The following is a 144179-nucleotide window of genomic DNA, read 5'->3' as shown; positions in this document are numbered from 1 at the left end:
GCTAAGCCATTGACCGATTTGACTAAGAAGGGTGCTGATGTTGCTGATTGGTCCCCTGACGCTGTGGAGGCCTTTCGGGAGCTTAAGCGCCGTTTTTCCTCTGCCCCTGTGTTGCGTCAGCCTGATGTTGCTCTACCTTTTCAGGTTGAGGTCGACGCTTCTGAGATCGGAGCTGGGGCAGTGTTGTCGCAGAAAAGTTCTGACTGCTCCGTGATGAGGCCTTGTGCCTTCTTTTCCCGTAAATTTTCGCCCGCTGAGCGGAATTATGATGTTGGGAATCGGGAGCTTTTGGCCATGAAGTGGGCTTTTGAGGAGTGGCGCCATTGGCTTGAGGGGGCCAGACATCAGGTGGTGGTATTGACTGACCACAAAAACTTGATTTATCTTGAGACCGCCAGGCGCCTGAATCCTAGACAGGCGCGCTGGTCATTATTTTTCTCTCGGTTTAATTTTGTGGTGTCATGCCTACCGGGTTCTAAGAATGTTAAGGCGGATGCCCTTTCTAGGAGTTTTGAGCCTGACTCGCCTGGTAACTCTGAGCCCACAGGTATCCTTAAGGATGGAGTGGTATTGTCAGCCGTTTCTCCAGACCTGCGGCGGGCCTTGCAGGAGTTTCAGGCGGATAGACCGGATCGTTGCCCACCTGATAAACTGTTTGTTCCTGATGATTGGACCAGTAGAGTCATCTCTGAGGTTCATTCTTCTGCGTTGGCAGGTCATCCTGGCATTTTTGGTACCAGGGATTTGGTGGCAAGGTCCTTCTGGTGGCCTTCCCTGTCACGAGATGTGCGAGGCTTTGTGCAGTCTTGTGACGTTTGTGCTCGGGCCAAGCCTTGTTGCTCTCGGGCTAGTGGATTATTGTTGCCCTTGCCCATTCCTAAGAGGCCTTGGACGCACATCTCGATGGATTTTATTTCAGATCTGCCTGTTTCTCAGAAGATGTCTGTCATCTGGGTGGTGTGTGACCGTTTCTCTAAGATGGTCCATTTGGTTCCTCTGCCCAAGTTGCCTTCTTCTTCCGAGTTGGTTCCTCTGTTTTTTCAAAATGTTGTTCGTTTGCATGGTATTCCTGAGAATATCATTTCTGACAGAGGGACCCAATTCGTGTCTAGATTTTGGCGGGCATTCTGTGCTAGGATGGGCATAGATTTATCTTTTTCGTCCGCTTTCCATCCTCAGACGAATGGCCAGACCGAGCGGACTAATCAGACCCTGGAGACATATCTGAGGTGTTTTGTGTCTGCTGACCAGGATGATTGGGTTGCTTTTTTGCCATTGGCAGAGTTCGCTCTCAATAATCGGGCCAGCTCTGCCACTTTGGTGTCCCCGTTTTTCTGTAATTCGGGGTTTCATCCTCGATTTTCCTCTGGTCAGGTGGAATCTTCGGATTGTCCTGGAGTGGATGCTGTGGTGGAGAGATTGCATCAGATCTGGGGGCAGGTGGTGGACAATTTGAGGTTGTCCCAGGAGAAGACTCAGCTTTTTGCCAACCGCCACCGTCGTGTTGGTCCTCGGCTTTGTGTTGGGGATTTGGTGTGGTTGTCTTCTCGTTTTGTCCCTATGAGGGTCTCTTCTCCTAAGTTTAAGCCTCGGTTCATCGGCCCGTATAAGATATTGGAGATTCTTAACCCTGTTTCCTTCCGTTTGGACCTCCCTGCATCCTTCTCTATTCATAACGTTTTTCATCGGTCATTATTGCGCAGGTATGAGGTACCGGTTGTGCCTTCCGTTGAGCCTCCTGCTCCGGTGTTGGTTGAGGGTGAGTTGGAGTATGTTGTGGAGAAAATCTTAGACTCTCGTGTTTCCAGACGGAGACTCCAGTATCTGGTCAAGTGGAAGGGATACGGCCAGGAGGATAATTCTTGGGTGAATGCATCTGATGTTCATGCCTCTGATCTGGTTCGTGCCTTTCATAGGGCCCATCCTGATCGCCCTGGTGGTTCTGGTGAGGGTTCGGTGCCCCCTCCTTGAGGGGGGGGGTACTGTTGTGAATTTGGATTCTGGGCTCCCCCGGTGGCTACTGGTGGAATTGAACTGGTGTTTTCATCTTCTCTGTTCACCTGTTCCCATCAAGATGTGGGAGTCGCTATATAACCTTGCTGCTCTGTTAGTTGCTTGCCGGTCAACAATGTTATCAGAAGCCTCTCTGTGCTTGTTCCTGCTCCTAGACAACTACTAGATAAGTTGGACTCTTGTCCATGTTTGTTTTTGCATTTTTGTTCCAGTTCACAGCTGTAGTTTCGTTACTGTGTCTGGAAAGCTCTTGTGAACAGGAATTGCCACTCTGGTGTTATGAGTTAATGCCAGAGTTTTAAAGTAATTCCTGGATGGTGTTTTGATAGGGTTTTCAGCTGACCATGAAAGTGTCCTTTCTGTCTTCTGCTATGTAGTAAGTGGACCTCAAATTTGCTAAACCTATTTTCATACTACGTTTGTTATTTCATCTTAATTCACCGCCAATACATGTGGGGGGCCTCTGTCTCCTTTCGGGGTATTTCTCTAGAGGTGAGCTAGGACTAATATTTTCCTCTGCTAGCATTATTTAGTCCTCCGGCTGGTGCTGGGCATCTAGAATCAACGTAGGCATGCTACCCGGCCACTGCTAGTTGTGCGTTAGGTTTAGTTCATGGTCAGCTCAGTTCCCATCTTCCAAGAGCTAGTTCCTATATATGCTGATGCTATGTTCTCTTGCCATTGAGAACATGACAGTAGTCCGTCCAGTAAGAGATGTTGTCAGTGGTCTTTGGATAGGACGAGACGGCGTTTGTTCAGTTGAGCTTTCATTAACATTGACACCTAACCCACGTACACGTCGAACACCAAGTCTATTCCCCCTTCCACCATGACCTCGCTTTTTCCCACTCATGTCGTATGTACTCTTACCCTCTTTTACCCTGCTGCTTCACAACCTTAGGCCCACAGCTGTCAGTCACCTGTCACTAGATAGTGTGCTTGATCAACACTCTTAGGCCATGTGCACACGTTGCGGATTCTGCTGCGGATTTTTCCGCAGCGGATTTGGAAAATCCGCAGTGCAAAACCACTGCGGTTTTCACTGCGGATTTTATCGCGGTTTCTTCTGCGGATTCCTCTGCGGGTTTTCAACTGCACTTTCCTATTGCTGCAGGTTGAAAACCGCTGTGCGGATTTTTCCGCAGCACGTGCACAGCGGGTTTTTTTTCCCATAGGTTTACATGGTACTGTAAACTTTGGGAAAACTGCTGCGGATCCGCAGCGTCAAATCCGCTGCGGATCTGCAGCAAAATCCTCAGCGTGTGCACATACCCTTATACCTAACGATTTTGATGAGCAAATGGTGCCTCCTGATTTCTCATAGCAACACAGTTTTATCCCAACTGACTGAGCTCCAGTATTAGGACTAATGATTTTTAAGAGGAAATAGGGCCTCCAGTCCTGATTCTTCACTGCAACACAGTTTTATCCCAAACGATTTCTATAAGCAAATAGGGCCTCCTGGCTAAATCCCAATATTAGGCCTAACAATTTTTAAGAGCAAATGGGGCCTCCTGATTCCTCACTGCAACACCGTTTTATCTCAAAAGATTTCGATTAGGAAATTAAATCTAACTGCAACACAATTTTAGCACAATCTAGTTAGAAGCTGGAAGATTGATTTCACACAGGACAGGATCCTATCTAGCTAACTGACAAGTTCACTTTCAGCATCAGCAGCAGGAGCGGCCTTTCTGTGCTGTTACACTAAGAAAAGGTCGCCACTCGCCAGCAACACAAGATGTCCACTTTTTATATGGCCAGGGACATGTGATTTCGGCAGCCAATCACAGAAGACCTTGTGGATGGTTTCTTCACCCTGATTAGCTGCCGGAATGTACAGTGCAAAAAAAAAGAAAGCAAAAAAAAATACTCGGCAGCTCTTCTGACCTAGACACACTCACTCCCTTCATAAAACATGTCCCCCCCAGCTCATCATACAGCACCACTATCCTAGACAAAGTCAAAACAAAAGCATTAGTGCAGAGGCGTAGCTAGGGTTTCAACTTATGGGGGCGAAACATCTGAGTGGGCCCCTAACCAGCTAACCCTGATTACAGCTACGGTTGCGCACCCTAATAGTGAATATAGGGGAACCTCAGAATATGACCCTACTGTTATTGAAAATAAATCTACAGTTAGGTCCATATATATTTGGACAGAGACGACATTTTTCTAATTTTGGTTATAGACATTACCACAATGAATTTTAAGCAAAACAATTCAGATGCAGATGAAGTTCAGACTTTCAGCTTTCATTTGAGGGTATCCACATTAAAATTGGATGAAGGGTTTAGGAGTTTCAGCTCCTTAACAAGTGCCACCCTGTTTTTAAAGGGACCAAAAGTAATTGGACAATTGACTCCAAGGCTATTTCATGGACAGGTGTGGGCAGTCCCTTCGTTATGTCATTCTAAATTAAGCAGATAAAAGGCCTGGAGATGATTTGAGGTGTGGTGCTTGCATTTGGAAGATTTTGCTGTGAAGTAAACATGCGGTCAAAGGAGCTCTCCATGCAGGTGAAACAAGCCATCCTTAAGCTGCGAAAACAGAAGAAAAAAAACATCCGAGAAATTGCTACAATATTAGGAGTGGCAAAATCAACAGTTTGGTGCATCCTGAGAAAGAAAGAAAGCACTGGTGAACTCATCAATGCAAAAAGACCTGGGCGCCCACGGAAGACAACAGTGGTGGATGATCGCAGAATAATCTCCATGGTGAAGATAAACCCCTTCACAACAGCCAACCAAGTGAACAACACTCTCCAGGAGGTAGGCGTATCAATATCCAAATCTACCATAAAGAGAAGACTGCATGAAAGTAAATACAGAGGGTTCACTGCACGGTGCAAGCCACTCATAAGCATCAAGAATGAAAAGGCTAGACTGGACTTTGCTAAAAAACATCTAAAAAAGCCAGCACAGTTCTGGAAGAACATTCTTTGGACAGATGAAACCAAGATCATCCTCTACCAGAATGATGGAAAGAGAAAAGTATGGCAAAGGCGTGGTACAGCTCATGATCCAAAGCATACCACATCATCTGTAAAACACGGCGGAGGCAGTGTGATGGCTTGGGCATGCATGGCTGCCAGTGGCACTGGGTCACTAGTGTTTATTGATGATGTCACACAGGACTGAAGCAGCCAAATTAATTCTGAGGTATTCAGAGACATACTGTGTGCTCAGATCCAGCCAAATGCAGCCAAACTGATTGGTCGTCATTTCATACTACAGATGGACAACGACTCAAAACATAAAGCCAAAGCAACCCAGGAGTTTATTAAAGCAAAGAAGTGGAATATTCTTGAATGGCCAAGTCAATCACCTGATCTCAACCCAATTGAGCATGCATTTCACTTGTTAAAGACTAAACTTCAGACAGAAAGGCCCACAAACAAACAGCAACTGAAAACCACCGCAGTGAAGGCCTGGCAGAGCATCAAAAAGGAGGAAACACAGCGTCTGGTGATGTCCATGAGTTCAAGACTTCAGGCAGTCATTGCCAACAAAGGGTTTTCAACCAAGTACTAGAAATGAACATTTTATTTAAAATTATTTAATCTGTCCAATTACTTTTGGTCCCTTTAAAAACAGGGAGGCACATGTTAAGGAGCTGAAACTCCTAAACCCTTCATCCAATTTTAATGTGGATACCCCCAAATGAAAGCTGAAAGTCTGAACTTCAACTGCATCGGAATTGTTTTGTTTAAAATTCATTGTGGTAATGTCTATAACCAAAATTAGAAAAATGTTGTCTGTGTCCAAATATATATGGACCTAACTGTATATACAAAAACGAACATTGACTTTACCGCCATATTGTGACCATATGCAACTTTGATGGTCACAATACTCTGAGTGTCCCTATAACAATAATGCTTAAGTGCCCACTTAACATTTAATAATGTCCCCTAAGTTCCCCCATGTACGTCTCCATTATACACAGTATGGTGAGCTTAAAGCTTCCCTATACACAGTCTAAGGCCCCCACAGCTCCCCTATACGCAGTATGATGATTCTATAACTCCCCTATACACCGTATGATGTTCCCACTGCTCCCCTCTACACAGTATGATCCCACTGCTCCCCTATAGATAGTATGAGCCCAATGCTCCCCTATACACAGTGTAATGCTGACAGAACTCCACTATAGAAAGTATAATGCCCCCCAGAGCTCCCCTATATACAGTGTAATGGGCCAACAGCTCCCATATGCACAATATGCCTTCACAGTTCCCTATACACAGTATGATGGGCCTGCAGCTCCCGTCAAACAGTATGATGTCCCCCACAGTTCCCCTGTACACAGTATGTTGGGCCCACAGCTTCCTTATACACAGTATGATGGGCCCACAGCTCCTTTATACACAGTATGAAGGGCCCACAGCTGCTTTATACACAGTATGATGGGCCCGCAGCTTCCCTTATACACAGTATGATGGGCCCGCAGCTCCCTTATACACAGTATGATGTGTGCACAGCTTCCTTATACACAGTATGAACTCACAGCTCCCTTATACACAGTATGATGGGCCCGCAGCTCCCTTTTACACAGTGTGATGGGCCCGCAGCTCCCTTATACACTGTATGATGGGCCCGCAGATCCCTTATACACTGTCTGATGGGCCTGCAGCTCCAGCACAAACAGTATGATGGACTCACAGGTTCCTTATACATAGTATGATTGGCCCGCAGCTCCCTTGTATACAGTATGATGGGCCCACAGCTCCCTTATACACAGTATGATGGACCCGCAGCTCCCGTATACACAGTATGATGGACCCGCAGCTCCCTTATACATAGTATGATTGGCCCACTGCTCCCCTCTACACAGTATGATCCCACTGCTCCCCTATAGATAGTATGAGCCCAATGCTCCCCTATACACAGTGTAATGCTGACAGAACTCCACTATAGAAAGTATAATGCCCCCCAGAGCTCCCCTATATACAGTGTAATGGGCCAACAGCTCCCATATGCACAATATGCCTTCACAGTTCCCTATACACAGTATGATGGGCCTGCAGCTCCCGTCAAACAGTATGATGTCCCCCACAGTTCCCCTGTACACAGTATGTTGGGCCCACAGCTTCCTTATACACAGTATGATGGGCCCACAGCTCCTTTATACACAGTATGAAGGGCCCACAGCTGCTTTATACACAGTATGATGGGCCCGCAGCTTCCCTTATACACAGTATGATGGGCTCGCAGCTCCCTTATACACAGTATGATGTGTGCACAGCTTCCTTATACACAGTATGAACTCACAGCTCCCTTATACACAGTATGATGGGCCCGCAGCTCCCTTTTACACAGTGTGATGGGCCCGCAGCTCCCTTATACACTGTATGATGGGCCCGCAGATCCCTTATACACTGTCTGATGGGCCTGCAGCTCCAGCACAAACAGTATGATGGACTCACAGGTTCCTTATACATAGTATGATTGGCCCGCAGCTCCCTTGTATACAGTATGATGGGCCCACAGCTCCCTTATACACAGTATGATGGACCCGCAGCTCCCGTATACACAGTATGATGGACCCGCAGCTCCCTTATACATAGTATGATTGGCCCACAGCTCCCGTATACACAGTATGATTGGCCCGCAGCTCCCTTATACACAGTGTTATTGGCCCACAGCTCCTGTATACACAGTATGATGTGCCCGAAGCTCCCTTATACACAGTATGATGGAAACACAGCTCCCTGTCATGATTTGGATACCCTGGTCATTTACTCATCCTCCGGCGTATTCACTATTTTGTGGCACTGCTGCAGTGCCGCTGCTCAAACTTGTGAGCGCAGCTTCTGACAGGCCAGAAGTTAGAAGTTATGTCACAAGCGCTCAATGTACCGTTATAATAGATAAATGTGGATAAAATCTGCGCTGCTGCAACAAATGATGGATCCAGATATAGTTATAAGATGTTCGGGTGGTTTATTCAACGCGTTTCGAAGCTCATGGCTTCTTCTTCAGGAAGTTTCCACAGAAAGATCTTCTTTCTGTGGAAACTTCCTGAAGAAGCCATAAGCTTCGAAACGCGTTGAATAAACCACCTGAACATCTTATAACTATATCTGGATCCATCATTTGTTGCAGCAGCATGGATTTTATCCACATTCATCTATTATAACGGTTCTGAGAGGTCGCAACGCCGACCTGTGGATCTGCAGCAGCTGACAACTACACGCTTTTACTTTGTACCACCAGGTGAGCAGTTCTCTTAATTGATTGGAAACAATCCTGGGGATAAGACCCTATTTGCGCTTTTTTGTCTCCTACCTTTCGATACAAGTGCTCAATGTAAGACTATGAGGCTAGGTGCACTTGTTGCGGATTCGTGTGCGGATTTACCGCGGATTTCCTGTGTTTTTTGTGCCGATTTCACCTGCGTTTTACCACCTGCGGAATCCTATACAGGAGCAGGTGTAAAACGCTGCGGAATCCGCAAAAAGAATTGACATGCTGCGGAAAATACAACGCAGCGTTACCGCGCTGTATTTTCCGCACTATGGGCACTGCGGATTTGGTTTTCCATAGGTTTACATGGCACTGTAAACCAGATGGAAAACTGCTGCGAATCCGCAGCGGCCAATCTGCAACGTGTGCACATAGCCGGAGAGTGAGAAAGAGGCCAGAACGAGGCTCCCACAGACTCACATTGATTAGTGACCTCTGCGCTGCTCCATGAAAAACTGGAGCCTCGGACAGGCCACAAACCGCAGGAGACAGAGCTGAGTGGAGACTAAAACAGATGAAAACACCAGAAGGTATCAGACAGGGGGCAGGGGATGTGGATTTTCAGCACCGCCCCAGCAATGAAATAAAAAATAATGCTGGAGTGGTGCTGTAAATGTGATGCAGCTCTTGGTTACTGTATGTGGGCTCCTTATACTAATACTCATAAAAGACCCAGGTGGTACATATCAAAAGCCCCCTACCCCCCCATCTCCAGCCTCCCCAGACAGCAAATATTACATGATGGAGTACATATAATATCAGAACAAAACATTATAATATTCAGCCCCCAGTGACCTGTCTCCCCTCCCCCACTTCAGCCCCAATACCCCCACATCATCTCACATCCACCCCTCAGTGCCCTGTCCCACCTCACCCACCTTCTGCCCTCACAACACCCCCATGGTCTTACATTCACCCCCCAGTACCCTGTCCCCCCTCACTCACTTTCAACCCCCACAATACCCCAACGGTCTCACACTGACGTACCTGAATTTAATAAACCTAATAAGTTCCATCCCCACTTACTGATAAAGTTAGCACTGCAGGCATGACCAGGAAGTGTGAGTGAAATGCAGGGTGGGCACTAGGACCCAGCGTGCCTGAGCCAATCCCAGCGTGCACAGAGTGAAGAAAAACTGCAGCCTGGAAAAGCTTCATGATCAGGTCAGAGGGGCGAAACCATTCACTGCAGGAGGGAGACAGCAGCCGGCCACTGTGCTAGCAGCCTGCAGAGTCTCCGTCAGACGGGAGCAGACATTATACTGCTATGCTCCTACGCGGTGCTCTGCCTTGTCACAGAAGTGGCCCTGGCTCCCGGTGGGCCCCTTCATGAGACAGGGCCCGGGGCGATGGCCCCCTCCAGTCGCTACGCTACTGCATTAGTGGAAACACGGTCATTTACTGATCTGTGACCAAATTTTGCCGACTTTAAGGAAAAGTGCTCGGGAAACCGAACATGAATCTGAATGTGCTACGTGTGTGCCGAATTTGAGATTGGTGAAAGTTTTCCGAACATGTTCGCTCATCTCTACTAACAATCTCAATGAAACATATCTCCCCCACATTGCTGGATACAGATATCATTACTATATAATTAGTCATTGTACAACCCACCATTTGAAATATAAATGAATATATCACCCCTGTGCTCCCCACTAGCTCTAATTAGTCACTTTTTCCTGCCCAATAAAAATATAAATGAATTCGCCCCTGTGCTCTTTCCTCCAAATCATTACCAGTCACTCTTCTGCATCATCAACTCCCTCACTGTTTTCCTCCTACTACCCCAATTTATTATAATTACATGTCCTCTCCCCAATTCATTCTAATTGTATACCCCAAAATTAAAATTACATACCCCCAATTCATTATAATTGCATACCCTTCAATTCTGTATTCAATGTCCTCTTTTACAACCCCCTGTAATATTCATTTTAATGGAATATCTTCTCACCCATCCCGCACCCCAATTCAAAATATAGTGCGCTGTCAATCTTGGTGGTTGCACCTCCCAAATTAGCGCAAGACTTGCCTGACCTTTTTAGTGTCTGAAAGATCTTTTTTCTTCCTTTGGAAGTTTCATAGATATTCCAAAAAGCAAACATGTTTTAATTAATTTTTTTCATAAATGTAATATAACTTGACCAATTAGGTAAATTATTATTATTTAACAGTTTTCGGCTCAGTCTCGAGCCATAGGGACTTGATAGATCTTGCGTAAGCCTAGATAGATCCATCAAGGTCTTCTCCATTTTTATCTTCAAGCCATCAGGTTTCTCGTCTTCCCCTTCACCTTGTTCCTTCTATTCTTCCGAACATGATGTCCTTCTCCAGTGAGTGCTCCCTTCGTATGATGTTTCAAAAGTGGACAAGTTGTAACTTAATGATCCTTGCTTTGAGTGCCATTTCTGTCTTGATTTGTTCCAAAATGTATTTGTTTGTTCCTCTTGCCACTCATGATATTGATAACATCTTTCCCCAGCACCACATTTCAAAGGTGTCCATTCTTCTTCTGTCTTGTTTCTTTTATGTCAGGTTTTGCATCCATATGTTACCACTGAATTGATCAAACCATGTACGAGCTGTGTCTTAGTTGCAGGTGAAATGGTTCTCAATTTGAAGACCTTGTCCACTGACTTCTTTGTTGAATTGCCCATAGTTATTCTATTGACTTCCACTGTCGTCACTGCATCTTGAGTTATCGATCCGAGTAGATTGAAGTCCTTTACAATTTCCAGTTCATCACCATCCATCACAAATGTGTCCCGGTTGTACCTTTTGTACTTGGCAGTAGTCAATATCTTTGTCTTCTTTGTGTCAAGTAGCAGTCCGATGTTCGAGCTTTCCATCTTGGCACTCCGTAATAAGTCCTTCATAAAGATATTACAGTTCTGAAGGAGCTATCCGCCTGATTGAAATAAAATTGGACCAGAATGTTCAAGAATAAAAAAAATAAATAATTCAAACTCATCTTTCCATTTCCCTGGGACTCCTCTTACATTGCGGATCTAGCCCCTCACCTGGCTAAGCCTTACAATCTGATGTGACTGCTGCAGCCAATCAATGGCTGCATCAGTGACAAACTGGAAGAGGAACATAGGGGGATCGGTTAATTGACTTTGCAATATTCTTTTTATTTTGAGAAAATATTTTATAAAGAAAGTCAAGAAAAATGTTAGAGACAAGACAAGCCGAGACTTATTATAAATGACCACACATATCTTATATGACGTTTCATGAATCATGCACTTAGTCTTATTTTGCTGTGACATTCTCACCGTACAATCGTACAACTGTGAGCAACTTAATAGCTTCAATGACTGTTGAGGTAGAAAGTAATTGCATTAAAATGTTTTATATATATCACATAGAAAACTCGAATCCCAGTACCTGTAAATATACTACATATGTATCTTCAATGATGCACTTAGCAAGAACTGTAGATTATATGGGCTTTATCCGGGCGGATGACGGCAGTTTTCACATGTTCTGCTTTGGTGCCAGGTCACAGTGAGATCTCTATATCTCTTGATTAAATGATGACTGATGTGGAAGAAAATGACAAAACCATTCTTTGCTGCCCTGTCACTCTTAGGTTATATATTTCACAATGACCTTACAGGAATAGTCAGTGATAATAGCAAAAAAAAAATCTAGCAACCTGTCACTTATTTCCGGCACAGAACTGCTGTAATAAATCTTACATTTGACAAGAACAGGAGCAGAAGACAGATATAATATAATGATAATGACACTGGTACTATTGAAATACAAAGTAACAGCATAATAGTATGTAACTCCTTTGATAGTTATTGTCTATTCTTGATCATCATTTTATTGGAATAGGTTGAGAATCTTATTATGTTAATTTCTGATGACTCAACTTAATTTCAACAAACATCTTTAATTCTTTCTCTGATTCCTTGTGAGTAAGAAAGTGCCTGAAATTACGATATATCCCCTCCATCAGGGCAGACCCAGCATAACCATAACTAATGGTTAGGTTAGGAAGGGTTCCCGTTAGAGAAGAGCGGATGAGGCAAAATTCTAATTCGCCTGTTTAAATGTTTTTTCCTGGAACATATGATTTTCAGTGAAGTTATTCCCCACAAATTTAGTGTCCTTTATTATTCTTGGGGGTAACTCCAGATCCCAGAACATAATAAATGTAAGCTATAAAGAATACTCACCTTACCGCTCACCTCTCCAGCCGGCTGCTACTAACCGTCATCCACATGATCCTCATCGCATCTTCGGATCGCCGTCACTCATGCTGACATCTCTGGACCTTACATGTTGGGCCAGGACTTCTAGCCCTCATTTGACTCAGGAGGGATCTGTGAAGGTGCACAAGATCAAGCTGCACACCATGATATCATGATACCATGACTTTTTGGCCCTCCTGAAAACCGTAAGTCCTGGCCCAGTGTGTGAGGTCCAGCAATTTCAGCATGAGCGGAGGTGATCTGAAGATGTGGCGAGGACCAGATGTTTGACAGTGAGGAGGTAAGAGGCCAGAGAGGTGAACGGTAAGGTAAGTATGATTTTTATTTATTGTTTTATTTTGATAGCATTTTATGGTTCAGAAACACAGCATTTAAATTAATTCTCTCATCTGCCACCTAAAATGCAGCTTCTTGTAGTCTATCAAATTACATGTAAATGACTAGACTAATGAATTTCATGGCTCACAATTACAGCTGTAGCGTTATGAAGACAACCGTGGGTGCTCTACGATGATATATTGGAGACTAATAGTCTATTAATACATCTGTTTTTGGATTCTGCATCTGGCATTTCCACAAATGGTTAATTGTCTGCCATTGTTTCTATCTAACATCCAAATCCATCCATGCGACCTTCCTTTTTATAACCTCTCACCCCTATGATGGCGCCTGCTCCAGCACGCATCTCCACACCGCTCTGTTGAGCAACTCACATATGGTGGACACAGAAGGAACAGTTCTCCACTTTCCCTGGAGCTTAAAATCCAAGGTGGCATTGGCCAAGAGCTGGTTCCATCCTTCAGGAAAAGGGGGAGAGCCAGTCCTTCTGTGTCCAGGCCTTGCGGGTCACATAAAATGATGTGGTGGGCTGGATTCAGCTTGCGGACCTTGAATTTGACACGTGGGCCTTAGAGTGTGGAGCGCCCCCACTGCCGCAGGGCCGAGGGGTACCCGGCACCGGGCCTCAGAGTCTCTGTTCTGGGGGGTTGTCACGGCGGCTAAGCCCGGTCCGTGGCCCTGCCTGTCAGGGGGACGTCCGGTAAAAGAGTGGTGAATGATGGTGAAGTTGTGAAGTGCCGGTCGCAATAAATAACGAGGACACCAGGTTGCAGTTTCTTTACCTCTTTACTGAAGGTTTTAGAATCCTCAGTCCAGAGCGCTGTCAACAGGGCTGTTTGAGACCGGCCGGTCCAAAGGCACATCAGGAGTTCTCTTTACAGGTGGGAATCAGTGTCTACCTTCTAGCGCTGTGTGTTGTAGTCCTTCCCTGCTGAGCTCCCGGGATAGTCCTCACAACTGATTCTGTCTGTCTCTGATGTTCGTTCTCTCCGTCCCCCAGGTGATATGGTAGGACGCACCCGTATGACGGGGTAGGCCTGGAGTTCTTCCGGGACCCTAGAGTCGCCCCTCTCCCACAGCTGCCTCCGTTGTCTGCTTAGGTGATTTGTGTGAGACAGCCAACCTATAATTGGCTGTCCGGCCGTGGTTTGCAGTAGTACTTAGAGTCTCTTACTTGCTCGGCGTTCCGGCCACCGACTGTTTGCGCCTCAGAAGGATGTTGCCTCGGTCTAACAGCACGACTCCTTCTGGTCCTAATGCCTCTTTTCTGTATTCCCGTTGTTCACTGGTTAGTTCTGCTCTTAGGAGTCTGCCAGGATCCCATCCCTGACAGGTCCTCTCACTAGCTCTTCCCAGTTACTTCTCTCCCTGTCTTCCTGTCCAACCCCCAGTTTTACCAGAGTGTGAGGAGTGGCCTACGAGATAGAACCACCCCCCCTGGTGGCCGGAGTGTGAAGTGTAGTGTGAGTGTTACCTGGTCAGAGAAACTCCTTTAGTGCAATCAGACGTAACATCACTCCCCTTAGTGGCAGAGCGACATTACTGCAACGACCAGGACTCTGGGGCGCTGCACTCCCCCCTGGTTAAATCCAGTACTCCCGGACTGGGAAAACAAGAACAACAATACATGTTAACAGAAAACACACAAAATTTTGAAATAGCATAAACAATTAAACATAACAGTGCTTCCCTTTATGGGAGGTGAGGACTCTTGAACGTTGCGAAAGTTAGGTATGGACAGTTTATGATTCTCAGTTCAGTGGTTTAAACGGCGGGGACCCCGGGTAAACAAAGGGGTCCCCCTTTTGAAAGTTTTTGAGCAATTCACCGTCCATTACTCTATTGTCCATTTTACAACCTGTAACAAAAGATATGTACACAAACATTTTCAACTAAATAGCAGCCCTTATTAATACCTCCAAGTTTTGTAGCGGAGGGGAGTTTGATTCTGAGTGCTGCGCGTGGACCTTCGCAGCGCAGGGGTTGCTATTGACCTAACAGGGCCCGCTATACTTGCTACCGCTGGTGTAGTGCACTGTCTTCTGACTACACTTCTAGTGAGTCTGGGTAGCACTGGTAGGCTAGAGCTCTCAGGGCTGCTGCTAGCAACAGTGGGTACGGCAGGCTCACCGATAGCAGAGGGAGGATCTGCCAGTTCAGCGGTCGGCACAGCATCTTCAGGTAGGGCTTGTTGAGGTTGCGGGGCCGGATGGTCTGGTACTACCATTGTTTCTGGTGGGTCCGGCTGTGGGAACGTTAGAACAGGTACTACAATGGCGTGATTTATCTGAGTCCAGGACTGGGGAAAGTCTCCAAGGACGGTGTGGATCATCTTTTCCTTTTCCACCGGTGGGGAGGCTTCTGGGGCCGTGTCTCTCTCTCTCAACTTATCGGGGCAGACCTTAAGGTGATCCCTGGATATCGCTGTCGAGGTCTCCCCTCCGTCCTTGCTGATGAGACAGACCTTCGTGTTGTCGAAATCGGATGGCAGGATGGTATACGGTTCCGCTTCCCATTGGTCATCGAGCTTGTGTAGTCTCCTCTTTCGCTTGAGTACTTGCTCACCAGGGGACAGGGGAATCGCAGGAGCACGCTGGTTGTAGTCCCTTTCTTGTTTCTGCCTAGCCTGGGCAAGACTTCTTTCTACGCACTCCTGTACTTGGCGGTACCTTCGCTGCCTTTCTGCATCCCAATCCGCATCTGACGAGGTATCTTCGGGGACTAGGACCCCCATGTCCAGATCAACAGGTAACTGGCTAGGCCTTCCTCGCATCAGGTACGCTGGAGTGCAATTGGTGGAATTTACTGGGATGTGGTTGTACATATCCACCAAGTCAGGCAACTTGGTCGGCCACATGTTCCGTTCCTCCACGGGTAAGGTCTTCAATAAGTCGATCACCACTTGGTTCATCTTTTCGCACATCCCATTGGTTTGAGGATGGTATGGGGTGGTTCTGATCTTCTTACACCCGTACAGTTGGCAGAACTCTTGGAACACTTCTGCTTCGAATGCTGGTCCCTGATCGGTCAGTACCTTCTCCGGGTAGCCGTGGGGCCGGCAAAAGTACTGCTGGAAGGCTTTGGCGGCAGTCCTAGCCGTTAGATCCTTAACAGGTACGACCACCAAAAATCTGGAGTAGTGATCTACGATGGTAAGGGCGTAGATATAGCCTGACCGGCTAGGTGTCAGCTTCACATGATCCAGTGCGACCAGTTCGAGCGGCCGTTTGGTGATGATAGGCCGCAGGGGAGCCCGTTGACTACCACGGTCCTTCCTGCGTAGACTACATGGACCACACTCGCGACACCACTTCTCAATGGCTCTCTTCATGCCAATCCAATAGAACCTCCCTCGGAGTAGCCTCTCTAGCTTCCTCCATCCGAAGTGTCCGGCTCCATCGTGGTAGGCTCCCAGAACCATGGGCGCATCTCGCCTTGGCACCACTATCTGCCACACCAATTCATGAGTACGTGGGTCGATGCTCCTCCGACACAGCTTGCCATCATGGATAAACAATTTGCTTCTCCCCTTCCACAGCTGTTGGGTCTCCTGTGGATCATCTGGGCCAGGGTGCAACCCTGCCTGCGTCAAGAGCTCTTTCACCCGACGGACCACGGGGTCACCATACTGGGTTTCCGCCCATCCGTGATGGGGCAGGGGATTCAGCGTGGCATCCGGTTGGTTCTTGTGCCTGTTCTTCACATGATGAGAGTTCTGAGTGGCTTTGGGGCGATGGAAGGCAGGCAGCTCCACCTCTTCAAGTGCCTCCGGGTCTTCTCCCGTTTCTGGCAAATTGGGCATTCGGGACAAGGCATCGGCATTAGCATTCTTGTGTCCTGCCCGGCACTTGATGGTGAAATCATAGTTGGACAGCCGGGCCATCCACCGCTGTTCCAAGGCCCCGAGTTTGGCAGTGTCCAGATGCGTTAGCGGATTGTTGTCCGTGAAGACGGTGAATTTCGCGGAGGCCAGGTAGTGTTTAAACCTCTCTGTCACTGCCCAGACGATGGCAAGGAATTCCAGCTTAAAGGAACTGTAATTGTCAGGGTTCCTTTCCGTGGGACGGAGTTTTCTGCTGGCTTAAGCGATCACCCTCTCTTTGCCTTTCTGGACCTGGGACAGCACGGCTCCCAATCCCACATTGCTGGCATCCGTGTACAGCACAAACGGTTGGTCGTATTCGGGGTAGGCCAGTACCTCTTCACCCGTCAGTGCCGACTTCAAACAAGTGAAGGATCCCTCCAGCTCCTCATTCCAGTTAAATGGGGTTTTCCTCCCCTTAGTCTTCTTTGGTTGTCCCACCAACAGGTTTTGCAAGGGTGCGGCCTTCTTGGTGAAGTCCTTGATGAACCTCCGGTAGTAGCCGACCAGCACAAGGAACTGCCGGACTTCGTGGAGGTCACTGGGCTTTGGCCAGTCCTTGATCACCGTGACCTTGTCTGGGTCTGGGGCCACTCCTTCAGCGCTCACCACATGGCCCAGGTACTGCACTTTAGGTTTCAGCAGATGACACTTGGACGGTTTCACCTTTAAGCCAAAGTTGGACAGAGCTTCAAACACCTCGGCCAGGTGCTTCAGATGGTCTTCGTAGGTCTTAGAGAAAACAATAACATCATCCAAATACAGCAGCACAGTTTCAAAGTTCATGTGTCCCAGGCAGCACTCCATCATCCTCTGGAACGTCCCTGGAGCATTGCACAATCCGAAGGGCATGTAATTGAATTCGCAGAGACACATTGGTGTTGTGAAGGCCGTCTTCTCTTTGTCCGCCTCCGCCACAGGAACCTGCCAGTACCCACTGGTGAGATCTAAGGTAGAGAAATAATTAGCAGATTTTAAAGCAGCCAGAGACTCCTCTATCCTGGGCAGTGGGTATGCGTCCTTATGTGTAATGCGATTCAACTGCCTGTAATCAACACACATCCTCATTGTACCATCTTTCTTTTTAACAAGGACTAACGGAGCTGCCCAGGGGCTACAGCTGTCTCTCACCACCCCAGCCTCCTTCATTTCCCGCAACATGTCCTTGGCACACTGGTAATGAGCTGGGGGTACAGGGCGATATCTCTCTTTTATGGGTCGGTGATCTCCCGTGGGGATATGATGTTGGATCCCTTTCACCTGCCCGAAATCTAAGGGGTGTTTGCTGAATACCTGCTCGTACTCGTGTACCACCCTGTAGGCCCCCTGTTTTTGATGGAATGGGGTAGAATCAGTGCCCACATGCAATTCCCGACACCAGTCTTTCAAGTGCTCTGCAGAAGCGTTGTCCCCTGCCACGTTTGACGGGACCAAGGGTTCAGGTGTCTGTATCACACTATTATTAACAGTGAACAATTTGGCGAGTGTGGCATATTTGTTGAGGTGAACTTCTTCCTCCCCACAATTGAGGACACGTACAGGCACCCTCCCCTGGCGAACGTCAACCACCCCCCTGGCGGTTAGAATAGTAGGCCTATTGTCTGAATATACGGGTTCTACCAAGGCTTGGTAGTCCTTTCCCCTGAGGCCTATGGCTGCCCGACACCATATTAACATTTCACTCCTGGGGGGTATCGCGATGGGGTTTGAATCACTCACAGTGACACAACCAATCTCACCACCAGTCAGCTCTACCTGCTGTCTCTGCATCAGAGCTCTGATTTCCTTCTGCAGGGCACGTTGCTCACTGTGGCCAGCGGTTTCTGCCACCTGTTGCAACAAAACAATAACTTCTGCAAGACAATTTTCTATAACATTAGTACCAAGAGTCATCATGGGATTACATTCTCGACGATCAATATCAACAATCACAATCCCTTGGGCTTTCAATTCCACCCGCCCCACTTTGATGGTGACTTCCTTATACCCCACTTGTGGTAACGGCTGACCATTACTGGCTATTATGGTGAAATCATCGTCAGGGCCACGAGTAATATCGGTGTCCTCCCAATACCGTTTATAAAGCACGTAAGGTATAGTCGTCACCTGAGAACCGGTGTCCAGCAAAGCGTTCAAGGGGATCCCATCAACCACTACGGGGAGAACTGGTCGTCCTCCAATGTATTTGGTTCTCCAATGCTGCGGGCTTGACCGTCCTACTCCTGGGGGTTGGCCCTTTGCCCCAGGGGTTGCTCGTTTAAAGGACAGTACCTTGCAAGGTGGCCCACCTGATGACAGCGGCGGCAGATGGGTCGTCCATCCTGATGGAAGCGATCGTCGGCCTGGCCTCTGGTCGGCGGAGTCCTCCTCTGTCTCATCCAAGGAACATCCTCCGGTCTGGAGGCCAGCTGGATCTTCTCCTTGGGGGCCTCCTGTAGGGACTGCACCGTCCGGGCCAGGGCAGCAACGCTCTTGGTCAGCTCCTGCATCTGGAGGCGGAGTCTTGCAGGGGAATCGTCTTCTAGGCTCTGGGCATTGGCCTCGGCGGCAACCGGAACATCCGACGCCACCTCCTGGTGGTATGTGAGAGCGGGGCGCCTGAGAGATGCTGCACGGCAAGGCTGTCGCTCCTGCAATGCCTGGATAGCTTTATCCTTGAATTGCGCAAAAGTCAAGTCTGGATTTTGCATGGCCAAGAAGTACAATTGGCCCCGTTGGTGACTGCACAGGAGCCCTTCAATGAACCGCTCCTTCAGGAGTTTTTCCTCATCCTGCATGCTGTCGGGGTCACTCTGCTTAATGGCCCGCATCGCCTCCTGGAGATTAAGGGCATAGTCCCGTAAGCTATCCTGCGGTCTCTGTTTGCATCCATAGAAAGTCAATTTAATTTCTGTAGCTGTACGGGTATCGAAGGTGGCTTTAAGCTTTGCAAAAATCTGCTGTGCCGTTCCCTTATCTGCGGCGGGCCAGGACTTCACTTCTCTCAGAGCTGCTCCAAAGAGTTGGCCGATTAGCATATGAACCTTCTGAGGCTCGGTCAGGGGATAGAACTCGAGCAGGCTGCAGAGCCCTTCTTTAAAGTCAGTGAATGTATGTGACTCCCCAGAGTATCGCGGGAGCCAGGCCGCTCCGGGCAGGTATGGCATAGAGAAGTGCATTATGGTCTTTGTGGTAGCGGCGGTGTCCGACTGGCTGATGGGGGGAGCGGGCTCCGGGGCCGCCAGTGGTGGTATTAGGGCCGCGGCTTCGCCCGCTGCGGGGACCGGAGCAGCCCCTGCGTCCGCGGCTGCAGCCGCCACCTCCTCTCCTCCCGACTCGGACATGGCTGTCCCTTCCTCCCACTAACCTGCTGGAAGTCGGAGTTCCTCTTCCGGGATTGGCGCCTCACTGCGCTTTCCGTTCCGCGCTTCTTTTGGCCGGTTCCGCCCACGAAGCTAAGGCTCCTCCCTCCGTGCGCGGCAACGGCGAATTTTGGCGGTAAATGGCAATACACAGTCCAAGCACAATAAATCACAGTTCTAAGGCACACATGACCTGATTCTTCAGGCTTAAGTAGATCCTGTTCGTGACGCCAAAATGGAGCGCCCCCACTGCCGCAGGGCCGAGGGGTACCCGGCACCGGGCCTCAGAGTCTCTGTTCTGGGGGGTTGTCACGGCGGCTAAGCCCGGTCCGTGGCCCTGCCTGTCAGGGGGACGTCCGGTAAAAGAGTGGTGAATGATGGTGAAGTTGTGAAGTGCCGGTCGCAATAAATAACGAGGACACCAGGTTGCAGTCTCTTTACCTCTTTACTGAAGGTTTTAGAATCCTCAGTCCAGAGCGCTGTCAACAGGGCTGTTTGAGACCGGCCGGTCCAAAGGCACATCACGAGTTCTCTTTACAGGTGGGAATCAGTGTCTACCTTCTAGCGCTGTGTGTTGTAGTCCTTCCCTGCTGAGCTCCCGGGATAGTCCTCACAACCGATTCTGTCTGTCTCTGATGTTCGTTCTCTCCGTCCCCCAGGTGATATGGTAGGACGCACCCATATGACGGGGTAGGCCTGGAGTTCTTCCGGGACCCTAGAGTCGCCCCTCTCCCACAGCTGCCTCCGTTGTCTGCTTAGGTGATTTGTGTGAGACAGCCCACCTATAATTGGCTGTCCGGCCGTGGTTTGCAGTAGTACTTAGAGTCTCTTAGTTGCTCGGCGTTCCGGCCACCGACTGTTTGCGCCTCAGAAGGATGTTGCCTCGGTCTAACAGCACGACTCCTTCTGGTCCTAATGCCTCTTTTCTGTATTCCCGTTGTTCACTGGTTAGTTCTGCTCTTAGGAGTCTGCCAGGATCCCATCCCTGACAGGTCCTCTCACTAGCTCTTCCCAGTTACTTCTCTCCCTGTCTTCCTGTCCAACCCCCAGTTTTACCAGAGTGTGAGGAGTGGCCTACTAGATAGAACCACCCCCCCTGGTGGCCGGAGTGTGAAGTGTAGTGTGAGTGTTACCTGGTCAGAGAAACTCCTTTAGTGCAATCAGACGTAACATCACTCCCCTTAGTGGCAGAGCGACATTACTGCAACGACCAGGACTCTGGGGCGCTGCAAGTGTATCTTTCATAGCACAGTGTTGCAGGCTTCACTAAGCAGGTCACTCTTTCCTTGTAGTTGTTTCCTTCCCTCGTATTCCTGCCCACTGTATCTAATTGTATTATTCTTGCATTCTATGAAAATCTTTAATTTAAGCATTTTTTTGGAAAGCTTAGTAAAAAAACAAATACAGAAATTGGCAGCTGGAGACAAATGGAAAAGAGAAGAGCAGTTTTAGAACAAGGTGTCACACTGTGAATTTAGTTGCCTGGGAACAATATTGTGAATTAGCACTTCATTGAAAATATACAACCGCATATTACATTACAGTAATAGGGACTAATTTCATCGTCTACACTGGGATCTACAGTAATAAAAATTAGGAGAAGAAAGTGTTTAGAGCTCACCTTCTCCTTTATGCTTTACATTACCCACATAGACCTTAGTAAACAATAGTCTGGAAATGTTCAATGACTTCTATGAGAGAGTGTGTTCTCAGGCTGTGTCCCATATACAGTGGGGACAAAAAGTATTTAGTCAGCCACCAATTATGCAAGTTCTCCCACTTAAAAAGATGAGAGAGGCCTGTAATAGACATCATAGGTAGACCACAACTATGAGAGTCAAAATGAGAAAACAAATCAGAAAATCACCTTGTCTGATTTGGAAAGATTTATTTTGTCAAAAAAATGAGAAAAATAGTCAGATGAAGGTAAAAAAACAACAAGAAAACCAAAAAGAACCTTATATCATATTGAATCTTCTTAAAGATAAAACTTAATGTTAAAAGCATTGTAACGTACAATCAACATAAAGACAACTGTGCAAGACTAAATGTATCCCTCACACTGGTAATCCTAGTTAGCACTGCCTAGTAGCGGAGGTTGGCACCCTACAATTGTCACGAGATAGGCGCCCCCGCTCCTTGGCGGCTGTCCCTGAAACTCCTGTATATCACCTATAAACAGTGTGAATCAGATAAACCACCATTCTACCATAACAGAAAAATGAAATGGACAGTAATTGCCAAATGGAAAGATGATGGATGGCAGTCATTATTCAGTGTGAAAGGGAGTGAATGACATGATAACACAAAGTGCAGAAGTGCATAATAGACACATAGTAGCTCACTACAACTGTTCCCTGCTGATATGACCAGCCTACTGTGGCAGTTGGCACCCTGCTGTTTAGCAGATATGGCGCCCCCGCTCGCCCTAAGAAGACCCTAGAGATAAACTGATACATTTAAAGGGTATAACAAATTAGGCCCAAACAGTGGCCATAATAGCTAGTTTAAGGCAGGCTTAAGGTACCTTCACACTAAACGATATCGCTAGCGATCCGTGACGTTGCAGCGTCCTGGATAGCGATATCGTTGTGTTTGACAGGCAGCAGCGATCAGGATCCTGCTGTGATATCGCTGGTCGTTGGTTAAAGTTCAGAACTTTATTTGGTCGTCAGATCGCCGTGTATCGTTGTGTTTGACAGCAAAAGCAACGATGCCAGCGATGTTTTACAATGGTAACCAGGGTAAATATCGGGTTACTAAGCGCAGGGCCGCGCTTAGTAACCCGATGTTTACCCTGGTTACCAGTGTAAAATGTTAAAAAACAAACACTACATACTCACCTTCGCGTCCCCCGCCGTCCGCTTCCTGCACTGACTGAGTGCCGGCCGTAAAGTAAAAGTACAGCACAGCGGTGACGTCACCGCTCTGCTGTTAGGGCCGGCGCTCAGTCAGTGCAGGGAAGCGGATGCCGGGGGACGCGAATGTGAGTATGTAGTGTTTGTTTTTTAACATTTTACACTGGTAACCAGGGTAAACATCGGGTTACTAAGTGCGGCCCTGCGCTTAGCAACCTGATGTTTACCCTGGTTACCCGGGGACTTCGTCATCGTTGGTCGCTGGAGAGCGGTCTGTGTGACAGCTCTCCAGCGACCAAACAGCGACGCTGCAGCGATCGGCATCGTTGTCTGTATCGCTGCAGCGTCGCTTAGTGTGAAGCTACCTTAAGTACAATTAGAGCAAACAAATACCCAGTACAGATATAAGACTGGTGTCTCATTTTGCTTCAAAAAAGATAACAGATGTAAAAGAGGGGTACTCATCATATCAGATGTTCAAGAAAAAGGGCCTCAAGATTTATTTTGAAAATTATGGTGGAAAATAAGTATTTGGTCATTAACAAAAGTTCATCTCAACATTTGGTTATATATCCTTTGTTGGCAATGACAAAGGTCAGACTTTTCTGTAAGCCTTCACAAGGTTGTCACACACTGTTGGTGGTATGTTGGCCCATTCCTCTATATAGATCTCTTCTAGAGCAGTGATATTTTGGGCTTGTCGCTGGGCAACACGGACTTTCAACTCCCTCCAAAGGTTTTCTATGGGGTTGAGACCTGGAGCCTGGCTAGGCCACTACAGGACCTTCATATGCCTGTTACAAAGCCACTCCTTCGTTGCCCTGGCGGTGTGCTTGGGATCATTATCATGCTGAAAGACCCATTCACGCTTCATTTTCAATGCCCTTTCTGATGGAAGGAGGTTTGCACTCAAAATCTCATGATACATGGCCCCATTCATTCTTTCATGTACACGGATCAGTCGTCCTGGTCCCTTTGCAGAAAAACAGCCCCAAAGCATGATGTTGCCACCCCCATGCTTCACAGTAGGTATGGTGTTCTTTGGATGAAACCCAGCATTCTGTCTCCTCCAAACACGACGAGTTTTGTTTCTACCAAACAGTTCTACTTTGGTTTCATCAGGCCATATGACATTCTCCCAATATTCTTCTGGATAATCCAATTGCTCTCTAGCAAACATCAGACGGGCCCGGACATGTACTGGGTTAAGCAGGGGGACACGTCTGGCACTACAGGATCTGAGTCCCTGGCGGCGTAGTGCATTACTGATGGTAGCCTTTGTGACGGTGGTCCCAGCTCTATTCAGGTCATTCACTAGGTCCCCCTGTGTGGTTCTGGGATGTTTGCTCACCGTTCTTGTGATCATTTTGACCCCACAGGGTGAAATCTTGCGTGGAGTCCCAGATCAAGGCAGATTATCAGTGGTCTTTTTATGTCTTCCATTTTCTTATTATTGCTCCCACAGTTGATTTCATCACATCAAGCTGCTTGCCTCTTGCAGATTCCGTCTTCCCAGCCTGGTACAGGGCTACAATTTTGTTTCTGGTGTCCATCGGTAGCTCTTTGGTCTTCACCATAGTGGAGTTTGAAGTGTGACTGTTTGAGGTTGTGGACAGGTGTCTTTTATACTGATAAGAAGTTCAAACAGGTGCCATTACTACAGTAATGAGTTTGAAGACAGAAGAGCCTTTTAAAGAAAAAGTTACAGGTCTGTGAGAGCCAGATATCTTGCATGTTTTTAGGTGACCAAATACTTATTTTCCACCATATTTTGCTAAATAAATCTTGCCAAATCAGACAAGGTGATTTTCTGGATTTGTTTTCTCATTTTGACTCTCATAGTTGTGGTCTACCTTTGATGTCAATTACAGTTACAGGCCTCTCTCATCTTTTTAAGTGGGAGAACTTGCACAATTGGTCGCTGACTAAATACTTTTTCCCCCACTGTATGCTGTATACCTCAGGTGGTGTGCCCAATGTGCTCTATACTTCAGACTTGTTATCCCCTATGTAGGGCGGCCATCAGGGCATTACTGTTCTTACTGCTGAATGGGGCCTGGTGAATGTAAGGAGGTCGACGAGATTGCGGATACCGGCATGCCAGGTTCGGAACTAAAAAGGCTGCATCCTCTGTTCCCTGGGGGAAACCTGAGTGGGGCGGACCTTCCCCTGCTGTCTGGGGGAAGCCTGAGCAAGACGGAGCTTCCTGCTGTCCCAGGAGGATGGGGAGAGCTTAAAAAGCGCACACAGTGTAGGAGTAGAAGAGGAGGAAAGCGCGCAAAGCACAGGAGTCTGGTGGCGGCACAGAGCAGTACAAAGGGCAGCGCAGATAGCAGCACATAGCGCAGTGAGCAGCGTGCTCTGTTACCTGCGGAGAGAGCTATGCAGAGCAGAGCCGTGCGGAGCAGAGCCATGCACCCTGAGCAGAGCCAAGCTGGGTGTCGCAGCAGTCAGAGAGGAGTGCTCCGGCCAGGAGTACCAACGCCAAGCAGACCAGCGTCGCCCGCCTCCAACAGCGGGGACCTGGGACTGCAGGACGTGCGGTGTGTGTCCAGTGACAGCCAGAGAGTACCAGGTGCAGTGCACGACGTGATCGTGAGTACCGCACACACGCTGCCCAGAGAGACCACATATAGGAATGATACTCGCACCCTGACGTGGACACACAATAGTTGTCCTGACCCTTGTGACCTTACTATGTCAGTTAACCTCTTTCTGACCTCGGACGGGATAGTACTTCCGAGGTCAGATACCGCGCTTTGATGCAGGGCTCCGGCGGTGAGCCCGCATCAAAGCCGGGACATGTCAGCTGTTTTGAACAGCTGACATGTGCCCGCAATAGCGGCGGGTGAAATCGCGATTCACCCGCCGCTATTAACTAGTTAAATGCCGCTGTCAAACGCAGACAGCGGCATTTAACCGGCGCTTCTGGCCGGGCGGCTGGAAATGAGCGCATCGCTGACCCCCGTCACATGATCGGGGGTCAGCGATGCTTCTGCATTGTAACCATAGAGGTCCTTGAGCCCTCTATGGTTACTGATCACCGGCAGCTGTGAGCGCCACCCTGTGGTCGGCGCTCACAGCACACCTGCATTTCTGCTGCATAGCAGCGATCTGATGATCGCTGCTATGTAGCAGAGCCGATCGCGTTGTGCCAGCTTCTAGCCTCCCATGGAGGCTATTGAAGCATGGCAAAAGTAAAAAAAAAAAGTTAAAAAAAATGTGAAAAAAATTTAAAAAATATAAAAGTTTAAATCACCCCCCTTTCGCCCCAATCAAAATAAATCAATAAAAAAAAATCAAACCTACACATATTTGGTATCGCCGCGTTCAGAATCGCCCGATCTATCAATAAAAAAAAAAAGCATTAACCTGATCGCTAAACGGCATAGCGAGAAAAAAATTCAAAATGCCAGAATTACGCTTTTTTGGTCGCCGCGACATTGCATTAAAATGCAATAACGGGCGATCAAAAGAACGTATCTGCACCAAAATTGTATCATTAAAAACGCCAGCTCAGCACGCAAAAAATAAGCCCTCAACCGACCCTAGATCATGAAAAATGAAGACGCTACGGGTATCGGAAAATGGCACAATTTATTTATTTTTTTTTAGCAAAGTTTGGAATTTTTTTTCACCACTTAGATAAAAAATAACCTAGTCATGTTAGGTGTCTATGAACTCGTACTGACCTGGAGAATCATAATGGCAGGTCAGTTTTAGCATTTAATGAACCTAGCAAAAAAGCCAAACAAAAAACAAGTGTGGGACTGCACTTTTTTTGCAATTTCACTGCACTTGGAATTTTTTTCCCCTTTTCTAGTACACGACATGGTAAAACCAATGATGTTGTTCAAAAGTACAACTCGTCCTGCAAAAAATAAGCCCTCACATGGCCAAATTGACGGAAAAATAAAAAAGTTATGGCTCTGGGAAGGAGGGGAGCAAAAAACGAACACGGAAAAATGGAAAATCCCAAGGTCATGAAGGGGTTAAGACAGTTTAGGAGCCACGTCAGGCTTGTACAGGTCTGTGGCCTGTGCCTTTAATAGCCATGTCTATATACGGACAAGGGGCAGTGGAAGGTACCAGAGACCGACCTCTGCCACCAGAAAACAGAACCATCCAGGAGGAGGCACTGCGCCCGCCGTTGATAGCGCTATTTAGTGCACAGCAGGAGCTGCAGTGTTAGGACTTCCTGTTACTCTTGCTACCTAATTGTTGTGATTTGAACCATTGTATTGTACTGTGCCTTTAATACTGTTTAACTCTTTACCTCCCTGCGTGGAGTATTTCCCCTGTAAATAAACCTGTTAACCCTAGCCCTGCCTCCCGTCTGTCATTGCATTCTGCTTTCCTGTGATTTTTACATGAGCAGAAGGAAATAGGAGGGCAGGCCCAGTCCGGGCCTCCACTCTTGTGCTTCGGCTCTCTGGGCCCCAGAGTATAAGGTACCATGCGCAGGTGCCTACGGCAGAGCACACCTCGACGCTGCCAGGTTTCCTGCCTGGTACTGCACAGCTCTCTATACAGAATGGCCGCACAGCTTCAGGGCTTCCTCCGCCTCTTCTGTGACACGCTGCTGACAGCACATACGGGATTACGTCATTGCGTATGCACCGGCATGTACGTGCGCCACTCACCAAGATGACAGCAGAAGTGGGGCTGCGCCTGTGCAATAAATAGCCTCAGAAATACATCACTTTAGGTACACAGCCTGAGATATACTATTACTGACCTTTAGATGTGGGAGGAAATTTGATCACCGCAGCCAGTCTGACATCCGCGGGAGCTGGTTTAGGTGCTGAGGAAAATGGGAGAGTAGAGCTCATAAAGTAAATCCGGTAAACAGAGCTGTTTTTCGTTCATTAAAGAATTGGGGCAACAGAATTCTTCACTATGGCGAAGCACAGATTTGACTAAATGTATATAGGAGAAAAAGATATAATTGCTGAAGTTATCATTTAGCTGGCTGACAAATATATAGCAAATGCATGTAAACCTATTCCCACGATGTCCCGCTAGACAGTATTTAAGGAATCAATCAAGAGACCAAGTAATGGATAAATGAGTTCCTCATTGCTCAGTACAGACTCTTAGAGGGTGCAATCAATGAATTGTGCCTACTGTTTTTTTCCCATAGTTATCATTGTAATCAGACTATTACATTGAGGATGATCAATGAGACAGTATGGCCACTAAACTTTGATGACCTGCTAGGCTTTTATTGCAACGAAATGCAGGAGGTTGACGTGTGAGAGATCCTCTTGGGAGACATGGGAATGTAAAGAAGGGAATTGGCTTTATCAAATCATCCCTCAATTAGATCACCCACATTGTGGTTCCAGGTGTCCAATGTTCCTCTGTTCCGAAAAGGGAAGATAGTGTTTGATATCTGGGAATTTGAGGTCACCCTGGTATTTGGTCTGTTGCGGAAAGTGCACAAATATCATTTTAATTGTAGTTGTGGCATTTTGAATTCTAGTAAATTATCTCTGTGACAGTAAAATCAGCAAAGTCAGAGTCATATTTCTGTTGAATTTTAATGCAGCTCATTTGTTGTCTCTACATAAACATCATTTTATTTTAGAATTTAATTATATTAAAAGGTCATTAGTAGAGATGATCAATTCTTTTGAAATTTTAATTCTCCAGCTTCTGCAGATTTTTCCAAAATAGACTTTTATATAACTTTCGGGTCTCCATTGACTGTATCAAACCCCTTCCAAGCTCCTAAACGCAACAAAGCCTTAGTAGCGTCAAAGTGACCTCCAGATATATGGCTATCGGTAAACGGTTAGAGCACAAAAAGTCAATATGGAGTGGACAATTTTTGACAATTCACTGAAAGAAACTCTAATGTATATACAGCTCTTGCGAAAATTAAGAGACCACTGTTCAGTTTGTCTGATTTTTCTCTCTTTATATGTATATTTTTGAGTAAAATGTAAATTGTTCTTTTAGTCTATAAACTTCTGACAACATGTCTCTGAATTTCCAAGCAATACATTTTCTGACAAAGAAAAATAGTCGAAATAATAAAAACAAAATAGTGCTTTCAGACCTCAAATAATGCAAAGAAAACAAGTTCATAATCATTTAGAAACAACAATACTAATGTTTTAACTCAGGAAGAGTTCAGAAATCAATTATTTTGTGGAATTACCATGTTTTTTAATCACAGCTTTCATGCGTCTTGGCATGCTTTCCACCAGTTTTTCACACTGCTTGTGGCACAAAAATTGTGACGATGTGATCTCCAAGGAGGTGAGGAGAATGTTGAGCCTGGGCATCATCGAAGAATCAAAGAGCAGCTGGTCCAGCCCCATTGTACTGGTACCAATGCCTGATGGAAAATTGAGTTTTTGTAAAGGTTACAGGAAGCTAAATTAGATCTCCAAATTCGACGTGTACCCGATATCCCACGTTGATGAATTCATTGAAAGGCTAGGATCAGCCAGATATATCACCACCCTGGACCAAACGAAAGGGTACTGGCAAATTCTCCTATCCCCAAGTGCCAAGGAGAAGACGGCCTTCTCTACACCTGATGGATGCTTTCAATACACCAGGGATGCCGTTTGGTCTCCAGGGAGCCCCAGCTACCTTCCAAAGGGCCATTGACTGGATTCTAGCCTCGGACAAAATTTATGCATATCTGGATGACATTGTGATCTTCAGCCCGGATTGGAGAAGTCACCTGCACCAGGTGTAGGTGGTACAGGATGCACTGAGGAAGGCAGGGTTTACCATTAACCCAAAGAAGTGTGCCATGGGGAAAGAAGAGGCAAAATACTTGGGCCACATTATCAAAAGAGGCAAAATAAAGCCGCAAGTAAATAAGGTGGACGCAATCCAAAATTGTCCGAAACCGGTCTCCAAAAAGCAAGTTTCTGGGAATTATGGGATACTATCGGTGATTTATCCCAAAGTTTGCCATGATAGCCACACCCTGACTGGTCTTCTTAAGGTCACAAAGACATCGATGGCCAAATGGTCCTCTGAAGAGGATATAGCATTCCAAGAATTGAAGCTCGACCTATGCAAACTGGAGTTTGTGGTCCAGACAGACGCCTCCAAGTTTGGTTTGGAAGCTGTGTTGTCCCAAGAAATAGATGGGGACAAGCATCCAGTGCTATACTTGAGTAGGAAACTCTCCTCCTGTGAAAAGAACTATGCCATCGTAGAGAAAGAGTGCTTGGCCATAAAATGGGCAACTGACATGCTGAGATACTAGCTGCTAGGTGGGAAGTTCAGGCTAGTGTCAGATCATGCACTCCTGAGATGGATGAGGGAATGGAAGGGGAAGAATGCACTGGTGACTTTTAGCACTTCAGAACTTTATTTTTCATGTGGAGCACAGGCTTACTGCTTAGTGAGTAAAGGTGTCAAAACCCCAGTCTTTGGGCAGAGGGCGGGGATATGTGACAGAGTCACTGGCAATGTGCTGGCAGGGAGTTATGTTTCACAGAGGCTTTTAGCTTCAGTGATTCGAAACCCAGAAGTTTGTTCCAGCACACTATGTGTTGAGAAGGGTTAATCAGACATTTTAATTAGTTTTTGTGGACATACATAGAGCAGGTAGGAGGTTGTCCACCTTATCTCCACCTCAGGGTGTGATTTGGTGTTTAAATAGTTAATCTTCTGAGGCATTTAGAGTTCAGTAGGGCTGGAGAGAGGAACTTCAGTGTTTTTCCTGATAAGAAAAAAGCGGAATCAGTGTGCGGTTGTTCTCCTGAGCGTGCGGATCACCGCAACAACACAGACTTGTTATGTTTTGTTTTTCCTTAGGCCAGAAAGGCCGTGTTTATTTTTGATAACTTTGCACTGGTTTAAGCAGCATCTCTAAATAACCCAGTGAGGGATTTAAAGAAATAGCGTTCCAGTGTTTACCATGCAGTCGAGTGTGCCGATCCACCACAATATATAATATTATATATACATATATTTTTTTTTTATTTAAGAATATCCATTTAAAATCTCCAGGATTGTACACAATCAATTGTATGGTTGTCAGGGGTCCTTGTACAATGTATAAAGGAAGGAAGTAGTGACTGGGGAGATATGCCTGTAAAGCGCTGCGTAATATGTTAGCGCTATATAAAAATAAAGATTATTATTATTATTATTTTCTGTTCCTTTTAGTTCTATATAAGATTTGTGAAGGTCATATCTGGAATAAGCAATGAGTGAGAATTGCTTCTATACAATGTTTGTGCCTGAGGCTGAATTTAGCTGCATGTTCATTTAGTATAACATTTAGGTGACTAATATGTTCCTCGGTTCTTTATTACATCTGTGTATGGCATCAGAGTCTTATATCGAGCTACGAAGAAGAATTCTGTATATATGCATAGGCAGGGCTCATGTTAAGATCCTTGACGCACATTGATAATAGTCCAGCAATAGTTTTTCTGTTTCTTTTTTACATTGTGGGTAAGCTTTAAAGGAAAGATATAAATATTGGTATCGTGTTAGCCAGTGGATAGAAAAATATTTAGAATTGAGACTCCTCAGTGGTTGATACCTTTTAATGGCTAACTGAAAAGATGGTAACAAATTGCAAGCTTTCGAGACTATGAGGTCTCTTCATCAGGCATAGACTAATAGAAATTGGTTAGGCTTTAGTCATTTCTACTTTCGGCCTGGCTGACACTCTGGAAACGCCATTTCATACATTGTAATAGAATTACCTAAATCCATTTCATGCCAAGTTCAGATGTTTGTTGGCAAGCTTGGCGTTATTTTTCACTCATTGCATAAACTATGGTATTCTTTGCAAGTTTTGGAGAAAGCAAGGTATAGCATACTGTTCTCCATAGTACTGATATAGGATTCTCCATGCAAATGATATTGATGACTTACCCCATGGATCTGTGCCAATCGGTCGTCAGCCAGGAATGGGTGCTGATTTGCAGTAGCCAAACTGCAGTACTGCCTATATAACAATGGCAGAAACAACCCCCCTTTAAGTGTATCAGTGGTCCCTTAAAAGGGTCAGCTATGATTTATCTTATAACAATTCCATGGTGTAATTGATGCATTTTATGCCCCATTTGTAATGTACTACAATGCAAAAACAAATACACAGGCAAGGCATAAAATGGTCGCGGGATTCCGCGCGTGCGCAGATGGAGATCGCGGCGGCCATTTTCCTGAAGCCCCGGGCAGCAGAGCACTCCATCTGCGCAGGCGCGGCCACAGGAAAGATGGCCGCGCCCACCGGTAAACGGCTGAATAGCGAAGACCGCGCTGTTATTCATCTCCTGGGCAGTGGATTCATCTGCTGGACATGCACACACCACTACGCCACAAACGTAATGATGAGCAGGATCCTGGGGGACAAAGCGCTGTGACCACGCCCAACTGACCTGACCAACTTGAGTGACAGGACAAAACGGCCACTTCACAAAGGTATTTAGTAGTTAATTTAGTAGTTTTCAGCTGTATACTGTTGGCTTTGGATATCTATATGGCTTTAGCCCCCTGTCAGAAGCCATACAGATGAATACCTAATCAGAGCACCACGTGAAGACCCCCACACCACAGGCCGCCCCAGAGCACGAGCATATCATTAACTCAAAACTGAAAATAACGATTAAACAACAACCACAAGACGGATTTCATCACCAGGTATCATTGTAATCAGTATAACGGCGCCGACCTGACACTGTCTGTAGGTTACTGTACGCAATCCTGCTGACAGGTTCCCTTTAAGTAAAAATAAAAGTTATCTCTCTTGAAGGAAGGAGAGATGGAAATTAAAGCACAAAAATTAAAAATCACCTGATCCTTAACCGGTTAAGACCCTTAATGACTATTTCATTGGCTACTACTTTTTGGTTGATGGCCTACCCTATAGCTAGGGTCACATGAAAGTTTTTCCAATTATGCAAACCACACTCTGATCAGAGTGTGATCATAGCGTGATCTGATTTTCTCAGACGAGAAGATGGAAAAAAAATGTCTTCATCTTCTCCATTCTGCGTGTGAAAATCGTACTGTAGTCAGAGGTCATCCGAGGGCGGTTTGATGTTTCCCACGCACTCATTGACTTGCATGGCCTATTGCAATCAGACAATCCGATCCAACTTGTTCATGCTGCGGTTTTCCTTGGACTGACTTGGTCAAGGAAAAAAATTGGACATATTCACGGTCCCATAGAATAACATTGCTCGAGTGCGATCCGATGTTTTGTCAGATCGCACTAAGACTGAAAAAACTGTCATGTACATGAGCCCTTAGAATAGGCCATCAAGACCTGATTGGTGGGGGCACAGCTCGCGACACCTCCACCGATCAGCTGTTATTAGCACCGACCGGAAGGTCTCGGATCCGGATGGAACACATTAGTTCCGTAATATATTTAAAAGTGGGTGGTAGGGTTGAGCGACTTTCATTTTTTTAAGATCGAGTAGGGTTTTGGGAAACCCGATTTTGTCCAGAGTCGAGTCGAGTGCAGTCGGCCGATTATCGCTAAAAGTCGGGGATCGACCGAAACACGAAACCCAATGCAAGTCAATGGGGAAGCATAGTCGGCAGTGAGTGGAGGCCAGGAAAACACCTACAGTGCCCATTTTAATGCCAAAAACATCCATTCTTGTTTCTGAAGCTTGCCAATCTTAATTAACTGTATAATAATAGTTGGGCATAGGGAATTGGGGGAAAGTTGTGGGGGGAGTAGGGCTGGCTCAAGTTTTTCGTGGGCCCAGGAAATGCGGACTACGTCACGGCGGTGTTGCAGGGAAAGGTAAGTATTTAAAAGTTGCAAGTGCTGTGATCCTGAGCAAGCAGGGGGGGCCCACTCGTTCGCATTGCCACTGGCACAGGGCCCCTCAAAGTACGGCGGTGTGTTTGCATGGCGGGGGCGCCTCCCACCAGCAGCGACACTTTTGCGTACTCTGAGGGGCCCTGTGCCAGTGACGTCGCCAACGAGTATGCCCCCCCACCTGATGAAGGAACCTGCACTTTCATCTGCACCTTCCTCTTTGTCCCTGTGTAAGGTGGTATAACATGCGGGAAGGGGAACCTTACTTTCAGCAGGGACAGATTCTGGCTGTGTAGAGTACAAGGGGAATGTAGTGGTCTAGGTCAATGTACCAGCAGACTCATTTAGCAGTGGCTGGGCAATGGGCAGGATGAGGAGGAAACAGATATAGGGCCAAAGAATAAAGTAGGCTACATGCAGTTCAAAATTGGTAACAGGACTAAACAGGCGGCATTGCTTTGTTCAGTGGAGTAGCAAACCCAAGAGCAGCAGACACTGTTTCAAGGGCCTAACCACACTAGTAGGCCAAATGCAGTTTAATATCTGATAGTATAGGGCGAAAGCCAGAATGTGGAAGCTCAGCTTTGTTCAGTTGAGGACAACACCAGGGAGGGGCAGACACCTTTAGTAGGCCGGAAAAGCCTATTGCATTTTTTAAAATGGTAATTTGGAGCAGAAGGTTGAAGCTCAGCTTTATTTAGTTGAGGGCAACACCAGGGAGGGGCAGAAGCCGTTAGTAGGCCCTAACCACCATTTTTTTTTTTTTTTAAAACCACTTAATGAGAGCCGGAAGGTTGAAGCTCAGCTTTATTTAGTTGAGGACAACACCAGGGAGGGGCAGAAGCCGTTAGTAGGCCCTAACCACCATTTTTTTTTTAAAACCACTTAATGAGAGCCGGAAGGTTGAAGCTCAGCTTTATTTAGTTGAGGACAACACCAGGGAGGGGCAGAAGCCGTTAGTAGGCCCTAACCACCATTTTTTTTTTTAAAACCACTTAATGAGAGCCGGAAGGTTGAAGCTCAGCTTTATTTAGTTGAGGACAACACCAGGGAGGGGCAGAAGCCGTTAGTAGGCCCAAACCACCATTTTTTTTTTTTTTAAAACCACTTAATGAGAGCCGGAAGGTTGAAGCTCAGCTTTATTTAGTTGAGGACAACACCAGGGAGGGGCAGAAGCCGTTAGTAGGCCCTAACCACCATTTTTTTTTTAAAACCACTTAATGAGAGCCGGAAGGTTGAAGCTCAGCTTTATTTAGTTGAGGACAACACCAGGGAGGGGCAGAAGCCGTTAGTAGGCCCTAACCACCATTTTTTTTTTAAAACCACTTAATGAGAGCCGGAAGGTTGAAGCTCAGCTTTATTTAGTTGAGGACAACACCAGGGAGGGGCAGAAGCCGTTAGTAGGCCCTAACCACCATTTTTTTTTTAAAACCACTTAATGAGAGCCGGAAGGTTGAAGCTCAGCTTTATTTAGTTGAGGACAACACCAGGGAGGGGCAGAAGCCGTTAGTAGGCCCTAACCACCATTTTTTTTTTAAAACCACTTAATGAGAGCCGGAAGGTTGAAGCTCAGCTTTATTTAGTTGAGGACAACACCAGGGAGGGGCAGAAGCCGTTAGTAGGCCCTAACCACCATTTTTTTTTTAAAACCACTTAATGAGAGCCGGAAGGTTGAAGCTCAGCTTTATTTAGTTGAGGACAACACCAGGGAGGGGCAGAAGCCGTTAGTAGGCCCTAACCACCATTTTTTTTTTTTAAACCACATAATGAGAGCCGGAAGGTTGAAGCTCAGCTTTATTTAGTTGAGGACAACACCAGGGAGGGGCAGAAGCCGTTAGTAGGCCCTAACCAAAGTTGAAGGCCAAATGCAGTTTAATTTCTGATACTATAGGCCGAAAGCCAGAAGGTGGAAGTTCCGATTTAGACAGTGGAGGACAATTTGAATTAGGGACTGCAGACAGACTTAGTAGGCTGTCCCCTGTGGACCATGCATCCACCACATTAACCCATTGCGCCGTAATGGACACGTAATCTTCCGTGGCCATGCCTACAGGTCCATGCGTCTGTTGTCAGGTGCACCTTTGTACTCACAGATTGCCAGAGTGCATGGACAATGCGGTCTTCTACATGCTGGTGGAGGGTTGGGATGGCTTTTCTCGCAAAAGAAGTGTCGACTGGTTAGCTTGTAGCGTGGTACAGCGTAGTCCATCATGGCCTTATTAATAGTAAATAAAATATATAACTAGGCTCTATGAACTTTTAAATAGGTTCCAGGGGTACACGGGCAGCATTGGTGTGGTCAGTGGAGGAGTATTGCAAGTAGGGGCTGCAGACAGGCTATCAAAGGCCTAAAATAACAAACAGTAGGCAGTCATGGCAGTTTTACATCGGTTACATGGATACACAGGCAGGCACTCCAGGCAGCATTGTGCTCAGTGGAGGAGTATTGCAAGTAGGGGCCGCAGACAGGCTATCAAAGGCCTAAAATAACAAACAGTAGGCAGTCATGGCAGTTTTACATCGGTTACATGGATACACAGGCAGGCACTCCAGGCAGCATTGTGGTCAGTGGAGGAGTATTGCAAGTAGGGGCCGCAGACAGGCTATCAAAGGCCTAAAATAACAAACAGTAGGCAGTCATGGCAGTTTTACATCGGTTACATGGATACACAGGCAGCTAGGTGGTGAGTGGAGGAGTATTTAAAGTAAGGACCGCAGACAGGCTATCAAAGGCCTAACATAACAAACAATAGGCTCATGGCAGTTTTACAGCGGTTACATGGATACACGGGCAGGCAGCTTGGTGGTGAGTGGAGGAGTATTTAAAGTATGGACCGCAGACAGGCTTCGAAGGCCTAACACAATAAAATGGGCTGGCTGTAGGCACTTTAAAATTGGTTCCAGGGGTACACGGGCAGCAGTGGTCTGGTCAGTGGAGGCCTAGTGGAAGTATGGACCGCAGACAGGCTTCGAAGGCCTAACACAATAAAATGGGCTGGCTGTAGGCACTTTAAAATTGGTTCCAGGGGTACACGGGCAGCAGTGGTCTGGTCAGTGGAGGACTAGTGGAAGTATGGACCGCAGACAGGCTTCGAAGGCCTAACACAATAAAATGGGCTGGCTGTAGGCACTTTAAAATTGGTTCCAGGGGTACACGGGCAGCAGTGGTCTGGTCAGTGGAGGCCTAGTGGAAGTATGGACCGCAGACAGGCTTCGAAGGCCTAACACAATAAAATGGGCTGACTGTAGGCACTTTAAAATTGGTTCCAGGGGTACACGGGCAGCAGTGGTCTGGTCAGTGGAGGACTAGTGGAAGTATGGACCGCAGACAGGCTTCGAAGGCCTAACACAATAAAATGGGCTGGCTGTAGGCACTTTAAAATTGGTTCCAGGGGTACACGGGCAGCAGTGGTCTGGTCAGTGGAGGACTAGTGGAAGGAGGGAGCGCAGAAAGGCTTCAAAGGCCTAACATAACAAACAATAGGCTCATGGCAGTTTTACAGCGGTTACATGGATACACGGGCAGGCAGCTTGGTGGTGGTGAGTGGAGGAGTATTTAAAGTAGGGACCGCAGACAGGCTATCAAAGGCCTAACATAAAAAAACAATAGGCTCATGGCAGTTTCACAGCGGTTACATGGATACACGGGCAGGCAGCTTGGTGGTGGTGAGTGGAGGAGTATTTAAAGTAGGGACCGCAGACAGGCTATCAAAGGCCTAACATAACAAACAATAGGCTCATGGCAGTTTTACAGCGGTTACATGGATACACGGGCAGGCAGCTTGGTGCTGAGTGGAGGAGTATTTAAAGTATGGACCGCAGACAGGCTTCGAAGGCCTAACACAATAAAATGGGCTGGCTGTAGGCACTTTAAAATTGGTTCCAGGGGTACACGGGCAGCAGTGGTCTGGTCAGTGGAGGCCTAGTGGAAGGAGGGACCGCAGACAGGCTTCGAAGGCCTAACACAATAAAATGGGCTGGCTGTAGGCACTTTAAAATTGGTTCCAGGGGTACACGGGCAGCAGTGGTCTGGTCAGTGGAGGCCTAGTGGAAGTATGGACCGCAGACAGGCTTCGAAGGCCTAACACAATAAAATGGGCTGGCTGTAGGCACTTTAAAATTGGTTCCAGGGGTACACGGGCAGCAGTGGTCTGGTCAGTGGAGGCCTAGTGGAAGGAGGGACCGCAGACAGGCTTCGAAGGCCTAACACAATAAAATGGGCTGGCTGTAGGCACTTTAAAATTGGTTCCAGGGGTACACGGGCAGCAGTGGTCTGGTCAGTGGAGGCCTAGTGGAAGTATGGACCGCAGACAGGCTTCGAAGGCCTAACACAATAAAATGGGCTGGCTGTAGGCACTTTAAAATTGGTTCCAGGGGTACACGGGCAGCAGTGGTCTGGTCAGTGGAGGACTAGTGGAAGGAGGGAGCGCAGAAAGGCTTCAAAGGCCTAAAATAACAAACAATAGGCTCATGGCAGTTTTACAGCGGTTACATGGATACACGGGCAGGCAGCTTGGTGGTCAGTGGAGGAGTAGGGACCGCAGACAGGCTATCAAAGGCCTAAAATAACAAACAATAGGCTCATGGCAGTTTTACAGCGGTTACATGGATACACGGGCAGGCAGCTTGGTGCTGAGTGGAGGAGTAGTGCAAGGAGTGTCTGTCCCAGTACTCCCAAAATATAAATAGATGTTAATGTCTCGCAAAACAACCAAAACAAAAAAAAAGATGGCATACTTAGGTACAGGGGTGGGCTCATCTGCTGTGTTTCTGACATAGTAATTTGGCAGTAACTATTTAATGGTGCCAATATAGGACACAGACACAGACTACTTTAAGTTGCATCATAGATGTCTACAAATTTGTATTGTCAGTGCCAGACATTGAATGATGTCAGCGAATAGACTAAAGATTGGTGGAGCTGTGCGACATAATTTTGCACGTAGTAGAGCCCAGTTTGAGCTGGGGTAGGGGGGAACTCTCTTGAGGCCGGCGGGACCGCCCCAGGGCCACTCATGTTACAACGGTGTGTCTGACGTTGGGTGCGCACCACCACCGCCAGAGACACTACATTGTACTATGAGGGACCCAGTAGCAATGCCGTCAACCAAAAGCGAGCACACCCACCTCTTCAGACAAACAGCAGTCTCACGGGTGCTTGCGCCAAGTCGCGATACCACGGCCCCGTGTGGGGAGTTTGGCCATTTAGGGAGGTGTAAACATGTCGTATGCTGTACAATCTGCAGCAGCAAATTAGACATTAGAAAAGTAATTCACAGGCAAGAGCTTTTCATAGGAAAGCTAGGTGTCGGCCGGGCAAGGTGGGGCAAAAGATTTTGAAATCCAGTTGTGGTTCATTTTAATGAATGTTAGATCGTCAACATTTTGGGTAGCCAGACGAGTCCTTTTTTCGGTTAATATTGACCCTGCAGCACTGAATACTCTTTCTGATAGGACACTTGCTGCCGGGCAAGCAAGCTCCTGCAATGCATATTCTGCCAATTCTGGCCAGGTGTCTAATTTGGAGGCCCAGTAATCAAATGGGAATGACGGTTGAGGGAGAACATCGATAAGGGATGAAAAATAGTTAGTAACCATACTGGACAAATGTTGTCTCCTGTCACTTTCAATTGATGCAGCAGTACCTGTCCTGTCTGCGGTCATAGCAAAATCACTCCACAACCTGGTCAGAAAACCCCTCTGTCCAACGCCACTTCTGATGTGTGCACCCCTAACACTCCTAGTCTGCTGCCCCCTGGAGCTCGTGTGAGAACGATCACGTGCGCTGTGTGCTGGGAATGCCTGAAGCAAACGGTCAACAAGAGTTGATTGTTTGGTTGCTAATATTAGTTCCAAGTTCTCATGTGGCATAATATTTTGCAATTTGCCTTTATAGCGTGGATCAAGGAGGCAGGCCAACCAGTAATCGTCATCGTTCATCATTTTCGTAATGCGTGTGTCCCTTTGTAGGATACGTAAGGCATAATCCGCCATGTGGGCCAAAGTTCCACTTGTCAAATCTCCGGTTGTGATTGGTTGAGGGGCAGTTGCAGGCAAATCTACGTCACTTGTGTCCCTCAAAAAACCAGAACCCGGCCGTGACACGCAACCAATTTCCTGTGCCCCCGTGAAAGTTTCCGCATTAAAAATATACTCATCCCCATCATCCTCCTCGTCCTCCACCTCCTCTTCGCCCGCTACCTCGTCCTGTACACTGCCCTGACCAGACAATGGCTGACTGTCATCAAGGCTTCCCTCTTCCTCTGGTGCAGACGCCTGCTCCTTTATGTGCGTCAAACTTTGCATCAGCAGACGCATTAGGGGGATGCTCATGCTTATTACGGCGTTGTCTGCACTAACCAGCCGTGTGCATTCCTCAAAACACTGAAGGACTTGACACATGTCTTGTATCTTCGACCACTGCACACCTGACAACTCCATGTCTGCCATCCTACTGCCTGCCCGTGTATCCTCCCACAAATAAATAACAGCACGCCTCTGTTCGCACAGTCTCTGAAGCATGTGCAGTGTTGAGTTCCACCTTGTTGCAACGTCTATGATTAGGCGATGCTGGGGAAGGTTCAAAGACCGCTGATAGGTCTGCATACGGCTGGCGTGTACAGGCGAACGTCGGATATGTGAGCAAAGTGCACGCACTTTGAGGAGCAGGTCGGAGAACCCAGGATAAGTTTTCAATAAGCACTGCACCACCAGGTTTAAGGTGTGAGCCAGGCAAGGAATGTGTTTCAGTTGGGAAAGGGAGATGGCAGCCATGAAATTCCTTCCGTTATCACTCACTACCTTGCCTGCCTCAAGATCTACTGTGCCCAGCCACGACTGCGTTTCTTGTTGCAAGAACTCGGACAGAACTTCCGCGGTGTGTCTGTTGTCGCCCAAACACTTCATAGCCAATACAGCCTGCTGACGCTTGGCAGTAGCTGGCCCATAATGGGACAACTGGTGTGCAACAGTGTCATCTGCCGATGGAGTGGTTGGCCGACTGCGTTCTGTGGAAGAGCTGTAGCTTCTGCAGGAGGACGAGGAGGAGGAGGAGGGGGTGCGAACGCCTACAGCCAACTGTTTCCTAGACCGTGGGCTAGGCACAACTGTCCCTAAATTGATGTCGCCTGTGGACCCTGCATCCACCACATTCACCCAGTGTGCCGTGATGGACACATAACGTCCCTGGCCATGCCTACTGGTCCATGCATCTGTAGTCAGGTGCACCTTTGTACTCACAGATTGCCTGAGTGCATGGACGATGCGCTGTTTAACATGCTGGTGCAGGGCTGGGATGGCTTTTCTGGAAAAAAAGTGTCGACTGGGTAGCTCGTATCGTGGTTCAGCGTACTCCATCAGGGCTTTGAAAGCTTCGCTTTCAACTAACCGGTAGGGCATCATCTCTAACGAGATTAGTCTAGCTATGTGGGCGTTAAAACCCTGTGTACGCGGATGCGAGGATAAGTACTTCCTTTTTCTAACCAGAGTCTCATGTAGGGTGAGCTGGACTGGAGAGCTGTAGATCGTGGAACTTTCGGGTGTGCCGGTGGACATGGCAGACTGAGAGACGGTTGGAGACGGTATTGTTTCCGCCGGTGCCCTACATGCAATATTTCCTCCTACAAAACTGGTGATTCCCTGACCCTGACTGCTTTTGGCTGGCAAAGAAACCTGCACAGATACTGCCGGTGGTGCGGAAAATGGTGGCCTTACAGTGACGGAAGGGATGTTGCGTTGCTGACTAGCTTCATTGGCCGAGGGTGCTACAACCTTGAGGGACGTTTGGTAGTTAGTCCAGGCTTGAGAATGCATGGTGGTTAAGTGTCTATGCATGCAACTAGTATTTAGACTTTTCAGATTCTGACCTCTGCTTAAGCTAGTTGAACATTTTTGACAGATGACTTTGCGCTGATCAGTTGGATGTTGTTTAAAAAAATGCCAGACTGCACTCTTCCTAGACTCTGATCCCTTTTCAGGGATTGCAGACTGAGCTTTAACCGGATGGCAACGCTGTGCTCCAACAGGTTTTGGCTTTGACACGCGTTTTGGTCCAGATACGGGCCCGGCAGATGGAACCTGTTGCGATGTTGATGCCTGCTGCGGCCCCTCCTCCACCTCCGCTTCTGAACTACTGCCGCCTGCACCCTGTTCCCCCAATGGCTGCCAATCGGGGTCAATAACTGGGTCATCTATTACCTCCTCTTCGAGCTCGTGTGCAACTTCGTCTGTGTCACTGTGTCGGTCGGTGGTATAGCGTTCGTGGCGGGGCAACATAGTCTCATCAGGGTCTGATTGTGGATCTGTACCCTGAGAGGGCAATGTGGTGGTCTGAGTCAAAGGAGCAGCATAGTACTCTGGCTGTGGCTGTGCATCAGTGCACTCCATGTCAGAATATACTTGTAATGGGCATGGCCTGTTAAATGTTTCACTTTCTAAGCCAGGGACGGTATGTGTAAAGAGCTCCATGGAGTGACCCGTTGTGTCGCCTGCTGCATCCTTCTCTCTTGTTGTAGTTTTTGCTGAGGAGGACAAGGAAGCGACTTGTCCCTGACCGTGAACATCCACAAGCGACGCGCTGCTTTTACATTTACCAGTTTCGGAAGAGGAGGCAAAAGAGCTAGAGGCTGAGTCTGCAATGTAAGCCAAAACTTGCTGTTGCTGCTCCGCCTTTAAAAGCGGTTTTCCTACTCCCAGAAAAGAGAGCGTTCGAGGCCTTGTGTAGCCTGACGACGAAACTGGCTCCACAGCTCCAGACTTAGGTGGAATATTTTTATCCCCACGACCACCTGATGCTCCACTACCACTACCATCATTACCAGCTGACAATGAACGCCCACGACGACCTCTTGCACCAGACTTCCTCATTGTTTTAAAATCTTAACCAAAGTAACTTTATTTGTTGCTATCAAACAACTTACACGGTGAGCTATAACTTCAGTATGATTTCAATATCCCTTAACAGGTTGGTGAGACCACAAGGAAAATCAGGCACAATGTTACACACTCTGTTTTCTGTGGCACAAAATCACAGAGATGACACACACGCAGGACTGTCACTCAAGCACTAATGTCAATATTAATCTCCCACCTAATTTATTTATTTTTTTTTCTCAGGGAGACTTTAGAAACCAAATAATATTAAAAAAAAAAAAAAAAAAGGCTTTCTATGGCCCACAATTAGAGAGAGAGAGGTGGCACAACCAGGAGTCAAGACTGGCGCACAAGCTGAAAGGGCAATATTACTCTCCCACTGTTTTTTATGTTTTTTTTGTTTTTTTCAGGGAGACTTTAGAAACCAAATAATATTAAAAAAAACAAAAAAAAAAAAGGCTTTCTATGGCCCACTGAATGAGAGGGAGAGAGGTGGCACACCCAGGAGTCAAGACTGGCACACAAGCTGAAAGGGCAATATTACTCTCCCACTGTTTTTTTATGTATTTTTTGTTTTTTCAGGGAGACTTTAGAAACCCAATAATATTAAAAAAAAAAAAAAAGGCTTTCTATGGCCCACAATTAGAGAGAGAGAGGTGGCACAACCAGGAGTCAAGACTGGCGCACAAGCTGAAAGGGCAATATTACTCTCCCACTGTTTATGTTTTTTTTGTTTTTTTCAGGGAGACTTTAGAAACCAAATAATATTAAAAAAACCAAAAAAAAAAAAGGCTTTCTATGGCCCACTGAATGAGAGGGAGAGAGGTGGCACACCCAGGAGTCAAGACTGGCACACAAGCTGAAAGGGCAATATTACTCTCCCACTGTTTTTTTATGTATTTTTTGTTTTTTTCAGGGAGACTTTAGAAACCCAATAATATTTAAAAAAAAAAATAAATAGGCTTTCTATGGCCCACTGAATGAGAGGGAGAGAGGTGGCACACCCAGGAGTCAAGACTGGCACACAAGCTGAAAGGGCAATATTACTCTCCCACTGTTTTTTTAGGTTTTTTTTGTTTTTTCAGGGAGACTTTAGAAACCCAATAATATTTAAAAAAAAAAATAAATAGGCTTTCTATGGCCCACTGAATGAAAGGGAGAGAGGTGGCACACCCAGGAGTCAAGACTGGCACACAAGCTGAAAGGGCAATATTACTCTCCCACTGTTTTTTTATGTATTTTTTGTTTTTTTCAGGGAGACTTTAGAAACCCAATAATATTTTAAAAAAAAAATAAATAGGCTTTCTATGGCCCACTGAATGAGAGGGAGAGAGGTGGCACACCCAGGAGTCAAGACTGGCACACAAGCTGAAAGGGCAATATTACTCTCCCACTGTTTTTTTAGGTTTTTTTTTTTTTTTCAGGGAGAATTAGAAACCAAATAATATTAAAAAAAAAAAAAATAGGCTTTCTATGGCCCACTGAATGAAAGGGAGAGAGGTGGCACACCCAGGAGTCAAGACTGGCACACAAGCTGAAAGGGCAATATTACTCTCCCACTGTTTTTTTATGTATTTTTTGTTTTTTCAGGGAGACTTTAGAAACCCAATAATATTTAAAAAAAAAAATAAATAGGCTTTCTATGGCCCACTGAATGAGAGGGAGAGAGGTGGCACACCCAGGAGTCAAGACTGGCACACAAGCTGAAAGGGCAATATTACTCTCCCACTGTTTTTTTAGGTTTTTTTTGTTTTTTCAGGGAGACTTTAGAAACCCAATAATATTTAAAAAAAAAAATAAATAGGCTTTCTATGGCCCACTGAATGAAAGGGAGAGAGGTGGCACACCCAGGAGTCAAGACTGGCACACAAGCTGAAAGGGCAATATTACTCTCCCACTGTTTTTTTATGTATTTTTTGTTTTTTTCAGGGAGACTTTAGAAACCAAATAATATTAAAAAAAGCAAAAAAAAAAAAGGCTTTCTATGGCCCACAATTAGAGAGAGAGAGGTGGCACAACCAGGAGTCAAGACTGGCGCACAAGCTGAAAGGGCAATATTACTCTCCCACTGTTTTTTATGTTTTTTTTGTTTTTTTCAGGGAGACTTTAGAAACCAAATAATATTAAAAAAAGCAAAAAAAAAAAAGGCTTTCTATGGCCCACTGAATGAGAGGGAGAGAGGTGGCACACCCAGGAGTCAAGACTGGCACACAAGCTGAAAGGGCAATATTACTCTCCCACTGTTTTTTTATGTATTTTTTGTTTTTTTCAGGGAGACTTTAGAAACCCAATAATATTTAAAAAAAAAAATAAATAGGCTTTCTATGGCCCACTGAATGAGAGGGAGAGAGGTGGCACACCCAGGAGTCAAGACTGGCACACAAGCTGAAAGGGCAATATTACTCTCCCACTGTTTTTTTAGGTTTTTTTTTTTTTTCAGGGAGACTTTTGAAACCAAATAATATTAAAAAAAAAAAAAAAAAAAAAATATAGGCTTGCTATAGCCCACTGAATGAGAGATAGCGCACACACAGCAGTGGCACACAAGCCCTGACTGAGGCCAATATTTTTCTCCCACTGATTGATGTAGTGTTTCTGTGTTGAGGTAGATTTTAGAACACAAATCACGGAAAAAATAAATAGGCTTTCTATGGCCCACTCAGTGAGAGATGGCACACACAGGGATGGCACTGTAGCAGAAATGCCAATCTTAATCTCCCACAAAAAAAAAACAAAAAAAAAAAAAAAACTGTCCTACAATTACTATCTCCCTGCAGTAATGTAAGCCAGGTATGGCAGGCAGCAATAGGAGTGGACTGATGCACAAATTAAATAAAAAGTGTGGACAAACAAAAAAGATAGCTGTGCAGAAAGGAAGGAACAAGAGGATATGTGCTTTGAAAAAAGCAGTTGGTTTCCACAGTGGCGTACACACAGCAATACAGCTATCACGGAGCCTTCTAGGGCAGCCCAATGAGCTACAGCGCTGAGGGGAAAAAAAAAAAAAAATAGCTTCCACTGTTCCTGCACACCGAAGGTGGTGTTGGACAGTGGAAATCGCTGCAGCACAAGCGGTTTGGTGGTTAGTGGACCCTGCCTAACGCTCTCCCTGCTTCTGATGAAGCGGCAGCAACCTGTCCCTAAGCTCAGATCAGCAGCAGTAAGATGGCGGTCGGCGGGAACGCCCCTTTATAGCCCCTGTGACGCCGCAGACAGCAAGCCAATCACTGCAATGCCCTTCTCTAAGATGGTGGGGACCAGGATCTATGTCATCACGCTGCCCACACTCTGCGTTCACCTTCATTGGCTGAGAAATGGCGCTTTTCGCGTCATTGAAACGCGACTTTGGCGCGAAAGTCGCGTACCGCATGGCCGACAAGCACAGGGGTCGGATCGGGTTTCATGAGACGCCGACTTAGCCAAAAGTCGGCGACTTTTGAAAATGATCGACCCGTTTCGCTCAACCCTAGTGGGTGGATCTGCAGTACCTGGTGTGGGCAATAAAGAAATGAAGTGTTCTGGTAACAACCTCCAGTGCCGGTGACAGCTGATCGGTGGGGTGCTGGGTGTCGCACCCCCACAGATCAGATATTATTGCCCGATCCAAATTCAACAATATCATATATCTGAATAGTGGGTGGATTTGCAATACCTGGTGTGGCAACCAAAGAAATGAAGTGTTCCGGTAACATCTAAGAACTTCCGGCTGCCGCTGGTGTCATTAACAGCTGATTGGTGGGGTGCTGGGTGTCGCACCCCCATTGATCAGATATTGTTGGCCTATACAAAGCAAAGTAGTGACCTCTTTAAGTTTGATTCTGTTTATAATATAAATTCTGTTATTATAATCATATAATGACGTCCGGTAATAAATGTGCAGATCTCATGCCGAAGCTGCAGGCTCACCCTCCAACCCCTCCATGCCAGTCCTTTTTCATAAGCAACCCGTAGTATTTGTTGCCTATTCCGGATGAGAACTTTTAGTACTTCTGCATAGTTTAGATTGTATAACTAATTACAAAGTTTTAGGTACTTACGTGAATATTGGAGAGAACAAAATCGAATTCTATTTTATCCTTAACAATTCCTGCCGTGATTCACGGCACAAAGTGGCTACAAAGCATTTAGCCCTGATAAATACCCTTTTCTCATGTGCCAAGTATAATGCGCACTTCCCCCCCCCCCCCCATCGGAGCTTATTTTCAGGTACCGTACAAAGTATCTGAAATGCGGCCTGACTTCACTGCTGTTTCCGAGTGGTTTTCACCGTTTAGCAGAGTGCCCTTTCAACAATGGCAGCTTTATCTTGATACATTGGAGGCATCATGTCTCATTTCTACACAAATAGCGGATCCCATTAGGAGTCTGGTGTTTGGTGCTGCTGCTGCCCCCATTAGAGATTTAGATGCAGTTTATGGGATTTCATGTACTTAAAGTCCACGTGAAATAGAAAATTCATAATGAACCAGTGAATACAGTAATTTAGGATATTTACAACATTTTCGGATAGGACTTGATGCACATGTTATGAACACAGTTTTGGTGTATGCAAATAACTGGCCAGAGAGAGAGAGAGCATATGGAATACTGTGTAAAGCTTCACCAGTATATACGAAGGACATAACCAAACTCAAGTAGCAATAGCAATAAATGGAATGGGTGGATAATCCTGCAGAACTGGACAGTCTGCTGAAGGTCCCACACTGCCACCATCACAATGACCCCTAGGACATCCCCTACTATCAGCAGTGTGGTGCTGAGCAATGTGAACATGTCACCCGCTGGCTGAGCTCACACTGCTACTTAAAGCTTCTTCAGTCCTACTATAAGGAACTACAGCGTCCTTACCCTGCTCAACCCTGAGTAGACAGAAGCGGTTTACTACCACCTCTGTCTTCCTTTTTTGCAGTCACATATAAAACCCAGTTATCACATGAACGGCAAGTGTTTGACCAGCTTGGCAGAACTACTGAGTCCTAGCTAGATTGTCAAGATCTTCTTGCTGTGACATTTAAAGGACTGTTCTCCTTGTAACTGCAGCACTTATGTATGAATTCCCAGTTACAGTTAAGAAGATGCACAATAAAAGAAAAAGAAAAAAAATACACCTCATATTAAAAATTTCAGGAAATCATAAAAGTCATGCAAAATACCAGATTATTTTGTATGACTTCTTTGAGTTTTAAGGACAGCACCAAGTCTTCAAAACATGGAATGAACTAGTTGGTGACACATTACAATATCTATTTTTTCCGTTCTTCAAGAACGAGGTCTTTTAGAGCCTGAATCCTGGATGGAGAAAGCTAAGTTGCCTTCCCAGAGGAGCATTGCGGCTTTAAGTCTCCTCGTCTCGGCATGTCACTCTCCACAAGGAGAAACGATACTTCTTGGATCCCGGTCAGACGCCTCTCACACAGCCAAACCAGATCTCACACTTTGCTCTGATGAGGGGAAGCACCCTGGAACACAGTGTCTGCAAACTGAGATTCTGGTTTGGCTTTTATCCTAAGTCATGTGACAAGGCTCGTTAAAGGGTCGACATTGACTGTTAGGATTGCTATTTCCAATAGGTGGCACTAGAGTTCTAGTCCTCTTCCTCTCTGAAGAGACAATTTGCATATTGTAAGGAAAGAAATACCTGTATCAAATAAGAAACACTATTCTTTGATATCCACCTCTATGAATAAAAGAATCCCAAACAAAAATTCAAACTATAGTAACAAAAATAGAAATCGAAACAACAACAAATACACTAATACAAATATCAATCAATATGGGAAATGCACCATTGATCAAGACATTTTTTGGGGGGTAACGAGGCGTGGGCAGTAGCGGTGGGTGAGGCACTCATTTGTGGCGTCCCGGCACGTTACATGAAAGTGGAGGTCCTTGCTGGGCGTGTGGACTCGTGCTGTGAGGGCCTTACACCTGCGCAGGCTGCAAATATCGGTTGTTGCAGGTTTGCTAGGCTCAGATGTTTCAGAGTTCAAGGAAGGGGACTGCCATTCAAAAATAAACTCTTTAATGAACGGTAACTTGGTGAGGGTTATATTCAAGGGATAGTGGGTACAAAATCTTGTGAATGTTTCCTTTACAACTTGAAACATTCTCGCAGTTTCCTTCCTTAGTAGTATACTAAGTATCTCTAAGTTCGCTGTTTTTCCCTACTTCATTACAACCCAGCTTTAACACTTCAGTCCTGATCAACAAGAGTCATCTACTTGTTCTGCGGGTCCACATCCTCATTCCACTACTGGCACCCTGGAACTCCTCCTTGGGACTCTTCACTAGTCACACTAATTCAGTCCTGCTTAAGCCTGTTACCTTCCAGTGTTGTAAGGTCTCGTGGCTAGGCGTTCTGTCCTAGAACCCATCTCAGGAAAGAAACTTTGTCTCTCTGTCACTTATGCTCAGGATCTAGCTATCCCTTCTCTTCAGTCTCCTCTCGTTTAGGGTCACCCCAGAATGCAGCACTGCACACCTTGGACCTTGTGGTCATTCACTAAGCACTCCAGGCCATTTCTGTCTTACTAGCCGGATACGGGCACTTTCTGTTACACTCACCCCCTCCCACTGTAGGTTACTCCCAAACATTAACCCCTTCCTGACGTCGGACGGAATAGTACGTCCGACGTCAGGTCCCCTGCTTTGATGCAGGGCTCCGCGGTGAGCCCGCATCAAAGCCGGGACATGTCAGCTGTTTTGAACAGCTGACATGTGCCCGCAATAGCGGCGGGTGAAATCGCGATTCACCCGCCGCTATTAACTAATAAAATGCCGCTGTCAAACGCAGACAGCGGCATTTAACTACCGCATCCGGCCGGGCGGCCGGAAATGACGTCATCGCCGACCCCCGTCACATGATCGGGGGTCGGCGATGCTTCAGTATTGTAACCATAGAGGTCCTTGAGACCTCTATGGTTACTGATCGCCGGTAGCTGTGAGCGCCACCCTGTGGTCGGCGCTCACAGCACACCTGATTTTCTGCTGCATAGCAGTGATCTGATGATCGCTGTTATGTAGCAGAGGCGATCGTGCTGTGCCTGCTTCTAGCCTACCATGGAGGCTATTGAAGCATGGCAAAAGTAAAAAAAAAAAGTTAAAAAAATGTGAAAAAAATAAAAAAAAACATAAAAGTTTAAATCACCCCCCTTTCGCCCCAATCAAAATAAATCAAAAAAAAAAAAAAATCAAACCTACACAAAAATCGAAACGCCAGAATTACGTTTTTTTGGTCGCCGTGACAATGCATTAAAATGCAATAACGGGCGATCAAAAGAACGTATCTGCACCAAAATGGTATAATTAAAAACGCCAGCTCGGCACGCAAAAAATAAGCCCTCAACCGACCCCAGATCATGAAAAATGTAGACGCTACGAGTATCAGAATATGGCGCAATTTTTTTTTATTTATTTTTTTTAGCAAAGTTTGGAATTTTTTTTCACCACTTAGGTAAAAAATAACCTAGTCATGTTAGGTGTCTATGAACTCGTACTGACCTGGAGAATCATAATGGCAGGTTAGTTTTAGCATTTAGTGAACCTAGCAAAAAAGCCAAACAAAAAACAAGTGTGGGATTGCACTTTTTTTGCAATTTCACCGCACTTGGAATTTTTTTCCCGTTTTCTAGTACACGACATGGTAAAACCAATGATGTCGTTCAAAAGTACAACTCGTCCCGCAAAAAATAAGCCCTTACATGGCCAAATTGACGGAAAAATAAAAAAGTTATGGCTCTGGGAAGGAGGGGAGTGAAAAACGAATATGGAAAAACTGAAAATCCCACGGTCATGAAGGGGTTAATTGTAATCGTTCCTATACTCAAACCACACACATATTACTGACATTACTAATGCTTAGCACAATTCGCATTACACACACTTCAACAATAGAACTTGTTTCTTAAAGGGGGGAATATGGGCAGCATGTCCATATCCTTACAGCACAAGACCTCAAAAAAACCCAAAAAGAGGTAGGAAGAGGAAGAATCTCTATTACGGAAAAGCACTTTTTAATGAATGGTAATCGCAATACTAAACACCCATAGAGGATAACTCACTTGAACACTTTTACCCATAAAACTAGCATCCCTACGTATGATGGTAATAATGAACCTATAGCAAAATATATTCACTTTAAGCTTTCCAACAAAACAAAGTTTAACCCTATTAATGAACATTCTACTGTACTAAAAACTTTTCAGACTATGGTTAAATCGCAAGAGATCTAGATCCAATCAAATTTCACATTTAATTCATTCCCGACATTTGACGTACATATACGTCATGATCGTGATGGTGTTTTCCCAAATTGACTAACAGGTAAGTCATGGAGATTATATGGGTACAGGAGTTGTGTACGCCCAATCAAGCTCAGCTTACGTTACAGCCGATGTCACGCCGTTACCGGCAATAAAGGGGCAGGACGGCGTACTGGGACCCGCACCTGTCCCTGCCGCTAATATGGGGCCCTGGCTTTCCCTTATCTCAGGGGTACCTATGATGGTTAGGAGGCCTGAGCCGCCAGCGTATCCCTGTCTCCTGTGCAGGCCCCATCAGTGGCCCCCTCTCCCCCCCAAGGGAGGTGGACTGCACCAGTGTATTAATACAACAGTTAACAGGGTATACAGAAAAGGTAAAGGAAAACCAAACTTAGCTTAATGCTGCAGGACACAGCACAACAGGAAGAAACACCAGATTCACTGGACACAGCAGTAGAACAACAGTTCCCAGCAAGCTCCTACTCCCAGCTTGGTCGCTGAAGAATAAACTAACACCAACAGTCAGCTGATGAACCAGGTGACCTCTTAAAGGATGGAGGGAGTGGTCACCACAAACATCAGCTGACCCAGCAGCAATGCAATAACACCAGCGGCCACCGGGGGGGGGGAAAACTATATTAACCCCAGATGACCAGAAAGGAAAAAAGTCTTAAACTGAGGCAAACCAGATCTGCCACAAATCCAAAATTGGATCGTGACAGCCGAGCTCCTACTGTAAAAGTTTGCACCACTGCTGGTTGTTTAACCTTACAAAAATGAATCATTTGTGGCTAAAGCAACATTTTCATGGCCCAATATTATAAAATTCTGAGAAGCACCTGTGTGTTCAAGATGCTCAATACTCCCCTACATGAATTCCATGACAAATGTAGTTTCCAAAACGGGGTCACTCTTGGGGGATTTCTGCTGTTCTGTCATTTCAGGGGCTCTACAAATGCAACATGGAATTCGAAATCTAGTGCACCCAAATTTGAGCTCTAAAAACCAAACAGTGCTCCTTCCCTTCTCAGCACTGCCATTTCCTGAAACAGGAATTTCTGATAACATATGGATATCAGCATATTTAGGAGAAATTTCACAACACATTGTGGAGACCATTTGCTCCTGTTGCCCTTGTGAAAATCTGAAGTTTTGGGCTAGAACAATATTTTTATTGAAAAAAGTAAGCTTTCATTTTCATGGCGCAATATTATAAAATTCTGCAAAACACCTGTTGATTTGAAATGCTCATTACAATCCTTGATAAATCCCATGCAGTTTCCAAAATAGGGTCACTTGTGGGGGGCTTCTTCTGTTTTGGCACCTTGGGGGCTATCCAAATGCAACATGGCGTCTACAATCTCTTACAGCAAAACTTGCGTTACAAAAGTCAAATGGTGCTCCATTCCTTCCGAGCCCTGCCGTGTACCCAAACACTAGTTTTCGACCATATGTGGGGTATCGGGGAACTCAAGAGAAAACGGTCTCTATATTTTATTGTGCAATCTCTCTTGCTACCCTTGTGAAAATGTGAAATTTGGGGCTAAAACAACATTTTAATGAAAGAAAACATAATATTTCATTTTCACAATCCAATATTAGAAAATGCTGTGAAGCACCTGAAGGTTCAATATAATCATCACACCTGTCTATGGATTCCAAAATGGAGTCACTTGTGGTGGGATTTAGCGGTTTTGGCATTTCAGGGACTCTGCAAATGCAACATGGCGTCCTCAACCTGTACCAGCCAAATTTAAGCTGCAAAAATCAAATAGAGCTCCTTCCCTTTTGAGCCCTGCCGAGTATTCAAACAGCAGTTTCTGAGCACAAATGGGGTATCTGTGTACTCAAGAGAAATTACACAACAGATTATGGTGTCTATGTTCTTCTTTAACCCTTGAAAAAATGAAAAATTTGGGGCTAAATCAACATTTTAGTAAAAAAAAAAAAAAAAAAAATTTCATTTCTTTCCTACAGCCTGCGTTAATTTCTGTGAAACACCTAAAAGTTAAATTTTTCGGTTTCATTTTTTTAATACGTTGTGGGGTGCAGATTTTAGAATGAGGTCTTGTTTTGGGGTTTTCTGACATATAGACCCCTCAAAGTCACTAAAAAAAGAAGTGGTCCCTAAAAATATAGGTTCTGTAAATTTAATTGAGAAAATGAAAAATTGCTGCAAATTTTTTTTTTACATTTCTAACATCCTAGCAAAAAAAAAAAGTTTCAAGAATGATGATGATTTAAAGTGGACATGTAGTAAATGTTAGTTATTAATTTTTTTGTGTGGTATGATCATCTTTTTTAAGAGCATAAAAATTCAAACTTTTGGAATAAGCAAATTTTTCAAAATTGTTGTTATATTTTAGGTATTTTCATAAATAAAAGCAAATCATATCAACCTAAATTTACTACTATCATTAAGTAGAATGTCTTATAAAAACACTGGGATATGTGGAAGTATTTCATAGTTATTACCACATAAAGTGACATGTCAGATTTAAAATATTTTGCCCAGTCAGAAAGGTGAAAATAGGCTTTGATGGGAAGGGGTTAAAGCGCATAAGGCTATTATGCTACTGCAAAAGACGCAAAATATCATTATCAGCTCAGCAGATAAAGGGGGCAGCATGGTGCTTATGGACATTTCCCTTTTATCACACAGGATCTATGCATCTGCTAAATGATAGCCAAACCTATCATAATTTGAGACAGGCCCCCACAAAGAAATTTTAGGGAATTAGAAATACTAGTGAATAGGGGACAAAGGGACATTAAATAATAAGGAGTTCGAGTCTGTATAACATAAAAACCCCATTCCCAAAATAAATAAAAATACCACAAATCCACCGGGGAGATCTATCATTTTCAGTTCCTTTTTGACTGACATTCTATTTATCTAATCTATCTATATAATTGTCTAAGGTCCACTTCCGTCTGTTTGTCTGTCACGGAAATCCCGAGTCGTTGATTGGTCGTAGCCGGCTGGGCGCGACCAATCAGCGACAGGCACAGTCTGGGCGTGAATTGGCCCCTCCCTACTCCCCTCAAGTCAGTGCCCCCTCCATATTCCCCTCCAGTCAGCGCCCACATAGCAGTTTTAGCAGTCTATCAAATGGACGTTACACCGCGGCGTAACACGGTGCAACGCAGTCCGTTAATGCTGCCATTAACCCTGTGTGACCAACTTTTTACTATTGATGCTGCCTATGCAGCATCAATAGTAAAAGCATATAATGTTAAAAATAATAATAATAAAAAAAAACTGCACTGGATCTGGGGGACACTGCAGCCTGAGCAGTGACAGCGCCGTCTCTATTATCAGGTAGGACCAGCCCAGACTGGTTAGTTTCTCTCTTTACAAGGGCTTAGCTCTCCCCAGCTGTAGCCCTAGTCTATCACTTATGTCCAATCTCAGGGAGGCACATTCCTGTCCCTATAATCCTGATGCCTGTGCCATCTGTAGAAGAAAAGTAGCATGCAGAGAAACCCTATAATGCCCGGGATGAGAGCACTCCCCTCCCTCCGGAGTGGGCTGTTGCCATATCACAGTCGGTCTCAGATCTGACTGAAGTCTCACAGTCCCTGGTCCAGATCCTGGAGCGACCTCCACGTTTGTTTTCTGCCACCAGTGCTCCGAACACCTCTCACGGTGATTCACACGCACCTGACCGCGACCTTCACAGGGACAAATTGAGTACAAAACAAAGGAAGCTGCGGGTCCCTCTACTTTCTCCTGGATGCATTCCTCATCCCATGCCCTCTCCTCGGATTCTGAACCTAAGGAAGGACGAGGCACCTGCTCAGGAGCTCTCCGTTGCTTTCTAAGGGGTAAAATGTCCTTCCCGGAGTTTTACCTAATCTCAGCGAAGTTGTCATGATTATTTCTAAACACTGGGAACACGCTGAAAAGCGTATCCCAGGTAGGAAGAGGCTACACATCCTCTACTCCTTTAGCCCAGACCTTCTTGATAAATGGGCAGAATCCCTAATGTGGATCCCCTGGATTCTCGCCTGCCTTCCAAGACAGCCTTGTCTCTACCAATAAGTGCATCGCTTAAGGATTCTACAGATAGACAGATTGAATCCTTTGCTAAGTCAGCCTTTGAAGCAGCTGGCGCCTCTCTCTGTCCCATATTTGCCTACACCTTGGTGTCAAAATCGTGGTCACAATTCCAACTGCCTTATCTTTTTCCGTTTCTCCCCTTGTCTTGTAAAAAGGATAAAGGAAGAAGGGATCCCTATAATCCTGATAGCTCTGGACTGGCCAAGAAGGGCCTGGTGAATATGTTCATGGACGCCCCTTGGAAGCTTCCAGGCCATTCAGATTTTCTCTCTCTCTCTCAAGGCTCCCTCTTCCACCAGAGTTTATAGTCTCGGAGTTTAACAGCATGGCCGTTGAGACCATAGTCCTGAGGGAGGCTGGTTTTTTCCCATCTGGTCATTCAGACCATTATTAGGGCCAGGAAACCAGCATCCTTGCATATCTACTACAAATACTGAAAGGCCTTCTTCTGGTGGAGTGTGGACAAGGGTTGGTCCCTATGTCCTTTTTTCTCTTCCTTCCATTCTTGGTTTTCTACAAGCGGGTCTTGACTTGGCTCTATTGTTTCTGTCAATTCTTTTCCAACGAAGTCTGGCTTCTCGTTCCCAGGTATAGGACCATTCTTCAAGGAGTTGCCCACCTGGTACCTGGGTTTTTAACGTTGTCTTTGGCACGCTGCAGCGCACTCCTGTTGAGCCCATTCAATACATGACATATTTTCTCCTGTCTTGGACAGTTGTCGTCTTAGTTAAATTACGTCCATCAGGAGAGTTTCTGAGTTAGCGGCATTGTCCTGCCGTTCCCCGCTCCTGATTCTATGTCAGGACAAGGTAGTTCTCAGGCCTGTTCCTTCCTTTCTACCCAAGGTGGTCTTTGTCATTGCTCATTAATGAAGACATTGTCCTTCCTTCTGTGTCTCTCCGGTCCATTTCCAGGAGAAGTTCCTCTACAAGCTGGATCTCGTCACAGCTATCCGAGTCTACCTTTCAAGTACTGCTCAATTTGATGCCCTGTTCATCATCTCTGAGGATTTTCTTAATGGGCTCCTAGCTTCTAAGTTCACTATTGCCGTGGAGGCATCCTGCGTTCAGGACAACCTTTTCCGGAGGTGAAGGCTCTTCCAGGAGTGAAGGCTCACTCTGCTTTGGGGTGAGGGCCTCCTGGGCTGTTCGTTACCAGGATTTGGCTTTCCAGATTGTAAGGCCGTAACCTGGTCATCTTTGCACTCCTTTGCGAGTTTTTATGGGGTTCATACCCATGCCTCGTCTGATGCATGCCTGGAAAGGAAGGTGCTGCAGGTGGCGGATTTGCACTGGCTGACCTGAGTCTATTTATTCCTTGAATCTTCCTGTTCTGCTGCAGGTGCAGGGATAGAGGGATGAACCTCAATCCACCATCCCTTTGTTAGGGAGGTGGAGAGGAACCGTCTGCCTCCTTGTGCCATCCGCTTTAACAGAGGTGGGACAGTGGGGGCAGCTCGGACGCCAAAGAGAGGGTGTCTCTGTGCATCCATGGAGTTCAAGCCCCCCGGGTGGACAGGGCCAGTTGTCCGGCTGTAGGCCTGGCTCCAGGAGAGGATACATGGAAGCGACAGTCCATGTGGTCGCCTGCTGCTGGTGTGGGGAGATCAGGACTCGAAGGAACAGTCGCCCCTGAAGTGAGCTCAGGCATGGCTTCCCACGTCGCAGGAGAGGGTACAGGGAGGTATACTCTGCGTGCTTGCCTGTTGATTCGGAGATCGGAACCTTGAAAGGATTCGTCGCCCCCTTCACTCCGTTAATTTAAAAATAAAAGTTTACAGAAAAGTAAAAAATAAAATAAAAACGTTGGGGTCTGAACCAGACCCAAGTGCCTCCTACAGACACTAAGCAAGAACTGGTTAGCTGAGAGCCAGCAGGAGGGTGTATACTACAGGGGAGGAGCGAACTTTCTTTGTATCACTTAGTATCAGCCTCCTAGTGGCAGCAGCATACACACACGGTCTGTGTCCCCCAATGAAGCGTAGGAGAAATCATTATATTCCCACTTTCTGGCATCCGCGGCAGCCTTTCCCACTCCTCGCATCGCTCCGGTCCCAAGAATGCATTGAGGCAACGACCCGTGATGACGTAGCAGTCTCACGAGATGATGACGCAGCGGTCTCGCAAGACCGCTACATCATCACGGGTTATTGCCGCAAGGCATTACTGGGAGCAGAGCGTCACGAGGAGCATAGCTAAAGGCCTGGGCTGGATCCGGGGGCCACTGGAAAGTGAGTATATAACTATTTTTCATTTTAATTCTTTTTTTAACGGGGATATGGTGCCCACATTGCTATATACTATGTGGGCTGTGTTATATACTGTGTGGGCTGTGTTATATACTACGTCGCTGTGGTCTACACGACGTGGGCTGTGCTATATACTATGTTGCTGTGCAATATACTACGTGGGCTGTGCTATATACTACGTGGGCTGTGCTATATACTATGTGGACTGTTATACACTGCATGGGCTGTGCAATATACTACGTGGGCTGTGTTATATACTGAGTGGCCTGTGCTATATACTACGTGGGCTGTTATATACTGCGTGGGCTGTGCTATATACTACGTGGACTGTGTTATACACTGCATGGGCTGTGCTATATACTACATGGCTGTGTTATATACTACATGCCTGTGCTATATACTACGTGGCTGTGCAATATACTATGTGGCTGTGCTACATACTTTGTGGCTGTTATATACTGCGTGGGCTGTGCTATATACTACATGGCTGTTATATGCTACGTAGCTGTGCTATATACTACATGCCTGTGCTATATACTACGTGGGCAGTGTTATATGCTACGTGGCCGGACGCGAACTATCAGTGACAGGCGCAGTCCGGCCGCGAATTGTCGCAGGATTTGAACCACGCATCGCTAATTGGTCGCGCCCAGCCGGCCGAATCCTGTGTATTCATTGCATTATTCTCAAATCTTCATAAATAAACTACATACATATTCTAGAATACCCGATGCGTTAGAATCAGGCCACCATCTAGTATATATATATATATATATATATATATATATATATATATATATATATATATACACAGCTCTGGCAAAAATTAAGAGACCACTGCAAAATGTTCAGTTTGTCTGATTTTTTCTCTCTATAGGTATATTTTTGAGTAAAATGTGAATTGTTCAGTTATTCTATAAACTTCTGACAACATGTCTCTGAATTTCCAAGCAATAAATTTTGTATTTTTTTTCTGAAAAGGAGAAATGGTAAAAATTAATGCAAAGAAAACAAGTTCATAATCATTTAGAAACAACAATACTAATGTTTTAACTCAGGAAGAGTTCAGAAATCAATATTTTGTGGAATAACCATGATTTTTAATCACAGCTTTCAGGCGTCTTGGCATGCTTTCCACCAGTCTTTCACATTGCTTCTGGTGCAAAAATGTAAGCAGTTCTTCTTTGTTTGATGGCTTGTAACTATCCATCATCCTCTTGATTACATTCAAGGGGTTTTCAATGGGGTTCAGGGCTGGAGATTGGACTGCCCATGACAGGGTTTTAATGTGGAGGTCACTTAATTTCTTGCCAGAGCTGTATATATATATATATATATATATATATATATATATATATATATACACATACACACACACACACACACCTTCAGCCACGTGTCACCCAAATCAACAGCACATCTTAAGAATACCAATTATATTATTGAAATATGACACACAACTATTAGGGAACAAGGATATATCATGGGAACATAAGATCTCACCTCACTATATACTGTGATTGGACAGAATGTGAGTTAGTTCAGTTCTCTCAACTTGGAAATATACCATTATTTCTTGATAGGATCCAAGTTATTTTATTACATAATTATTTTGCGGACAATGAAGAAATCTCTTGTGAAATGTGCGGTACCGCAATGGGGACCAGGTTCGCCCCTTGCTATGCTAATTTCCATATTGGGAATATCATGCCATCTTTCTGGAAGGCAAGCTATTGGTGGGCATGGCCCTTTGGGGGTATTTTTTTGTCTTGTTCAATTAGTTGATATGTAACTATTTGCATTTCAGTGACTATGATGATTTTAATGCCTATTTACATTATTTGCTCCTTTTATTATTCATTCTTTATTTGCCATTTTTACATACATTTTTATTAAGTTTATTTTATTACATTGAATAAACATATTTTACTCTTTATATTATATTGTTTACTAGTTACTGGATATTCTGGCATGTATTTAATATAAACATATTTATTATTTTCTGTACTTATATATTCATGTTATTTTAACCTAATAAATATGTATATAAATTTTAATTCATTACAACCACCGCACAACACTGTGCAATGCTAAACAAACGTTCAAAAACCAGATGTACCAATGCTAAGGATATGTATTGCCATTAGGGTTAGGAGGTATATAGCATTCTCACTATAGCATGGCGTATCTGGACTTTCCCATGACTAAAGAAACAGTGATTTTTGAAACATGTATATTATTATTGACCAACCAGGCTTCCATACTTGCATGTTGTGACGCCACACTCCCATTCATTGTCATAGTCCAGCTTCCCATCAATTACCAGGGAACTCATTCTTGTTAGATTGCTGGCTCCAATATCCAGCTTTCCGATTATATCAGTAATTGTTATATTGAATATAGAAACTTGATTCCAGCTCACCCAGTTGCTCTATGCTCATCCAGCTGGGGCTCAGACACCGGCCTCGCCCTGGCCTCATATCATGGAAAATAGAAAAAATTTGAGTCTGGCTCAACAGGACTGTATTTTCCTTTTCTTTTTATTTTTCAAAATAAAATATAGTGCATACAAAAGAAAAATTTACATGGTCGACATGACCCAGTCAATGCGTTTCGACTGCAGTAGGCAGTCTTACTGATGAGTAAGACTTAGGTCATGAGTAAGACTGCCTAATGCAGTCGAAACGCATCGACTGCGTCATGTCGACCATGAAAATTTTTCTTTTGTATGCACTATATTTTATTTTGAAAAATAAAAAGAAAAGGAAAATCCAGTCCTGTTGAGCCGGACTCCAATTTTTTCAATTATTATATTGTTGTCACTATCTGCAATTTGTGCTGTAGTGCAGTCCGCAGCTATTTATGGCCATATTTTTCACTTTTTTCTACTACAAATGGCTAATATTGTAGAGTTGTTTGCACTTCTATCACCTTGCTTGAGCCATAGTTGTTGATTGATTTGTATATATTTATCCCTTTTACATTATTTGGGGATTATTATTTATACCAACGAAGCGGTGGTTGACCTAATTTTCTTTGTTACTTTCTTTTTTTGATTTTTGCACCAAATTCATCACAATGACGAAGCAATTCTTGAATTTTACGCAAAATTCTAAATTGCCTTTTTTTCCTGACTTTAACTAGTTGTGCAACTTTTTAATGGGATTTTCATTTTAAAGTCATTAGTTACACCAGCTATCTTTGAAGTATGGTGTTTGACCTAGTCTTCTTTGCTACTCCAGTAATTCTACGCACATTGACGGGTGTGTGCACAACCTCCTGCTGCCTCCGTTGTATGAGTTCCTTTGCATAAAGGTACAGGTATATATTTTCATTTGCAAAAAAGAAAAGTGACTTTTAAAAACCCTATAAATGATGACTTTGGTTCATCATAATTTGAAAAGCTCCATGCAGCTCTTCCTAGAGCAGTAATCCTCTTGGTCTTAATCTCTAATGTATCTGTCCTTTTCTTTCCCCAGTGTTTTATCAAAGGTTTGCGATTGCGAAGCAGAGACATCCAATGGTCACAGTCACATACTGCAATCCTCTAGCCAAATCCAGGATAGTGAGTAAAGGGAAAACATGGATTTGTAATGCACAGCTTGTCCTCCCCAGCAACAAAGATATGTTACTTCAATCATATATCCAAGCATGCAAAGAAAGCTCGGCAAATGATCGTTCGTGTAATGCATCCGAAAGAAATCTCTGGGAACACTTTGATGTCCAGAAACCAGAATAGGGCATTTTGTTGTCCGGAGCCAAACCCTGAAAAGTAATAAAAGGGTGCCCATGTCTAGATATTGACTGTAAAGATGACCAGTCACTTGCTCCCCAAAAAAAAATTAGTTAAAGGGAATCTGTCGGCAGGTTTTTGCTGCCTCATGCGAGAACAGCATGGTGTAGGCAAAGAGACCCTCAATTCAAACATGTATCACTTTGTATTAGAACCGCTGAACCCAGTAAGCAATCAGAGTTGTTAGAGTTAGAAACGCAGCAGAGCTGAGAATGCTAACCCTGACCACACCAGGCAGACCCTGAGCTGGTTATCACAAAAGGGTGCGGATTTGAACCTGGAGGCACACGCTTCTGTAGTCCAAGCAATGATAATCGCAAGGTGATAAAACCTTCAGTCTAAAGGTACTTTCACACGAAGCGACGCTGCAGCGATAGCGACAACGATGCCGATCGCTGCAGCGTCGCTGTTTGGTCGCTGGAGAGCTGTCACACAGACCGCTCTCCAGCGACCAACGATGCCGAGGTCCCCGGGTAACCATCGGGTTGCTAAGCGCAGGGCCGCGCTTAGTAACCCGATGTTTACCCTGGTTACCAGCGTAAAAGTAAAAAAAACAAACAGTACATACTCACCTGCGCGTCCCCCAGCGTCTGCTTCCTGACACTGACTGAGCTCCGGCCCTAACAGCACAGCGGTGACGTCACCGCTGTGCTTTCACTTTCACTTTAGGGCCGGCGCTCAGTAAGTGTCAGGAAGCAGACGCTGGGGGACGCGCAGGTGAGTATGTACTGTTTGTTTTTTTTACTTTTACGCTGGTAACCAGGGTAAACATCGGGTTACTAAGCGCGGCCCTGCGCTTGGTAACCCGATCTTTACCCTGGTTACCAGTGTAAAACATCGCTGGTATCGTTGCTTTTGCTTTCAAACACAACGATACACGGCGATCGGACGACCAAATAAAGTTCTGGACTTTATTCAGCGACTAGCGACATCACAGCAGGATCCTGATCGCTGCTGCGTGTCAAACTAAACGATATCGCTAGCGAGGACGCTGCAACGTCACGGATCGCTAGCGATATCGTTACAAAGTCGTTTCGTGTGAAGGTACCTTTAGTAAACCACAAGACCCTGCCGGACATGTGACACATTGTTGAATTCTGTGTTTTAACCTCTACTTCATGCTGTCCTCAGATTACATGGAAAAGGCTTGCTGACTGATTCCTTTTAAATACTTGGTAAAAATCCCTGAGCTTCCTCGATTCTGCCACTCTTTTCCGTTTTGAGCCGAAATATATAAAGTGGTCACTCTCAGGTCAGGAGAGACGCTGGCCAGTCCAATCATTGCAAACCAATCTCGGGCCGATTTATACGGCACTCTGACTTCTAGCAATTAGTCAGAAACTGTGGCTGCTCTGGTACGTGGAAGGTATCCTAAGAAGAGGAGCTTTTTCTTCATAAAATTGGGTCCAATTTTGCATTTGTGATACACGGATGGCACCCAGACTTTTCTGTTCTATCCATATTTTTCTCATTCCCATAGACTTGAATGGCTGAATCTGATGTGAAAAAAGTGTATTACAAAAAGACTAAGCTTTAGCATTGAGCAAAAAAATTTGCAAGACCACAGTCCCATGTCCATGTTAGTAGTCCAAGGATAATGGATCAAAACCCTGAGAAACTCCTGGCCCTTCTCAACATCATGCGTGTGTTGTGCTACAATAATGGTCTTGTGTGGGCCTGCTAATCATAGGATTCGACAGGTATATTGGTGGGTATGAGGAGATTCGCAAGGCTCTGGTCGGGCAACCATTGACTAATGATTTTGTCACTGTAACAAGTTCCTGCAAATCTTTTTTACGGTTCTATACTAGGGACTAAAGCGACCCTGTCATTTACCGCCCCCCAGGGCCAGCCACCACCTTCTTTGACCACTTTACCACCTGGCTTTCCTCTCCGCTGACATCCTCACTATCATCTTGGGTGACCAACATCCCCATTGACACTTCCCTCTCAGCTGCCACTAAGCTTCTATCTCTCACTTCCTCCTTCGGCCTCACTCAATGGTCTTCTACAGCCACCCACAAAGATGGCCACACACTGGACCTCATCTTCACCCGCCTCGGCTCCCTATCTAACCTCTCTAACTCACCTCTTCCTCTTTCGGACCACAACCTACTCACATTCTCTTCCCTCTCAACTCCTTGTCTACAACCCCTTGTCTACAACCCCCAACACACAAACTTGCACACCCTCGCAGAAATCTTAAACACCTCGATCTACACTCACTCTCTGAATCCCTTCTCCCTGTTACAGAAATAAGTTCCCTACACAATGCGGATGCCGCTGCCACTCTATATAACACCACAATAGCTGTAGCTTTGGAATCTGTTGCCCTTCTCACACATACGAAAGCTCGCAAAATCAACAGACAGCCCTGGCTCACCAGCCTGACCAAAGAACTGAGGCAAGCTTCCAGGGCTGCTGAGCGGAGATGGAAATGATTCCACTCCAACGAACACTTCATCGCATTCTAACAGTCCCTCACTACTTTCAAGGCCACACTCGCAACAGCTAAACAAACCTATTTCTCATCTCTCATATCCTCCCTGTCTCACAACCCTAAACAGCTTTTCAAAACCTTCAATTCTCTCCTCCGTCCCCAGCATCTCCTCCCTCCCCACTCATCTCAGCTGAAGACTTTGCCTCATTTTTCAAGCAGAAGATTGATAACATCAGAAACAGTTTTGGTCGACAACCCCCAGAGCCCTTCCTCCCAACTTCCCAGCCCTCCACCTCCAAAACCAACTTCTCCACCATTACAGAAGATAAACTCCCCACTCTACTTTCAAGATCGCATCTCACCACCTGTGCACTTGACCCGATCAATTCCCACTTCATCCCAAACCTTGCCACAGTCTTCATCCCAACCCTAACCCATCTCTTCAACCTATCACTAACAACTGGTGTTTTCCCCTCAAGCTTTAAGCATGCTTCAATCACGCCTATCCTCAAAAAGCCCTCTCTTGGCCCATCCTCTGTATCTAGCTATCGCCCTATATCACTTCTCCCCTATCCCTCAAAACTACTGGAACAACACGTCCATCTTGAACTGTCCTCCCATCTCTCTTCCTGCTCCCTCTAAGACCGCTTACATTCTGGCTTCCGGTCACACCACTCCACTGAAACTGCCCTAACTAAGGTCACCAATGACCTACTAACCGCCAAGAGCAAGCAACACTACTCTGTCCTCCTCCTCCTGGACCTGTCCTCTGCCTTTGACACAGTGGACCATTCCCTATTATTACAGACCCTCTCATCCCTTGGCATCACAGACTTGGCCCTATCCTGGATCTCGTCATACCTAACAGACTGGACATTCCACGTCTCCCACTCACACACCACCTCCTCACCTCGCCCACTATCTGTCGGAGTCCCGCAAGGTTCAGTCCTAGGGCAACTGCTCTTCTCCATTTACACCTTTGGCCTGGGACAGCTCATAGAATCTCACTGCTTTCAGTATCAACGCTAAGCTGATGATACACATATCTACCTCTCTGGACCAGATATCACCTTCCTACTAACCAGAATCCCACTATGTCTGTATGCTATTTCATCCTTCTTCTCTGCTAGATTTCTAAAACTTAACATGGACAAATCAAAATTCATCATTTTTCCCCATCTCACGCGAGACACCCCCCCTCCCCCCAACGAACCTATCCATTACAGTAAATGGCTGCCCACTCTCCCCAGTCTCACAAGCTCGCTGCCTCTGGGTAATCCTTGATACTGATCTTTCCTTCAAACCACATATCCAAGCCCTTTCCACTTCCTGCCACCTTCAACTCAAAAATATTTCATGGATCCGTACATTCCTAAACCAAGAATCTGCAAAAACCATAGTCCATGCCCTCATCATCTCCCGCCTCGACTACTGTAACCTGTGTGGCCTCCCCTCTAACACTCTCGCATCCCTCCAATCTATTCTAAACTCTGCTGCCCGACTAATCCACCTGTCCCCCCGCTATTCCCCGGCCTCTCCCCTCTGTCAATCCCTTCACTGGCTCCCCATTGCCCAGAGACTCCAGTACAAAACCCTAACCATGACATACAAAGCCATCCACAACCTCTCCTACATACATCTGTGACCTGGTCTCCCGATACTTACCTGCACGCAACCTCTGATCCTCACAAGATCTCCTTCTCTACTCCCCTCTTATCTCCTCTTCCCATATTCACATACAAGATTTCTCTCGCGCATCACCCCTACTCTTGAACTCTCTACCACAACATAGACTCTCGCCTATGATTGAAACCTTTAAAAAGAACCTGAAGACCTACCGCTTCCGACAAGCCTACAACCTGCAGTAACCGCCGATCGACCAAACCGCTGCACGACCAGCTCTACCCTTACCTATTGTATCCTCACACATCCCTTGTAGATTGTGAGCCCTCGCGGGCAGGGTCCTCTCTCCTCCTGTACCAGTTGTGACTTGTATTGTTTAAGATTATTGTACTTGCTTTTATTATGTATACCCCTCCTCACATGTAGAGCGCCATGGAATAAATGGCGCTATAATAATAAATAATAATAATAATTAGCATTAAAAAAAGGATTACTATGGAACGCAAAGAGGAATTACAAAAATAAAAGTATTGAATAATGCAGAACAACATGGATGTAGTTTGTTTGTGGTAGTAAACCCTGCTAACTTTTATTATTACAGGAATGGTGGTCTTGTCTTCTATTGATCCAGAATACGGATGAAAGTTGTTCTAATGTTTTCTGATGATCCAGGAATTTATTCATTTTTTTTAATAAAAATCAACACGTGGAACAGGACAGATTATAACAGGAAAGAAATGGATAGAATGTACAAGTGAAAATCGGATGTATGAAAGGAGGCCTTCAGAAGCAGAAAGCTGTGCTGCCCTGCACTGATCAGCCAAATCAGTGCAGGACAGAGAGAGAGAACTGTGCACTGGTCTCTCACTGATCGGGTACAGCACTTTATGTGCCCTTTGTCTGACCACGGAGGAGACTTCTTAGACAAGTTTCACACATCCGCCATTCATGGTCTGAATACGGACCGTGATGTTCTGGCCTGAACTCAACAGTCTTAGGGTATGTTCACACGTTCCTGATTTCAATCCTTTTTTTTCAGGTCAAAAACCGCAGCTCTTGGCAGAAAACGCAGGTGCGTTTTTGATGCGGTTTTTAGTGCGGTTTTTTATGCAGTTTTCTCTGCAGATTGTCTGTGTTTGACACAAATAAAGCTTTAACTGCAGTGGGGGAAAAAAAAAAAAGAAATGATGTCATTTCCTTGTCCAACCCTTTTCTTCTTCCATCCTCCATTTTGGGACTAAACACCAAAATGAGTGGACGTGTTTTGAATGACAGCGCTCCGCAGAGTGCTGAGCGTAGGCCAGATCACAGCCCGCGGATCCAGCTCTATCCAGCTATTTAAGTCTACGTTCACATTTGCGGTCGTCGCCGCATGCGTCATGCGCCCCTATATTTAACATGGGGGCGCATGGACATGCGTCGCACTTGCGTTTTGCGCCGCATGCGTCACTGCAGCGCACGCATCCGGGCGCAGAGGACGCAGCAAGTTGCATTTTTGCTGCGTCCAAAATCAATCAAAAAAAGGACGCATGCGGCGCAAAACGCAAATGTGAACATAGCCTAAGTGCCACGTATTTAAGTGCCACGTATCACGTATTTAAGTGCCACGTATTTCAGTGCCACATATTTCAGTGCCACATATTTCAGTGCCACATATTTCAGTGCCACGTATTTAAGTGCCACGTATTTCAGTGCCACGTATTTCAGTGCCACGTATTTCAGTGCCACGTATTTCAGTGCCACGTATTTCAGTGCCACGTATCACGTATTTCAGTGCCACGTATTTCAGTGCCACATATTTAAGTGCCACGTATCACGTATTTCAGTGCCACGTATTTCAGTGCCACGTATCACGTATTTCAGTGCCACGTGCCACGTATTTCAGTGCCACGTATTTCAGTGCCACGTATCACGTATTTCAGTGCCACGTATCACGTATTTCAGTGCCACGTATTTCAGTGCCACGTGCCACGCATTTAAGTGCCACGTATCACGTATTTCAGTGCCACGTATCACGTATTTCAGTGCCACGTGCCACGTATTTCAGTGCCACGTGCCACGCATTTAAGTGCCACGTATCACGTATTTCAGTGCCACGTGCCACGTATTTCAATGCCACATGCCACGTATTTAAGTGCCACGTATCACATATTTAAGTGACACGTATCACGTATTTAAGTGACACGTATCACGTATAAGTGCCACGTGTCACGTATTTAATTGCCACGTATTTAAGTGCCACGTATCCCACGAAGATTTTCCATGGAGAACAGACACATCCAGAGATATGTCTGCTCTCCACGGCTGCAGCAACACACTGACAGGAGCCATAGTTCCTGTCGGTGTGTCACTGCGCATGCGCGAGCGAGTTTACCGGCGGTCATTGACCCCGGCACTCTCGCTTAACGGCAGTGCTGCGTGGGAAAGTTCAACGCAGCTGTACTGCCGTTAACCGAGACGCCGGAGTCATTGAACTCCGGAACAGTACGCGATACACTGCTAGGAGCTTCGCTCCTGGCAGTGTATCGCCGGAGAGCAGCCGATCGGCGTGGGACACTCGTTTTATGGATTCTGCGGACAGGGAGTATGAATTTGATTTTTTATTTTGTGATTTTTTCCTGGAGGATCAAGGGCTTCGCCTACAAGTGTGCTGTTGGTGAGTATATACTCTGTGTTATGTGTTGTATGTACTGTACTGTGTGTCATGTATGTGTATTGTGTGTGTGTTTTGTGTAACTTTACAACTGTGCTAAGTCGCCGGACACAGGGACAACTCTCCCATCCTAATACCGGATGGGAGTAGTAGTCCCATACGGCGACTTAGCACAATGGTGGCACTAGCGTCGCATGGGGACACACACACACACACACACACACACGCACACACACACACACACACAGACACACACACATACATACACACACACACACATACCAAATCAATCAAACGGCCGACACGATCCCCATGCGACGGTATGCCTCCATGTCTCTCCGCCCAAGCACTTCCGCCCACGCACTTCCGGCCGCTTCCCCGCACTTCCGGCTGCAGCGGTTCTGCACCACAAACCGCAATAAAACCCGCAGATATATTTTTGATCTGCGGGTTTTACTGCGGGTTTGACCTCACAATGGAGGTCTATGGGTGCAGAACCGCTGCTGTTTCGGGCAAAGAAGTGACATGCTCCTTTTTTTCCCGCAGCTATTCAGCGCGGCTTTTTTTTTTAAATTCAGGATCATGTGCACAGTGGTTCCTGTTTTCCATAGGGTACATTGTACTGTACCCTGCATGGAAAAAAGCTGCGGAACCGCAGCGGCGAAACCGCTGCGGTTCCGCGGTAAAAAACGCACTGTGTGAACATGGCCTTAAGGGCATATATGAAGCCGTTGAGTTCTAGAAAGAAGGATCCACGGCCGGTCCTGACACTGCGATATATCCTCAGACCGTGAATGTCGGACATGTGCAACCGACCTTACAGTCTGAAAAATACAGCAGTTTGGCATAGTGAATACTACCTCCACTTTTTGGAAACTATCAGGAGTAGTCCATTCTTTACAGCTGCCAAGACTATTCCAGCAGTGTCCAAACAGTGGGGACAGAGTCTGACGGTGCAGGCTAATTGACAGAAGGAATAATAATGCTGATGTTTAATTTATACATTTGCAAGAGGAACTACGCAATGCAACTCAAGGAAAAAGGTGCCCCAGCATTGTTACTTCATGGTCAGAAGATCAATATACAGCCAGTAAATGAACTGGATCAATCACTGAGCTGTGAGGCACAGGGTAACGTCACTGGCCCCCCGATGAATCCTCAGGTCACCCCATCATGATAATCTAAATGGACTACAGAATGTCTTCCATCACACTACATAGGCGACCATGAAGTGTGCTTCATCACAGGCGACTGCAGCTCCTAAGAACACATTTGTACCAGACAACAGAATAGCACAGGGATTACACAACCCACACAGCTACGGCCAATCTCATGATGGACGTCATACCCACAGATTGTACTGCTGTCACCTTTCCAAAAGCAGCATGTAATAGCCACTGGCAGAAAATAAACGATGTGCAGAGTCTACAGAGGTGGAGAGAGAAACAACGTTTAATTTAACAATCGACCAAGCAGCCGCAAGTAAAGAGGATCCTGAGGTCTCGTATCTACTACAAACGCACATTCACATTATACTTTCAGGCCTAAGGAATAGCAGCAATTTGTGCATTAAACATCCAGCTCAAGAAGAAAACAGCATCACATAATTTTACATATATAAATTGCATCAGAAACCGGATAACGTTCCATATATTCCCCACGGTTCAGCATCAAGCACCTACTCTGTGGTGGGAACCTTAGGGTACCAGTGCTTGGAGGTATCTCATGGACATGGTCCTTTTGCAAATCCCTGACCCACCTTCTCACCACACAGTCTATTGGCTTCTTTCATGGGACAAATCAGTTGATGAAGCAGGACAACGGAAATAAAGCAGTTGTGCACCGAGCTGTAAGATGATACTTCTTGAGGTCTGAAATACTACAACGCTGGAATCACAAATATATAGGAACTGTCCGACATCATGACTCTCGCCATTCGTATGGCTTCATCACATTGTCATTACTGACCCGACATCTCTGAGGCTTTTTCAATTGTGTCTGGACCATAAATATTCTAGACTTTTGGGCAATGGATGAAGTTTGACATTTTTGTCAGTAGCATGAAATATACTAAGCTTTAGGCTACGTGCCCATGTTGCAGAATCTAAGCAGAATTTTCCTCATCAAAAACGGACACCCTTGAAAGGAAATCCGCTTGCATTTTTCCCGCGTTTTTGTTGCATATTTGTCGCGTTTTTCATGTGTCCCAATACAATTCTATAGCGGCGAAATCGCCGCGATCCCGCAAAATTAATGAACATGCAGCGTATTTTTCCGCAATGCGTTTCTGATGCAGAAAAAAAAGCACCATGGGCACAACAATTGCAAAATCGACATTAAAAATAATGGGATGCGTTTTGTAAGCGTTTTTCAAGCCGCGGAAAAAACGCTTAAAAAACGCAATATGGACACATAGCCTTAATGTGGCCTCTATAGAAGGGTGAGAGGCCTTTCAGCGCCACCGTATGCGACCTTTATAGGAGGGTGTGGGACTGTGCTGCACCTCCATATGCAGCATCTATGGAAGGGTGCGAGACCAAACCACACCACCAAATGCGGCCTCTATAGAAGGCCTTTATAGAAGGGTGCGGAACTGTGCTGCGCCTTCATATGCGGCCTCTATAGAAGGCCTTTATAGAAGGGTGCGGAACTGTGCTGCGCCTCCAAATGCGGCCTCTATAGAAGGCCTTTATAGAAGGGTGCGGAACTGAGCTGCGCCTCCAAATGCGGCCTCTATAGAAGGCCTTTATAGAAGGGTGCGGAACTGTGCTGCGCCTCCATATGTGGTCTCTATAGAAAGGTTTGGGACCTTGGAGCACCACCATATTCGGCCTCTATAGAAGGGTGCAGGACCTCTGAGCAACATCGTATATGGCCTCTATGAAAGAATGCGAGACGGCACAGCACCATTGTATGCGGCCTCTATAGTAGGGTGCGAGAAGGCGCAGCACCACCGTATGTGGCCTGTATAGAAGAGTGCAGGACCTCACAGCACCCCCGCATGCGGCCTCTATATAAGAGTGCAAGACCACACAGCACAACATATGCAGCCTCTATAGAAGGGTATGGGACCCACTGAGCACCACTGTATGTGGCCTCTATAGAAGGGTATGGGACATCACAGCATCATTGTCTGCAGTCTCTATAGAAGGGTGCGGCAACTCACTAAACCACTATATGCGGCCACTATATAAGCAAAAAACATATCTACGGTCTAGAGCCATATGAATACATATATGGAAACAACACATGAAGTACACGATCTGTACACATATCTCTGCCTAACACACCAGTGCTGAGAAAATGAGCTTAGAAGCCGTATGCAAATTAGCTTGGAAATGCATTGGGGATGTGGTGATGTATGCAGAGCATCAACCCGCCCCCAGTGCACTTTCAGGCTAATTTGCATACGGCTTCAAAGCTAATTTTCTCAGTTCAGGAACATCAGATTACAACAAGACAGGTGTCATTTTTCTAGCTGTGCTATGATCTATACAGCTGTATCACTAGTTTCAGTACTAAATCCGTCCTTACAGGTTCCCTTTAAGTGAATGGCGCCATTCTGCTGAGAACGAAGAAGAGAAGCAGCATCACGAAGCATCCCCTTGATTCTCAGGATTATATGGTCGTCGCCAAAGGTTGCATGTACATGATCATAAAGCAATGACGCAACCAAGCGACGTAAAAAAGGAAGATAAAAGAAACCTGGACGCGGTGCCGTTTGAACGGGTATGTTTAATTTTCTTTTCCTTGTGTGTGCGCCGACAGTGCTGTAGACATCTTTATCAAATATACAGGAAGCACATACATTAAATATTACATACACTTTACATCACAAATCCACAATTAAACACCATTAATGGACTAAATACAGTGAATGGAATGGTATAAAACAATTACACCATCGGCCCTTGTAAACAGGATCTAGCTACGAGCAGCGCTAACGAGAGGAATCACCGGACGAATGAGGAATGACGTCTACATCTCTGGGCCGCGCGGCAATGCTGGCCTTAAATAAACCTCTTCATAAATAGACTCTTATTATTTGCTGGGTGGACATTAAATAACTGATTAAAAGCGACAATATCTAACGACTAATCTTTAAAAGGAAACAAATCAAGTGTCAAGAAAAAAAAAAGGACGACAGTGACGAGGGGCAAGAGCGAGAGGGTCATCCTGGGTACAGGCGTGAGAAGCAAGCACAGGGTTACGTAGATGGGAGAATCACTGTACTTCAAACTCGTCTCTGCTCCAATAACACGACCACAGGGTTTTATTTCACTTAAATTCCAGCAAATTGCAGTCAATCTTGTAGTAGACGTAGGGGTAGTATTCCTGCTGGCTAAGGTTTAATCCGGGGATATCCATGGGAGCCTAGAAAAGAAATGGAAACAGGGTTAGAACAAACAGGGAATTAAAAAAAAAACACTTATAGGAGTTGGTGTTAGCACAGGGGACGTGAAATCCATCAGGGGCTGAAGAAAGGGAAATCGCTCCAGGAATGAGGCTGTGCTGATACCTGAGAGCTAGTGAGATCAGCAGTCCCCTGAGTACAAACAGAGCTCACAGCCAGCCTGTATTACTGAGAGGGGCACGTTCACATGAGAATTGGGAGCGAATTATAAACTGCACATAAGCGGGGTCAGAAATTAATAAGACTACAGACTGAAAATGAATGCAACTTAAAACAAAGGGGTTGTCGCCTTTTGGGAAATTTTCGGCCCCTGGCGCAGTTCGATAAGACACAAACAAACCAAACCGGGCTATACTCCCTGTCCACCACTGTACCTGGCATTGGCTATCGCGATTAAATATAGACAGGATCACTAAGCTCAGCAGCTCTCAAGAGTGGACGGATTGTTCGGCTCAGCCACTGAGTTCACTGTCAGTGTCGGCCAACAGCAGCAGCGGAGACTCACTGGTGAAGTCGGGGGAAGACAAATACCGAGCGTTTTTTATATGCCAAACTGCCGCAGGACTATTCCTATAGTGTACACCGAACTTAACACCTTTTAACGGCGTCAGTTAACTGCGCTGAGAAATAAGGGTATAGCACCCCCCAGCATGGAAAATCTCCGTGGGTAGCTGAAACCACGGAGAACATGATCGGGTCGTTTTTTTACAATCCCCAGTCTTGTGATCGCCGTTAGCATACCAGAGGAAAGAGAGATGAGGTCCCCCAAGCCCTCCCCTGCTCCGGTACCTCCACCATCGCCAGACCCTCCTACTCCATCTCTCGACAATCCACGTCATCTTCCCGGAAGAAAATGGGGGGCACATGAGCCTGAGATCTGCCGGCCAGTTCCTGGCAACAATAGGTGATTTTTCCTACTGGTCCATTTTGATCACTGTGATAGACCCATCAGTGATCAAAATAAAAAAAAATAGTAAATCAATCCCCCCCTTTATCACCACCTTAGTTAGGCAAAAATAATAACATTGAAAAAATTTATTATTTTCCATTTTTCCATTGGGGCTACGGTTGTGGTAAGGGTTGAGGTTACAATTAGGGTTGGGGTTAGGGCTGTGTTAGGATTGGAGTTAGAATTGGGGGTTTTCCACTGTTTAGGTACATCAGGGGGTCTCCAAAGTGCCCGCCATTGATTCCAGCCAATTTTGCGTTCAAAAAGTCAAACAGTGCTCCTTCCCTTCCAAGCTCTTTCATGTGCCCAAACAGTGGCTTTCCCCCACATGCTGGGTATCAGCATACTCAGGAGAAATTGTAAAAAAAAAAAAAAAAAAATGTTGTGGTCCGTTTTCTTCTGGTACTCTTGTGAAAATAAAAAAAAGTTTAGGTCTGAAGTAAATTTTTTTGTGAAAAAAGTAAAAATGTTCATTTTTTCCTTCGACATTGCTTTAGTTCTCATGAACCACCTGAAGGGTAAATAAACTTCTTGAATGTGGTTTTGCGCACATTGAGGGGTGCAGTTTTTAGAATGGTGTCACTTTTGGGTATTTTCCGTCATATTGACCCCCCAAACTCACTTTAAATGTGAGGTGGTCCCTAAAAAAATTGTTTTCTAAATTTTGTTAGAAAAATGAGAAATCGCTGGTCAACTTTTAACCCTTATAACGTCCTAACAAAAAAATTATGTTTCCAAAATTGTGCTGATGTAAAGAAGACATGTGGGAAATGTTATTTATTAACTATTTTGTGTGACACCACTCACTGATTTAAGGGCACAAAAATGTTAAAGTTTGAAAATTGCATAATTTTCAAAATTTTTGCAAAATTTCTGTTTTTTGTTTTTCATAAATAAAGGCAAGATATAGCAAAGAAATTTTACCATTAACATGAAGTACAATGTGTCCTGAAAAACAGGGATTTTTGTGTACTCGCCGTAAAATCCTTTTCTCCGAGCCAATCATTGGAGGACACAGGACCATGGGTGTTATGCTGCTGCCACTAGGTGGACACTAAGTAATACAGAAAAGTTAGCTCCTCCCCTGCAGTATACACCCTCCTGCTGGCTCTAAGTGAACCAGTTTGGTAACAAAGCAGTAGGAGCTTAACATTTAACCAGGATGAACTATGTCAAAGCCAAGCAAACACAGAAAACCAAAGCCGTTAGGCTAACAGGGTGGGTGCTGTGTCCCCCAATGATTGGCTCGGAGAAAAGGATATTTTACGGTGAGTACACAAAAATCCCTGTTACTCCTGCGCCTCACTGGGGGACACCGAACCATGGGACGTCCTAAAGCAGTCCCTGGATGGGGAACAATCAACTATAATTGCTCCTTGTACCCTCAGGTTACAGATGCGGCACAGCCGCCTGCAAAATTTGTCTGCCGACGGTCGCATCTGCCGAGGCCTGAGAATGAATATGGCAATGTTTTGTAAATGTATGCAGACTGGACCAGGTCGCAGCTCTGCAAACTTGTGCTCCCGAAGCTTAGTGCCGGATGGCCCAAGACGTACCCACTGACCGAGTGGAATGAGCCTTAATCCCTGCTGGGACAGAATGACCTCTGACTCGGTAGGACTCCTGAATAGCTGAACGAATCCATTTGGCTATTGTCACCTTGAAAGCGGGAAACCCCTTCCTTGGCCCTTCCGGGAGCACAAACAGGGCATCCGACCTGCGGAAGGACGCCGTCCGCGAGACGTAGCTCTTGAGAGCTCTCACTAAATCCAGTGGGTGGAGGGCCTTCTTGATGCGATGTACTGGTGCCGGACAGAGAGACAGTAAGACAATCTCCTGATTGAGATGAAAGGATGAGACAACTTTTGGCAAAAAAGACAGGGATGTTCTCAGAACCACCTTATTCTGATGAAAATTCAGGAACGGAGCTTGACAAGACAAAGCCGCCAGCTCCGAGACTCGCCTAATGGACGTGACCGCAACCAGGAAGGCAACCTTCCATGAAAGGACAGGGAAGCCTCCTGTAGAGGTTCGAAAGGAGCTTCTTGCAAGACTCCGAGGACCAGATTAAGGTCCCATGGTTCCAACGGCATCTTATAGGGCGGCACCCTATGGGAGACTCCCTGAATGAACGTCTTCAGTTGTAATCTGTTGGCAATCCTGCGTTGGAACAGAACGGACAGGGCTGAAATCTGCCCCTTGAGAACTAAGGGTGAGACCAAACCCATTTGTAAAAATTCGAGGATGGAAGGAATGGAAAATTCAAGAGGAGAACGTCCCCGGTCGTTGCACCAGGAAAAGAAGGTTTTCCAAGTGCGATGATAAATGCGCATAGACGTAGGCTTTCTAGCGCTGATCATGGTAGAGATGACTTCCGGAGAGAAACCTGCCTGGGTTAGAACCCAAGACTCAACGGCCATGCCGTTAAACACAGGGCCTCCGAGTTCTGGTGGTAAATGGGGCCCTGTGATAGCAGGTCTGCGCGATTCGGTAATCACCAGGGAACATCGGCGACTAGTTGAACTAGTTCCGCGTACCACGCCCGGCGCGGCCAGTCTGGCGCAATCAGGATTACCGGTACTCCCTCCGCTCTGATCTTCTTGATGATTCTCGGCAGTAAGGGGAGCGGGGGAAATATGTACGGAAGCCAAAAGTGATGCCACGGGAGTACGAGTGCATCTGCCCCGATTGCTGCTGGATCGTGGGACTGAGCTATGAAGTCGGGAACCTTGGAATTAAGCCGTAAGGCCATCAGATCCACGTCCGGAGTTCCCCAATGACAGCAGATCTGGTGGAAGATCTCCGGATGGAGAGACCACTCCCTGGAGTCGAGGCCTTGACGACTGAGGAAATCTGCCTCCCAATTTTCCACTCCTGGGATGTGAACAGCAGATATCATTGAGCGGTTTTCCTCGGCCCAACGGAGAATGTAGCCTACCTCGTTCATGGCTGCCATGCTGCGGGTTCCCCCTTGTCGGTTGATGTATGCCACTGCAGTGGCATTGTCGGACTGCATCCTGATGGGACGACCCGCCAGGAAGGGATGGAATTGGAGAAGAGCTAACCTGATTGCCCGAATTTCCAAGATGTTGATCGGAAGGCATGATTCCTGAAGTGACCAGCGGCCCTGAGCAGTGTGATGTAAGAACACCGCTCCCCAGCCTAGAAGACTGGCATCTGTTGTCACAACTAGCCAATGTACTGGAAGAAAAGACTTCCCTTGATTCAGGGAGGACTTTAATGTCCACCACCTGAGAGACTGTCTGACTCGGTGGGGAAAGAAGAACCGACGGTCGAGGGAGAATGGGTTCCTGTCCCAAACAGCCAGGAGGGCATGCTGTAAGGGACGGAGGTGTAATTGGGCAAATGGAACTGCCTCCAAGGCTGCTACCGTCCTGCCGAGGACTCTCATACTGAAGCACAGAGAGTGAGTGCGAGGTTGAGAGAGCTTCTGAGCTTCCCGCTGTAAGGCTGAGATCTTTTCAGGGGGAAGAAGCACCAACCCCAGGGACGAGTCCAGTATCATTCCTAGAAAGGAAACTCGCTGAGCCGGTACTGGGGAAGATTTTTTGAAGTTTATCTTCCAACCCAGGCGAGAAAGAGAATCTATTGTGATGTTCACAGCCTCCTTGCAGGCGCAGAAAGAGGGGCCTTTGATGAGGATATCATCTAGATACGGTAGCACCACCACGCCTCGGGTGTGAAGGATGGCCACGGCGGCCGCCATGACCTTGGTGAATACCCTGGGAGCGGTGGCGAGGCTGAAGGGCAGAGCAACGAATTGGAAGTGTTGTTCCTGAACTGCGAAGCGAAGGTACCTCTGGTGAGAAGGGAAAATTGGAATGTGGAGGTACGCGTCCTGGATGTCTATAGACTTTTTCCATGGAGGCGATGACAGAACGAAGCGATTTCATTCGGAACCGTCATACCCTGACGAACTTGTTCAGCAGTTTTAGGTCCAGTATGGGCCGTACTGTACCGTGCTTCTTTGGAACAATGAACAGGTTTGAATAAAAACCTTGAAACCTTTCGCTTTGAGGGACCGGGATAATAACCCCGTCTTCTTTTAGAGAGCTTATAGCCTGGAAGAACTCTGATGCCTTTGCCCTGGGAGGAGTAGACAGGAAAAAGCGATTTGGTGGAAGAGAGGAGAATTCTATCTTGTATCCGGAGGACACTAGGTCGCGGACCCATTCGTCGTGAACGACCGAGAGCGACGCGTCGCTGAAGGAAAGCAGGCGGCCGCCTACTATGTGTGTGTCGCCCGGATACCACAGGGAGTCATTGTGTGGGAGATCTGCCCTGTCTGGACCCCCTGGATCCTGACTGCCTAGGCCTGCCTCTCCATGAAGGGGAAGGTTTGTAAGAGGTTTGGGGACCTCTATCCCTACGTAGTGTCTGGCCGGGTCCGGAAGATGTGGAAGTAGAGGACCAATTTGAGATGGAAGGAAAAAAAAAATAAAAAAAATCGGGACCGAGCCTGCTGTTGCTGGTTCCGAAAGGGTCTCTGTTGTGGGAGAAATTTACTCTTCCCTCCAGTGGCGTCGGAAAATAATTGATCGAGTTTTTTGCCAAAAAGGCGACCGCTCTGATATGGTAAAGAAGTCAATGACTTTTTGGAAGCAGAATCCGCACACCAGTCCCTGAGCCATAAGGACCTCTGAATGGTGATGGCGTTTGCTGCTGCTTGAGAAGCGCAGTCAGCGGCATCCAGAGACGCGGTCACTAGAAAATCCCCAGCTCCGGCTATCTGAGTAGCAATGCCTGCTACCTCGGGGGAAGATTGGTATCCAGAACAGCTGAAGACAAGATCTCAGCCCAATGGGTCATAGCCTTAGCAACCCTCGTAGCGGCAAAAGACGGAAAGAGAGCGGCTGCTGAGGCTTCAAAAGCTGAATGAGCCATATTGTCGATCTGACGATCGGTGGGGTTTTTAATCGAGGCGCCCTCTGAAGAGGATAAAATAGATTTAGTGGCTAGGCGCGATACCAGAGGATCTACCGAAGGAGACTGTGAGCAAAGGGATATTTTGACTCCATGGGCTTTTGCCCTGTGAAGCGTTTATTTGGACAGATCCTATGAGATTCAACGATTTCCTTAAATTCAGGATGATTGGCGAACACTCTGTGAGCCCGCTTGGTCCTCTTAAAGGACACAGCATGATCCGTTTTAGATAAAGGTACTCATCTAGCTTCAGGGCCTTGTTTACTGACTCAATGAGAGAGTCGAGAGTCTCCTGATCGTGTTGAAATTCCTGATCTAGGGACGTGTCAGAATCGTCCTCTGAGCCAGGTTCTCTACTAGCCCCAAGGGAGGGGGAGCGAGAAAAGGAACTCTCAGAACCTGATTCCCGGTGATGGTCTGGGGACAAGGCTTGAGTCCTGTTCCTGGAAGAGCAAGAGCTCCTTGGTAAGGTACGACCCCTATTGTACAAGGGGTTCTGATCATCGGAAGTGTTGTCCGTAAGAGTGCCCTGGTTGGAGCAGCGCTGCAGCATCAGCCCTGTGGGTGTCCAAAGATGGCAGCCGAGATCAGGAAGAGAAGGCGCTTCTCGTAGAACGAGAAGCGCCAGAGAGAGTGGGCGGCGGTAACTGCCGGTGGGCGGAGCCAACGTCCCGCCTGGACGAGAGAAAAGCCGGGGCTAAATTTTAAGCTTGCGGTTGCGGCCTGGAGCGCCGCGGCCGCTATTTGTGCGGACCGACATGACCCACGCACCCGGGCTTTAAGGTATATGCGGACCTCCCAGCGCCTCAGCCCCGCAGGTGTACTCACGGTAGATGCGGTGGGCCAGTGCTCAATCCACCGTCGCCATAGTCAGGGAGGGGGTGGAGAGCTTCTGCCGCCTTCCATCATCCGCTATAACAGTGGTGATGCAGTGGGGGGCTGCACGGACGCCATAAACATCATGTCCGGCTATGCACCTGGCTCCAGGAGAGGTAGATGGAGGGCTACTCCATGTGGTCGCCTGCTATGGAGGGGGGAGATCGGAACGCGAAGGAACCGTTGCCCGTAAAGTGAGCTCAGGGCTGGCATCCAACGGTGCAGGAAAAGATACGGGAGGGACGCTCCGCGTTCTTGCCGGTTGATGGTTCGGGGGAGATCGGAACCTAGAAAGGATCCGTCGCCCCCATTCGCTCCGTTAAGGGAAAAATGGAATAAAAATGAAAATAAAAATGGTGGGGTCTGAAAGCAGACCCAAGTGCCTCCTACAGACACTAAGCAAGAAGTTCTTCACTTGGAGCCAGCAGGAGGGTGTATACTGCAGGGGAGGAGCTATTCTTTTTGTATTACTTAGTGTCCTCCTAGTGGCAGCAGCATAACACCCATGCTCCTGTGTCCCCCAATGAGGCGTAGGAGAAAATCTCAGAATCAGTGGAATTTGCAGGATAGAAGCTGTGCTGATACAATCTGCAGGATAGAAGTTGCAGGGATAGAAGTTGCAGGGATAGAAGCTGTTCTGATATGAAAAAAAATGCAGCACCCCGATAAGCACAGACCTCGGATTCATACAGAGACAATCCCACAAAAAAACACAGAAACTTGGAACTGCCGGCAAACTGTAAATCAGAAGGCCTGAAAATGAATGAATTAAAGTGAACTGAAACTTATTGGAATTTTAATATATGTAAAAATCATTTTTCCATGTCAAAGGTGTTCACAGCCTGTAAGGAAAATGACATTAGTGTTCTCCTCTCACTCCAGCCAGAGGCACAGACACATAGCTCAGCCTATGATGCATCCATAAGGAGTTTTGTGAATAATTTTAAGCCAAAGGTAAAAGTGTAATTAGCATAAAGATCTCCAGGCAAAGCCATTATTGTATATTCTCCTCCCATAAGGGATCTCTCAGACATGACCCTCATGACACTAAGCCAGATGTGGTCATTGGGTCAGTAGAGCCCTATGCAATGCAATTATTCTATAATGAGACCAACGAGACCGGGTGTGTGATCATTAAGGAGATGGACCGGTCCTGCTGCAGACAATATGGAACATTATTGTGTTTGGGGAGTATATGGTTTCCCCCAAAGGAAGTGTAGCACCTTATTTTGCAGGGACGTTTGTGGAATCAATGGTGAAATGAGCAATTTAAAAGGAGAAGTTCCACGATTGCAAGTTACTAACAAGCCACAGGAACTTGTTGATTTCTGAGGGTCCCACTGTTAGGACCTTCAATGATTGCGAGCAGGAGGGAGCCAAGCACTGTATAAACCAAGCAGTCGTGCATGTTCTCATCAGTGGATTTCAGCGATCATTACATTATTTCTGATCCGGGGGAGCCTTGTAGTATGAACCAGCTGACTTACATATTATCAGGTTTTTTCAGTACAACTACAAAAAAAATAGTGAGTTCTCCTTCAATGGAAGTCTTCAAACACAGGCTGGACAGACATCTGTCTGAGATGGTTTAGTGAATCCTGCATTGAGCGGGGGGTTGGACACGATGACCCCGGAGGTCTCTTCCAATTCAATTATTCATTGATTCTAGCTTCCAGCTAGGAGTAGCAGTTTTGTGGCGGCTGACAAGCCAAAATCTGAAGACCTTCAATTTTATATATTAGAATATTATCATTTATGCCTTGCAACAAGCAAATTTTGCAGCATAGACATCTAATGTGAGATCTCAGGCGATACGCTGCTTGTGTTATGGCTACACCTGAGTGATGCGAGGACAGGCGAGAAGACTTCATCATTTCCCAGGTAACACGAGCCGTGTCCTCGTGGTGACTCTGACGTCCGTGCAGTAACAGCTGACACTCAAACCAAGGACATAATGACTATGTAGATGTGACAGATGGGGGGCTACTTACATCAATAATGGAGGCCGCGCTGCTGTCCAGGTGTTTGTACAGATCATACAAGACTTCCCGCAGCTTCTTCATCGTCTTCTTATTGGGCTGAAGCAGCATGGCCTGAAAGTTCACGGGTAACCCATACCTGAGGGGCGAGACATGGTCAGGATCAATAAGCAGATTTGGAGAAGATTTTCGGTTTATATTTTGTACTTAAAAGCCACAAGAAAGAACAGTATAAAACATACTGGAGGGTTTTTCACAGCAGCATGTCTTATGTATAGTGCCATGAAAAAGTATTCATGCCCTGTGAACTTTTCAAATTTTTTCACATTACACCCACAAACTTAAATGCATTTTATTGGGATTTCATAAGAACAACAAAAAGTTGCAAGTATTTGTGAAGTGTAAAGGAAATGATTTGTGGTTTTCTAACTATTTTAAAAATATAAATCTGAAAATTGTGACGTGGATTTTTATTCAGCCCCCTGTAGTCGGATACCCCTAAATAAAATCCTGAGGGACCAATTGCCCCCAGAAGTCACATAGTCAGGAAACAGAGTCCAGCTGTGTATAATTTGTTCTCAGCACAACTACAGCTGTGCTGTGAAGGCCTCAGAGGGTTGTTTGAGAACATTACGGATGAAAGAGCCATGAAAACCAAGGAGCACACCAGACAGGCCAGGGATAAAGTTGTGGAGAAAAGTAAAGCAGGGTTAGGTTATAAAAAATAGCTCAAGCTCTGAACATCTCACGAAGCGCTGTTCAATACATCATCCAAAGATGGAAGGAGTATGGCACAACTGCAAAGCTACCAAGATATGGCCGTACACCTAAACTAAATAAGGTCCACAGGATAACTATTAGGGCTCATACTCACTTGCAAGAAACCTGGATGAGTCTCGCACGGCAATACCCGGTGCTGCTGCCAGCACTCAGGTGCGGAGTGTGCGGCAGCATAGCAATACATGCAGCAGCACGCTCCGCTCCTGAGTGCCGGTTATTGCCGTGCGAGACTCATCTGAGTTTCTTGCAAGTGAGTATGAGCCCTTAATCGTATACTCCACAATTCTGACCTTTATGGAAGAGTGGCAAGAAGAAAGCCATAAGAAATCCGGTTTGCAAATAGCCATTAATTGGCCACATCTAGCATGTGCAAGAAGGTCCTCTGGTCAGATGATACCAAAATAGAAACTACTTGGGCTTAACGCAAAGTGCTATGTGTGGAGGAAAACTAACAGTGCACATCACTCTGAAAACACCATCCTCACTGTCAAACATGATGGTGGCAGCATCATGCTTTGAGGAAGCTATTCTTCAGCAGGGACAGGTAAGTTGGTAAGAGTTGATGGGAAGATGGATGGAGCTAAATACAGGGCAGTCCTGGAGGAAAACCTGTTAGAGGGTGCAAAGATTTGAGACTGGGGCTTAGATTCACCTTCCAGCAGGACAATGATCCTAAACATACTGATAAAAGCTACAATGAATGGTTTAGATCAAAGCATATCCCTGTGTGTGTGAATGGCCCAGTCACAATCCAGAACTAAATCCCATTGAGCATCTGTAGGAAGACGTGAAAACTGCTGTTCACAGACGTCTCCTTCCAATCTCACTGAGCGAGTGTGCAAAGAAGAAGGGGAAAAATGTCACCTCTATATGTGTAAAGCTGATAGCGAGTAATTACAGTGTAAGGTGGTCCTACAAAGTATTGGCTCAGGGGGGGCTGCATACAAATGCATGTCACAATTATCAGATTTTATATTTTTTTAACATCATGTATCATTTCCTTAACCAATACTTACTATTTAGTGTTGTTATATCACATAAAATCCAAATAAAATACATTTACGGTAAGTTTGTGGGTGTAATGTGGAAAAGTTCCCGGGGTATGAATACTTATACCAACCCCTGTATGTGTACAGCCATCTCGTATTGTACAGCACAGAGTAAAACGAAAACCTGATCGGCACCAGCCGGAGGTTTTGCTTGCTCTACTGACATCTAGTGGGCAAGGTACAAATTGCAGACATAACCGAGAAATCCAACTGAGGGACGACCCCCTTTAAATTAATTTCTTCAATTAAAACAAACAATTAACTTTCCAGAACTGCTATCCGTTCATTGCAGCAGTGTGCAACCTATCTCTGGTTGTGAGGCTACAACTCGCAACATGCGACAGCTGCAGACGATTAGTACATTGCCGATCTCTAGACATTTTACAAGGTCTGGCTTCTAATGATATTAATAGTGATAGTAATCACTTCCTACCTTAATACGGACTCTACAAACACCCGCAGAGCTTTCACGTGGATCCATGCAATAAAAGCTTCACTGAAATTAACTTTCAGCCATCGCACAAGAGGCCCCTGCAGAGACAAGGAAAAATGACCCATTACAGAGGACTGAGTGTACACAAGGCCCGCAGGCCTGACCGTGCTGTATACTGTCATTAACAAAGGATCGGCGAAATTCTGAAAAAAGTATCATTCACGTTCTCCTAGTGACAAGGAGAAATTCAAAGAAGCCATTATGGGAGCCATTATGCCAATTTAAAGGGAATATGTGAGAACATTTTTATGTTAAATTTAGAGATGGGTGAACCCAAACAGTAAAGTTCGGCATCCATACTGAACACCTACTGTTCGGGCACGGACACAGAACACGGACTTCACCAGGAAGTCTGTGTAAGGGTATGTGTCCACGTTCAGGATTGCCTCAGGATTTGGTCAGGATTTTTCATCAGTATTTGTAAGCCAAAACCAAGACTGGAACAATTAGAGGAAAAGTATAATAGAAACATATGCACCACTTCTGCATTTATCACCCACTCCTGGTTTTGGCTTACAAATACTGATGAAAAATCCTGACCAAATCCTGATGCAATCCTGAACGTGGACACATACCCTTACTGTTTGGGTTGGTGCATGACAACACAGCATATACCGCTTCTGATCGGCGGTAAAATCAACATCATCGCTTGTCAGAGAGACGCAGTTCCCATGCTGTCATATGACAGCATGAGCCTGCAGCTGTGATCGGAGGTACTTCCAGTCACTGGTGTCAGCTCATGGGACTACTGCTCCCATCAGCCGATGCTAATAACAGTGAGAGCAGAAGTGGCTGATGGGAGTATTCATCAGCTGGCTCCCGCGCTGTAAATAAATAATTAAAAAACAAACAAACAAACAAAAAAAAAACAGCATGTATTTCGCTGTATTTTTGATAACCAGCCAGGCAAAACTCACAGCTGGGGGCTGCAACCCTCAGCTGTCAGCATAAGCAAGGCTGGTTATCAAGAATAGAGTCCCCACTCCGATTTTTTAAATAATTAAAAAATAATTTTTGACAACCAGCCTTGCTAAAGCAGACAGCTGGGGCCTGGTATTCTAAGGCTGGTAAGGTGCCATAGATATTGCCCCCCACCTCCCAGCCTAAAAAATAGCAGCCCACAGTCACCCAGAAAAGGCAAAATTAGATGTAGATAAGCATATATACCATTCACAATAGGTGATGTCACAGCTCAGCTCATTTTTGATAACCAGCCAGGTAAAACTCACAGCTGGGGCTGCAATCCTCAGCTGTCAGAATTAGTAATGCTGGTTATCAAGAATAGAGGGGTCCCCACTTAAATTTTTTAAATAATTAAAAAAATAATTTTTGACAACCAGCCTTCCTAAAGCTGACAGCTGGCTGTTATTCTCATGCTGGTAAGGGGACATGGATATTGCCCCCAGCCTAAAAATAGCAACCTGTAGACACCCAAAACAGGCACATCTATTAGATGTAGTAAACACAGGACCCACCATTCACAATAGGTGATGTCGCTGCTCACCTCCTCTCCCTCCTGCACAATGACTTATAACACCACTATATACAGGAGATAACTGGATCTACCATTCCCAACAAGTGATGTCATAGCTCATCTCCTTCCCCTTCACAATGACCTTTGCCCAGCTTAGAGAGCATGCTCAGATAATGCTTCCAGACAAAATATAGGGTCCGAGTCCCATCTATTGACGCTAATGTCCATATAATAATACATTTTTAATATGAAAAATTAAACATCTCTAAAAATACTGTAAACTTTACACAAAAATCTGATTTAAACAATAGGCCATGTTTTGATGTAATTTTCCCTTTAAACCCCTTAATTAGGAATATAACTTAATTCCACTCCAGCCTTTCTTTTCTATCTTCCCCTGACTGACTGCTGTGGGCCGATCTTATTTTTATGTGTGTGGACGTCTGAGTTTTGTGTACAGTATCATCCTCCGACTTAAATTAATAGCGGATGCAAACAGAAGCACGGCTCTGTATGAGGCAGCTGCTGGTCACCATCCGACTCCTATGATTAAGTGCACTTCCAAAGAGGCAGAGCGCACTTCAAGGGCAATTTTACACTGGGAGACGATCGGCCGTCCAATCCTTCGTACAAGCCCAATCATTGTCTCGGTCACACATGCTTAGTGGTCAAGTGTCAAACAGCCAATTGTATCTTTTGAACGGGCCCAAAAATCCTAAATTGTGGTCTGCACATCCCATTGCATGACCAGAACCTGTGCTCCCGACAATAGTAGAAACGGTTTTGCATGAGTAATAGTTTACACATCATCCTTAAAGGGGTTGTCCGTGGAAAACAAGCTATCACACATTCGCGGGATAAATGATAACATATAGATCAGCGGAGACGTCTGTACAATGAATGGTGGACGGCTCTCAGTGGGGTCTCTGATGACTAAATATAAAGCGCAGTCCTTACAAATTGCTTCTTCTTGTCAGTAGACAGTCTGTTCATTTCCTCTTTATCAGCTTTCATCTCCTCTTCATTGTATTGGAAATCCCGGACGACGAACCTGTAAGGAGGAGGAACATTATAAGGTGACATTTTAGGTCCCGCGGCCGCTCATCTTCAGGGGCGAGCCATATTAGCACTCACTTATTCTCTCTGGCTTTGTGCCGGAAATCGTCCACCGCTTTTCTGAACAGGGTGACATTGCACAGGTAACTGTCTTGGTCTTCTGATAACACACTGAGGAGTAAATCACGAGACAGAAAAGTCTATGGTGTCCGTCACAGAAACACAAGTCACAAGAGAACGCAGCTTTTTGTGTTAATTGCAATTTTTACACATTTTTTCCCCCATCACAAATCTGTATAATAAATTGAAATATTGCACTTATCCCCCTCTCTACTGGGGGAAGAAGACTCCTACCTCCTTTTCTTTACAGAAGACTTTTCATCAGTCTCATTATCATCAGAGGCAGAATTAGAATGACAGGTAACAAAATACAAAGCTGATAACACAGGATCCTCCGATCACAAAAGGTTTTGTCACATCTCCCCCTCCCATCACAATGACCTCTGAACACGCTCATTAGATGCTTTAATATAAAAGATAGGGTGCTAATGTTCATGTGCATTTTCTGAAGAAAAAGAAAGTCTAGAATTGCTCCCCCCCACAAGTGGCCAATGAGAAAACTGCAAGATTTTTCTTTTTCTTTTAATACTGATCAATATTTTTCAAAAATACAATTAACACAAAAACGAGATTTAAACAATAGCACATTTTCTGATGAAACAATCCCTTTAAAGGGTTTTACAGGATAATCTTCATTCTTCCCATTGCTCTGTCTACCTGCCATGCCACCTATCGGCTGTGCTGTCTGTTGTCCCAATGTAGTGGAAGGGACAACACTGAAATACTCTGTGCTGCTGCTACTAAGTCGACTGATGGTCAAATTATTTAATTCTCCCAGCTCCCCTATAAAACTCCCCTATAAAATTGCGACAAACATCTATGTATATTTCATAAAAAAGAAAAAAGCCAATAGCTCATTTCCTGTAAGAAGGAATGATCGGGCATGCTAACATTAAACATGCCTGATCCTTCTTTCCTCTGACATCTGCTGTCCGGGGGATGGGGCGACTCTTCTAAACATTAGATTGGCAGGTTTGACACCTTTCTCCTACACTACGCTTGCTGGTCACTTACCTGCTAGAACGTGGCACCACCATCTCAGCCAGAGTTTCATATTGCTTAACCCAGTCATTATAGTTCATTCTGAAAAACAATGGAGAAAATACATTTTCTTTAATAAAACTAAATCTTGTAAACCAGTCATCAGATAGCTTTACCAAGGGTGTCCATGAGCACTCATGTCCTGACACTGTCAAAAGGATGTTGTTAGGCCTTCAAAAATATTATGAAAAGATCTACTTTTAAATGGTGAATGAGTCTTACGTAGTGCGACAGACATGGTCCTCCATATCTCACCATTATTTGCCAGCACTACTACCTATAGGATTGAGAAAAAAAGAGGGGTCTTGACTAATTTAAAATTCAAAACGATTTGTGTTACCCTGCAAAATCTGCCACAGCCCACAACTGTAATAAATTACGGCAAAATACTGAAAGTGGATTACGGATGGATGGATGGAGATGTGGATGGACGGACGGATATGCTGATGGACGGATAGAGATGTTGATGGACGGATAGAGATGTTGATGGATGGATGAATGAATGGAAATGTGGATGGATGGATGAATGGAAATGGTGATGGATGGATGGATGAATGGAAATGGTGATGGATGGATGGATGGATGGATGAATGGAAATGATGATGGATGGATGAATGGAAATGTTGATGGATGGATGGATGGATGAATGAAAATGTTGATGGATGGATGGATGAATGGAAATGTTGATGGATGGATGGATGGATGGATGGAAATGTTGATGGATGGATGGATGGATGAATGGAAATGTTGATGGATGGATGGAAATGTTGATGGACAGATGGATGAATGGAAATGTTGATGGATGGATGGATGGATGGATGGATGGAAATGTTGATGGATGGATGAATGAAAATGTTGATGGATGGATGGATAAATGGAAATGTTAATGGATGGATGGATGGATGGATGGATGGATTAATGGAAATGTTGATGGATAGATGAATGGAAATGTTGATGGATGGATGGATGGATGAATAGAAATGTTGATGGATGGATGGATGAATGGAAATGTTGATGGATGGATGGATGGATGAATGGAAATGTTGATGGATGGATGGATGAATGAATGGAAATGTTGATGGATGGATGGATGAATGAATGGAAATGTTGATGGATGGATGAATGAATGGAAATGTTGATGGATGGATGAATGGAAATGTTGATGGATGGATGGATGGATGGATGGATGGATGGATGGAAATGTTGATGGATGGATGGATGGATGGATAAATGGAAATGTTGATGGATGGATGGATGGATGAATGGAAATGTTGATGGATGGATGGATGAATGGAAATGTTGATGGATGGATGCAAATGTTGATGGATGGATGGATGAATGGAAATGTTGATGGATGGATGGATGGAAATGTTGATGGATGGATGAATGAAAATGTTGATGGATGGATGGATAAATGGAAATGTTAATGGATGGATGGATGGATGGATGGATGGATTAATGGAAATGTTGATGGATAGATGAATGGAAATGTTGATGGATGGATGGATGGATGAATGGAAATGTTGATGGATGGATGGATGAATGGAAATGTTGATGGAAGGATGGATGGATGAATGGAAATGTTGATGGATGGATGGATGGATGGATGGATGAATGGAAATGTTGATGGATGGATGAATGAAAATGTTGATGGATGGATGGATAAATGGAAATGTTAATGGATGGATGGATGGATGGATTAATGGAAATGTTGATGGATAGATGAATGGAAATGTTGATGGATGGATGGATGGATGAATGGAAATGTTGATGGATGGATGGATGAATGGAAATGTTGATGGATGGATGGATGAATGGAAATGTTGATGGATGGATGGATGGATGAATGGAAATGTTGATGGATGGATGGATGGATGGAAATGTTGATGGATGGATGAATGAAAATGTTGATGGATGGATGGATAAATGGAAATGTTAATGGATGGATGGATGGATTAATGGAAATGTTGATGGATAGATGAATGGAAATGTTGATGGATGGATGGATGGATGAATGGAAATGTTAATGGATGGATGAATGAATGGAAATTTTGATGGATGGATGGATGAATGAATGGAAATGTTGATGGATGGATGGATGAATGAATGGAAATGTTGATGGATGGATGGATGGATGGATGGATGGATGGAAATGTTGATGGATGGATGGATGGATGGAAATGTTGATGGATGGATGAATGAAAATGTTGATGGATGGATGGATAAATGGAAATGTTAATGGATGGATGGATGGATGGATTAATGGAAATGTTGATGGATAGATGAATGGAAATGTTGATGGATGGATGGATGGATGAATGGAAATGTTGATGGATGGATGGATGAATGGAAATGTTGATGGATGGATGGATGGATGAATGGAAATGTTGATGGATGAATGGATGAATGAATGGAAATGTTGATGGATGGATGGATGAATGAATGGAAATGTTGATGGATGGATGGATGAATGAATGGAAATGTTGATGGATGGATGGATGAATGAATGGAAATGTTGATGGATGGATGGATGAATGAATGGAAATGTTGATGGATGGATGGATGAATGAATGGAAATGTTGATGGATGGATGGATGAATGAATGGAAATGTTGATGGATGGATGGATGAATGGAAATGTTGATGGATGGATGGATGGATGGAAATGTTGATGGATGGATGAATGAAAATGTTGATGGATGGATGGATGAATGAATGGAAATGTTGATGGATGGAGGGAGAAATGGATGGATGGAAATATAGATTGAGATCTGCATGGATGGAGATATGGATGGACGGATGGATGAAGATGTTGATGGATGAAGATGATGGTGCGTGGATGGATGGAAAGATATAATGAATAGATGGATGGTGGAGATTATGATGGATGGATGGGAAGGATGTATGAACACATGTAGAAAAAAATGGAACAGAACAATATTAGAACATCGGGTGCTCAGGACTCCCCAGCAATACATCCATTACTTGCCAGAATTCCATAGAAACAAAAAGGCAGAACTCCATTAGTTTTCCAAGTAATAGTGGATTTTATTCAGTCCCACATGGTGTGGCGACGTTTTGGCTCAAATGAGCCTTTCTCAAGCCTGAGAAAGGTTCAGTTGAGCCGAAACATCACCATGCTGTGTGGGGCTGAATAAAATCCACTATTACATGGAAAACTAGTGGAGTTCTGCACCTTCCTGTTTGTGTGTATGGAATAGATGGAGATAATGGTGCGTGGATGGAGAATATGAAGGATGGATAGATAGAAAAATGGATGGTGGAGACGAAGGATGGATGGATATGATGGTTAATGGATGGATGGAGATGAATGGCAAGAGATAATGATGATGGATGGCTGTGCTGACGATGGCCATCTCCATACTGGCTATCGTCGAGTGAACATGAAGCAGAATATACGTCTTTTCGCAGCTGGCAGCACTTACTTTGGAACAACTACTAATAGTGTGATCAGATATTCAGAATCCAGGACGAAGTCATCTTTCTTCACAATCTCAGCCAGGCTTCTGGTTATTAAGCTTCCTCTGCAGGAAAAACACAAACACGTGGAAACGAAAATCAATCTTGTTAACAGAACAAAAAAGAATTATATAATAACTGTAATGAGGTTAAAAGGTTCGAGTCAATATTATAAAACTAAATGATTGAAAAAATGAAAAAATATATTTTATTTGTACTGAGTGATCGTTGTGTGTGTGGTTTTCAGCAATATAAGATAACATTAAAGATTTTTCCTCCATACTTTTTGTATCAATTGGCCTTTAAGATCTCTGCTTGCTGTAATATAAAGGAACCAAGATTGTATAAAAATCTGTTCTGGTGTGGTGATGGACGCACAGGTCCACACCTCTGACAGCTGTAATGGGGGTGCCATTCTGTGCGGACCCCAACCATGCCATAAAGTCCCAGGTGTTAATACCCCTTTAAGTTTTTATGGGGCCCTTGGTACTGTCTCTAGCTGGCAGTGTGGCCCCTCACTGTAGAGAATTTGTGTTGCAATGGCCTCCATACTGCGTGCTTTACTTATGCTTCTCATAATGGCATTTAAAGGAGAAGTTAAAGGTCCGCTTGAGTAAATCTGTCAAGAAAGGACTCACTTCCCAGAACATCAAATTTTCCAACAGACCTAGAAACTCACATGATAAAAGGAAAGAAGGAACTAAACTAAGAAATGTATTTTAACCCCTTCCTGACATGTGACGTACATGTATGTTATGTGCGGGGTTGCAGGTGTTTGAAGAGGGCTCAGGAGTCCGCTTCACACAGAGTAAATGCTGGCTGTGGTATACAGCCGGCACCTGCCTGTAACACGAGTGACCAGAGCTCCGATCGCTGCTGTTTACCAATTTACTGTTGTCAATCACTGAGAGTAGCAAGTAAATGATGTGTTTGCTGGTGTGTGCACCAACTCCCATCAGTAGCAGCGCCTCCCCAAAAAAATACAGTGAAAAGCATTTAAAAGGTCGTTTGGACCCGAAAATGATGCCAAAAAAGAGGTCATCTCTTCACACAAAAAAAATAAATCCACAGACGGCTCCATCAACGGAAAGCCAAAAAAAAAAAACGTACGGGTCTCAGAAAATGACGACAATAAACCCACAATTTTTTTTTTGCCAACAGGACCAATTTTTCTAAAAAAAAAAATACAATAAAAAAATAATAATGGTGGAATCGCATTTTTTTTTATTGCTGTTTTATTTTAACATTTCACCCCACTTGGAAGTTTTCTCCCAGGTTTTTCATGATGTATGGATAACTGAATAGTGCCATCTAAAAGCTACAACTCAGCTGTCAAAAACAATCCGTCATATGGGTAAATTGGCAAAAAAGGAAAAAGTTATGGCTCTTGGAAGAAAAGGAGGAGAACGAAAGCACAAACATAGAAAATCGTCAGTCATAAGGGGGTTACCGTGTCATATCTTGTGTTAAATGGTGGCTGCCTTTATGTAGAGAAAAAAATTTTTAGAGTCCATGGTGGTTGATACCAATAAAAAGTATAAACACCGAGGTCTCACGATTTTTAGCGTTTTTTTTCTAGGTTAAGAGAAACTGTGGAAAATGTGGAATCTTACGCATTTTTCCTTTCAAGATTTTGTAGGTTTCCTTTCAGGTTGTTGTAGGCAGATGCTCGCGCTTTCAGGTCATTGTCAATCTGTGTAACACCCTGAAAAAGGACAAGAGGTACAGTCAGACGAGTGCACCCAACAGTGCCACTGACGAGCACGAAAGATGCAATGCTTCGGAAGGTGGAAGAAAAATGTTCCAAATGTGACGCCCAAGTCCAGGCACAATACCTCAGCCTAGGACGACACCGCTTTCAATTTTCCATCACTTTAAAATAGAGATTGTTGGGACTACACAGAGTATGACTGACACAGATCAATCTCTGCCCTGCTACATCGCAGCATAATGCAGGTGAATGGGACTGCACTGTGACCCGAAGGACATTGTAACTGAAACAGGCAATATAAAACCATAAATCCAAATGGTTCTGTCTTTTCGTGACCCGCTTGTTGCAGTCCCCTGATTGCGATCAGTAAGTCACGAAAAGACAGAACCAGTTGAATTTGCCATCACTATCGTCATTCATTCATCTATCATCATCTCCATTCATCCATCCATCCATCATCTCCATTCATTCATCCATCGTCATCTCCATTCATCTTCTCCATTCATTCATCCATCATCATCTCCATTCATCCATCCATCCATCGTCATCTCCATTCATCATCATCTCCATTCATCCATCATCTCCATTCATCCATCATCATCTCCATTCATCCATCCATCATCATCATCTCCATCCATTCATCATCATCTCCATTCATCCATCCATCCATCCATCATCATCATCTCCATTCATCCATCATCATCTCCATTCATCCATCCATCATCATCATCTCCATCCATTCATCATCATCTCCATTCATCCATCCATCCATCCATCATCATCATCTCCATTCATCCATCATCATCTCCATTCATCCAGCCATCATCATCTCCATTCACCCATCCATCATCTCCAATCATCCATCCACCATCATCTCAAATCATCCATCATCATCATCTCAAATCATCCATCATTATCATCTCCAACCATCCATCATCATCTCCTCCCTGGTTTCACCCCCAAAGATAGCTCTATTCTGCGAAATGAAGGTGAACCGCTACTAAAAGTCTCAAAATATCCAATTGGTTCTAACTTATTGACTCGTTACAAACGTGAGCAAGACTTCGCCACTTGCTTGCAATGGAACCCTATTCCCTTATAATGCGATCTTTGGCAGCGCAGGCTGTGTTTGTCGTCTATCTCAACTATATAACATGAGAATGTTTTCCCCCATTTATGAAAAATATTTGATAATACTTACAGTCTGTAAAATTTACCAATTGCAGAAGAGCTCTCCTTTCATAGCTCTAAACTATCCCATACACATTAGAGACCAAACTGACTATTTTGACAGGATCGGCTACCAGCTGACATGTATGGGTGGCTTCCCGACTGTTGCCCAAACAGATGATGTTGAGGAAAAGAAGGCTCATGCATGTTAAGTGACCAACTCAATTTTTTCCTCAAGAAAATGAGTCGCTGCCAGAGGGGTCAGAAAGCAGAGTATTACTCCACTGAACTTAAACACATTCTGGGCAAAACAAAGTGTCCATGCCCATAAAAGGATCAGGAAAGATAGCCATCAGCTGATTGATACCATAGCTTTTAAAACAGGACATTTCGATGGATTTTTTTATAATTCGTCTTCTTCCTCCAATTGCTGCTGTTTCACCGATTCTGCAACAGTTTTTCGTTATCTTCTGTTCCCCACCTTTCCAAAGTTATGACCCCCAATAATATTGGTACTAAATCTTCCTTTCAACAATTGTGCGTTCATTGCAGAACTTCTTTGTGGGCGTGACCGTGTACTGATTGGCCAGCATCAGAGAAGAAAAAGCCAATGCCTACAGTGAAGTTCTGTGGTACACGCCCAGGAGGTTGAAGGGAAAATCTTGCAACTTTATAACTAGAAGGCATAACTTTATTTCGCAGGGGCACAGAAGAAAAAGAAAAACTGTTCCTGAATTAGTAGAACAGCAGCAATTAGAGGAAGTACTAAGTTTAAATTAAAAAAAAAAAAGCTTGTTAAAAGGTCCCATTAAACAGGCTCATAATGGGCCAAAGAAGTGCTCATAAGAACAAATCAATCCCAATCACCGACCCCTATAAAAAAAATAAAAAATCACTGATCAGAGCCAAATGCTTGTTCGGCATCTGCTTGGATCATTTAGGTCAGCCTTATATTTATCGCTGTTGGCAGACATCAATATGATCGTTTGGCCCTTAGGTGGCTTGCATCAGCCCGCATATACGAGCGCTGAATAACTAACTGAATGACAATCATACAAACCCAACTTGAGATGTTTGGGTACTTTAATAACTCGGAAGTGTTAAGACACTGAGGTTTCACCAGGATCACAAGATGAATAAAGCCCCAGTGTCTACCGATGTGTGGTGCGTAGATCTCAGCTATAACTCCCCGATCAGTGACTTTTTTGTTTGTACACGCTGGAGAATTTCAGACTGTCATGCTGCATTTCCATACGGGTTATATATGGTATTGCTGCCTCCGTGCATCATGTGAACATTTCACACAACAGTATGCATGGTCTGCCAGGAACAGAGCCGCCCTGACTATTCTCAGCCTCGTTAACGTACATAGGACAGGAATAAGCACAAACATCCTATTCCCTTTTCCATGAGACCATTTTTCCTCACCCTGGGCTAGAGTTTCCAAGGTGGAAAATGACAATATTGAAACACGAGTCTTACTTTAGCAATTATTTCTGAGATGTTCTTCAAAGACTGTTTTATGGGGTACTTCGCCATATCCCACTGGAACCTTGTGATGTATGTGACCAAGTCCACTGGAAAATAAAGACATCAGAGAGCGGTGAGGGAACATGCACGTCACACAGGGGCATGAACCGCGGATTCACACGCACATCAGTCGTCATGTGCTCCTTAGTCGTCCTTTTAAGAATGACTGATATAAGTAAAAATGCTGTTTACCGGGTAATCACAGTCCTTCAATTGTCCTCCCATGACGGCTGGTAAAACCTATCATTCAGGACATTATAGGGAAAGCAATAAATAACAATACTTACCGGTATATATGGAGACTAGATTAAAGTGAAATAACAGGCCTTATTAGAAGTAAAGGGATTTTAGGAATGGCCGTCATAGCATAAAAGAAACCCACCTACGCCAGGTAGGGATTAGGGAGAGAATTGGTGCACTGAATCGTCCCACCCTCGGGGCACTTCTAGCTTCATCTACATAAGGATGCAAAGTTTATTTAATCATTGATGAAAAATCCATTTGAAGCCAGAAAGGTATTTATGAACGTGGTATGTAGGGACTTATCTTTTACTATCGTACCCGGCATTGTCATTAGTCTGGTGACCCCAATACTTCTGACAGGTTCCTTTCGATTCAGTCTGATGTATTTCTTTATCATTTGGACCAGCACTGATCCCGAGATTGGGGATCAATAAGGCCCCTTTTGAGAGAAGTGATGGCAACGCATGCACAGAACCCTTCTTTTTGTCTATGGGACGACCAGAGACAACGCATGCAGGGCCATTACTCAAATCAAAGCAAAGTTCTAGGGATTGTGGAAGTTCCTGCCATGGGGCCTTCAGTTATCCAAAATATATCATCTATCCTATCGATAGGTTAAAAAAAAAAAAGCACTCGGAAAAAACTGTATCCCGTAATCCTTTCTAAACATGTATGTGATGTATTGTAGGTGCATTAAGTACTCACAGTCTTCCCCCGTTTACAGCGCCGCTCCGCTACACTTCTGGATCATGCGACTTCTAATCAGACTCATGGATCACACAGGGGTTTACGTTTAGGCCGAAAGTCGCTTTCACAATGTAAGTTTATAGAGACTTATATTGGTGGCCGTAGCACCTTCCGGCACAGCGATCCCAGTGTCAGCCGCCATACATGAGGAGCGTTCATGTGCCCTAGAAGTGGAACGGGTCAATGCTAGGAACTGGGGAAGACGGCGATTAGTAAGTACTTTACTATACCTACAATACATTACATACATATAAAAATGATTAGGGAATGCAATTATTGAATTTTTAATGGCACAACCTTTTTAACCTACATTTTAAAGAGTTTGTATAGGGTCATACCTCCACTGGCCAGTAGGTTCTCCTGCACCTTGTCTCTGCTGTCCTCCAAGACGTCGGCCATGTACTGGGCCACCTTCTTCACCGTTCTGTGAAACATCAATGAAAGAGACACGTATATGAAGAATTTGTGCCGCTGACTAAAACTGGTTGAAATACGATAAGAAAAGAACGACTAATGAAATCTTCAAATACTGGAAGAAATATTTACTTTGTGCCTATATTGTCCGAACCAAAAAAGGTCAAAGAATCGATCATTTGGTGATGTATCCACTAAACGCAAAGAAACCTACACAGCTAATAATCTGTAAGAGTAGGAGATTACAAGGATCAGGAAAATGTCAATCATGATCATAGTACGGACCAGACCGGCTGAAGGCCCCTGACCCAAACTAACAATCCTGTATATGTCTATGAGGCTAGTGAATGAGTCAGTGGACATGTGGCCGGTCTGGAGATTGCTGTCCGCATTTGGACCATGACTGTCACAAGTGTGAAACTGGCCTAAGTCACTAATCATAAGTCACATTACGATAGGATTCTAACCTTTTATTAAAGGGGTTGTCTTAGTTTATTAAATGGGTAAAAATGCAAAGTGCTTGTGAAAACAACTGTGCAATATGCTTATTAAAAACTAGATGGAGGCCGGTAATCGGGAGGGCGGGCTTTGCAGCGTTGAGAATCCCCCCATGTGCTAACCCACCTATCCACTCTCTCTCTCCCCACGTGCTGACTTCTCCTGTCTGTGCTCTCCTCTTTGACCTGTCTACCCCATGTGCTATGTGCTCCTGCTCTACAAAAATGGCGGTGGTCAGTGAATCATTCAGGCAGCGTGCTCACGACAGTGTTCCGCTGGTGGTACCGTGCAAGAGGCTGCGTATGGCGTATACAGTGTGTGTGTGTGTTGCATACGGTGTATACAGTGTGTGTGTGAGATGCGTACGGCGTATTCAGTGTTTGCGTGTGTGTGGTGCGTACGGCGTATACAGTGTGTGTGTGTGTGTGTGTGTGGTATGTACAGCGTATACAGTGTGTGTGTGTTGCATACGGTGTATACAGTGTGTGTGTGCAGTATACGGAGTATACAGTGTGTGTGTGTGTGTGAGATGCGTGTGTGTGTGTGTGTGTGTGTGTGTGTGTGCGTGTGTGTGTGTGAGATGCGTACGGCGTATTCAGTGTTTGCGTGTGTGTGGTGCGTACGGCGTATACAGTGTGTGTGTGCAGTATACGGAGTATACAGTGTGTGTGTGTGTGTGAGATGCGTGTGTGTGTGTGTGTGTGTGTGTGTGTGTGTGTGTGTGTGTGTGTGTGTGTGTGTGAGATGCGTACGGCGTATTCAGTGTTTGCGTGTGTGTGGTGCGTACGGCGTATACAGTGTGTGTGTGAGATGCGTACGGCGTTTTCAGTGTTTGCGTGTGTGTTGCGTACGGCGTATACAGTGTGTGTGTGTGTGTGTGTGTGTGTGTGTGTGTGTGTGTGTGTGTGTGTGTGTGTGTGTGTGTGTTGCAACGGTGTTCTGCTGGTGGTACCGCGCAAGAGGCTGGTACCACCAGCAGTTTCCATATTGAGACACCCATCACTTGGGTGTCCCAATATGGAGGTCGGTGAACTTTCGCCGCTTGGAATTCTGGGATCCGGACGGAACAGGATGTGACGACATTACAAGGTAAGTATATATGAAGATCCTCTCCTTTCTCAAAAACAGAGAGATTTTTAATTCCCTCCAACACGTGGAAGACAAGCTTATTATCCCGCAGCAGCCTGCAAGTGGTGCTCCACTGGTCAGCAGCCGCAGTTAGACGTGCCTGACTAACAAATTATCACCAATGCTCTGGATAGGTGATAACTAATAGATGGAGGGGATCTGACAGCCGGGTATAAATAATAATGAACACGAGTCAGGGGTGCCGCAAAAAAATCTTTCCCAAACCCTCCAGATCCCAACAACTCTGTATTATCCTGATAAAACGACGGCACAAGATCATTCTGGTATATTTTGTGCGGATAAAATCTGGGCATCTAGACGAGGAGAAGAAACGCCGAGCTTTGGCGCCGGCACAATCAGCAGATTATTCTTCCTAGGAGCAGTTTGTGATCGGCAGCTGCTGTCGGGAATTCATGAACGTCTCCGATTTACCAATCAGGTTTTCTACTGCAATCACATGTATGTGAAATCTATTATTACAAATGGTCGGAGCCTCACGGCGAGATGCTCAGCGCCTGTAGACCATGAGTAGCTGCATTGCTTGCCTTTATATACGAGCAGCGGTGGTCTACACTACGTAGAAATCCCTGATCGCAGACTTCTGGGTATTAATCTTATAATTTGAGCTCATTTTTGCAATTACTGTTTAAATCTAGGTCAACACTTGATGCTTTACTCAGTGCCGGCTTGTTAAGGACATGATAAATTCCAAGGTCATGAGCTAAATTGCAGATCCTTTACTGTAACCAGCACACAAAATGATTCCTCTTCACAGGTGATCACTCCGAACACAGATAATTAGCTATAGTAACCAGCAGAAGCCAGGATGGATATATACGTGGATATACACGTAGAGCAAGCAATGGTGGAAGGTTTCAGCTACAGATAGCTGCCTCCTTTGTCGGAAGCCAAGTTGCCTAAGATGCCCACCACATTTACCATTTCAATAGAAATGACGGGAATATGGCAATGCGGAAAACCTTAGAGAGTGGTCATCAGTATCAGATCGGTGGAGGTCCAGCACCCATCACACCCACCTATTTGGTGATTATACCCAGCCTCTTGACGACACTGCAAACACTGCTTAGTGGCCAGTGCTGAATACTCCAGAAACAAAAAACGTCTATTATATGAATAGACACTAAAGGAACAGGTCATCACTGCAAAACATCCTATTGCATTTTTGATTTTCTTAAAATCCACCATCCCATTCCAGAGATACGGGCCTTTATATTTAGAGCTTCTTTTTAATGGTTGTTGCCAAAAGGGCGTGTCACAGGGTAATAAGGCGGATCAGCCTAGAGACACGCCCCAGAGGATCCTGTGACCATAAATATTAACATTAAATAGAAATGCCCAGCTCTTTAGATTTAAAAAAAAAAAAATTAAGTGGCATACTCGGGGAAACAGCAGGAAAATAGGTAAAGACTGGTCATAAAAAAAGAGAAGAATCCAGCAACAGGTGCAATAAAATAATTCTTCTTTATTTAAAGTCCATTAAAATCAAATGTCATGAATAACCGCATACGCGTTTCTGATTCAAGTCCTTATTTTTTCATTAGGTATATGTTACTGATTGGGTTTTCAAAGTGTATACAAAGCTAGCATACTGGGGAAAATCACTTGTATCACGCCCCTCAGGCAATTGGCAAAGCTCTTTAACACTTGATAACACTAACATGTTCAAATAAACAGACTTTCATTAAAAAATGTATATATACGTAGAAAAATATAAAAACAATGTACAAATATACATATGCATAAGTTCCAAAAAAGTACTCAAACATGTATTTACAGTAGCGCTTATTCATAGTGATGGATTATTCAACAGCTTTCGTCCAGGGAAACATCACATATCAGGAGGAGGTCGTCAATATAGCGACCATACCACCTGATATGGGAGGAAAACTTATGGCCTGAATACATAAACAATTCTTCACACCTGGATAAGTACAGACTAGCTAGCGATGGGAAAAAATTAGCACCCATTGGGGCTACTCGCTTTTGTAAATAATATTTTTTTTAAAAAGACTGGTCAATTTTGACCTGGTGACAGGGCAAGCTTTCAAATACATTTATGTTTTTACATTTTAGACAAATACAATATAGCATTTACCCTTCTACAAATGAATCCAATTTAGCCAGTTCATCGGACAAACCGACCAGGACATCTAGCGTGCCGACCTACGTAGAAGCAGAAAACAAAAAATATTATCTGATTTTATAAAGTGCCTGAGATGTATTTTTGTTTGTTATAAAACCTATCATAAAATCAACACTTAAGTGTTTGTTTGCCATGAGTATCCTTGACAGGATCTCTTGGCCATGACCAGATTCCTTTTCCTAAAATCCCAATATTACACAGATCACTTACTTTCAAGTCAGGTATATTAAACTTGTGGTTGGCAGATAAATTGTTATTCTTGATGGTGGCAGCCATGAGTTTTTCCCAAGTTTGCTGGCATGTTTTCTCCCCAGGAGCAGAGATCAACCAAAACTCGGTCATGATTGTGGTTTAAGTGTTGGTTGTAGAAAGAATCTCACTAGAACGACACATAAAATAAATGAGACCAAGATGATCGTTCTTTAAAATGGATAAGGCAAAAGTTACAATGACGGTCCAGTTAGGAGCTTAAAAGTGATATGTAAGTAAGTACCTACAAGACAGTTTTTCTCTTACCACTTGGCTGTTTTTTTCAGCTCACATCTATGGTTTTAGGAGACTGATTAACCGAATGTAGTCCCACTGGAAGCGATGACTTCATTAAAAAAAAAAAAATAAAATAAAAAATCTGTTTGAAATTGGCACCGGCTGCGCAGTAGCATCCATCATCGATCAACGATAGCTGCTACTGCGCAGGTGGCGCCATCTTGGAGAAGGATTTTATTTTTCTCTAGCAAGATGGCTCCGCCAGCACCCGCGCAATAGCAGCTCTCAGATCACCTCTATCGACACAGATAGCCGATACTGCGCAAGTGAGGCCGGCGCCATTTTCAAACTGATTTTTTTATTTTTATTTTTAATGAATATAAGGATAAGAGCAAACCCAATAATTATATGCACATTAGCTATGCGATCAGGCTGCACCACTGGCGCCTGCCTGCAGAATGGTTTTTTTTTTGGTCAGAAGCCATTACACATGAATACCTAAGCAGAACACCACATTAAGACCTCCTTCTCCTACAGCCCCTCCAACAGGCCGCCCCGGAGCATGAGTATATCATTAACTGAAAACTGAACATAAAGCTCAATAAACAACCACACGATGGATTTCATCAACCAAGGTATCATTTTAAGGCCGGAGTCACAAAATTGGTCCAAGTCTTCACGGCATTGACGTCAGAAAGGTGAACTCGCAGGATCTGTCTGATGGCACCACGAGCAGGAGAACTTTCTCACTCTCGCTGTGCCATCAGATAGGTAATAGGTAGTGATGAGCGAGTGTACTCTTTGCTCGGGTGACCTCCAAATATTTTTTAGTGCTCGGAGATTTAGTTTTCATCCCGGCAACTGAATGATTTACATCTGTTAGTACATGTGGGGGTTGCCTGGTTGCTAGGGAATCCCCACATTTAATCAAGCAGGCTAGTAGCTGTAAATCATATAGCTGCCACGATGAAAACAATCTCTGAGCAGCCATAAATACTCGGAGGTCACCCGAGCGTGCTCAGGAAAGCCCGAGCAACGAGTACACTCGCTCATCATTAGTAATAGGAGCTCAGAGAGAGACACTGGGCACACGGTGCTCAGTATCTGCTGGGTGACAGGCTGTATGGTCTCATCACGCAACCATGCAGCCTGTCATCTAAATGTAGCAGAGCTAGAGCCATCATGTGACAAATGGATTAGCAGCATCTCTGTGGAAAGGTGAGGAATATCGCTGTTTGTTTTTTGTTTTTTTTAACTCTTTTACAGATGACAAAGGCATCGGGGGAATGGGCGAGGTCATAAATGTGGTTTAATTAAGAATATTAAAGGAGTCTGTGTCATTCTTTCAATAAAAGGACTTTTTCTGGGTGTCTGTGTTTTCATACAATGTGACTATGGGATTAGTAATGAGGGCGTCTTATTGACACCTCTCCATTACTAACCTCGGGGCTTGATGACACCTGACAATACAAAGGTGACATCAACCCCCCCAACTATCACCCTACTTGCCACTGCTACAGGGCAAGTGGTGAAGGGCAAAGATAAGAGCCAGAATTGGCGCATCTTAGAGATGCGCCTTATCTGGGGAGGCTGAGAGCTAATGTTTTTAGCCTGGGGGGCAGCATCCATGGACCCCTTCCTAGGCTATTAATATCAGCCCGCAGCTATCTGCATAGCCTTTGCTGGCTATTATTTATAGGGGGACCCCACGTTATTTTTTTGGGGGGTCCCCCATTTTAATAGCCAGTAAAAGCTAAGTATACAGATGTGAGCTGATATTAATAGCCCCTTCTCAGGCTTTAAACATCGGCCCCCAGACATCGACTTTCCCTATGCTGGTTACGAAAATTGTGTGGCTTCACCCAACCACTAACCATGAGTGGAGAAAATGTTATTCTCTGAAAAAAGGACAAGAAAGCAAAAATTCTACTGGGGTATGTAAACTTTTGAGCACAATTGTACATGACGTGCAGCACAGATTCATCTCAACTAAAAGCAGAGATCATTAGATCAGGAACAGAATAGGTATTTATAACATTTCATAAATTTCCCAAATTCTTACGAAAACATTTACAGCAAATCCTGCATGGTACTACTGCACCCAATTTATTATATTTTAGCACTCGGTCCATTCTATATTGACTTCGACTACACCAAAATGCACACAGTCTCCGACTCCACAGCCCTGATTTTTATTGATTAAAGCCTATACGGCTATACTACTGGGCCATACTACTTTGTAAAGACGAGTTTCCTTTAAGAGAAAGCAGAAGCGAAAATTCTCCCTAGGACTAAAAATAAATATTTAGGTAAAACGCTTCCCTAAGTAGATACCAGTACTGCACACTATAAACCGCTTGACACTAATAATTAATTTCCATCTTGAAGCGTCCGAGTCACAGCATTAGTAACGAAGAGTGGCCTTTCTTGCTGTACAACGCTAACAACAAATTAAAGGACATCAGAGAAGTTTTTCACCTTTATTTGTTCTGTTCGTCGAGCCGTCACAACTTGAAAACGGTGTTAAAAGATGATCTCTAAGTACAAGTATCGAACGACTGCACACAAATAGTTCTTCATTAATTCTGCACTTTCATCCAGAGCAGCAATCAGAATGTGCCAGCACCCTCTGCCTGTTCAGTACCTTGTCCACAGCTGAATAAAGCTGCAGTACATTAGACAATGTGCAGCGGTATGATGTCTGCAGCGCTCACTGACGCTAACTACACATTATGGGGATGTCAGCGCAAGTCTTCATTTATTTCCACTATAGATGGGTTTTTTATTACTTTCCGCATATACCGATTATCCGTAGAAATAAAATCACCTGCCTAATATTGTGAAAACCCCTCCTCATTCCTTCAAAACCCATTACCTGTCAAAGCAGCAGATCATTATAGTTCTTGAAGCTATGAGCTGCGACCTCCAAGATTTGGGCTTGCTTGTCCATCCCACATCAGATCTGCAAATTTTGGAAACCAAGTCCCTTTGCATATTTTAATTTTCCAAAGGAGAACTGCATTGCCTAAAAGTCTCCTTACCCTCCACAAACGTAAAGACGTTACCCCCTGTAAACCCAGTCAAAATATGTTGTGCTCCTCAAACCATTCCTGAACGATATTTGCAGCTGACAGAGCCTCTGGCCACTGCTCCTCACACATCAATGGACCTTCGGTACTTATGATTTTGCTGCAGATTGACCAGTTTTCACCAATTTGGTGGGTACCGTACTCACCCCCGTTACATCCAACACATCAGATTTAACAACTGGCTGCCTAATATATTCCACCCCTTGACATGTGCCATTGTCACAGCCTGATGTTAAAATCCTTACTAGACAGTGGTTTTAAAATGTGGCTGAATGTTGTATATCTAAAGCCTTGTTCACACCATGTGCTTGTGGTCTACTTGAACTATCAGTTTTTACTGTAAAAAAAATATTGTAATGCATAAGTCTGCAAAGTATATAACGTATGTCAGACAGTATTCATTTGTACACATCAATTTTTTTATTTACAAGGTGTAAATATTCAACTCTCATCCATTAAAAGACGAAAAAATTATTTTTTATTTTGTTTTAAAACATTGCAGCCTATGAAAAACAGATGCAAACGTATTGTCATAAGTTTGCATAATGTTTTTCTCCCAGAAAACAAGTTGTAAGCTCCATGTCCATTAAAACAAAAAAAAAACAAAACACCTTTTTATCTGCCATATAAATGCTAAAAAAATAGGTATTGTTGTTTCAACTATATTACTATATAAAAACATGTAGCTCTAAAATATTACAAATCTGGTGTGAAACAAGCCTAAAATGAAATAGAACTCTGCAAAAGGTCTTGGTTAAAAAAAAAAAAAAAAAAAGTTCTTCTTTGTCTCCATGGCAACAGACTACAAACAACTCTGTAGTCAGCTAACGTACGTCTTGCTACCCTAAAACATGTGTGTAGAGGACAATAACGGACTGTGACTGAAGGATAAGAGCGCTTCATTTTTGGCTTTTATTTCTTTTCCCATAAAAGGTCTTTGAAAGCTTCCCATCATTTACCCGCGGTTACCCGTCTGGATCATAGCTGAACTAAATCCCAAATGTCAATTTACTAAGATGGTAATTGAGCAGACAGGAGCCCACAGATGGATGGAACGACAGGAATTACATAAGAGAATGAAAAAGAAAGGTAATAAAATTAAAAAAATAAATAAATAAAAAAGGCAAAAAATGTCCTCTAGAAATGCTGTTTATAGCTTAAGAAATGGGGCAGGACAGTCATGTGATCCTTGGATGAGTGTTTATGATGGGGCAGTAGAGGAAAAATATATATATGATTTTGAAATCTGGAAGGAAGCTAAGCCCCACGAGAAGTCCCTGCCCCTAACCAGTAGTCACAGCAGGCCATCTACAGCCCCATTATTACGGTATATCTCCTGTCCATAAGCCAATAACCCCCCAGTAGCCACAGCAATCTCTCAGCCCTCCTGGCATGTAGAAATAACAGCAACATTACCACCCTGCCCACCCCCTCCCAGAAGCCACATTAACACTTACTCCTCCAAATTTCCACCTCTCCATCCCCTCTAGGAAGTTAAAGCCATAATCCCACACCAAAGCTTACAAGTACCTTCACCTGACAAACCCCTCACTAGAAACAGCCTCAATACCCCATTATCTCTCATTAAACACAGCCACAACTTCTTCCCTTTCAGTAGACACAACTACAATAACCCCCAGTCCACCCCTCACAATACTAAAAGGCAAAATCTCCTTAGCCCACACCCTATCAATTGTCAAAGCCACAAAGTCCCCAGCCCACTCCCTATCAATAGTCACAGCCACAATGTCCCCAGCCCACCCCTATCAATAGTCACAACCACAATGTCTGTTGTGAACTCTGTTTTTGGGCTCCCTCTAGTGGTCACAAGCGGTACTGTGTAGTGTTGTCTTTCTGCAGGTTGGCAGCATCAGCTGGTTCGTTATCCTTGGTTGGTTTCCTATTTAGTTCACCTGGATACTCAGTTCCTTGCCTGCTCTCAATGTATTCAGTGCTCTTCAGATTCCTTGTGACTACCTTGCTCCCAGTCTCTCCAAGACAAGCTAAGTTTTTGTTTGATCATTTTTTGATTATCAGCATTTATTATGTTTTTAGTCCAGCTCGCTAAAATGTGATTTCCTCGCTTGCTGGTTGCTCTAGGGCAGGGGTCCCCAACTCCAGTCCTCAAGGCCCACCAACAGGTCATGTTGTCAGGATTTCCTTAGTCTTGCCCAGGTGATAATTGCATCACCTGTGCAATACAAAGGAAATCCTGAAAACATGATCTGTTGGTGGGCCTTGAGGACTGGAGTTGGGGAACACTGCTCTAGGGGACTGAGTTTCTTCCCCCCACACCGTTAGTTGGTGCGGGGGTTCTTGAAATCTCAGTGTGGATATTTTGTAAGGGTTTTTTACTGACCGCACAGACCCCTTTACTATTTTCTGCTATCTAGTATTAGTGGGCCTCATTTGCTAAATCTGCTTTCACCCCTGTGTATGTGCCTTCCTCTTACCTCACCGTTATTATATGTTGGGGGCTTCTATTTCTTTGGGGATTATTTCTCTGGAGGCAAGAGAGGTCTTTCTTTCTCTCTAGGGGTAGTTAGTTCCTCAGGCTGGCTCGAGACGTCTAGGATTTTTAGGCACGTTCACCGGCTACTTCTAGTGTGTTTGTATAGGTTCAGATTTGCAGTCAGTCCAGTTTGCCACCTCCCTAGAGCTTGTCCTATGTATGTTACTTAGCTGGAGTAATTTGTGATCCTCAACCACTAAGGATCATAACAAATGTCCCCAGCCCACTCCCTATCAATAGTCACAGCCACAATGTCCCCAGCCCACTCCCTATCAATAGTCACAGCCACAATGTCCCCAGCCCAGTCCCTATCAATAGTCACATCCACAATGTCCCCAGCCCACTCCCTATCAATAGTCACAGCCACAATGTCCCCAGCCCACTCCCTATCAATAGTCACAGCCACAATGTCCCCAGCCCACTCCCTATCAATAGTCACAGCCACAATGGCCCCAGCCCACCCCCTATCAATATTCACAGCCACAATGTCCCAAACCCACTCCCCATCAATAGTCACAGCCACAATGTCCCCAGCCCAGCCCCTATCAATATTCACAGCCACAATGTCCCCAGCTCACCCCTATCAATAGTCACAGTCACATGGTCCCAAGCCCACTCCCTATCAATAGTCACAGCCACAATGTCCCCAGCCCACTCCCTATTAATATTCACAGCCACAATGTCCCCAGCCCACCCCCTATCAATATTCACAGCCACAATGTCCCAAACCCACGCCTTATCAATAGTCACAACCACAATGTCACCTGCCCACCCCCTATCAATAGTCACAGCCACAATGTCCCAAACCCACTCCCTATCAATAGTCACAGCCACAGTCCCCAGCCCACTCCCTATCAATAGTCACAGCCACAATGTCCCCAGCCCACTCCCTATCAATAGTCACAGCCACAATGTCCCCAGCCCACTCCCTATCAATAGTCACAGCCACAACGTCCCAAACCCACTCCCTATCAATAGTCACAGCCACAACGTCCCAAACCCACTCCCTATCAATAGTCACAGCCACAGTCCCCAGTCCACTCCCTATCAATAGTCACATCCACAATGTCCCCAGCCCACTCCCTATCAATAGTCACATCCACAATGTCCCAAACCCACGCCTTATCAATAGTCACAACCACAATGTCACCTGCCCACCCCCTATCAATAGTCACAGCCACAATGTCCCAAACCCACGCCTTATCAATAGTCACAACCACAATGTCACCTGCCCACTCGCTCTTCTCCCGCAACCACAATTAATTTAGGCCTTGTTTCATGTTAAGCCTTATTGAAACACACAAGTGTAGTGGCTGCATACATGACATTAACGTGAAACTTTTCAATGCACTTACACCAGAAAAAGTAAGGATTTCATAGAAAATCCCATCCCCCCAAAGTTAAATAATTCTGTCATACAGTGTTCCGTCACACAGCTAAAAAGGACTAGATGGAAGCTGGAACTGCTCAGAGAACAGGGCCCCACTAATGTAAAAGAATGAAGAGGGCAGTGAATGCACGGCCACCTCTCCACTGACAGCAGAGAATTTGCACAGTATTTTTTGAGTGCAAATTCTCGGGTAAAATCCACAACATTTTGAACTCGTTATGAATCAACCCTGTAAGTAAACCCTTTTATGTGCACACGTAGGAAATGTGGTGCAGAATTTTCTGCACTAAATCTGCATCTGCAGATTTGATGCAGTTTCTGTGCAGTTTCTATGCAGTTTCTGCGCAGATTCTATGCAGTTTCTGTGCAGTTTCTATGCAGATTCTATGCAGTTTCTGCGCAGTTTCTGCGCAGTTTCTGTGCAGTTTCTGTGCAGTTTCTGTGCAGTACAATGTAAATCAATGGGAAAAAAAAAAAAGCTGTGCACATGGTGCAGAAAAATCTGCAGCAGAAACGCTGCAGAACTGCACAAAAGAAGCGACGTGCACTTCTTTGAAATCTGCAGCGTTTCTGCGCAGATTTTTCTGCACCATGTGCACAGCTTTTTTTTTTTCCCATTGATTTACATTGTACTGTAAATCACAGTGCAGTTCTGCAGCGTTTCTGCAGCAGAAAAATCTGCTGCAGTTCTGCACCAATTCTGCACTAAATCTGCATCGTGTGCACATACCCTTTCACTCAAGATTTGTTGGAAAATTTTTGCACTGTTTCATTCATTCGAAGGGGACCTGGAGAAATACAAGCACATTGTACAAACATAACCCTATCCATTAATAAATATCTCATAGGGTTTTCCCAAATCATGGTGACTAAAAATGTGCATAGACCAACTGAACTGGTGCGTCACACTGCAGGGCAAAGAGTCGCTTTCATATGTACAGGGGTCCTGAAGATTCTTTTTTTCTCATACAGAAAAAAAAAAAAAAAAAAACAGTTTCTCATCAGCATGCTGGAGCTCCATTTTCATTCATTGTTAGCCTGGTTGTCTTTTTTTCATACAATCAGTGTGCATATATTTTTCTTGTATGCAAAAAGTTAAAATAAAATCATCTCCTGCCCAATAAAACAGTAAATAATGGACAGCTCATGGAGGAAACATGTTTCATGGACCCACTGACTTTGATAAGTGACTCTGAAAAAAAAACAAGCATGCCTCAGTTTCATCCGGTGAGGATGATTCTCTAAGCTGTAGGACTGTGTAAGAAGTAAGGACCAGAGCCGCTGGTGCAGTTTAGCGAGCGACAAATGTACCGGTGAGGACCAGAACAGCAGGGTATGCAAGGCGGTAGACATATAGGTAGCGCTTGATGAAGCTGTGCAAACACACACAAATAGTAAATGTGCAGGAAACTGCTATCTGCCAGCAGGGAAATAGTTAATCACAGGAATGACAGGGGTAAATGCAGTCTGGCATCTTCCAGCAAGACAATGGTTAATAGCAGCAAAGTATAAATACTGGGACGTGTAGCAAGGAAATGAGTAACTGCAGAATAGCAGTGAATTATAGGCAAACTGGAGACTTGCTTGAAAAGATGTGTTACCTTGATTGCAGAGACCAAATGTGAACAGCCCCGATAACTGTTGCAAAAGGTTAATAATATGCTATTTGATTGGGTGGTAGATGTAGACAACACACAGAAAGAAAAAGTAAATCTATAAAAGCATCACAAGGATCAAAGGATGGGGCGTCAGCCCTGCATTTTTTTCCCCTGACAGAATGGGAGGAGTAAATGAAGTCAAACAGCAAAAAGAGTGATCATTGGGATTCACACTGTGGGCAGATTAAGAATACTGCAAATGTTTTATGATCCATATAGATTTCAACATTCCTGCAGTGCTAATTTTAAAGTTAAATGTCCCAAATGAAGTAATATTGTCGGAACTCCTTGGAGAGAAAAAAAAGCAGGGAGAATTTTTAGATTCTGAAGAATTTTCTAATAGAACCGATAGCAGAAGCATCCACTTCTAGGAGGAACACATCTATCTACATCAGAGTGGAGTCGAGCTAGAGCAGTGGAGAAACATGATTTAAGTTGCGTGAACTGCAGAATCCCAACAGTTCCGAGAATGAACTTCCTTCCGACAGAGCAGTAAGAGAAGCTCAAAAAAGAAGAGAGTGTCCAGCTTCACCGAATCCGTAAAAAAGAGTTTTCTTTATTCACAAACTTTAACCATAGAGGATACAGACTTCAGCACGAACCATATGGGTAAGAATCTCAACGCGTTTCTGGAGAGGAGACTGAGCTCCCTTAATCATGACATGTCATATCATGATTAAGGGAGCTTAGTCTCCAGAAACGCGTTGAGATTCTTACCCATATGGCTCGTGCTCAAGTCTGTATCCTCTATGGTTAAAGATTGCGAATAAAGAAAACTCTTTTTTACGGATTCGGTGAAGCTGGACATTCTCTTCTTTTTTGGACTTTATACGCCTGGGGTTTGGTTTATGCCATCATGGGTGAGCTGGCTTATATTTCTTCTTTCTAAGTAAGAGAAGCTACCACTGCGAGTAGTTTTTACCAAACTGAAGTTAGTTTACATAGCCTAGGAAATTAAGTGCTTTAAGACCAATGGGTTGTGGCCAATCCAAAATATATGAAACTTTCTCTTGGTCCATACGGAGACCTCCGGAAGATGATGTAACCGAGGAATCGCAGTTCATGGCGCTCAGAGACATTGTTATCGCTTGGCAAACAGATGGTTTTATAGCAACCTCTTCAAAATGGATCGGACATGAAGACAATGAGAGTCCACAAGTCTGGAGAACATTAGTATGTCATCCTGATCAACTAAGACTTACTGGTACAAGACACCACGAAAATTTCCTTAACAAAAGTTCTGGAACACAGGCGTGTTTTGCATAATATGAAAGCCTAGATATGAATAAAGACCATCACGGGTGTGGAAAGCTGTCGTCCATTTCTCTCCCTCTTTAATGTGGATATGGTAATAGCCTTCACACAAATTAAATTTTATGAAGATGGTAGCACCCTTAATCCAATAAAACAGAACCCAGATGAGGGGTGATGGATAATTTTTTTTGTGTGCAATTTTAATCAGTCCCTGACTACATAACGGTCTCAGAAGAAGCCTGCATCAGCTGGAGACGTAAAGTACCTTATCGGATGAAAACCCTTTTCCTGATTCTCTTTAATATAAGAGGACAAGGCCTTAGTCTTGGAGGAGAGATGATAAACTGTCCACCTTGATGGTTCAGTACTAGTGATGAGCGAATATACTCGTTACTTTAGATTTCTCGAGCACGCTCGGGGGTCCTCAGAGTATTTTTTAGTGCTCGGAGTTTTAGTTTTTCTTGCCGCAGCTGAATGATTCACATCTGTTAGCCACCATAAGTACATGTGGGGATTCCCTAGCAACCAGGCAACCCCCACATGTAATTATGCTGGCCAACAGATGTAAATCATTCAGCTGCGGCAAGAAAAACTAAAACTCCGAGCACTAAAAAATACTCGGAGGACCCCCGAGCGTGCTCGAGAAATCTCGAGTAACGAGTATATTCGCTCATCACTATTCAGTACCTGGAAAAAAGGGGTACGACGTAGTTAATGGATGATGTGGAGGTACTGTCTTGGCGTTCTGGTTGGAAAAAGACATGTCCAAAGTTCTGGTAAGAAGCAGACATGTTGGAGACAATGGGGGAATAGTGGAGTTTCAGAGCAGCTGGTAGAGTTTTGAGGCAATTTTGAAAGCAATATGATCTCTACTGGGCGATCTGGTCAGAAGACTAATCAATAACACCGAAGTCCCAAAGCACCGGTGGGTCTGAAAGCGGCAAAACTAAAAAAGAACGAAGAAGAAATGTCCTCAATGTGAACTTCTCATATCTGAAGTAACACTTTAACAGTCCTAAATTAAATTATACTGCCGGGAATTGTCACTATTCATGGAGATTAGTTTCAGAGGCGTTCGCAAAGAACAAAAGGAACTCTTAGCCCTTTATCAACCTCTCACTAAAGTTCTCAACAGCTCTGCAATCAATGTCTCGTCCCGTAAACTCAAAGGAATTAAAAATAATAAAACAAAGGTACAACAAGATTGCCTGTAGTAAATAGTTAGCCCTCCTTTACATCGAGGGTCTGTAATTTCCCTGTTTGGTCTTGAGTTTGGGACATTCCCTGCACGGATGATCCTTTTCACCACAATAGAGGCATAGCCCTTCTGTACATTCAAGGGATCATTCGGCCGACAACAATTTCTTCCAGACAGTTTGCATGGTTTCTTGTAAGGCTTCTATAAGAGAAGATTTAGAAAAAGCTTTAGAATGCAATTGAGCTTTTCCCTTGACCTCTCTAACATATAAGTCCATAAGGGAAGCGAGAGAAATCTGGTCAAAAGGGATGATGGCAAATTCCTATCAGCAAGTTAGTGTTTTATCCGACTAGAGAGATTGGCAGGGCACTTTTTCGAGAGAGCGTCATTGTTCCAGGCCACTTCTAATCACAAGGTAGGAAAATGAATGACAGTGTCTCATAGTATTAGTCCCGTGTCTAAACCGGAGAATGTCATGAGCCGTACAATGGACACGGCCAGGTTCTTCAACCACTATATGAAAGGCATTGAGAAAGGAGGTCAGAAAATACTTTACAGGATAGTCCGATTCCCATAACGGTGAGGCCAAAGTGTCTCCAAACCACAAAGAAAGAATATAAAAATTGTTGGGTACAAAGTTAAAAGTATACAGTGCATTGGTAGACAAAGCCCTTAGGATTTCCATATAAACAAGTAGGTGTAGGCGGCTGTGGAGTTGTGTGTGCGCCGGATGAGAGGACGGCTGTGGCAGGGATTGGGGATTCAGAGGTGCAACAGCACGAGTTTGAGGCAGTGCATGCATATGAGTTGGTCACGCACAGCCTGGACAAGCTCTCGTTGACATAAGTCCTGATAAGTCCTCCGTATCCAACTGCAACAGTGTTGATGTCTCTCCCCGAGGATTCCACTGCATACTCACCCGATGAGCTGGATTTTCTAAGCCATAGGTCTGGGTGAGCAGCACGGATAGGAGGAAGTGATTTAAAAGAGCGGGTCTTGATGGACGACACATGGATAAGCGAGGACCAGGTCAGCAGGATGACGGACAAGCAAGTGGAGCAGGTAGTACCAAATGAAGCTGAGCCAGATGGGCAGATAAAAATGGGAAGAGTAAATGTGTAGGAAACTGGTTTCTTTCAGCAGGGAAAAAGTTAACTACATGAATTAAAAGAGTAAACGCAGTCTGGTGTCTTCCATAAGGGCAATGGTTAATAGAAGATGTAGATGATCTATGACTTGAAGCAAGGAAACAGTTAACCACAAGGAAACCTTGACGAATAAGAAGACTGAATACTTGCTTAAAGAGATGCATTACCTTGATTGCAGAGGCTAAGTGTGGACAGCACTGGAAACAGTTGTGAGACATTTGCAAATTGATTGGAAGATATGGACAAAACCTAGTAAGCTGGGTTAAGTTAGTAGTAGTAGTAGATGTACTACAAAATGAGTTGGCCTCAGGAGACAGGAGCAAGGAGCCAAGACAGGTAACATGTCCATTTTTTATACCATCACAGATAAAACTTCCCATTCAAATCAACGAGTTCAGAAAAAAAAAAAGACGGAGAGCACACCAATACCATCCGTGCATTATCCAAGTTTAAGAAGTATAAGAAGCATGGAAATGTTTTATTTTTCTGCAAACAGATGTTACATTAATGGAAAAAATAGCCTACAGATCAGATCCAGCACACTGATAGAAACCGGCCTGTTAAGGATTTATGTAGAGATCAGTGACTGCCCAGTGCGCTGGAATGCTGATATGTTACATGAGTGTCTGCCAATCAGTGCCCACTGCAGTGATGTGTGAGCCACAGTGACCTCAGCACAGCGGGCAGTGACCGGCTGGCACCATAGGGGGCGACACATCCTGGAGTGCAGTGAAAGTTCTACAGTAGGAACAGTGTAGAAGAATTTCACTATTTCAGCCCCTTCTTGGGTGAGTTTGTTATTTCATCCGCAGAAAACACAATTAAAGGTTCGAAACATGTATTTCTTTTATTTTAAGTGTTAATACAACGTACAGTTCTGGAAATCATGGACGTCACGTTATATTACTTCCCTGTTAGGCAATCAGAGCACTGAGAGGAGTGTGGTCAGAAGCTTCCTGTCACGAGTGACACAATCTGCGCGATGAGGAGACAGCAGGGCCGCGTCACCCATCATGTACAATCCACGTACCCGAAAGAAACATCTCATTCATGGTACTCAGTGTACACAAGGCTGAAACCAGACGTCTGTAAAACAATGGGCAAATATAAAACGCGATGTCCTGGGCTGCCGAGGACCTCCTGACCCAGACACACAGATCAGAGGCATGTATGAAGAGGTCTGTTCGGGTCAGGAGAGCCGCAGCCGGTCTGGACTCGCACCGTGTTCCACTGACGCCTGAAATCGGCATTACTCTTTACAATGCACCGACATGTTACTGTCCTGTGTACGGCTGCACTCTACCTGAGACACTAGATCAGATGTCTGATAAAAAACAAAGCCCGAGCAGGCTGGGAGATTGGGGGGCAGGAAAAGGGAGGATAGGGTAGGCCAGGCATAGGGACGGACATGGTGAGGGGCACATGCAAGCGGGGCCGGACGCGGCAAGGGGGACCCAGGCACAGGGCCGGGCGTGGCAAGGGGGACCCAGGTACGGGGCCGGACGCAGCAAGGGGGACCCAGGCACAGGGCCGGACGCAGCAAGGGGGACCCAGGCACAGGGCCGGACGCGGCAAGGGGGACCCAGGCACAGGGCCGGGCGTGGCAAGGGGGACCCAGGTAGGGGGCCGAACGCGGCAAGGGGGACCCAGGCACGGGGCCGGACGCGGCAAGGGGGGGACCCAGGTACGGGGCCGGACGCGGCAAGGGGGATTTGCGCAGGAGGAGCATGGGCTGGACACGGTAGAGGGCCAGCGCAGGAGAGGTATAGGGCCGTACATAGTGGGGGACGTGAGCAGGAGGGGCACGGGGCCGTACATAGTGGGGGACGCGAGCAGGAGGGGCACGGGACCGGACACGGTAGAGGGCCAGCGCAGGAGAGGTATAGGGCCGTACACAGTGGGGGACACGAGGAGGAGGGGCACGGGGCCGTACATAGTGGGGGACGCGCGGAGTGGCACGGGACCAGACACGGTAGAGGGCCAGTGCAGGAGAGGTATAGGGCCGTACATAGTGGGGGGACGCACGCAGGAGAGGCACGGGGCCGGACACGGTAAGGGGGATTTGCGCAGGAGAGGCACGGGACCGGACACGGTAGAGGGCCAGCGCAGGAGAGGTATAGGGCCATACATAGTGGGGGACGCGAGCAGGAGGGGCACGGGGCCGTACATAGTGGGGGACGCGAGCAGGAGGGGCACGGGACCGGACACGGTAGAGGGCCAGCGCAGGAGAGGTATAGGGCCGTACACAGTGGGGGACACGAGGAGGAGGGGCACGGGGCCGTACATAGTGGGGGACGCGCGGAGTGGCACGGGACCGGACACGGTAAAGGGCCAGCGCAGGAGAGGTATAGGGCCGTACATAGTGGGGGGACGCACGCAGGAGAGGCACGGGGCCGGACACGGTAAGGGGGATTTGCGCAGGAGAGGCACGGGACCGGACACGGTAGAGGGCCAGCGCAGGAGAGGTATAGGGCCGTACATAGTGGGGGACGCGAGCAGGAGGGGCACGGGGCCGTACATAGTGGGGGACGCGAGCAGGAGGGGCACGGGACCGGACACGGTAGAGGGCCAGCGCAGGAGAGGTATAGGGCCGTACATAGTGGGGGGGACGCACGCAGGAGAGGTATAGGGCCGTACATAGTGGGGGGACGCACGCAGGAGAGGCACGGGGCCGGACACGGTAAGGCTACGTTCACATTTGCGGTCAGCGCCGCAGCGTCGGGCGCCGCAGCGGCGCCGCATGCGTCATGCGCCCCTATACTTAACATGGGGGCGCATGGACATGCGTTGTGCTGCGTTTTGCGCCGCATGGCCGCAAGCGTTGGACGCAAGAAACGCTTCAAGTTGCATTTTTTTTGCGTCCAACTTGCGGGCAAAAACGACGCATGCGGCGCAAAACGCAGCGTTTTAGCGTGCGTTTTGCCGCGTTTTTGTTTGCGTTGTGCGCTGCGGCGCCGACGCTGCGGCGCACAACGCAAATGTGAACGTAGCCTAAGGGGGATTTGCGCAGGAGAGGCATGGGACCGGACACGGTAGAGGGCCAGCGCAGGAGAGGTATAGGGCCGGACATACTGGGGGACACGCGCAGGAGGGGCACGGGGCCGGACACGGTAAGGGGGATTTGCGCAGGAGAGGTATAGGGCCGTACATAGTGGGGGACGCACGCAGGAGAGGTATAGGGCCGTACATAGTGGGGGATTTTCGCAGGAGAGGTATAGGGCCGTACATAGTGGGGGACACGCGCAGGAGGGGCATGGGGCTGGACACGGTAGAGGGCCAGCGCAGGAGAGGTATAGGGCCGGACATACTGGGGGACACGCGCAGGAGGGGCACGGGGCCGTACATAGTGGGGGACACGCGCAGGAGAGGTATAGGGCCGTACATAGTGGGGGACACGCGCAGGAGAGGTATAGGGCCGTACATAGTGGGGGACACGCGCAGGAGAGGTATAGGGCCGTACATAGTGGGGGACACGCGCAGGAGAGGTATAGGGCCGTACATAGTGGGGGACACGCGCAGGAGAGGTATAGGGCCGTACATACTGGGGGACACGCGCAGGAGGGGCACGGGGCCGGACACGGTGGAGGGTCCATGCAGGAGGGCCATGGTATTGTGGCCAAGAGAAAATGGGCAGCTATACATGACTCTAGGCAGGAATGTAGTAAGTCAGGAGTCACGAGGGCCATCACTGGACATGATCGGTTCTCACATTTCAGGAACCATTTGCAAACTACAATCTCCATCATCCTTGTGGTGTAATGAGCCATTTACTGTACACACCTGTATCCATCACACACAGTGACAGGCCACTCTGTGCACGCTGCACCACACACCACACTACAATCCCCAGCGCCATACCTGGCTAGCACAGGACAGCTGTCACAGTCGGCACAGACAAGCGGCAGGTCAGCGCCTCAGATCTCCGCCATCCTCTCACTCACAACCTACTGCCCCCTCTACGTACGAGAAGGAACACAAGTGGTGACAATCACGGCTTCCAGGCGTTCGCCTTTCACAGCCGCACGGCAGCCATGTTCCAGAAGTCATATTCTATAGCAGTATATAACCAGTAGTTCGTATTGTCCTCAACAAGATGGCGCCATTCATGGAGACTAAAGAGAGGAGAGTCGTGCGCGCTCTGGTGTCCGTGAGCTCGTGTCATACAGCCGTCACATGATTGTATCAGCTGATACCGTACACGCCAAGGTCTGTCACCTCCCATCCCAGCTGTTATTCCCAGGAGAGGCCGCTAGGGGCCAGCCTAGTGATAGCTACAGGAACTGTATTACACCGCCACCTAGTGGCGAATGGTGGGTAAGTTTCTTTTGCTGCACGTTTCAGCTATGGCCGAGCCTGGTGCGTTGTGCTGCGTTTTATATGTGTATAATATATTTACATAGGGCTTATGTGTAAGGCTGTGTCCCCACTACCAGGAAATAGCAGCGTTTTAGAGGCAGCATATTTTCACTGTGTTCAAAACGCTGCATACTAATCACACAGTTAAATCTGCATGTGTTCAATGAACCGTGTGGATTTACTGCATCTAATGAATGGCTATGGATGAAACTATGAAGCGATGGCCAGGGGACCACCACGGTACAGGGAGACTACCATACACAAGATGAGGTGCAAACAACAAAGGGTAGATTTATTGGAAGGCAAGGAATGAAGTGGATGAGGAAGATGCAAACAGGGGTATGCAATGGCAAAAGATAATTTACAACAGTTGTATTCTTTAGCTTGTCTGTAAAATAGCACGGTGCTCCAATCTGTTACAGAATCAACATACGTCACACAAGCAAATGCAAATAATAAACAAATAATGATGCTACTCTACATATAACCTCCCTGGCCTTTACTAAGCAGGTCACTCGGCTCCTGTTGTGAATTCTGCTCTTGGGCTCCCTCCGGTGGTTGTTAGTGGTAGTGCTGTGGTCTCTGGATTATAGGCCGGACAGGTGTTTCTGCTTATTGCAGCTCTATTAGGTATTTAGATTTGTAGGATCCATCAATCCCTGCCAGTTGTCCATTGTATCTTGGAGGGATTGCATCTCTGTCTGGCTCCACTTGCCCTGCAGTCATTTCGGCTAAGATAAGTGTCCTGTTTTGGTTCTCTGTAGCATGCATGCAGTGTGCTTTTATGTGCAGTGCAATCTATTGTGTTTTTGTCCAGCTTTGACTTGTTTGGATTTTTCAGTCATGCTGGTTTCTCTGGAGATGCAGATATACATCCTATGTCTTTAGTTAGATGTAGCATATTGTATTTTCTGCTGTGGATTTTTCTAGTGTTTGAATACTGACCGCTTAGAACTCTGTCCTATCCTTTCTATCTAGCTAGAAGTGCCTCTTTTGCTAAACTCTGTCTTTTCTGCCTGTGTACGTATTTCCTCTTAAACTCACAGTCAATATTTGTGGGGGGCTGCCTATCCTTTGGGGCTCTTCTCTGAGGCAAGATAGGATTTCCCATTTCCATCTTTAGGGGTATTTAGTTCTCTGGCTGTGTCGAGGTGTCTAGGCCTGGATAGGTACATACCACGGCTACTTCTAGTTGCGGGGTCAGTACAGGTACCACCTACTCCAGAGATAGTCTCAGTCTCATGTGGCTCCAGGGTCACCGGATCATAACAGTACAACTGGCCAACAATGACTTAAATGCATCTCAGAAGAAGGGAAGAAAAGTCCTGAGCCATTTTTTTTTCTGTACTCTGTTTTGTCTTTCCTTTCCTCTTTTTCTCTGGGTGACTGAGGAGCTGTGTGCTAGCATGGATGTTCAGGGATTAGCTTCTCGTGTGGATCAACTAGCTGCTAGGATTCAGGGTATTTCCGATTATCTTGTTCAGACTCCGGTTTTAGAGCCTAGGATTCCTACTCCGGAGATATTTTTTGGGGACAGGTCTAAATTTTTGAGTATTAAAAATAACTGTAAACTGTTTTTTACTCTTCGCCACGACAGCACCCCACTGGAGAGAGGGATCCGCCCCGCAGGAACAGGAAACCTACCGAGAAATAAAAGGGGGCGGTCCGCCTCTCCTCCTCAGTTTAGGTTTCCTGTTCCTGCGGGAACGTACAGGAACGACAGGACTACACGGCATACCTGGGCTAGCATGCCGCCTGCGCGGTATCCATGAGAACAGCAGGGGCTGCGGCTCAGAAGCAGCGTCGGGGGAGTTCCGTTAGACGGCTCCCTCCTCGTCTGAAGGAGCACGCAGACGGCCGGGTCCGGGGAAGGCCGCCTGGCATCATCTGCGGTGGCGGCACGGCAGTATGAGGAAGCCGGCTGGAGGTAAGAGAGCTGCTGCACTCCTATTGCGGTCCGATGCGGAAATCCCGGACCGCACATGCGCCGACCGCCGCAATACAGGCTACCCCGGAAATGGATGGTGGACTTCCGGGGCGCCTAGGCCGGATCTAGGGCGGGGGAGCCAGCGCCGATCTGCGCATGCGCACTGAAGAAAAAAATAAAATAAAATTTGGGCGCACTATTTAAACCGTACATGAACGGTAATACGGCGATGCAGAGATGTCATCCCCAGGTGCCATGGACCCCACAGCTGGAGATCCAGTACCCCCCGCCAAAGATCACACGAGAGGATCCTCGGAGACCGCTCGTAAAAGCGACGGATCCAGAACAGGATCTCGGCCTTCTGATCCGGTATTATTTGCTTCACTGGGTGAGTTTGTGAACTCTGCCTATTAAGCTGACGCTGTCTCCCTACTTCTCTCTTTTCTCTTTCTCTCTCTACTTATTACGCTTAGTCCAAAAAGCGACAAAAAACGAAGCATAAGGAATGTGCCTTGTGTGGCCAGCCCCTTCCAGACTCATACCCCAAAAAACTTTGCAAGGACTGTTTTAAGGAAACAACACAGGGAGCAGCAGTGTCCATTACGGACTTACGGGCCATTATTAGGGAGGAACTAAAAAATATGGCCCAGGACAAACCACGCAGTACTAAGTCCAAAACACCGACACCTGTGTCAGACTCCGATAGTGACCAACCTGTACTGTCAGACGCCTCCCTATCATCATGTTCATCATCATCATCCTCATCAGAGATCGAGGGACGCTCATGTTTTCCCTTAGACAGTGTGGACAACTTGGTAAAGTCAATTCGAAATACCATGGGGTGTGAGGAAACTAAGGGTGCGCAAACCACGCAGGACATAATGTTCGCGGGTTTGGCAGAGAGAAAGAGGAGATGTTTTCCAGTCATACCAGCAGTGAAAGCATTAATTAAAAGAGAGTGGGAGAAGCAGGATCAGAGAAACTTTCTACCCTCAGCGTCAAAACGAAAATATCCGTTTAGTGACGAGGAGCTTCTTACATGGACCAAAGTCCCTATGGTCGACGCAGCTGTATCCTCTACCTCTAAGCAATCCACTCTACCTGTGGAGGATGCGGGACTACTGGTCGATCCTTTGGATCGTAAGGCTGAATCATCCCTTAAACGTTCTTGGGAAGCGGCTACAGGAATATTCAAACCTGCAGTAGCCAGCACTTGCGCTGCCCGGTCAATGATCATCTGGATTGATCAGTTAGACCAGCAAATTGAAAATAAAAGTTCAAGAGAAAAACTACGGGCGGCCATCCCCTTAATACGAGGAGCAGCGGCCTTTATGGCAGACGCTTCCGCCGACTCACTCCGTTTGGCAGCAAGATCTGCAGGCCTCGTGAATAACGCAAGACGAGCGCTATGGATGAAAAGCTGGAAAGGGGACGCGCAATCTAAATCTAAAATATGCGCAATCCCATGTGAGGGTGAGTACCTCTTTGGTAAAACCTTAGATGACATACTCAAAAAGGCAAAGGACAGGAAGAAAGCCTTTCCTGATTCCTCTATTCCCTTTTACAGGAGAGCCTTTAAAAGGAGACTGTTTGGCAAAAGGAGGCAAACGGATAGGTCTACAACATGGACCGCTAAAGACGACAAGCAGAGAGGTACCATGTTTAGAAGACCTAACTCCCCAAAAGACAACAAATACTGAGGATATACCAGTTGGGGGCAGACTGAAGTTTTTCACCACTCAATGGGAGAAAATAACATCTAGCTCGTGGGTTTTAAATATCATCCGAGATGGAATTAAACTAAAATTCTCTCGTGTTCCCCATGAGTCTTATATTATAACATCCCTCAGCTCGCCTATACAACAACAGGCTCTAGAGCTTGAAATTCAAACCCTATTATCAAAACGGGTCTTAGTCCAAGTTCCGGTGGGACAGAAAGGTAGGGGATTCTACTCTCCCTTATTCCTAATTTCCAAGCCCGACGGTTCTTTCAGGACAATCATAAACCTTAAAAAACTCAATTCATTTATTGAAAACTATACATTTAAGATGGAATCCATTAGGTCCACCATAAAACTCCTCTTCCCAAACTGTATGATGGGGGGCATTGATCTAAAAGATGCTTACTATCATCTCCCTATTCATAACAGATACCAAAAATTCCTCAGGGTGGCGGTAATAATCAACAACGAGGTTCGTCACTTCCAGTATGCGGCATTGCCCTTCGGCCTTTCTACAGCGCCGAGGATCTTCACCAAGATAATGCTAGAGGTGATGGCCTACCTTCGCCAGAAGGAGACTTTAATTGTGCCCTATCTGGATGACTTTTTGGTAATAGGAAATTCAGTTACTCAATGTACTGATCGTTTAGCTCACGCAATTTCCTCTCTACGGGACTTGGGCTGGATCATCAATACCAACAAATCCAGACTCACTCCGCTTTCCCGTCAGGCGTTCTTGGGGTTCCATCTAGACTCCATATCTCAAAAGTGTCTTCTGCCTCAGGTAAAGATACTACTGATCAGACACAAAGTCCTAGCCGCGATAAATAATCCACGTATATCCCTAAGACAAGCTATGTCGTTACTAGGGTCTCTTATCTCTTGTATACCAGCAGTGAGATGGGCTCAATACCATACTCGAACACTACAACATCAAATTTTACAAGAAGATAGACGGTTATTTGGTCACCTAAATGCAAAAATAACCTTATCTCAGGAGGTTTTATCTTCCTTAGCATGGTGGCTAGACTCAAATCATTTGAGTGGTGTTCCATGGGTAATAACGCCATCTCATACCATAACCACTGACGCCAGTCCTCATGGATGGGGCGCTCATATGGGGAATGATTTTTGCCAAGGGTTATGGAACATGGAGGGAAGCTGCAGCTCCTCTAACGTTAAAGAACTAAATGCAGTAAAATACGCCTTATACCATTTCCTCCCACAACTTCGGGGGAAAGACGTCAGAATCCTTTCCGACAACACCACCACAGTGGCGTATCTAAACAGGCAAGGAGGCACGCGATCAGAGACTCTGATGTCTTCTGCTACAGAAATCTTGAATCTAGCAGAAAGTCACCTAACATCCCTTACTGCGCTGCACATAAGAGGAGAAAACAATCAGCAGGCAGACTTTTTAAGTCGACACACCTTGAGACAAGGGGAGTGGTGCCTAAACCAGCAGATTTTTCTGGACATAATATCCCTATGGGGCCGTCCTCAAATAGATCTCTTCGCCACAAGAAGAAACAGAAAAGTCCGGAGGTTTGCCTCCTTATCTCCAGCGGATCATCCGGACATTCTGGACGCTCTCCAAGCCCCTTGGCAGTTCAGTCTGGTGTACGCTTTTCCTCCGATCATATTACTACCCCAAGTCATACGCAAAATCAGAGAAGAAGGAGCAAAAGTGATACTGATAGCTCCATTCTGGCCCAAGAGACCATGGTTCTCGTGGCTACAAACCATGTCGGTCTCAGATCCTTGGGTCCTCCCCTCAACACCCAACCTTCTCTTCCAGGGTCCGTTTTTCCACCCTCAGGTGGACAATCTCCATCTGACGGCCTGGAATTTGAGAGGCAGATGCTAAGATCGAGAGGATTCTCGGGGGGTTTGATTGACACACTTCTCCAGAGTAGAAAACCTTCCACCACAAAAATTTATACGAGAATATGGAAGAAATTCTTACAATTCCATACATCTACCAACACATCAGAAATTCCGATACAATCTATCCTGGAATTTCTTCAAAAAGGGAGAGAACTAGGTTTAACTGTAAACACCTTAAAGGTTCATGTTTCAGCACTAGGAGCCCTCTATGGCCATAACATTGCGGGAGATAGATGGGTATCCAGATTTATCACAGCCTGCGAAAGAATAAATCCAGTTAACATACCTAGGATTCCACCCTGGGATTTAAATTTAGTTTAACAAGCCCTAACAGACTCTCCATTCGAGCCAATAGACTCAATACCCATTAAATGTCTATCACTAAAAACGGCCCTCTTGGTAGCACTGACTTCAGCTAGGAGAATCAGTGACATCCAAGCACTCTCTATAGATCCACCTTTTTTGTTAACTTTTCAGGATAAGTTAACCCCTTTCTGACATCTGACGTACTATCCCGTCGAGGTGGGGTGGGCCCGTATGACCACCGACGGGATAGTACGTCATACGCGATCGGCCGCGCTCACGGGGGGAGCGCGGCCGATCGCAGCCGGGTGTCAGCTGCATATCGCAGCTGACATCCGGCACTATGTGCCAGGAGCGGTCACAGACCGCCCCCGGCACATTAACCCCCGACACACCGCGATCAAACATGATCGCGGTGTACCGGCGGTATAGGGAAGCATCGCGCAGGGAGGGGGCTCCCTGCGGGCTTCCCTGAGACCCCCGGAGCAACGCGATGTGATCGCGTTGCTCCGAGGGTCTCCTACCTCCCTCCTCTCCGCAGGTCCCGGATCCAAGATGGCCGCGGCATCCGGGTCCTGCAGGGAGGGAGGTGGCTTACCGAGTGCCTGCTCAGAGCAGGCGCTGGTAAGCCTGCAGCCCTGCACAGCAGATCGCAGATCTGACAGAGTGCTGTGCACACTGTCAGATCAACGATCTGTGATGTCTTCCCCTGGGACAAAGTAAAAAAGTTTAAAAAAAATTCTCCACGTGTGTAAAAAAAAAAAAAAAAAAAAAAAAAAATCCTAAATTAAAAAAAAAAAAATATTTATTATTCCCATAAATACATTTCTTTAGCTAAATAATAAAAAAACAATAAAAGTACACATATTTAGTATTGCCGCGTCCGTAACGACCCAACCTATAAAACTGTCCCACTAGTTAACCCCTTCAGTAAACACCGTAAGAAAAAAACAAACAAAAACGAGGCAAAAAACAACGCTTTATTATCATACCGCCAAACAAAAAGTGGAATAACACGCGATCAAAAAGACTGATATAAATAACCATGGTACCGCTGAAAACGTCATCTTGTCCCGCAAAAAACGAGCCACAATACAGCATCATCAGCAAAAAAATAAAAAAGTTATAGTCCTGAGAATAAAGCGATACCAAAATAATTATTTTTTCTATAAAATAGTTTATCGTATAAAAGCGCCAAAACATAAAAAAAATGATATAAATGAGATATTGCTGTAATCGTACTGACCCGACAAATAAAACTGCTTTATCAATTTTACCAAACGCGGAACGGTATAAACGCCTCCCCCAAAAGAAATTAATGAATAGCTGGTTTTTGATCACTCTGCCTCACAAAAATCGGAATAAAAAGCGATCAAAAAATGTCACGTGTCCGAAAATGTTACCAATAAAAACGTCAACTCGTCCCGCAAAAAACAAGATCTCACATGACTCTGTGGACTCAAATATGGAAAAATTATAGCTCTCAAAATGTGGTAACGCAAAAAATATTTTTTGCAATGAAAAGAGTCTTTCAGTGTGTGACGGCTGCCAATCATAAAAATCCGCTAAAAAACCCGCTATAAAAGTAAATCAAACCCCCCTTCATCACCCCCTTAGTTAGGGAAAAATTAAAAAATTAAAAAATGTATTTATTTCCATTTTCCCATTAGGGTTAGGGTTAGGGCTAGGGTTAGGGTTAGGGCAAGGGTTAGGGTTAGGGTTAGGGCTAGGGTTAGGGCTAGGGTTGGGGCTAGGGTTAGGGCTAGGGTTGGGGCTAGGGTTAGGGCTAGGGTTAGCGCTAGGGTTGGGGCTAGGGTTAGGGCTAGGGTTAGGGCTACGGTTAGGGCTAGTGTTACGGCTAGTGTTAGAGCTAGTGATAGGGCTAGGGTTATTGCTAGGGTTATTGCTAGGGTTAGGGCTAGGGTTAGGGCTAGGGTTGGGGCTAAGGTTGGGGCAACAGTTAGGGTTGGGGCTAAAGATAGGGTTAGGGTTTGGATTACATTTACGGTTGGGAATAGGGTTGGGTGTGTCTGGGTTAGAGGAGTGGTTAGGGTTACTGTTGGGATTAGGGTAAGGGGTGTGTTTGGATTAGGGTTTCAGTTATAATTGGGGGGTTTCCACTGGTTAGGCACATCAGGGGCTCTCCAAACGGGACATGGCATCCGATCTGAATTCCAGCCAATTCTGCGTTGAAAAAGGAAAACAGTGCTCCTTCCCTTCAGAGCTCTCCCGTGTGCCCAAACAGGGGTTTACCCCAACATATGGGGTATCAGCGTACTCAGGACAAATTGGACATCATCTTTTGGGGTCCAATTTCTCCTGCTACCCTTGGGAAAATACAAAACTGGGGGCCAAAAAATAAGTTTTGTGGGAAATAAAAGATTTTTTATTTTCACGGCTCTGCGTTATAAACTGTAGTGAAACACTTGGGGGTTCAAAGTTCTCACAACACATCTAGATAAGTTCCTTGGGGGGTCTAGTTTCCAATATGGGGTCACTTGTGGGGGGTTTGTACTGTTTGGATACATCAGGGGCTCTGCAAATGCAACGTGACGTCTGCAGACCAATCCATTTAAGTCTGCATTCCAAATGGCGCTCCTTCCCTTCCGAGCTCTGTCATGCGCCCAAACAGTGGTTCCCCACCACATATGGGGTATCAGCGTACTCAGGACAAATTGGACAACAACTCTTAGGGTCCAATTTATCCTGATACCCTTGTGAAAATACAAAACTGGGGGCTAAAAAATCATTTTTGTGAAAAAAAAAAAAGAATTTTTATTTTCACGGCTCTGCGTTATAAACTGTAGTGAAACACTTGGGGGTTCAAAGCTCTCAAAACACATCTAGATAAGTTCCTTAGGGGGTCTACTTTCCAAAATGGTGTCACTTGTGGGGGGGTTTAATGTTTAGGCACATCAAGGGCTCTCCAAACGCAACATGGCATCCCATCTTAATTCCAGTCAATTTTGCATTGAAAAGTAAAATAGCGCTCCTTCCCTTCCGAGCTCTGCTATGCACCCAAACAGTGGTTTACCCCCACATATGGGGTATCGTCATACTCAGGACAAATTGCACAACAACTTTTGTGGTCTAATTTCTTCTCTTACCCTTGGGGAAATAAAAAAATGGGGGCGAAAAGATCATTTTTGTGAAAAAATATGATTTTTTATTTTTACGGCTCTGCATTATAAACTTCTGTGAAGCACTTGTTGGGTCAAAGTGCTCAACACACATCTAGATAAGTTCCTTAAGCGGTCTACTTTCTAAAATGGTGTCACTTGTGGGGGGGTTTAATGTTTAGGCACATCAGGGGCTCTCCAAACGCAACATGGCGTCCCATCTCAATTCCAGTCAATTTTGCATTGAAAAGTCAAATGGCGCTCCTTTCCTTCCGAGCTCTGCCATGCGCCCAAACAGTGGTTTACCCCCACATATGGGGTATCAGCGTACTCAGGACAAATTGTACAACTAATTTTGAGGTCTATTTTCTCCTGTTACCCTTAGTAAAATAAAACAAATTGGAGCTGAAATAAATTTTGTGTGAAAAAAAGTTAAATGTTCATTTTTATTTAAACATTCCAAAAATTCCTGTGAAACACCTGAAGGGTTAATAAACTTCTTGAAAGTGGTTTTGAGTACCTTGAGGGGTGCAGTTTTTAGAATGCTGTCACACTTGGGTATTTTCTATCATATAGACCCATCAAAATGACTTCAAATGAGATGTGGTCCCTAAAAAAAAAATGGTGTTATAAAAATGAGAAATTGCTGGTCAAATTTTAACCCTTATAACTCCATCACAAAAAAAAATTTTGGTTCCAAAATTGTGCTGATGTAAAGTAAACATGTGGGAAATGTTACTTATTAAGTATTTTGCGTGACATATGTCTGTGATTTAAGGGCATAAAAATTCAAAGTTGGAAAACTGCAAAATTTTCAAAATTTTCGCCAAATATTCATTTTTTTCACAAATAAACGCAAGTTATATCGAAGAAATTTTACCACTATCATGAAGTACAATATGTCACGAGAAAACAATGTCAGAATCGCCAAGATCCGTTGAAGCGTTCCAGAGTTATAACCTCATAAAGGGACAGTGGTCAGAATTGTAAAAATTGGCCCGGTCATTAACGTGCAAACCACCCTTGGGGGTGAAGGGGTTAATTCTTAAACCAGACCCTTCCTACCCTCCCAAAGTAGCAAAAAAATTCCATAAGTCACAAGAAATAATCTTGCCCACTTTCTTCAGTAATCCCTCCACTCCTGAAGAACAGAAATATCACACTCTAGACGTTAAAAGAGTAGTGTTAAAATACATTGAAAGGACCAGCAGCTGGCGACAGTGTAGGGCTCTGTTTATTTCCTTCCAGGGTCACAAGAAGGGTCATGGAGTAACAAAAAGCACCTTATCCCGGTGGATCAGAGAGTCTATCAGACTGGCTTATTCCGCGAGGAAAGAAAACCCTCCGGAAGGCATAACAGCACACTCTACCAGAGCGATGGCATCCTCCTGGGCAGAGAGGGGAGACGTCCCAATTGAAACTATATGTAAGGCGGCAACGTGGTCAAATCCTTCTACATTCTATAACCACTATAGGCTAGACCTATCGTCAACTTCTGACCTAGACTTTGGCAGGACTGTCCTCAGCACGGTGGTCCCCTCCCTAGGTGATGGTCTCTGAAAGATCTCCAGTGGGGTGCTGTCGTGACGAAGAGTAAAAAGCCGGATTACTCACCCGTAATGCTCTTTTAGTGAGTCCACGACAGCACCCTCTTACATCCCTGCCTAGATTAATATAGTACATACTATTGAGTAAAAATTATTTTAATCATAAGCAAATAAGTTTGAAAAATGAAATAAATGATATTTGCCTAATACTGGCGGTCCTTCGGGTACTCTGAAATCAAAACTGAGGAGGAGAGGCGGACCGCCCCCTTTTATTTCTCGGTAGGTTTCCTGTTCCTGCGGGGCGGATCCCTCTCTCCAGTGGGGTGCTGTCGTGGACTCACTAAAAGAGCATTACCGGTGAGTAATCCGGCTTTTTGCTCTGAAACCTCATTCTTCTGGTGATCCCATTCTGCAGGTTAAAATTATTATCTCCCTGCTGCGTGGCGATCCTCAGGATTGGGCATTTTCCCTGGAATCTGGGAATCCTGCCTTGCTTAATGTAGAAGCCTTTTTTCAAGCTCTAGGGTTATTATATGATGAACCAAATTCTGTGGATCATGCTGAGAAGATCTTGTTGACCCTGTTTCAGGGTCAAGAAGCGGCAGAATTATATTGTCAGAAATTTAGAAAATGGTCTGTGCTGACTAAATGGAATGAGGATGCTTTGGCGGCAATTTTCAGAAAGGGTCTTTCTGAATCTGTTAAAGATGTTATGGTGGGGTTTCCCACGTCTATTGGTCTGAGCGATTCTATGTCTCTGGCCATTCAGATTGATCGGCGCTTGCGTGAGCGCAGAGCAGTGCGCGCTGTGGCGTTGTCCTCAGAGCAGATGCCTGAGCCTATGCAGTGCGATAGGATTCTGTCTGGAGCAGAACGACGGGGATTCAGACGTCAGAATGGCTTGTGTTTTTACTGTAGTGATGCTTCCCATGTCATTTCGGTCTGCCCTAAGCGTATTAAGAGAATTGCTAGTTCAGTTACCATTGGTACCGTACAACCTAAATTTCTGTTATCTGTGACATTTATCTGCTCATAGTCGTCATTCTCTGTCATGGCGTTTGTAGATTCTGGCGCCGCTTTAAATCTAATGGACTTTGAATTCGCTAGACGTTGTGGTTTCCCCTTGCAGTCTTTGGAGAACCCTATTCCTTTAAGGGGCATTGATGCTACACCTTTGGCTAAAAATAAACCCCAGTTTTGGACACAGGTGACCATGTGCATGGCGCCAGCCCATCGGGAGGATTGTCGCTTTTTGGTGTTGCATAATTTGCATGATGCTATTGTGCTGGGTTTTCTATGGTTGCAGGTACATAATCCGGTGTTGGATTGGAAATCTATGTCCGTGACTAGTTGGGGTTGTCAGGGAGTCCATGGTGACGTTCCTTTGATGTCAATTTCCTCTTCTCCCCCTTCTGAAATTCCAGAGTTCTTGTCTGATTTTCAGGATGTGTTCAATGAGCCCAAGTCCAGTTCCCTTCCACCGCATAGGGACTGTGATTGTGCTATTAACTTGATTCCAGGTTGTAAGTTTCCTAAGGGCCGACTTTTCAACCTGTCTGTGCCTGAACATACCGCTATGCGGACTTATATTAAGGAGTCCTTGGAGAAAGGGCATATTCGGCCATCGTCTTCACCATTGGGAGCGGGATTTTTTTTTGTTGCCAAGAAGGATGGCTCCTTGAGACCTTGTATTGATTATCGCCTATTGAATAAGATCACGGTCAAATTTCAATACCCTTTGCCTTTGCTTTCTGATTTGTTTGCTAGGATTAAGGGGGCTAGTTGGTTTACTAAGATTGACCTTCGAGGGGCATATAATCTTATTCGTATTAAGCAGGGTGACGAATGGAAAACTGTGTTTAATACGCCCGAGGGTCATTTTGAATACCTTGTGATGCCCTTCGGGCTCTCTAATGCTCCGTCTGTTGTTCAGTCCTTCATGCATGATATCTTCCGGAATTATCTTGATAAATTCATGATTGTATATTTGGATGACATTTTGATTTTTTCCGATGATTGGGAGTCTCATGTGAAACAGGTCAGGATGGTTTTTCAGATCCTTCGTGACAATGCTTTGTTTGTGAAGGGGTCTAAGTGCCTCTTTGGAGTACAGAAGGTTTCTTTTTTGGGCTTTATTTTTTCTCCCTCATCTATAGAGATGGATCCGGTTAAGGTTCAGGCCATTCACGATTGAATTCAGCCCACGTCCGTGAAGAGTCTTCAGAAATTTTTGGGCTTTGCTAATTTTTATCGCCGTTTCATTGCTAACTTCTCCAGTGTGGTTAAACCCCTGACCGATTTGACGAAAAAGGGTGCTGATGTGACGAATTGGTCCTCTGCGGCTGTCTCTGCCTTTCAGGAGCTTAAGCGTCGGTTTGTTTCTGCTCCGGTGTTGCGTCAGCCAGATGTTTCTCTTCCGTTTCAGGTGGAGGTTGACGCGTCTGAGATTGGGGCAGGGGCCGTTTTATCTCAGAGGAATTCTGATGGTTCCTTGGTGAAACCATGTGCCTTCTTTTCCCGAAAGTTTTCGCCTGCTGAACGTAATTATGATGTCGGCAATCGGGAATTGTTGGCTATGAAGTGGGCGTTCGAGGAATGGCGACATTGGTTTGAGGGAGCCAAGCATCGTATTGTGGTCTTGACCGATCATAAAAATCTGATTTACCTCGAGTCTGCCAAGCAGCTGAATCCTAGAGAGGCTCGATGGTCTTTGTTTTTCTCCCGTTTTGATTTCATGGTCTCATATGTTCCGGGTTCTAAGAATATTAAAGCTGATGCCCTCTCTAGGAGCTTTTTGCCTGATTCTCCGGAGGTCCTTGAACCGGTCGGCATTTTAAAGGAATGGGTGGTTCTTTCTGCCATCTCTCCTGATCTGCGACGGGTCCTTCAGGAATTTCAGGCTGACAAACCTGACCGTTGTCCAGTGGGGAAACTGTTCGTTCCTGATAAATGGACTAGTAGGGTGATTTCGGAGGTTCATTGTTCTGTGTTGGCTAGTCATCCTGGTATTTTTGGTACCAGAGATTTGGTTGGTAGGTCTTTTTGGTGGCCTTCTTTGTCGCGGGATGTGCGTTCTTTTGTGCAGTCCTGTGGGACTTGTGCGCAGGCCAAGCCTTGTTGTTCCCGTGCTAGTGGGTTGCTTTTGCCTTTGCCGGTCCCTGAGAGGCCTTGGACGCATATTTCTATGGATTTTATTTCAGACCTTCCTGTTTCCCAGAGGATGTCGGTTATCTGGGTGGTTTGTGACCGGTTTTCTAAGATGGTTCATTTGGTGCCTTTGCCTAAGTTGCCTTCCTCTTCTGATTAGGTTCCATTGTTTTTTCAGCATGTGGTTCGTTTGCATGGTATTCCGGAGAATATTGTGTCCGACAGAGGTTCCCAGTTTGTTTCTAGGTTTTGGCGAGCCTTTTGTGCTAAACTGGGCATTGATTTGTCTTTTTCTTCCGCATTTCATCCTCAGACAAATGGCCAAACCAAGCGAACTAATCAGACTTTGGAAACTTATTTGAGATGCTTTGTGTCTGCTGATCAGGATGATTGGGTGGCTTTCTTGCCGTTGGCCGAGTTTGCCCTTAATAATCGGGCTAGTTCGGCTACCTTGGTTTCGCCTTTCTTTTGTAATTTTGGTTTTCATCCTCGTTTTTCTTTGGGGCAGGTTGAGCCTTCTGATTGTCCTGGTGTGGATTCTGTGGTTGACAGATTGCAGCAAATTTGGGCTCATGTGGTGGACAATTTGGTGTTGTCTCAGGAGGAGGCGCAGTGCTTTGCTAATCGTCGTCGGTGTGTTGGTTCCCGGCTTCGGGTTGGGGATTTGGTCTGGTTGTCTTCCCGTCATGTTCCTATGAAGGTTTCTTCTCCTAAGTTTAAGCCTCGGTTTATTGGTCCTTATAGGATTTCTGAGATTATCAATCCGGTGTCGTTTTGTTTGGCCCTTCCGGCATCTTTTGCTATCCATAATGTTTTCCATAGATCTTTATTGCGGAAATATGTGGTGCCCGTTCTTCCCTCTGTTGATCCTCCGGCTCCTGTGTTGGTTGATGGGGAGTTGGAGTATGTTGTTGAGAAGATTTTGGATTCTCGTTTTTCGAGACGGAAGCTTCAGTACCTTGTCAAATGGAAAGGTTATGGTCAGGAGGATAATTCTTGAGTTTTTGCCTCTGATGTCCATGCTGCTAATTTGGTTCGGGACTTTCATCTGGCTCGTCCTGATCGGCCTGGGGGCTCTGGTGAGGGTTCGGTGACCCCTCTTCAAGGAGGGGGGTACTGTTGTGAATTCTGCTCTTGGGCTCCCTCCGGTGGTTGTTAGTGGTAGTGCTGTGGTCTCTGGATTATAGGCCGGGCAGGTGTTTCTGCTTATTGCAGCTCTATTGGGTATTTAGCTTTGTAGGATCCATCAATCCCTGCCAGTTGTCCATTGTATCTTGGAGGGATTAAATCTCTGTCTGGCTCCACTTGCCTTGCAGTCATTTCGGCTAAGATAAGTGTCCTGTTTTTGTTCTCTGTAGCACGCATGCAGTGTGCTTTTATGTGCAGTGCTATCTATTGTGTTTTTGTCCAGCTTTGACTTGTTTGGATTTTTCAGTCATGCTGGTTTCTCTGGAGATGCAGATATACATCCTATGTCTTTAGTTAGATGTAGCATATTGTATTTTCTGCTGTGGATTTTTCTAGTGTTTTAATACTGACCGCTTAGAACTCTGTCCTATCCTTTCTATCTAGCTAGAAGTGCCTCTTTTGCTAAACTCTGTCTTTTCTGCCTGTGTACGTATTTCCTCTTAAACTCACAGTCAATATTTGTGGGGGGCTGCCTATCCTTTGGGGCTCTTCTCTGAGGCAAGATAGGATTTCCCATTTCCATCTTTAGGGGTATTTAGTTCTCCGGCTGTGTCGAGGTGTCTAGGCCTGGATAGGTACATCCCACGGCTACTTCTAGTTGCGGTGTCAGTATTAGGATTGCGGTCAGTACAGGTACCACCTACTCCAGAGATAGTCTCATGCGGCTCCATGGTCACCGGATCATAACAGGCTCCCGTGTACTGACTATTGAAGCCTACACTAGGCCCTAACAGGTGCACAAAACAGGAACAAACTACGGTGATGTTGGGGACTCAGATCCAGTCTCGTGGGGCCCCCAACAGTCCAGTACGGTGGTGCGCACGGCTCTCTGCCAGCTCTGTGAAACGTGGTCTTCTCCTTTCTTCTGGGTCCTGGAGGTGCTCCTGGAAACTGTAAATCCCTTTCTCAGTATCTTCGTGGCTTCTCAAACTCACACTGGGCAGCCACTCTCGCTGCACCCGGAAAAGTCTGTCAAATCTCACAAGTCCACTCCGTTACAGGCTGTGTCAGCTCACACACGCTGTTCAGGCTCCACCCCCACCCTCTGCACAGTCCAACTCATTCACACAGTCTAATGCAGGGGAGAAGCAGAACATTCCATCCCACCAGACAAGGGGGTGCAGTCTTTTAAAGTGACAGCATGTTCCTTACTGTCCATAACAGCACCACCCTCTTACAACTACGCAGCGGAGACTAGCGTCTCTGCTGCAAATAACATGCTTCGGCTCATAAACCCGCGCCGCGGCCAAATTTACACAGCGTTAGAAGCACTGTGGGCATGAGATTTAAATCCCATCCACTGTGCTTGTAACCTAGAAGAACACAGCGTTTTGGATGCAGCGCTGGTGAGCAGTGTCCAAACCGCTGCTGTTTCTGATCGTGGCCACACAGCCTTAGTTATATAGCACTTACATACAGTTGTGTGAAAAAGTATTTGCTCCCTTCCTGATTTCATATTCTTTTGCATGTTTCCGATCAACAAACAAATTTAAATATTAGACAAAGATAACACAAGTAAACACAAAATGCAGTTTATAAATGAAGGTCTTTATTATTAAGGGAAAAAGAAATCCAAACCATCAGAGCCTTGTGTGAAAAAGTGATTGCCCCACCTCCCCCCACTTAAAACAAATTAACTGTGGTTTATCACATCTTTGAGAAGCTGAATTCAAATTCCCTAGCCACCCTCAGATCTGATTACTGCCACTCCTGTTCTCAATCAAGAAATTACGTATTTAGGACCTGCCTGACAAAGTGAAGTAGACCAAACGATCCCCAAAAGCTAGACATCATGGCGCGATCCAAAGGAATTCTGGAATAAATGATAAACAATGTATTTGAGATTTACCAGTCTGGAAAAGGTTATAAAGCTATTTCTAATGTTTTGGGACTCCAGCAGACCACAGCGAGAGCCATTATTCACAAATAGTGAAAACATGGAACAGTGGTGAACCTTCCCAGGAGTGGCCAGCCGACCAAAAATTACCCCAAGAGCGCAGCGATGATTCATCTAAGGCCGGCGTCACACTAGCGAGTTTTACGGACGTATGAGAGGTGCAGAAAATACGGATTGCATACGGTACCATGATTCTCTATGGCTCAGCTCCTATCTGCCGTATTTTACTGATCCGTATTATACGGTCTTGTACGGCCATAGAAAATCACAGCATGCTGCGTGTGTCACCGTATTGCGCAAAAAAAATCGCCAATGAAAGTCTATGGGGGCGAGAAAAATACGGATTACACACGGACCATGCGTGTGACTTGCGAGAAATACGCAGCGGTGTTCTCTAGTAAAGCCGGCAATTCAGTGCGGTGTACAGTAAAATCACACTGACAGAATAGAATAGGTAGAATAAATGTCTACACATAGAAAAGGTATATATATATATATATATATATATATATATATATATATATTTATATTTCATACAGCGCTAGATATCATAAAAGCCGGTAATTCAATTGCCGGCTTTTTCTTTCTCCTTCACAAACCCGACATGATATGAGACATGGTTTACATACAGTAAACCATCTCATATCCCTTTTTTTGCATATTCCACACTACTAATGTTAGTAGTGTGTATGTGCAAAATTTGGGCGCTGTAGCTGCTAAAATAAAGTGTTAGGTTATGTTCACACTTTGCGGTTTTTGCTGCGGATCCGCAGCGGATTTGACGCTGCGTATCCGCAGCAGTTTTCCATGCAGGGTACAGTACAATGTTACCCTATGGAAAACAAAAACCACTGTGCCCACATTGCGGAAAATCCCTTTTAAAACCGCGCGGAATTGCTGCGGAAAAAAAGAAGGAGCATGTCACTTCTTTCTGCGGATTCCGCAGCGGTTTTCAACATGCACCAATAGGAAAGTGCAGTTGAAAACCCGCAGAGGAATCCGCAGAAGAAACCGCAGGAAAATCCGCAGTGAAAACCGCAGCGGTTTTGCACTGCGGTTTTTCCAAATCCGCTGCGGAAAAATCCGCAGCAAAATCTGCAAAGTGTGAACATAGCCTTAAATCGCAGAAAAAATTGGCATGGGCTCCCGCACAATTTTCTCCGCCAGAGTGGTAAAGCCAGTGACAGATATTAATAGCCTAGAGAGGGTCCATGGTTATATGCCCCCCCTGGCTAAAAACATCTGCTCCCAGCCACCCCAGAAAAGGCACATCTTCCCTGAGGAAGGAGTCCGCCGACTCCGAAACGCGTTGGATTAGCTTTTTGGTCTATGGTGCGATCCATACTCATCTTTTAGCCGGTCACGTGATACCCCACGTGCTTGTGACGTCACGCGAGGTCCTGCAGCTCTGCTGCACCTAGTCGGCAAATTGCTACTGGAAGCGCGCACTACCGTCCTGTGAGTTGACTATTATTCATAATACAATACAGGTGCCTGTCACCGGCCGGGACAGGTTCACACCTTTGTATTTCATATTTTGGAAAGTACACGGATTTATTAAAGCCAGACGTGGACATCTGGATAAAGTTGCCTGTAAGCCAAAAGGACCTCTTGGAGATGCTTCATGACAACCATACACACTGCACCTAAGTAAGTGAAAAGTAAGTGTAGGATATACTATCAAGCTCTCCTTTGTACCAATAGTGGTATTATTTTTTAAAACTGTGCGATTCTTGTCTTTGGCCCTCAATGGGGGGCATTTAACACACCTGCAGCGCAGATATTTCCCCACACGGTTTTTTATGTTTGGCTTGTTCTTTGCCTTTATTTTTTGAACTATTTGGTAGTTAGTTCTTAATATTTGCTGCAGCAGGCTGAGTGTATATAGTGCAGCGCCCTTATTTATGTTTACATCTGGAAGATGCGCCTATTCTGGCACTTGGCCACTCTCTTCCCACTCCCGTGTAGCGGTGGGATATGGGGTAATGAAGGGTTAGCGCCACCTTGCTATTGTAAGGTGACATTAAGCCAGATTAATAGTGGAGTGCTGGTTGGCTTTTTTTCTCTATTTGGTTGTTGGATGTAGCTGCATCCAGACTGATCTTGCGCTCCTCCCATTGACCTTGCGGGTGGCGGTAATCAACTCTACCTGCCCATAAATTGTAGGTTTACCCCAGAGTGACATGTTTTGTCCATAGTTGTAGGCTGGTGGCCCAAGAGTGGCATGTACGGTAGAGTAGGACCCATCAGAGGGAGATCACCTTGCCGTGGTTGATGGGCACACATGAATTGGCCAATTTATGCGCTAAGAATCTTCATTTCATCTATTACTGTAAGTTTTATGAAAAAATTTTTTGAAAAAATTTGTTGAAAAAATATTTTTGAGAAGTATAATTCATATTGAATATTTGTCTGTGTTTTCACATGGCCTAGATTCATGTACATGTGCTGCTGTGTTCTTTTTTATCTATATGATGCAGCTTGCAGCTTTGCACGTGTTCACATTAGGAGTGCTGGTTGGCTTTTTTTCTCTCTCTGTCTCTCTCTCTCTCTCTCTCTCTCTCTATCTATCTATCTATATATATATATATATATGTGTGTGTGTGTGTGTCTCAATGACATATATATATATATATATATACTGTATATATGTTTTAACGAACATTTGAGCCCATAAATCCATTAGATGTCGGTTTTGCAAGCCTGCGAGAAAATATCGCAGTACGGATGCCATACGGATTACATATGGAGGATGCCATGCGCATAATACGCTGCCACACCCTGCCTACGGATGACATACGGATCACTATTTTGGGAACATTTCTGCGTATTACAGCCGTAAAAAACGGACCGTATTTTCATACGCTGAGTGTGACGCCGGCCTAAGAGGTCACAAAAGACCCCACAACAACATCCAAAGAACTGCAGGCCTGACTTGCCTCAGTTAAGGTCAGTGTTCATGACTTCACCATAAGAAAGAGACTGGTCAAAAATGGCCTGCATGGCAGAGTTCCTAGACAAAAACCACTGCTGAGCAATAAGATCATGAAGAGTAGTCTTAGTTTTGCCAGAAATAAAAAGATCTTGATGATCCCCCAAGACTTTTGGGATAATACTGTGTGGACTGGAGAGACAAAAGTTGAAATTTTTAGAAGGTGTATGTCCCATTATATCTAGCATAGAAGGAACACAGCATTTCAGAAAAGGAACATGATACCAACAGCATTTTTACTGCTAGCACTCTGGTTTTTGGTCCAGAAAAATTGGCTGCAAATACTCAACGCATTAGAGTCTAAAACTCTAATTGGCAGCATATAACATTTTATTTGCATGGGAATAGAATGTTTTAAATATTGGATAAAGATAACAAGTAAATACAAAATGCAGTTTTAAAATTAAGCTATTTATTGTTAAGGGAAAAATAAATCCAAACCTTCAGGGTCCTGTGTGAAAAAGTGTTTATCACATCTTTGGGAAGCTGAGTTCAGTTTCCCTAGCCAACTCAGGTCTGATTACCGCCACACCTGTTCTTAATCAAGAAATCACTGATTTAGGACCTACCTGACAAAGTGAAGTAGACAAAAAGATCCTCTTTTGGTGGAGGTAGTATGGTGGTCAGGGACTGTTTTGCTGCTTCAGGGCCTGGAAGACTTTCTGTGATAAATGGAACCATGAATTCTGCTGTCTACCAAAAAATCCTGAAGGAGAATGTCCGGCCATCTATTCGCGACCTCAAGCTGAAGTGAACTTGGGTTATGTAGCAGGATAATGATCCAAAACACACCAGCAAGTCATCCTATGAATGGCTTAAGAAAAACAAAATTAAGACTTTGGAGTGGCCTAGTCAAAGTCCTGACCTTAATCCAATTGAGATGCTGTGCCATGACCTTAGAAAGGTGGTTCATGCTCGGAAACCCTCCAATGTGGCTGAATTACAACAATTCTGCAAAGATGAGTGGTTGAAATTCCTCCAGAGCGTTGTAAAAGACTGCCAGCTATCGCAAATGCTTGATTGCAGTAGTTGCTGATGAGGGTGGCCCAACCAGTTATTAGGTTTAGGGGGCAATCACTTTTTCACACAGGGCCCCGTAGGTTTGGACTTCTTTTTCCCTTAATAATAAAGACCTTCATTTATAAACTGCATTTTGTGATTACTTGTGTTATCTTCGTCTAATATTTACATTTGTTTGGTGATCTGAAATATTTAAGTGTGACAAGCATGCAAAGAATAGGAAATCAGGAAGGGGGCAAACACTTTTTCAACTGTATACATTATATTCCATGCGTTGGAATCAGAGGTGTATATACCATACATTCTGTGAGTTCCCCAATAACTGTCCTAGTAGGGCTTACAGTTGCAGAATTGTCCATCACTCGTCAGTTAATTGCGTAATTGTCCTGATTAGAGGCAGCGGAGTTGCGTCCCCCGACAGTTACATCTGAACATACCCTAGTAGAGTTGTGCTATATTTCCAGGGAGCTTTGTGTTTCATTATTCGGCAGTCCTGTATGCCGATTCTCCCGTCTTCCGCCTAAGTCTGCTGATCTCCTTATCATCTTACAGATCAACCTTCACTTCTGGCCTTTGACATCCTTTTGTATTGTAGATGGATTTCTGTCTGTCGGAGCTTTATGTTATTCTCTGTGTATTACAGGGGCTTCCTGCCTTGTCCTGGGGCTGCCCGATATGTCTGGTAATTAATAGATGAATCAGAGTGCCGGATTCGTTATCTGGACGTGGATTTGTTTCCTTTATTACTTTCTCATGGGCTTGGGCCGGGTTACAGGGGATACTTTTATACTGGGTGGAGTAATGTTAAAGTAAGTGAACTCTTGTCACCCCATACATGAACAAGCATTCACACCGGCAGTCTGCCCATTACAAGTCCATCAGAGCACGGCTTCATGAAAACTGTACAGGGATTAATGACCGTTCACATAATCATTCTACCGCCATGCAAATAAAGTGTTATATGCTCACAACTACAGTTTTAGACTAAGGGTATGTGCATGAGTTGAATATTTGCAGCTGATTTTCTGGACCAAAAACCTGAATTTTGCAGTAAAAATGCTACATGAAAATGCACATTTTTTACGCATTTTTACTTGCATTTTTTTCCAATTCATTTGAATGGTTGAAAAACAGTAAAAGAATGGACATGCTACAGATGTGAAAAAAACACTTTAAAATCTGTAAAGAACGATTATGCACCACACATAGAAATCTCATTCACTTTATTGGTTCTGTAAAGTGCATAATTTTTCTACCCTTGAAAAACATGCAGGACGTGAACAAAACCAACATGCGGCCCTAGTCAATATTTTGACCCCTTTACCCCCAAGGGTGGTTTGCACGTTAATGACCGGGCCAATTTTTACAATTCTGACCACTGTCCCTTTATGAGCTTATAACTCTGGAACGCTTCAACGGATCCAGTTGATTCTGACAATGTTTTCTCATGACATATTGTACTTCATGATACTTGTAACATTTATTTTTGAAGACTTGCGTTTATTTGTGAAAAAAATGGAAATTTGGCAAAAATTTGGAAAATTTCACAATTTTCCAGCTTTGAATCTTCATGGCCTTAAATTACAGAGATATGTCACAAAAAATACTTACCGTATATACTCGAGTATAAGCCGACCCGAGTATAAGCCGACCCCCCTAATTTTGCCACAAAAAACTGGGAAAACTTATTGACTCGAGTATAAGCCTAGGGTGGAAAATGCAACAGCTACCGGTGAATTTCAAAAATAAAAATAGATGCTCCATACTGTTCATTATGGCCCCATAGCTGTGCCATATAGTGCTCTGCACCATTATTGCCCCATAGCTGTGCCATATAGTGCTCTGCACCATTATTGCCCCATAGCTGTGCCATACAGTGCTCTGCACCATTACTGCCCCATAGCTGTGCCATATAGTGCTCTGCACCATTATTGCCCCATAGCTGTGCCATACAGTGCTCTGCACCATTACTGCCCCATAGCTGTGCCATATAGTGCTCTGCACCATTATTGCCCCATAGCTGTGCCATACAGTGCTCTGCACCATTACTGCCCCATAGCTGTGCCATATAGTGCTCTGCACCATTATTGCCCCATAGCTGTGCCATACAGTGCTCTGCACCATTACTGCCCCATAGCTGTGCCATATAGTGCTCTGCACCATTATTGCCCCATAGCTGTGCCATACAGTGCTCTGCACCATTACTGCCCCATAGCTGTGCCATATAGTGCTCTGCACCATTACTGCCCCATAGCTGTGCCATACAGTGCTCTGCACCATTGCCCCATAGCTCTGCCATATAGTGCTCTGCACCGTCCATTATTGCCCCATAGCTGTGCTGCTGCTGCTGCAATAAAAATAATAAAACACATACTCACCTGTCTTGCTTGCAGCTTCTCGGCGCCATCTTCCCGGCGTCTCCCTGCACTGACTGATCAGGCAGAGGGCGGCGCGCACACTATATGCGTCATCGCGCCCTCTGCCTGCAGTCAGTGAGGAGAGAGAGACGCCGGGAAGATGGAGACAGCGCCCGGCGTGTGGAACGAGGACAGGTGAATATGACATACTTACCTGCTCCCGGCGTCCCGCTCCTTCCCCCTGCCTGTGTTCGGTGCCGCAGCCTCTTCCTCTGTCAGCGGTCACCGGCACCGCTTCATTAGAGAAATGAATAGGCGGCTCCGCCCCTATGGGAGGTGGAGCAGCCTATTCATTTCTCTAATGAGCGGTCCCACGTGACCGCTCAGGGGAAGAGGCTGCTGCACCCGGAGACCGTGGGACGGGCAGGGGGAGTGACAGGATCGCCGGGACTAGGTAAGTATGCCTCAGCGCCCTCTCCCCCTCACCCGCCGACCCTGCCACAGACCGTGACTCGAGTATAAGCCGAGGGGGCACTTTCAGCCCAAAAATTTGGGCTGAAAATCTCGGCTTATACTCGAGTATATACGGTAATAAGTAACATTTCCCACATATCTACTTTGCATCAGGGAGTTATAAGGGAATGTTAAAAAAAATGAACATTTAACTTTTTTTCACAAAAAAATTAATAAAGATCCAATTTGTTTTATTTTTCCAAGGGTAACAGGAGAAATTGGACCCCAAAAGTTGTTGTGCAATTTGTCCTGAGTAGGCTGATACCCCATATGTGGGGGTAAACCACTCTTTGGGCGCATGACAGAGCTCGGAAGGGAAGGAACGTCGTTTGACTTTTCAATGCAAAGTTGGCTGGAATTAAGATAGGACCCCATGTCGCGTTTGGAGAGCCCCTGATGTGCCTAAACACTGAAACCCCCCACAAGTGACCCCATATTGGAAACTTGACCCCCCAAGGAACTTATTTTGATGTGTTGTGAGAACTTTGAACCCCCAAGTGCTTCACTAAAGTTTATAATGCAGAGCCGTGAAAATTTCTTTTTCCACAAAAATAATTTTTTAGCCCCAATTTTGTATTTTCACAATGGTAACAGGAGAAATTGGACCCCAAAAGTTGTTGTGCAATTTGTCCTGAGTGCACTGATACTCCCTATGTGGGAGAAAACTACTGTTTGGGCGCATGGCAGAGCTCAGAAGGGAAGTAGTGACGTTTTGGAATGCAGACTTTGATGTAATGGTCTGCGGGCGTCATGTTGCATTTTCAGAGCCCCCGATGTGCCTAAACAGTAGAAACCCCCCCACAAGTGACATCATTTTGGAAACTAGACCCCCAAGGAACTTATCTAGATGTGTTGTGTGAACTTTAAACCATCAAATGTTTCATTAAAGTTTATAACGCAGAGCCGTGAAAATAAAAAATATTTTTTCCCACAAAAATGATTTTTTAGTCCCCAAATTTTTACTTTCACAAGGGTAACAGGAGAAATTTGACTGCAAAAGTTGTTCAATTTGTCCTGAGTACGCTGATACCCCATATGTGGGGGTAAAGCACTCTTTGGGCGCATGGCAGAGCTTGGAAGGGAAGGAGCACCGTTTGATTTTTTTCAATGCAGAGTTGGCTGGAATTGAGATCGGACGCCATGTCGCATTTGGAGAGCCCCTGATGTGCCTAAACAGTGGAAACCCCCAATTCCAACTCCAATCCTAACTCGAACACTACCTAACCCTAATCCCAACTATAACCATAACCCTAACCACACCCCTAACCCTAATCACAACCCTAACCACAACCCTAAGCCCATCACATCCCTAACCTCAACACACCCCTAACCCTAATCCCAATCCTAACCCTAATCCCAACCGTAAACGTAATCCCACCCCTAACCCTAATCCAAACCCTAACCCTAACTTTAGCCCTAACCCTAATGGGAAAATGGAAATAAATACATTTTTTTTTAATTCATTATTTTTCCCTAACTAAGGGGGTGATAAAGGAGGATTTGATTTACTATTTATTGTTTTTTTTATATATCTGGTGTATGTTTGGCAGCTGTCACAAGCTAAAAGATGCTTTTTATTGCAAAAAATAGTTTTTGCATCACCACATTTTGAGAGCTATAATTTTTCCATATTTTGGCCCACAGAGTCATTTGAAGTCTTGTTTTTTGTGGGACGAGTGTCATGTCGGACGCTGTTTAGACCAGGTCGTCCGACAGACAGCGGTAATTCCGCTTTTGTCCACTATGCGCTCATTGGCGTCGGCTAGATTTTATCTAGCTGGTCCGGGGTTAATTTACCTGGTGCTCGGATTGGAAGCTGGGCCATTCCCATGGCCTTTAAATAGCTCTCCTGATCATTGGGCGTCGCCGATTATAGCTTCTGTCTTGTGCGTTGTTATCTCGGTCTGGAGTGGTGAGCTAAGTAGTTGGAGTATCGTTGCTGGTGGTGTATTTCCCTTTGTCTTATTTTCTCCTTCCCATATTTGTATTTGTTTTGCCCTTTGCATTTATAGTGTATTCCTGAGTGACTGCGGCGTGGCTTATTTTTCCGTTATCCTTGTCTGTGCTAACTGTGGGTATTGGAGTGTGGTCTCTTCACTGGTGGGGGGGTGGTTGTTTCAGCCTAGGGTTGAAACAGGAGATAGGGCGAGGGTGGAGGCCCAGACATGCACACCATCAGTGTAAACTCTGGGAGAGGGTCAGTCAGGGTTTCCCTAGTCTGAGGGAAATCGCAGGGGCCCGGGTTATTAGCTCTTTCCTACCTAGATCTCCTGTGACATTATAATCGGCCAACATTTCCATGGATCCCATGATTTCCATAACCCGTCAGTTGGAGGCGCTGTCCCTACAGGTCACTGAGTTGAGGGGGGCAGTGCAGCAACAGGGACTAGCAGTATCTAATGTGCAAGCCGGAGTTACAGGTAAAATTGCTGAGCCTAAGTTTCCTTTGCCTGAAAAGTTTGCTGGGGAACGCAGTAAATTTGTTTCTTTTCGTGAAGCTTGCAAACTGTACTTCCGTATGCGCCCGATCTCCTCCGGTAATGAGGCTCAGCGTGTGGGCCTGGTGTTGTCATTATTAAGCGGGGATTCCCAAGCATGGGCGTTTTCTTTGCCGTCTGATTCTGCTACATTTAACTCAGTGGAGAGTTTTTTTTCTGCTCTAGGACACATTTACGACGATCCGGACAGAATGGCTCTAGCAGAATCTAAGATACGCACTATTTGCCAGGGGGAGCGGGTTGCAGAGGATTACTGTTCTGAATTTCGCCGCTGGGCGCTCGACACACAGTGGAATGATCCCGCGCTGCGGAGTCACTTTGTTCATGGAGTTTCTGATAGGGTTAAAAAAGCCCTCCTGATGAACGAGACTCCTGCTTCACTAGATTCCGCTATGAGTCTTGTTGTCCGCATTGACCGCCGTTTGCGTCAGGGGGATCGTGAGACGCCGCCTGTGGGAGAAGGTTTAGGTTCACGTGAGGTTGCTGCAGGTGAGCCCACGGAACCTATGCAAATCGCAGGGGTATCACATGTTAAGCATCGAGCCCCTGTACTCAGGAAGCAGGGAGCCTGTTTTTTCTGCAGTAAAACTGGTCATTTTATTAATATCTGTCCTCTGCTGTCAAAGAAAAACGCAACGGCTGAAAACTTCTAAGCTCAGAGGGTGTGGAGGAGTCCAATCTGAGCTTATGTATATCCTCCATGATGGTTTCTCAGTGCATGCTCCCTGCCAAAGTTGTTGTCGCTGGCAGAGAGCTGCCAATCACTGTTTTTGTGGATAGTGGTTCTGCCACAAACCTCATTGATGAGGAGTTTGTGCGCACTACTGGTTTTAGGATCGAAAAACTGCCTCATCCTATCTGCGTGGTCACCATCAATTCTGCTCCTCTCCCACAGGGGGAGATTACTGAGTTTGTGGCTGAGGTTAAACTCCACATTGGGTTCTTCATTTCGAGCAGGTTACATGTAAGGTGCTCAAGAGTCTTCCGGCAGAATTGGTTCTGGGTTTTCCATGGTTTTCTACACACAACCCGGTTATTGACTGGAAAACTCAGGACATAATTCAGTGGAGTGATTTCTGTCAGGAGAATTGCTTGGCCACATGTGT

The 144179-nt window shown here is 45.3% G+C and overlaps 1 protein-coding gene across 1 annotated transcript; it reads right to left on the bottom strand.

Annotated features, from left to right (window-relative positions):
* Positions 1-71322: 71322 nt before the first annotated feature.
* ATP6V1C1 (ATPase H+ transporting V1 subunit C1) lies at positions 71323-116741 on the bottom strand. The gene is made up of 13 exons (XM_077270984.1): positions 116460-116741; positions 100077-100245; positions 99819-99886; positions 96001-96086; positions 94625-94719; positions 91875-91966; positions 90228-90326; positions 86756-86824; positions 85700-85792; positions 85523-85616; positions 83032-83129; positions 80782-80908; positions 71323-71981 (listed from the first exon to the last, which is right to left on the bottom strand). The coding sequence occupies exons 2-13, from the start codon at positions 100206-100208 to the stop codon at positions 71886-71888; spliced, it is 1149 nt and encodes a 382-aa protein (XP_077127099.1). The 5' UTR covers positions 100209-100245; positions 116460-116741; the 3' UTR covers positions 71323-71885.
* Between the last annotated feature and the right edge of the window lie 27438 nt (positions 116742-144179).

Source organism: Ranitomeya variabilis, chromosome 6 (genome assembly GCF_051348905.1).
Source record: "Ranitomeya variabilis isolate aRanVar5 chromosome 6, aRanVar5.hap1, whole genome shotgun sequence".
Taxonomy (NCBI): Eukaryota; Metazoa; Chordata; class Amphibia; order Anura; family Dendrobatidae; genus Ranitomeya; species Ranitomeya variabilis.
The sequence above is the reverse complement of the archived record's forward strand: the minus strand, read 5'-3'. Positions and strand labels throughout refer to the sequence as shown.

What these genes read in the sequence shown, in the direction of transcription:
- ATP6V1C1 (XM_077270984.1), bottom strand. Translation starts at nt 100,208, where the DNA reads ATGACCGAGTTTTGGTTGATCTCTGCTCCTGGGGAGAAAACATGCCAG. An exon ending in AATCTTGAAAGGAAAAATGC is followed by an intron (nt 90,327 to 91,874) that starts GTAAGATTCCAC and finishes TTTTTCCTGCAG; the next exon opens with AGGAAGCTTAATAACCAGAA. An exon ending in GCGCGGCCTCCATTATTGAT is followed by an intron (nt 71,982 to 80,781) that starts GTAAGTAGCCCC and finishes TTTCTTTTCTAG; the next exon opens with GCTCCCATGGATATCCCCGG.